This window comes from Eubalaena glacialis, chromosome 15 (genome assembly GCF_028564815.1).
Source record: "Eubalaena glacialis isolate mEubGla1 chromosome 15, mEubGla1.1.hap2.+ XY, whole genome shotgun sequence".
NCBI lineage: Eukaryota > Metazoa > Chordata > Mammalia > Artiodactyla > Balaenidae > Eubalaena > Eubalaena glacialis.
The window spans coordinates 13,049,142-13,193,320 of NC_083730.1; the positions used below are offsets into that span (position 1 = coordinate 13,049,142).

Sequence of the window (144,179 nt, forward strand, 5' to 3'; positions counted from 1 at the left end):
CTGCCCACCTCTGCTTCCTCCAGGCTCACAGGTAAGTGCTTCCAGCAGCTCTGCTTGACTACATGAATCCTTCCTGAAAATAATAACAATGATGTGTGTTACATCATTTCTCTAATTTGTTTTGCCTGATTGTATTTTATTCTTTAGCCAGGGCAAAAGTAAAACAATTTTTCATCTCCTTTAATCTTTAGGTAATTTATTTATTTCCAAAAACCAAATGCTCCCTTAAGAGGAAGTGTGATTGGGGGGTAGGATGTCCAGTACCCACAGATCCCTCAAGAAAAAGGCATAGAGGTGCCTCATGAGAGATGGTGGGATGTTACACATCAATCTTTGCCTTGGATCTGTTATAATGCATTTTCTACCCAGTCTTAGTACAGCCAGTATGGAAGAAAAGATATTCTATTAGTTTTCACAGAAGTTTTCTTTTCCTTTTTTTTTTTTTTTTTTTTTGCCGCACCACACGGCATGTGGGATCTTAGTTCCTTGACCAGGGATCAAACCTGTGCCATCCTGCATGGGAAGTGCAGAGTCTTAACCACGCTGCCAGGGAAGTCCCCACAAAAGTTTTCTTTAAATACTATTTCCATAGTCTTCTAATTATGAAGTATATACATGTACATTGAAAAAAGCTTTAAAAGAAAAAGGAAGGAAGCTATAGTTTTCAGAATCCCACAACCCGCATATAAGGCATTTCTTAGGAAAATTTTATTACAGACTAACCTTCCCTTCAATAAACTCATTATAAACTAAATTTGATGCTTCTCCAGGAGTTCCAGACCACATCAAGCCACCATGAGTTCACTCGGTGAAGCAATCATCCACTTTGCAGTCGACCTGTTCCAACAGATCAGACAATCAGAGAAGGAAAATATCTTCTTTTCCCCTTTGAGTATCATGTCAGCCTTAGCCATGACTTCCTTGGGGGCCCGAGAACACACGGCATCAGAAATCCAGAAGGTAGGTCGCAGCTTCCTTTACATTTACCAGTTTGTCCTGGTTTCTCTGTCGGCTTCTGTGCAGATGATCACAGATTTGGCTGTCCCCAGGGGTAGCACAGGAAGCTGCAAACTCCCCATGACTGGGCGGGCACAAAGCTGTGGGAGCATATGCTCTCCCCCTGTGCTCCGCCGCATCTCTTCCCTGTGCCGAGACTTCCTTTGGGAGCTGGGATGAAACCTACAACTGCCCAGTGACCACAGGTGAGGCTTTAAATGGTAGAGTTCAGGTAGAAGTGGTGCATTGACTAAAATCCATGGGAGTCATCTTTACATGTTTCCTCAGCAATGGATGAAAAATGAATCAGGATTCTTTGAACTGGCTGGTGATCAACCAGCTTTGTGTTTTTCACACGCAGGTTGTGTTTTTCAAGGAGCAAATGCTTGCATGGAACATTTCTTTGTTCTTTTTCTTTCTTTCTTTTTGGGTTTGTTTTGTTTTTTTTTGATTTGGCATTTTGTTTTGTTTGCTTGTTTGCATTCTTTCTTTCCTTCCTTCTGTCTTTCTTCCTTCCTTCCTTCTTTTCTTTCTTTTTTATTTACTGTGGGGTACATAGATCTCTAAAGTTTCCTTGTCCCACTCTCTGTCTCCTCCAGGTCCTGCACTTTAATGAAATCGCAGAGAACAAAGAAGAAGGAACTACAGTTGATCCCGTGAGTCACAGAGCATTGAATCTAGAAGGAGATCACATGTCCAAGAGGGTCAGAGTTTAAACTGGGCATTTCAGATAAAGAGGGAAAGGCCAATTTTTAGGGGACATCTTAAGCAAAATAGATTGGACAGAGTTGTTTCTCATATCATATTATGTACTTATTTATTTTATATATTTGTTTTCTTGAAAGAAGAGTAGCGTGTTCTTAAGAGCAAGGGTCCTGAAACCCAAAGGACCTTCAAACTGAAGAATGGTTTTTTTGCCATGCCACGCAGCTGGAAGGATCTCACTTCCCCGGCCGGGGCTTGAACCCGGGCCATGGCAATGAAAGCCCAGAATCCTAACCACTAGGCCACCAGGGAACTCAGGAGCTTCAAATTGTGCTCTTCTGTTCAGGAATGGGGAACGTGGCAAAATACAACTGCTCTGAGCCACAATTTGACTTCATACAAATTAACTAGGAGCAATAAAAAGTCTGCTGCAAGACATGCAACTACATGTGAAACAGGACAACAGTGCCTGGATGACAGAAACCCCCATAAACGTTATGTATTATTATTAGAGAATAATAATAACTATAGTAATCACAATATGTTGCTAAAATTATATAATTTTAATTAACCCCTAAATTAGAGTAAGAGCAATAAGCATATGATCAACTATATTTTGGAAAATGATTGAGTGAGAATTATGGTTGGTAGCCTAAATAGTCCAAAACTCTTCGTTAGCAAGTGGAAGGTTCCGGTTGAGATCAGCGTGAGTTGAAAAATTGGCTCTGTCTCCTTGGAGAAGTTTCTTAGTTCTCTGAACTCTCTTGTTTTCATGTCAATTGAACTAAAGACTTAGAGATGCTGATGTACAGCTGTTAGCAGTGTACCAGAGACACACTGCTCCTACTTCAGAGTGACTGGCATAATGAACAGCCAAAGAGCACAATCAAGGGGTCTTAGAAAGTCATCCCTCCAAGGAGTAAAACAGGGCTTCATGCCATAACATAGGGCAATATACAAATTTCATGTTCTCATACAGTTGATGACTGTTAGAGATGCACTATGGTTCTAGCTCAAAGGAGTTTAAGTTTTAGCTGGTCCCAAAACATGTGACACAATTAAAACACAATCCAATAGTGGAATGGTGCTGCATCTCTAGTTCAAAAGAGAAAAGACCGGCGTGTGTTAGAGCAGGAAGGAAGAATTACCTGGAAGAGTGAATGTAAGGATTATGAAGGGTACTTCCGGTAAAATACACCATATATGGGGAGATAGCAACCAATGTCGTCCGTGGGGATACCAAACTCTAGGTACGGAGCTCACAGACCTATGGGGGTGTAGTATTTACATACAATGAGAATCCAATGAGCTCACTTTCTGGTGTTTGAAGGTTGAAACGCCAGGATGTATTCATCATCAATTTCAAACTCTTCTGACCGAATTAAAGAAACCCACTGATGCCTATGAGCTGAACACAGCCAACAGGCTCTATGGAGAAAAGACTTTTCTGTTTCTTCAGGTAAGTTTCATGGCCTGTCACACCTTTGGTCTGCATCCTGGGTCCTCTGATCCCATCTCCTAATGGGGGAGGGGGAGGCAGAGGAGCCTGGCTGACCCACATGGGGAGCATTTGCCCCAGAGGCATTCAGCTCCTGGACCACGACGCCCCCCACTGGAGTGTCCCAGAGCCTGACAACCCACCGGGGAAGTGGGCGTAAGGATCGTTTCAGGTACTCTCTTTGGTCATCACTGAACACAGTTTAATCTGGGAATACCTACATAGTTACTGATAAATTACTCTTAATCCCTCCTTTCTTCCTGCCCATGTCATAGGCATACATGGATAATGTTAAGAAATTTTACCTAGCCAGTGTGGAATCTGCTGATTTTGGCAATGCTGCAGAAGAAAGTCGGAAGATGATTAATTCCTGGGTGGAAAGCCAAACTAATGGTACGTTATGAGAGAGTCACTCCTTAAAAATCACTGTAGAGTCCCCGCTGTGTGTGAACGCTGTGCTGGCCCCTGCATGGGGTGCCAGGAGCCGGGGTGAGATGAGATTACAGAAGATGGAGGAGGGCACTGCAGAGGGTGGAATGGTCCACGTCAGTGTGGAGAGAAACAAGGGGAGCCCAGGAGGGATCCCAGGACCAGCTACCTGGAAACTCAGCTGAGTCTGTGGGTGACAGTATCTCTATGGATCCCAAATCTCTGCTCAAACTTCATGTTGATTCGCATATTTTCTTTAAATTAGAGGCTTAACGTCTGGATTATGATCCCTAAGAGATAATATTAAAAGGGTTCCCTTATCCTTTGTTAACTGGGAAACGAGCCGCTCTCCTGCAAACCACCCTTCTTGCCGTCTGCAGCAGGAGCAGCCTGACCACTTCCCCATCCGCGCATCCTGCAGGGATGGTCACAGCTGTCCTCCCCAACCACGGAAGGCGGCTGGATGATGTCCCCATTCTATGAACCATATCCTACCTCCCATCCTAAATACAGGCCAAACCTACAGCAACTCAACCTGGCAAATGAAGACAAAGTCACCCCGGGAAATGGTGTCTGAGTACATGTTTTCGATTTTAGCGTTCATGTCATTTGTCCTAAAGAACATTCAGGCCCATTTCCTCTGAGTAGTGAGTTCAAGTGTGAAAAAATAGAAAGCAAAGAAGAAAGTGAAGAAGAAAAGAATAGAAGGAAGGATGGAGGAAACAAGGGAGGGTGGGGGTTATTGAGGGGACAGGGAGGGTGGTAGGGAGGGAGGGAGAAAACTGACCAGTGGAAAGATCAGCTGACATCAGTTCATCAGAATTCAGTGTGAGGTGACTGATGTCACCACAGAGACCAAACACGTTCCCAGTCAGAAGAAGGGGTGTCTGCATGAGGGCGACTCCATCAGGCTGGTGCCATGAGGAAAGCTTCACCTTGTGAACAATCGGGCACAGAGTCCCTAATGTGGTGATTTGTGTGAATATTTAATCATCAGTTGTAACTCTCAAAGCATCTTCCAGACAAACCACTTGTGCCTTTCATGACAAACCTTTGATTTTCTTTCTTTGCAGAAAAAATCAAGGATCTCTTTCCCGAAGGCTCTCTTGGTAGCTTGACCGTTCTGGTTCTGGTGAATGCAGTCTATTTCAAAGGGCAGTGGTGCCAGAAATTTAAGAAAGAAGATACTGGAGAGGAAAAATTTTGGCTGAACAAGGTATTGTCTATAAATTATGTATATAATATAACATAGCTACACATTCAGTGTGAAATTTAAATACCTAGTGATTAATATATAGCTGCTGCGGGTAGAAGATAGAATTTGTCAAGGCTTATTTTCCTGTCTTTTTTTTTTTTTAACTTTATTTAGTTGGGAGTCCTTGAAGAAACTCTTGTCTCTAATTCCCAGATTTCTGAGATCATCTCTTAGAAGGAGGATGTGTTTGGTATGACAATAATATGATCTTTCTTTTTGACTTATGCTCACTTAGCATTTTTTGCCACATGAATTTATTGCAGGATACAAGCAAATCTGTGCAGATGATGCAACAAACCGATCATTTCAATTTCACGTCACTGGAGGACATGCAAGTCAAGATCCTGGAAATACCGTACAAAGGCCGAGAGCTAAGCATGGTGCTGCTGCTGCCCAATGAAGTAGACGGTCTGCAGAAGGTAGAAGCTGGCGCCTCCAATGCTGCCTGCTATTGCTTAAATTCCTAGTGAGACACTGCTCGTACGGGCTGCTCATAGACTGGTGCTAGTGGCTGGCAGAGCTCAAGCAAACAACAAAAAAATAAAATCAATACCTTAGGGATCACAGTATGATACGAATAGTGTATCTGTACATCACAGGTCATATTAATATTCTGATGAAACTATGGAGTGTCAGTTCACAAAAAAAATATACCTAGATACACACATAACTATTTTGCAACCATAAGAACCTCTGATATATTCCAGTCCACTCATTTGAAGACAAGGAAATTAACACTCATACATAGGTGACACATAGAAATATTTGCAAGTTCACTCACAAGTAAAATAAGGAAATTAAAAAAACAAAGTGGTTACATATTGCCCACTAATTCACAGTGCTTCTGTAGACCGTGGACAAATAGATTATCTTGATGCCCACTTTTAAATTTTGAAGTATTTGGTCCCTAAGTGCTCAAAAAGACCAAAGGCTCATTCAGAGCCTCATTGCTAAGATTTCAAAAAAGGGGGTGATTATAGAATTTTCCTGTTAGCATTGTTATAATAAAGTTAATATGTAAAAATATCAGTAACAATATCTGGCATAAAAGGACATTCTATAAAAGGCCATAAGCAATTACTCTAATAGTCGATGATGATGCAGAAGCGGCAGTAAACTTGCCACACTCAAAATACATATCTCGTAACACTGGAAACTGGAAATTCTTAGGGAAAGCAACATGGCAATAAATGTGAAGAGTCATCAGAATATTTCTGCTTCAGCTCTAAATTCCCCATTATCAATGACATAGGGAATCTCAGTCCTAGGATTTTATCCTATAACAACAAGTCTAAACAGGGGAAAAGCTTTTGGACAGAAGTGGCTCAAAATAATGAAAAATTGTAAATGAGGAAAAATGGTACATGTTTGTATTACCTTAGGGTAGGTTAGGGACTGGCATGCAGTGAATGCTTAAAAGATATTAAGTAAAGATATGTATACTGAATATCAATTTAATGATAGTATTATGTAACAGTGTAAACTTGATTAGAGAAACATATATCTATACAGGAAAAGTTTACAAATAAATGAAGCAAGAAAAAGGAATAAAAGTAGGCTATACGCTGTAAATGCACTACGTAAAAATTTATGGACGAAAGAACATTGACAAGAGGTTATTTGAAAGTGAAGCACGAAATAGAGAACAAGCCTAAGAAGTGGATGGCTCATCTTCTACAACTAATTTTATTTAACCATTCTGTTGCATATATGTGTGCATATATATTATACATATATACATTTGTATAGATATTTATACATATGCATATATTATTAATGTGTACATATAGACATAAAAATAACAAAGTCATGAAAATATAAGAACATTTATTTGATTATATAATATATATTCAGGACTCTGTTATTTTTACCTCCTCAGATAAAACCATATCAACTGAATCTCCTGTATTTATGTTTACTGTTAAAGGATTTCCACGTTTCAATCCAATGTTAAGGGGGGCGCCATGTCCACTGACAATCGTGCCAGTTTTTCCTTTTTCCATTGTTATAGCTTGAAGATCAACTCACTGCTGAGAAGTTAATAGAGTGGACGAGCCCACAGAATATGAGCGAGAGACAAGTGGCTTTACACCTACCTCGGTTCAAAGTGGAGGAGAAATATGACCTCAAGGCCACGCTGGGAGCCCTGGGGATGGTGGACGCCTTCAGTGAGGGGAAAGCCGACTTCTCAGGCATGACCGGGAGTGGAGATCTGGTGGTGTCGAAAGTCCTCCACAAGTCCTTCGTGGAGGTGAATGAGGAGGGCACAGAGGCCGCAGCTGCGACTGGAATAGAAATAGATATAACGTCATTACCTCCAATTCCGGACAGTTTCCGTTGTGACCACCCTTTCCTGTTCTTCATCAAGCACAACAAGACCAACAGCATCCTCTTCTACGGCAGAATCTCTTCCCCTTAGATGTGATTAGCCAGCGGCTACACTCGGGGGACATTCACAGAGCTGTTCCCGAACCTTGATTGCTGGAAGTAACAGGTTCTCTCTGATTCATTTTCCTTTCCAAACTCATAGTCATCACTGAGAATGTGTTGGTTGAAATACCATGTCTGTCTGTCTCTCTCTTTCTACAAACCCATGTAAACCTACTCTGTCTCCCCATGGTAACTCCTCTTCAGACAAAATGTTCAGTATATTCTAAAAGGCTATTTCAACACTCTATATTCTACGAAGTTTGAAATATCATACCTCCTATTTCAGAAATTATATCTACTATTCAAAACTATTCACTTAGACACATTTACTTGAATTTAGGTGATATATGGGACCCTTACATGTCTAAATTTTTTGATTTTGTGAAATACATTATCAATAAAACAATGACTTATTCTTGTCATTCTTTTTTTTTAACATCTTTATTGGAGTATAATTGCTTGACAGTGTTGTTTTAGTTTCTGCTGTATAACAAAGAAAATCAAAGTGAATCAGCTATATGTATACATATATCCCCATATCCCCTCCCTGTTGCATCTCCCTCCCACTCTCCCGATCCCACCCCTCTAGGTGGTCACAGAGCACCGAGCTGATCTCCCTGTGCTATGTATGCAGCTGCTTCCCACTAGCTATCTATTTTACATTTGGTAGGGTATATATGTCCATGCCACTCTCTCACTTCGTCCCAGCTTACCCTTCCCCCTCCCTGTGTCCTCAAGTCCATTCTCTATGTCTCTGTCTCTATTCCTGTCCTGCCCCTAGGTTCGTCAGAACCTTTTTTTTTTTTAAGATTCCATATATACGTGTTAGCATATTTGTTTTTCTCTTTCTGACTTACTTCACCCTGTATGACAGACTCTAGGGCCATCCACCTCACTACAAGTAACTCAATTTTGTTTCTTTTTATGGCTGAGTAATATTCCATTGTATATATATGCCACATCTTTATCCATTCATCTGTCGATGGACACTTAGGTTGCTTCCTTGTCCTGGCTATTGTAAATAGTGCTGCAGTGAAAATTGTGGTACATGACTCTTTTTGAATTATGGTTTTCTCAGCATATATGCCCAGTAGTGGGATTGCTGGGTCATATGGTAGTTCCATTTTTAGTTTTTTTAGCAACCTCCGTGCTGTTCTCCATAGTGGCTGTATCAACTTACATTCCCACCACAAGTGCAAGAGAGTTCCCTTTTCTCCACAGCTTCTCCAGCATTTATTGTTTGTAGATTTTTTTGATGATGGCCATTCTGACTGGTGTGAGGTGATATCTCATTGTAGTTTTGATTTGCATTTCTCTAATGATTAGTGATGCTGAGCATCCTTTCATGTGTTTGTTGGCAATCTGTATATCTTCTTTGGAGAAATGTCTATTTAGGTCTTCTGCCCATTTTTGGATTGGGTTGTTTGCTTTTTTGATATTGAGCTGAATGAGCGGCTTGTATATTTTGCAGATTAATCCTTTATCAGTTGCTTCGTTTGTAAATATTTTCTCCCATTTTCTTGTCATTTTTGTCATTTGTTACTTTTCCTTTCTTCTTCTTTTCAACAAAGTGCAAGTGACCCACCACACATAGAAAAGGTAATTTAGAAATACATTATCACATATAAAAATTCAAAATTGTAGAGCATGATGAGGTTGAAGAGGTGAGCTGTTACCAAAACATGAAATGCTCTGTAACCCATGTCAAGAATTTAAGAGTCTAGAACTCAGAACTGGGATAGGAACTGGTAAGTAATAGAGATGATATAAATTTTAGAGATACTGAGAGAAATACGGTAATTGTAGCTAAAGGCAAAGATGGGATCATACTGGGAGAGAATAAAGTGAGAAGAAAGGAATGCCAAGATATGACCCTGAAATACACCAAAATATAAAGGACAAGTATTGACAATTGTTATTTCCTAAAACATAACTTTTCTTAGGGCAGGAAAAATCTTTTGGAGGTGATGGATATACTTAATACATGGATTAGTATGATGGTTTCACATATGTATACACATCTCGAAACTCATGAAGTTGCATACATCAAGTATGTACAGCACTTCCTCTATCAATCATACATCAGTAAAGTTATTTTTGAATGGAAAGTAGTAAAAATCAACATGTTATGTGGTTTTAAAAATAAAAATAAATATAATAGAAGTTTAATAAAGAAATACATGTAAATACAAAATACCTCCCCACAAGATACCACCTCATCCCCATTGGATTGGCCAAAGTTAAAACACAAAGACTGGTCAAACCCCGTGTGGAGAGAATGTAGATCAACCAGAGCTCTCCTACACCACTGGTTCGGACCCAAAAGCTGCAACCACTTCAGAAAACAGTCATGCAATTTTATTTGTTCCATCTTTATTGAGATATAATTGACCCATAACATTGAGTAAGTTGAAGGTGTACAACGTGTGGATTTGATACACTTATTTTCTGCAAAATGGCCACCACCACAGCTTGGGCTGACACCTCTATCACATTACCATTTCTTCTTTGTGAGCTGTTTTTGTTCAAGGAGAGCTGTCTCATTGTTGACCTCTGAGGGGGAGTGGAGGCTGGGGTCTCCTACACTGCCATGTGGGTGATGTCCCTCCAGAAAACTGTAAATCTTCATGGCTGAGCAATGCAATTCTAGAGAAAGTCTTCCTCAAGTGTACAAAGAGACATGCAGCAGTACTTTCTTATAAAGTTAAACGTATACTGATCCAGTAATTATGATCCAGTTATTCCACACCTTGATTTTACCCAAGGGATGTAAATACATGCGCCACAAAAGGGCTAGTATGCAAATGTTCATTGAAGCCTTATTTTAACAACCAAAAGGCTGGCAAGACCTCAAATTTTTAACAGCTGGTGAACAGTTACAAACAAAAGAATTGCACTTAGAGGTAAACAGGAAGAAACTACTGATTCCTGCAGCAACATGGATAAAACTCCCACACACTATGCTGTGCAAAAACGAAGCTGAACAGAAAATGTACATGTTACATAATTCCACTTATATGACAATTTTATACTATGAGTAAGACTAGTTACATCTCAATACGGAAGAGACCTTTGAAACAGAGCAATACGATCATGGGAAATACAAAGAAAAAAATACAAAAACTTTAATGAATAATTATTAAACACAAAATCTAATATTTTATTGAAACACCATAACTTGATGAGATGAACCGCAGCATAATTTCTCTGTGCTTTTTCACTTAAGATAAATATGGATACTGCTAAACACTCATTGGTTCTGCATCTGACATAGAATCTTGAACTTTGTTAATAGCAGGTTGAATCATTAAACATTTTTAGAGATGAAATAAATGAGGAGTCACTTCCATAGGAGAAAATATTTATGATGGGATTGATGAAACGGATGTTTTTTATTAGTTGAATAATACAAACCGTATCAGCAAGAAATTTCATAGGTTTTATTCATGGCTTTTATCCGAAATATCTTAAAGCTCTATAACCCAGTAAACTTTCCAGTTTTTTGGTATTTCTTTTTTTTTTATACATCTTTATTGGAGCATAATTGCTTTACAATGTTGTGTTAGTTTCTGCTGTACAACAAAGTGAATCAGCTATATGTATACATATATCCCCATATCCCCTCCCTCCCACCCTCCCTGTCCCACCCCTCTAGATCATCACAAAGCACCAAGCTGATCTTCCTGTGCTAGGCAGCATCTTCCCACTAGCTTCCTGTGCTAGGCAGCATCTTCCCACTAGCTATCTATTTTACATTTGGTAGTGTATATATGTCAATGCTACTCTCTCACCATGTCGCAGCCTCCCCTTCGCCCCCTGTGTCCTCAAGTCCGTTCTCAATGTCTGCATCTTTATTCCTGGCCTACCACTAGGTTCATCAGTACCATTTTTCTAGGTTCTATACATATGCGTATGCATACGGTATTTGTTTTTCTCTTTGACTTACTTCACTCTGTATGACAGACTCTAGGTCCATCCAGCTCACTACAAATAAACTCAGTTTCATTCCTTTTTATGTCTGAGTAATAGTCCCTTCTGTATATGTGCCACATCTTCTTTATCCATTCATCTGTCGATGGACATTTAGGTTGCTCCCATGTCCTGGCTATTGTAAATAGTGCTGCAGTGAACATTGTGGTACATGACTCTTTTTGAATTACGGTTGTCTCAGGGTATAGCCCAGTAGTGGGATTGCTGGGTCATATGGTAGTCCGATTTTCTTGTGCCTGATTAAGTATCAGGAACAGCAGAAAAGAATTTGTCATGTGTAAACACATGGGTGGAAAAATCAGACTTAGTTTCAGTAGTTTTTGAGGTGCGCTTCTGGTTGAGTCTCCAAAGGAACCCAATCTAGACAATAGTGAAAGATAAGAAGAAGTTATGTTATGACTGAAAAATTGTCATTACTCCCACTGTCACCTTGCCTTAATTTATGTATATTCTTAATTCAGAATGCCTAAATATGAGCTAAGATACTACCCTTCTGACATCCCACTCTTCACACGTTATAGGAATCGGTAGAAAATGGGGGAGGCAGAAGCCCTATGAGTGGGTTTGTGTGTCTTGATTAATCAGTAAAAGGGCTTTGTCTTTGTTGCTCCCGGGCATCTCTCATCAGTAAGATCTGAAGGAGGTGACAATTTGCTTTCCTTTTGTGAAATGTGGTAGAGTTGGGAAACCTGCCACTGTGAACACAGGAGGTTTTTAGGCAGATAAATTGTGGGGAGGAGAACACACACACTTGCGATGTTGAAAATCTCATACAATAGAAACAGCTCTGTAGGCACCTTTAGAATTACTCTCTAAAGAGAGTAATTCTATGAAGACCACTGTTTTAGAAGATGTTAGCCTTCGGGGGAGCCTCCCACCCTCAGATACAGGGAACTGTCATGGTTCCATGACGCACCATCCACTTCAGCGGCTTCAGTCTCTCCTTCTCCCTGTCCAGTTTCCTCCCTTCTATGCTCTCTCACACTCTCTTTCTCCCTCTCCTTCTCTCCCTGCCACCCTACTCTCTCCCTTAACATTGTTTTTCAATTTCTGCTGAATGACTTGCCCACGCCCATCATAACAAAGCAGCTGATCCCACAACTTGTCACAATAGCTACTAAGCACCACAGCCTCTGATGTCCCAACACCCGTCTTACACCTGCACTTCACGTCTTGCCTCCATCCCTAATTTGGTGCTACATGTGCCTTGCCTTACACCACTCCCCCATCTCCTCTCAGCACATTTCTTCTCAATATGGGACCAACCTGATCCCAAAAATTCCATTCCAAGATGTTTTTCCCAGAGCCATTTACTTACCGTAATAGTCAAGGCTCTAGCAGAAAACAAATGACACAGTCAAATTGGGTAATTCAGGAAAGTTTAACAAAGGGACTATACAAAGTATGGTCAGGGCTAAGAGAAACCAAGAAAGGATGGTGAAGCAACCCATGGCTAGCAACAGTAGGGGGACATTGCCACCCCTAGACGCACATGGCAAGGGCAGGAATGGTGACCAAAATCCAGAGAAAGTAGCTGTAGCTGCAGAAAAGCCACCCCGATAAGATCTGCAGCCTTTGGTAAAGAAATGCAGCCATCGCTTGGCAACCTCGCTGAGAGGAAGCAGGTGACCGAGCGCCCTGCACTCACCCAGCTGCGGGTCTACTCTTGCTTCCTCCCACAGGCCAGATGCAAAGTTCCCTAGAGGAGAAGGACCCGGATTATGTCTCCCTACATCTCTGCCTCCTAGGGCCAGGGGAGGTTGAGCCAGTGAAGGGTGAAACTGGAGAAGCAAAATAAAATCCCCAGCACACCATATCCCATGTAATCAAATTCCTTCTTCCCCCTAGAACTTTCTGTCTCCATTGGTACTCTAGAGACAGGCATCAGCAAGAATTAATATTGCTTTATATATAGAACATCTTCAAATAGATATTAAACATCATGGATCTAATTTTTTTAAGGGTCAAAAAAGTTTTTTTTTTTCACAAAGGAGGAGATTCCACTAGTATAGAGATGTAAAATGAAACAAGAATAAATTCAATTGTTGCCAATAAAACGAAAGTTTTCCAGTCGTCCAGCATTGGAAGCAGTTGGGATAAAGTGGAAAACCTAAAAGGTGGAGAGGCAACAGATTCCTCAGTGGATATTGAGGAGTAACATACACGTTGGTAGGTGGGCACAAGGTGAAATACCTGGAGGGCCAGAAACTTAAAATAAGGCTTTGGGACAGGGAAAGAACAATGGCTAGTAAAGGCAGTGGGAATAAAAGAAAGAGAAGACCATGTTTCCTGGCGTCATGGTATGAAGATAGGATAGTAAGGAGCTGTCCCTGAGAAAAGATCACGGAACATGAAGTCATGGGGAAAATTCATATTTCAGGTAAAGCAAGGAGGAACAGGGACAGTCTTACAAAAAGAGAGTGCCTGCAATGGTTTTTCTGGTTAGCAGAACAGGAGTGCCAAGATGAAACAGGGTGGGAATTTATAAGAGATCACCAAGGAACAGCCTTGGATTTGATTGAAAGCATGGATTAGGATGACTGTCTTGGATGGAACTGGAAAGGTGGGAATGGGGGGAGGGGTGGAGGTTTTATGAATTTGTCTCCGTCTTCCTTGATAAAACTACGTATGAGACCAATTCCCTAACTAACATCTTTTTATATCTCACTGCAGTTGATTCTCCTCTGAGAAAATTAAAGCCAAGTTTATTAACCCTATTCAGATGTTATTCAATGTGTACATATCTATATCTGTATCTGTAGGGAATATAGTAATTGGCAGATAGCCTATTGTTGGATGCTTGAAGGATCTTCTCACCTAATTAGTTTGCCTGCAGACAGGCACATACTTGGTAAGAAAGAAGAAATAAAATGCTCCCTGGGATTTGCAACTTAATAATGCTGACAAATCTTCACGCCCTTCACAAGGAAATAAGGTTTAGGAAAACAGAGAAGCTAGTTCTTGATGAACAGATAAAGATATTAGAAATAGCAAGATGGTTCCTGAAGGTGTGATTGCCTCTTGAATTTTAATGGGCTCCTGGATTCCTGGAACCAATGATGTTGGTGTATATTTAGAAAATTCCCAAAGACATAAGTTAGAAATTACTGACTTGCAGAATCTTCTGATAATTGCTGAGGCTTCTGTGACACTGAATGACATCAGGGTGCCATAACCTTGTCTATTACATGCCAGGAGCACTTTTCAAAGATGGGGGAAAGAGTATGATATGGTTTCTATTTGAACTAGCCCAAGATCTCTGTAAATTTAACCAAACTCCTGGTCCTTATCAGTTAGTGTCTTTTCCTCAAAGCCAAACTCTACATGAAAAATCTTGAAAGTTTATTCTCAGAATTTAGTCCTAGTTGAAAGTTCCCTTGAAGACCAATTTATCATACTTTGCCCCCCTATTTCTTCCTCCAGGACCAGGCTGAGCTTCTTGCTTCCGTCTACGGGGTTCAGATCCCTTTCTCTTTTAGCCCAAAGAAACCCATCTTGCTCCCGCTCCAGGGACCTCCACTCTCTCTGGGACAGTGGTCTGTGATGCAACCTTGACTAGAAGTTCCTATTCCTCGTGTTTGTCATTTTTCATCCTGGATCTTTTCTCTTCCCGTTTCCTTCTATTTTTGGACCTCACTCCTACGTCCTCACTCAGCCCCACCCGGTCCCAGCTCAGGGATCGTTAGGCTACAGTATCACTCAGGAGTCACTGCACACATATCGACAGAGGAGCCCTAAGAGCAGCAGGGCTGGGGGCTGGGGGATCAGGCAGAATCATCTTTCAGGTTGAGAAACACAGATCTCCTCTTCCCTTCACCTCGTGTCTCCATCCCGGTGCTTCTGGGACCTTGTTGTGGGTGAATCTTCCTGTGAATAAGCGACGTGCTGAGACTACAGACTCTGTTCCTGGCAGGTGTTAAAAAGGACCAAAGACAGTAACAAGTGCTGGAGACGTGCAGAGAATCAGAACTGCACACACACGTGCTGCCATCATAGTCTGGTGGGAATATAAATGGTGCAGCTTCTGGGGAAGGCAGTCTGGCAGTTCTTCTAAATCAAACATAGACTTGCCATTGACCCAGGGTTTCACTCGTAGGTAAATGCTTGAGAAATTAAAACACACGTCCACACTGAAATTTCTGCATGAGAGTTCATGTCGGCATTACTCACAATAGTACACAAAACCCAATTGTACATCCACACATGAATGGATGTTTTAAAAGTGGTATTTCATACAATGGTGCATAATATAGTCATATAAAGAAATGCACCATTTTATACTACAACATGGATGAACCTTGAGAATATTATACTGAGTGAAAGGAGCCTGATAGAAAAGGCCACATTCTGTGCAATCCCATTTATATGAAATATCCAGAATAAACAAATCCATAGAAACAAGAAGTAGATTAGTGGTTTCCAAAAACCGGGGGGAAGAAAGAACTATGTAGGGAGCTTCTCTGGGGAGAAATGAAATTATTCTGGAAAAGATCATGGTGATAGTGGCACAACCTTGTCACTGGCCTAAAAACCAATGACTTATACATTTTGAAAAGCTGAAACTTACACTACAGGCATTTCTTGGGATCTACGGGAGACTGATTCAAGGACACCCCAAGGATTCCCAAATACAGGAACGCTCAAGTACCTGATATAAAATGGCACATAACCTACATATATTCTCTTTACACTTTAAATCATCTCTCGATTTCTTATAATACCTAGTACAATGTAAAGGCTACGTAAAGAGTCATAAATACAAAGTAAAATAGTTGCTGGTGTGGGGCAAATTTAAGGATTGTTTTTTGGAACTTTCCGGAATTTTTTCCATCTGGTTGACTGACTCTGTGGGTGCAGAACCCATGGACGTGGAGGGCTGACTGTATGTGAGTGATAATCTCTGTTGGGAAGCTGGTCCACAGTACAAACATCCCACACGTGTGGCAGGGGAGATATTGGGCCAGATACCCTGGAAATGCCACCCTCCCCCCTGACAGCCATGCCACAGGGAGCAGTGTCCTCTGGAGAAAAACACTTCCTTTTCTCCATCTTTTCTTCCCCTCTCAAAGTGATCCATTTCTACCAAATTCCAGCTGGATAGAGCAGTGTGAGGGAATGGAAAGTGAGCACCTGACCCTCTCTCAGAGTCACACCCACCGAGGAAACCAGCCCAGCTCCACTCCCCGCTCACTGCTCCTGGTGGTCTCTGGATGGAGCCCTAAAAGAGTGTCTGAACCGCAGCCTTCCCTCCTAGTGACTGAGGGGCCCACAGGGGAGCATTTGGGGGACCCATTCCCACCACCTCAGATTTTGCGGGAGGACATTATCTCTTTTGAAAGTTCAGAAGAAACAGGTTCTTTTCATTTAGACACAAGGAGTTATGTCACTAAAAGACCAGAGTCTGTCAACAGACTGCCCTGTGGGGAGTGGACACACACAGCTTCCTGAACCAGCTACCTGCCTGGATACCTCACCTGTGCGGTTCACTAACTTAGAAACCTGGGCTTCTGCTCAGCCACTCTGGGCCCCATCTCTGTCATCTGTGAAATGGGGAGAACAAAGGGATCTGCCTGAATAACGTGTTAAAGAGGGAAATGAGTGAATACATACCCCCCTCAGTAAAAGTCAACTGTTTTTAATATTATTCTGCTATGAGAATGCCATGCCCCTGAAGAGAATACAGCTCCAATGATAAGAGACTTAACCATGGCATTCAAAAGAACACTTTTTCCTGCTTTTTTCTCACAGGCATTTGACTCTGTTTTCAAGACCACGAATTTGAAGATGGCGTAATGAATAGCAGGCTGACCGAGAAATGTGATAATTCTGGAGTTCAAACAATTTATTTTTCTGATACATCTTTGTACCAAAAATTGGAATACTGCCACCAAAATGGCCCCTGTTTGGATCCATTGTCCTTGTCACTGAGAGCTGATTACACTGCAGGGAAATGAGCTTCCCACTGACCCTAGAAGTCATTGGCCATCTGGGATTGGCTGCAAGGGCCATGGGGGTCACAGGGAGGACCACGGCCAAGGTCCAGCCTTTAGGGGAAGGCAAATGATGCCTGTTCTCCATCTACTGCTGAGACACTTCGCCAGTATCTCTTAAGTTGAGAATTGGAGCTATTTTCCTGGTTATACAGAATAATTCTTAAGGAAATGGTCAGGTTGGAGAAGCCCTTTCAGAACATAAAATAGAGAATATAAGCTTTTTAATTGTCGGTGTTAGAAGTGGTCTTAAAGACAATTCAACATGTAAGACAAGAAAGATATTTTAAGGGTTATTTCTGCTTGGGCACAGTAGCTCAGGGCATGTGAAGAAGTTAGAATTTAACGTTATTCTCCTTGGTGTTGGATAGGCACCTACATGCATTTCATATGAGCCAGTGATCGCAGGTCACAATTTCTTCTGCAGGTGAAAAGGACGTATGAGAATAGAACAATAATCTTGCCTTTACTCATAGAGACTGCATGCTTATGAAGGTGATGGGTAGCCTGGTGAAGAAATCAGAAGCTGCTTTACTTGAAATACCAGTTGTTGTGAGGGATGGGAGGCAGCAAGAGAGAGTTATATAGTCCAGACCTGACCATTCACGGCGCATCAGCTCACAGGCTGTCTGCCCACCTCTGCTTCCTCCAGGCTCACAGGTAAGTGCTTCCAGCAGCTCTGCTTAACTACATGAATCCTTCCTGAAAATAATAACAATGATGTGTGTTACATCATTTCTCTAATTTGTTTTGTCTGATTGTATTTTATTCTTTAGCCAGGGCAAAAGTAAAACAATTTTTCATCTCCTTTAATCTTTAGGTAATTTATTTATTTCCAAAAACCAAACGCTCCCTTAAGAGGAAGTGTGATTGGGGGGTAAGATGTCCAGTACCCACAGATCCCTCAAGAAAAAGGCACAGAGGTGCCTCATGAGAGGTGGTGGGATGTTACACATCAATCTTTGCCTTGGACCTGTTATAATGCATTTTCTACCCAGTCTTAGTACAGCCAGTACGGAAGAAAAGATATTCTATTAGTTTTCACAAAAGTGTTCTTTTCCTTTTTTTTTTTTTTTTTTTTTTTTGCCACACCACACGGCATGTGGGATCTTAGTTCCTTGACCAGGGATCAAACCTGTGCCATCCTGCATGGGAAGTGCAGAGTCTTAACCACGCTGCCAGGGAAGTCCCCACAAAAGTTTTCTTTAAATACTATTTCCATAGTCTTCTAATTATGAAGTATATACATGTACATTGAAAAAAGCTTTAAAAGAAAAAGGAAGGAAGCTATAGTTTTCAAAATCCCACAACCCACATATAAGGCATTTCTTATGAAAATTTTATTACAGACTAACCTTCCCTTCAATAAACTCATTATAAACTAAATTTGATGCTTCTCCAGGAGTTCCAGACCACATCAAGCCACCATGAGTTCACTCGGTGAAGCAATCATCCACTTTGCAGTCGACCTGTTCCAACAGATCAGACAATCAGAGAAGGAAAATATCTTCTTTTCCCCTTTGAGTATCATGTCAGCCTTAGCCATGACTTCCTTGGGGGCCCGAGAACACACGGCATCAGAAATCCAGAAGGTAGGTCGCAGCTTCCTTTACATTTACCAGTTTGTCCTGGTTTCTCTGTTGGCTTCTGTGCAGATGATCACAGATTTGGCTGTCCCCAGGGGTAGCACAGGAAGCTGCAAACTCCCCATGACTGGGCGGGCACAAAGCTGTGGGAGCATATGCTCTCCCCCTGTGCTCCGCCCCATCTCTTCCCTGTGCCGAGACTTCCTTTGGGAGCTGGGATGAAACCTACAACTGCCCAGTGACCACAGGTGAGGCTTTAAATGGTAGAGTTCAGGTAGAAGTGGTGCATTGACTAAAATCCATGGGAGTCATCTTTACATGTTTCCTCAGCAATGGATGAAAAATGAATCAGGATTCTTTGAACTGGCTGGTGATCAACCAGCTTTGTGTTTTTCACACGCAGGTTGTGTTTTTCAAGGAGCAAATGCTTGCATGGAACATTTCTTTGTTCTTTTTCTTTCTTTCTTTTTGGGTTTGTTTTGTTTTATTTTGATTTGGCATTTTGTTTTGTTTGCTTGTTTGCATTCTTTCTTTCCTTCCTTCTTTCTTTCTTCCTTCCTTCCTTCTTTTCTTTCTTTTTTATTTACTCTGGGGTACATAGATCTCTAAAGTTTCCTTGTCCCACTCTCTGTCTCCTCCAGGTCCTGCACTTTAATGAAATCGCAGAGAACAAAGAAGAAGGAACTACAGTTGATCCCGTGAGTCACAGAGCATTGAATCTAGAAGGAGATCACATGTCCAAGAGGGTCAGAGTTTAAACTGGGCATTTCAGATAAAGAGGGAAAGGCCAATTTTTAGGGGACATCTTAAGCAAAATAGATTGGACAGAGTTGCTTCTCATATCGTATTATGTACTTATTTATTTTATATATTTGTTTTCTTGAAAGAAGAGTAGCGTGTTCTTAAGAGCAAGGGTTCTGAAACCCAAAGGACCTTCAAACTGAAGAATGGTTTTTTTGCCATGCCACGCAGCTGGAAGGATCTCACTTCCCCGGCCGGGGCTTGAACCCGGGCCATGGCAATGAAAGCCCAGAATCCTAACCACTAGGCCACCAGGGAACTCAGGAGCTTCAAATTGTGCTCTTCTGTTCAGGAATGGGGAACGTGGCAAAATACAACTGCTCTGAGCCACAATTTGACTTCATACAAATTAACTAGGAGCAATAAAAAGTCTGCTGCAAGACATGCAACTACATGTGAAACAGGACAACAGTGCCTGGATGACAGAAACCCCCATAAACGTTATGTATTATTATTAGAGAATAATAATAACTATAGTAATCACAATATGTTGCTAAAATTATATAATTTTAATTAACCCCTAAATTAGAGTAAGAGCAATAAGCATATGATCAACTATATTTTGGAAAATGATTGAGTGAGAATTATGGTTGGTAGCCTAAATAGTCCAAAACTCTTCGTTAGCAAGTGGAAGGTTCCGGTTGAGATCAGCGTGAGTTGAAAAATTGGCTCTGTCTCCTTGGAGAAGTTTCTTAGTTCTCTGAACTCTCTTGTTTTCATGTCAATTGAACTAAAGACTTAGAGATGCTGATGTACAGCTGTTAGCAGTGTACCAGAGACACACTGCTCCTACTTCAGAGTGACTGGCATAATGAACAGCCAAAGAGCACAATCAAGGGGTCTTAGAAAGTCATCCCTCCAAGGAGTAAAACAGGGCTTCATGCCATAACATAGGGCAATATACAAATTTCATGTTCTCATACAGTTGATGACTGTTAGAGATGCACTATGGTTCTAGCTCAAAGGAGTTTAAGTTTTAGCTGGTCCCAAAACATGTGACACAATTAAAACACAATCCAATAGTGGAATGGTGCTGCATCTCTAGTTCAAAAGAGAAAAGACTGGCGTGTGTTAGAGCAGGAAGGAAGAATTACCTGGAAGAGTGAATGTAAGGATTATGAAGGGTACTTCCGGTAAAATACACCATATATGGGGAGATAGCAACCAATGTCGTCCGTGGGGATACCAAACTCTAGGTACGGAGCTCACAGACCTATGGGGGTGTAGTATTTACATACAATGAGAATCCAATGAGCTCACTTTCTGGTGTTTGAAGGTTGAAACGCCAGGATGTATTCATCATCAATTTCAAACTCTTCTGACCGAATTAAAGAAACCCACTGATGCCTATGAGCTGAACATAGCCAACAGGCTCTATGGAGAAAAGACTTTTCTGTTTCTTCAGGTAAGTTTCATGGCCTGTCACACCTTTGGTCTGCATCCTGGGTCCTCTGATCCCATCTCCTAATGGGGGAGGGGGAGGCAGAGGAGCCTGGCTGACCCACATGGGGAGCATTTACCCCAGAGGCATTCAGCTCCTGGACCACGACGCCCCCCACTGGAGTGTCCCAGAGCCTGACAACCCACCGGGGAAGTGGGCGTAAGGATCGTTTCAGGTACTCTCTTTGGTCATCACTGAACACAGTTTAATCTGGGAATACCTACATAGTTACTGATAAATTACTCTTAATCCCTCCTTTCTTCCTGCCCATGTCATAGGCATACATGGATAATGTTAAGAAATTTTACCTAGCCAGTGTGGAATCTGCTGATTTTGGCAATGCTGCAGAAGAAAGTCGGAAGATGATTAATTCCTGGGTGGAAAGCCAAACTAATGGTACGTTATGAGAGAGTCACTCCTTAAAAATCACTGTAGAGTCCCCGCTGTGTGTGAACGCTGTGCTGGCCCCTGCATGGGGTGCCAGGAGCCGGGGTGAGATGAGATTACAGAAGATGGAGGAGGGCACTGCAGAGGGTGGAATGGTCCATGTCAGTGTGGAGAGAAACAAGGGGAGCCCAGGAGGGATCCCAGGACCAGCTACCTGGAAACTCAGCTGAGTCTGTGTGTGACAGTATCTCTATGGATCCCAAATCTCTGCTCAAACTTCATGTTGATTCGCATATTTTCTTTAAATTAGAGGCTTAACGTCTGGATTATGATCCCTAAGAGATAATATTAAAAGGGTTCCCTTATCCTTTGTTAACTGGGAAACGAGCCGCTCTCCTGCAAACCACCCTTCTTGCCATCTGCAGCAAGAGCAGCCTGACCACTTCCCCATCCGCGCATCCTGCAGGGATGGTCACAGCTGTCCTCCCCAACCACGGAAGGCGGCTGGATGATGTCCCCATTCTATGAACCATATCCTACCTCCCATCCTAAATACAGGCCAAACCTACAGCAACTCAACCTGGCAAATGAAGACAAAGTCACCCCAGGAAATGCTGTCTGAGTACATGTTTTCGATTTTAGCGTTCATGTCATTTGTCCTAAAGAACATTCAGGCCCATTTCCTCTGAGTAGTGAGTTCAAGTGTGAAAAAATAGAAAGCAAAGAAGAAAGTGAAGAAGAAAAGAATAGAAGGAAGGATGGAGGAAACAAGGGAGGGTGGGGGTTATTGAGGGGACAGGGAGGGTGGTAGGGAGGGAGGGAGAAAACTGACCAGTGGAAAGATCAGCTGACATCAGTTCATCAGAATTCAGTGTGAGGTGACTGATGTCACCACAGAGACCAAACACGTTCCCAGTCAGAAGAAGGGGTTTCTGCATGAGGGCGACTCCATCAGGCTGGTGCCATGAGGAAAGCTTCACCTTGTGAACAATCGGGCACAGAGTCCCTAATGTGGTGATTTGTGTGAATATTTAATCATCAGTTGTAACTCTCAAAGCATCTTCCAGACAAACCACTTGTGCCTTTCATGACAAACCTTTGATTTTCTTTCTTTGCAGAAAAAATCAAGGATCTCTTTCCCAAACACTCTCTTGGTAACTTGACCGTTCTGGTTCTGGTGAATGCAGTCTATTTCAAAGGGCAGTGGTGCCAGAAATTTAAGAAAGAAGATACTGGGGAGGAAAAATTTTGGCTGAACAAGGTATTGTCTATAAATTATGTATATAATATAACATAGCTACACATTCAGTGTGAAATTTAAATACCTAGTGATTAATATATACCTGCTGCGGGTAGAAGATAGAATTTGTCAAGGCTTATTTTCCTGTCTTTTTTTTTTTTTAACTTTATTTAGTTGGGAGTCCTTCAAGAAACTCTTGTCTCTAATTCCCAGATTTCCGAGATCATCTCTTAGAAGGAGGATGTGTTTGGTATGACAATAATATGATCTTTCTTTTTGACTTATGCTCACTTAGCATTTTTTGCCACATGAATTTATTGCAGGATACAAGCAAATCTGTGCAGATGATGAAACAAACCGATCATTTCAATTTCACGTCACTGGAGGACATGCAAGTCAAGATCCTGGAAATACCGTACAAAGGCCGAGAGCTAAGCATGGTGCTGCTGCTGCCCAATGAAGTAGACGGTCTGCAGAAGGTAGAAGCTGGCGCCTCCAATGCTGCCTGCTATTGCTTAAATTCCTAGTGAGACACTGCTCGTACGGGCTGCTCATAGACTGGTGCTAGTGGCTGGCAGAGCTCAAGCAAACAACAAAAAAATAAAATCAATACCTTAGGGATCACAGTATGATACGAATAGTGTATCTGTACATCACAGGTCATATTAATATTCTGATGAAACTATGGAGTGTCAGTTCACAAAAAAAATATACCTAGATACACACATAACTATTTTGCAACCATAAGAACCTCTGATATATTCCAGTCCACTCATGTGAAGACAAGGAAATTAACACTCATACATAGGTGACACATAGAAATATTTGCAAGTTCACTCACAAGTAAAATAAGGAAATTAAAAAAACAAAGTGGTTACATATTGCCCACTAATTCACAGTGCTTCTGTAGACCGTGGACAAATAGATTATCTTGATGCCCACTTTTAAATTTTGAAGTATTTGGTCCCTAAGTGCTCAAAAAGGACCAAAGGCTCATTCAGAGCCTCATTGCTAAGATTTCAAAAAAGGGGGTGATTATAGAATTTTCCTGTTAGCATTGTTATAATAAAGTTAATATGTAAAAATATCAGTAACAATATCTGGCATAAAAGGACATTCCATAAAAGGCCATAAGCAATTACTCTAATAGTTGATGATGCAGAAGCGGCAGTAAACTTGCCACACTCAAAATACATATCTCGTAACACTGGAAACTGGAAATTCTTAGGGAAAGCAACATGGCAATAAATGTGAAGAGTCATCAGAATATTTCTGCTTCAGCTCTAAATTCCCCATTATCAATGACATAGGGAATCTCAGTCCTAGGATTTTATCCTATAACAACAAGTCTAAACAGGGGAAAAGCTTTTGGACAGAAGTGCTCAAAATAATGAAAAATTGTAAATGAGGAAAAATGGTACATGTTTGTATTACCTTAGGGTAGGTTAGGGACTGGCATGCAGTGAATTCTTAAAAGATATTAAGTAAAGATATATATACTGAATATCAATTTAATGATAGTATTTTTTTTTTTTTTTTTTTTTTGCAAGGGCTTTCTCTAGTTGTGGCAAGTGGGTGCCACTCTTCATCACGGTGCGCGGGCCTCTCACTATCGCGGCCTCTCTTGTTGCGGAGCACAGGCTCCAGACGCGCAGGCTCAGTAGTTGTGGCTCACGGGCCCAGTTGCTCCGCGGCATGTGGGATCTTCCCAGACCAGGGCTCGAACCCGCGTCCCCTACATTGGCAGGCAGACTCCCAACCTCTGCGCCACCAGGGAAGCCCTAATGATAGTATTATGTAACAATGTAAACTTGATTAGAGAAACATATATCTATACAGGAAAAGTTTACAAATAAATGAAGCAAGAAAACGGAATAAAAGTAGGCTATGCGCTGTAAATGCACTACGTAAAAATTTATGGACGAAAGAACATTGACAAGAGGTTATTTGAAAGTGAAGCACGAAATAGAGAACAAGCCTAAGAAGTGGATGGCTCATCTTCTACAACTAATTTTATTTAACCATTCTGTTGCATATATGTGTGCATATATATTATACATATATACATTTGTATAGATATTTATACATATGCATATATTATTAATGTGTACATATAGACATAAAAATAGCAAAGTCATGAAAATATAAGAACATTTATTTGATTATATAATATATATTCAGGACTCTGTTATTTTTACCTCCTCAGATAAAACCATATCAACTGAATCTCCTGTATTTATGTTTACTGTTAAAGGATTTCCACGTTTCAATCCAATGTTAAGGGGGACTCCATGTCCACTGACAATCGTGCCAGTTTTTCCTTTTTCCATTGTTATAGCTTGAAGATCAACTCACTGCTGAGAAGTTAATAGAGTGGACGAGCCCACAGAATATGAGCGAGAGACAAGTGGATTTACACCTACCTCGGTTCAAAGTGGAGGAGAGCTATGACCTAGAGGCCACTCTGGGAGCCCTGGGGATGGTGGACGCCTTCAGTGAGGGGAAAGCCGACTTCTCAGGCATGACCAGGAGACAAGGTCTGGTGGTGTCGAAAGTCCTCCACAAGTCCTTCGTGGAGGTGAATGAGGAGGGCACAGAGGCCGCAGCTGCGACTGGAATAGGAATGGTTGTAACGTCAGTTGGAATTCCAGAGAGTTTCCGTTGTGACCACCCTTTCCTGTTCTTCATCAAGCACAACAAGACCAACAGCATCCTCTTCTACGGCAGAATCTCTTCCCCTTAGATGTGATTAGCCAGCGGCTACACTCGGGGGACATTCACAGAGCTGTTCCCGAACCTTGATTGCTGGAAGTAACAGGTTCTCTTTGATTCATTTTCCTTTCCAAACTCATAGTCATCACTGAGAATGTGTTGGTTGAAATACCATGTCTGTCTGTCTCTCTCTTTCTACAAACCCATGTAAACCTACTCTGTCTCCCCATGGTAACTCCTCTTCAGACAAAATGTTCAGTATATTCTAAAAGGCTATTTCAACACTCTATATTCTACGAAGTTTGAAATATCATACCTCCTATTTCAGAAATTATATCTACTATTCAAAACTATTCACTTAGACACATTTACTTGAATTTAGGTGATATATGGGACCCTTACATGTCTAAATTTTTTGATTTTGTGAAATACATTATCAATAAAACAATGACTTATTCTTGTCATTCTTTTTTTTTAACATCTTTATTGGAGTATAATTGCTTGACAGTGTTGTTTTAGTTTCTGCTGTATAACAAAGAAAATCAAAGTGAATCAGCTATATGTATACATATATCCCCATATCCCCTCCCTGTTGCATCTCCCTCCCACTCTCCCGATCCCACCCCTCTAGGTGGTCACAGAGCACCGAGCTGATCTCCCTGTGCTATGTATGCAGCTGCTTCCCACTAGCTATCTATTTTACATTTGGTAGGGTATATATGTCCATGCCACTCTCTCACTTCGTCCCAGCTTACCCTTCCCCCTCCCCGTGCCTCAAGTCCATTCTCTACGTCTCTGTCTCTATTCCTGTCCTGCCCCTAGGTTCGTCAGAACCTTTTTTTTTTTTTTTAAGATTCCATATATATGTGTTAGCATATTTGTTTTTCTCTTTCTGACTTACTTCACCCTGTATGACAGACTCTAGGGCCATCCACCTCACTACAAGTAACTCAATTTTGTTTCTTTTTATGGCTGAGTAATATTCCATTGTATATATATGCCACATCTTTATCCATTCATCTGTCGATGGACACTTAGGTTGCTTCCTTGTCCTGGCTATTGTAAATAGTGCTGCAGTGAAAATTGTGGTACATGACTCTTTTTGAATTATGGTTTTCTCAGGGTATATGCCCAGTAGTGGGATTGCTGGGTCATATGGTAGTTCCATTTTTAGTTTTTTTAGCAACCTCCGTACTGTTCTCCATAGTGGCTGTATCAACTTACATTCCCACCACAAGTGCAAGAGAGTTCCCTTTTCTCCACACCCTCTCCAGCATTTATTGTTTGTAGATTTTTTTGCTGATGGCCATTCTGACTGGTGTCAGGTGATATCTCATTGTAGTTTTGATTTGCATTTCTCTAATGATTAGTGATGGTGAGCATCCTTTCATGTGTTTGTTGGCAATCTGTATATCTTCTTTTGAGAAATGTCTATTTCCGTCTTCTGTCCATTTTTGGATTGGGTTGTTTGCTTTTTTGATATTGAGTTGAATGAGCGGCTTGTATATTTTGCAGATTAATCCTTTGTCAGTTGCTTCGTTTGTAAATATTTTCTCCCATTTTCTTGTCATTTTTGTCATTTGTTACTTTTCCTTTCTTCTTCTTTTCAACAAAGTGCAAGTGACCCACCACACATAGAAAAGGTAATTTAGAAATACATTATCACATATAAAAATTCAAAATTGTAGAGCATGATGAGGTTGAAGAGGTGAGCTGTTACCAAAACATGAAATGCTCTGTAACCCATGTCAAGAATTTAAGAGTCTAGAACTCAGAACTGGGATAGGAACTGGTAAGTAATAGAGATGATATAAATTTTAGAGATACTGAGAGAAATACGGTAATTGTAGCTAAAGGCAAAGATGGGATCATACTGGGAGAGAATAAAGTGAGAAGAAAGGAATGCCAAGATATGACCCTGAAATACACCAAAATATAAAGCACAAGTATTGACAATTGTTATTTCCTAAAACATAACTTTCCTTAGGGCAGGAAAAATCTTTTGGAGGTGATGGATATACTTAATACATAGATTAGTATGATGGTTTCACATATGTATACACATCTCGAAACTCATGAAGTTGCATACATTAAATATGTACAGCACTTTCTCTATCAATCATACATCAATAAAGTTATTTTTGAATGGAAAGTAGTAAAAATCAACATGTTATGTGGTTTTAAAAATAAAAATAAATATAAGTTTAATAAAGAAATACATGTAAATACAAAATACCTCCCCACAAGATACCACCTCATCCCCATTGGATTGGCCAAAGTTAAAACACAAAGACTGGTCAAACCCCGTGTGGAGAGAATGTAGATCAACCAGAGCTCTCCTACACCACTGGTTCGGACCCAAAAGCTGCAACCACTTCAGAAAACAGTCATGCAATTTTATTTGTTCCATCTTTATTGAGATATAATTGACCCATAACATTGAGTAAGTTGAAGGTGTACAACGTGTGGATTTGATACACTTATTTTCTGCAAAATGGCCACCACCACAGCTTGGACTGACACCTCTATCACATTACCATTTCTTCTTTGTGAGCTGTTTTTGTTCAAGGAGAGCTGTCTCATTGTTGACCTCTGAGGGGGAGTGGAGGCTGGGGTCTCCTACACTGCCATGTGGGTGATGTCCCTCCAGAAAACTGTAAATCTTCATGGCTGAGCAATGCAATTCTAGAGAAAGTCTTCCTCAAGTGTACAAAGAGACATGCATCAGTACTTTCTTATAAAGTTAAACGTCTACTGATCCAGTAATTATGATCCAGTTATTCCACACCTTGATTTTACCCAAGGGATGTAAATACATTCGCCACAAAAGGGCTAGTATGCAAATGTTCATTGAAGCCTTATTTTAACAACCAAAAGGCTGGCAAGACCTCAAATTTTTAACAGCTGGTGAACAGTTACAAACAAAAGAATTGCACTTAGAGGAAAACAGGAAGAAACTACTGATTCCTGCAGCAACATGGATAAAACTCCCACACACTATGCTGTGCAAAAACGAAGCTGAACAGAAAATGTACATGTTACATAATTCCACTTATATGACAATTTTATACTATGAGTAAGACTAGTTACATCTCAATACGGAAGAGACCTTTGAAACAGAGCAATACGATCATGGGAAATACGAAGAAAAAAATACAAAAACTTTAATGAATAATTATTAAACACGAAATCTAATATTTTATTGAAACACCATATCTTGATGTGATGAACCGCAGCATAATTTCTCTGTGCTTTTTCACTTAAGATAAATATGGATACTGCTAAACACTCATTGGTTCTGCATCTGACATAGAATCTTAAACCTTGTTAAGAGCAGGTTGAATCATTAAACATTTTTAGAGATGAACTAAATGAGGAGTCACTTCCATAGGAGAAAATATTTATGATGGGATTGATGAAACGGATGTTTTATATTAGTTGAATAAAACAAACCATATCGGCAAGAAATTTCATAGGTTTTATTCATGGCTTTTATCCGAAATATCTTAAAGCTCTATAACCCAGTAAACTTTCCAGTTTTTTGGTATTTCTTTTTTTTTTATACATCTTTATTGGAGTATCTTTACAATGTTGTGTTAGTTTCTGCTGTACAACAAAGTGAATCAGCTATATGTATACATATATCCCCATATCCCCTCCGTCTTGAGCCTCCCTCCCACCCTCCCTGTCCCACCCCTCTAGGTCATCACAAAGCACCAAGCTGATCTTCCTGTGCTAGGCAGCATCTTCCCACTAGCTATCTATTTTACATTTGGTAGTGTATATATGTCAATGCTACTCTCTCACCATGTCGCAGCCTCCCCTTTGCCCCCTGTGTCCTCAAGTCCGTTCTCAATGTCTGCATCTTTATTCCTGGCCTACCACTAGGTTCATCAGTACCATTTTTCTAGGTTCTATACATATGCGTATGCATACGGTATTTGTTTTTCTCTTTGACTTACTTCACTCTGTATGACAGACTCTAGGTCCATCCAGCTCACTACAAATAAACTCAGTTTCATTCCTTTTTATGTCTGAGTAATAGTCCCTTCTGTATATGTGCCACATCTCCTTTATCCATTCATCTGTCGATGGACATTTAGGTTGTTACCATGTCCTGGCTATTGTAAATAGTGCTGCAGTGAACATTGTGGTACATGACTCTTTTTGAATTACGGTTGTCTCAGGGTATAGCCCAGTAGTGGGATTGCTGGGTCATATGGTAGTCCGATTTTCTTGTGCCTGATTAAGTATCAGGAACAGCAGAAAAGGATTTGTCATGTGTAAACACATGGGTGGAAAAATCAGACTTAGTTTCAGTAGTTTTTGAGGTGCGCTTCTGGTTGAGTCTCCAAAGGAACCCAATCTAGACAATAGTGAAAGATAAGAAGAAGTTATGTTATGACTGAAAAATTGTCATTACTCCCACTGTCACCTTGCCTTAATTTATGTATATTCTTAATTCAGAATGCCTAAATATGAGCTAAGATACTACCCTTCTGACATCCCACTCTTCACACGTTATAGGAATCGGTAGAAAATGGGGGAGGCAGAAGCCCTATGAGTGGGTTTGTGTGTCTTGATTAATCAGTAAAAGGGCTTTGTCTTTGTTGCTCCCGGGCATCTCTCATCAGTAAGATCTGAAGGAGGTGACAATTTGCTTTTCTTTTGTGAAATGTGGTAGAGTTGGGAAACCTGCCACTGTGAACACAGGAGGTTTTTAGGCAGATAAATTGTGGGGAGGAGAACACACACACTTGCGATGTTGAAAATCTCATACAATAGAAACAGCTCTGTAGGCACCTTTAGAATTACTCTCTAAAGAGAGTAATTCTATGAAGACCACTGTTTTAGAAGATGTTAGCCTTAGGGGGAGCCTCCCACCCTCAGATACAGGGAACTGTCATGGTTCCATGACGCACCATCCACTTCAGCGGCTTCAGTCTCTCCTTCTCCCTGTCCAGTTTCCTCCCTTCTATGCTCTCTCACACTCTCTTTCTCCCTCTCCTTCTCTCCCTGCCACCCTACTCTCTCCCTTAACATTGTTTTTCAATTTCTGCTGAATGACTTGCCCACGCCCATCATAACAAAGCAGCTGATCCCACAACTTGTCACAATAGCTACTAAGCACCACAGCCTCTGATGTCCCAACACCTGTCTTACACCTGCACTTCACGTCTTGCCTCCATCCCTAATTTGGTGCTACATGTGCCTTGCCTTACACCACTCCCCCATCTCCTCTCAGCACATTTCTTCTCAATATGGGACCAACCTGATCCCAAAAATTCCATTCCAAGATGTTTTTCCCAAAGCCATTTACTTACCGTAATAGTCAAGGCTCTAGCAGAAAACAAATGACACAGTCAAATTGGGTAATTCAGGAAAGTTTAACAAAGGGACTATACAAAGAATGGTCAGGGCTAAGAGAAACCAAGAAAGGATGGTGAAGCAACCCATGGCTAGCAACTGTAGGGGGACATTGCCACCCCTAGACGCACATGGCAAGGGCAGGAATGGTGACCAAAATCCAGAGAAAGTAGCTGTAGCTGCAGAAAAGCCGCCCCGATAAGATCTGCAGCCTTTGGTAAAGAAATGCAGCCATCGCTTGGCAACCTCGCTGAGAGGAAGCAGGTGACCGAGCGCCCTGCACTCACCCAGCTGCGGGTCTACTCTTGCTTCCTCCCACAGGCCAGATGCAAGGTTCCCTAGAGGAGAAGGACCCGGATTACGTCTCCCTACATCTCTGCCTCCTAGGGCCAGGGGAGGTTGAGCCAGTGAAGCGTGAAACTGGAGAAGCAAAATAAAATCCCCAGCACACCATATCCCATGTAATCAAATTCCTTCTTCCCCCTAGAACTTTCTGTCTCCATTGGTACTCTAGAGACAGGCATCAGCAAGAATTAATATTGCTTTATATATAGAACATCTTCAAATAGATATTAAACATCATGGATCTAATTTTTTTAAGGGTCAAAAAAGTTTTTTTTTTTCACAAAGGAGGAGATTCCACTAGAATAGAGATGTAAAATGAAACAAGAATAAATTCAATTGTTGCCAATAAAACGAAAGTTTTCCAGTCGTCCAGCATTGGAAGCAGTTGGGATAAAGTGGAAAACCTAAAAGGTGGAGAGGCAACAGATTCCTCAGTGGATATTGAGGAGTAACATACACGTTGGTAGGTGGGCACAAGGTGAAATACCTGGAGGGCCAGAAACTTAAAATAAGGCTTTGGGACAGGGAAAGAACAATGGCTAGTAAAGGCAGTGGGAATAAAAGAAAGAGAAGACCATGTTTCCTGGCGTCATGGTATGAAGATAGGATAGTAAGGAGCTGTCCCTGAGAAAAGATCACGGAACATGAAGTCATGGGGAAAATTCATATTTCAGGTAAAGCAAGGAGGAACAGGGACAGTCTTACAAAAAGAGAGTGCCTGCAATGGTTTTTCTGGTTAGCAGAACAGGAGTGCCAAGATGAAACAGGGTGGGAATTTATAAGAGATCACCAAGGAACAGCCTTGGATTTGATTGAAAGCATGGATTAGGATGACTGTCTTGGATGGAACTGGAAAGGTGGGAATGGGGGGAGGGGTGGAGGTTTTATGAATTTGTCTCCGTCTTCCTTGATAAAACTACGTATGAGACCAATTCCCTAACTAACATCTTTTTATATCTCACTGCAGTTGATTCTCCTCTGAGAAAATTAAAGCCAAGTTTATTAACCCTATTCAGATGTTATTCAATGTGTACATATCTATATCTGTATCTGTAGGGAATATAGTAATTGGCAGATAGCCTATTGTTGGATGCTTGAAGGATCTTCTCACCTAATTAGTTTGCCTGCAGACAGGCACATACTTGGTAAGAAAGAAGAAATAAAATGCTCCCTGGGATTTGCAACTTAATAATGCTGACAAATCTTCACGCCCTTCACAAGGAAATAAGGTTTAGGAAAACAGAGAAGCTAGTTCTTGATGAACAGATAAAGATATTAGAAATAGCAAGATGGTTCCTGAAGGTGTGATTGCCTCTTGAATTTTAATGGGCTCCTGGATTCCTGGAACCAATGATGTTGGTGTATATTTAGAAAATTCCCAAAGACATAAGTTAGAAATTACTGACTTGCAGAATCTTCTGATAATTGCTGAGGCTTCTGTGACACTGAATGACATCAGGGTGCCATAACCTTGTCTATTACATGCCAGGAGCACTTTTCAAAGATGGGGGAAAGAGTATGATATGGTTTCTATTTGAACTAGCCCAAGATCTCTGTAAATTTAACCAAACTCCTGGTCCTTATCAGTTAGTGTCTTTTCCTCAAAGCCAAACTCTACATGAAAAATCTTGAAAGTTTATTCTCAGAATTTAGTCCTAGTTGAAAGTTCCCTTGAAGACCAATTTATCATACTTTGCCCCCCTATTTCTTCCTCCAGGACCAGGCTGAGCTTCTTGCTTCCGTCTACGGGGTTCAGATCCCTTTCTCTTTTAGCCCAAAGAAACCCATCTTGCTCCCGCTCCAGGGACCTCCACTCTCTCTGGGACAGTGGTCTGTGATGCAACCTTGACTAGAAGTTCCTATTCCTCGTGTTTGTCATTTTTCATCCTGGATCTTTTCTCTTCCCGTTTCCTTCTATTTTTGGACCTCACTCCTACGTCCTCACTCAGCCCCACCCGGTCCCAGCTCAGGGATCGTTAGGCTACAGTATCACTCAGGAGTCACTGCACACAATATCGACAGAGGAGCCCTAAGAGCAGCAGGGCTGGGGGCTGGGGGATCAGGCAGAATCATCTTTCAGGTTGAGAAACACAGATCTCCTCTTCCCTTCACCTCGTGTCTCCATCCCCGGTGCTTCTGGGACCTGGTTGTGGGTGAATCTTCCTGTGAATAAGCGACGTGCTGAGACTACAGACTCTGTTCCTGGCAGGTGTTAAAAAGGACCAAAGACAGTAACAAGTGCTGGAGACGTGCAGAGAATCAGAACTGCACACACACGTGCTGCCATCATAGTCTGGTGGGAATATAAATGGTGCAGCTTCTGGGGAAGGCAGTCTGGCAGTTCTTCTAAATCAAACATAGACTTGCCATTGACCCAGGGTTTCACTCGTAGGTAAATGCTTGAGAAATTAAAACACACGTCCACACTGAAATTTCTGCATGAGAGTTCATGTCGGCATTACTCACAATAGTACACAAAACCCAAATGTACATCCACACATGAATGGATGTTTTAAAAGTGGTATTTCATACAATGGTGCATAATATAGTCATATAAAGAAATGCACCATTTTATACTACAACATGGATGAACCTTGAGAATATTATACTGAGTGAAAGGAGCCTGATAGAAAAGGCCACATTCTGTGCAATCCCATTTATATGAAATATCCAGAATAAACAAATCCATAGAAACAAGAAGTAGATTAGTGGTTTCCAAAAACCGGGGGGAAGAAAGAACTATGTAGGGAGCTTCTCTGGGGAGAAATGAAATTATTCTGGAAAAGATCATGGTGATAGTGGCACAACCTTGTCACTGGCCTAAAAACCAATGACTTATACATTTTGAAAAGCCGAAACTTACACTACAGGCATTTCTTGGGATCTACGGGAGACTGATTCAAGGACACCCCAAGGATTCCCAAATACAGGAATGCTCAAGTACCTTATATAAAATGGCATAACCTACATACATTCTCTTTACACTTTAAATCATCTCTCGATTTCTTATAATACCTAGTACAATGTAAAGGCTACGTAAAGAGTCGTAAATACAAAGTAAAATAGTTGCTGGTGTGGGGCAAATTTAAGGATTGTTTTTTGGAACTTTCCGGAATTTTTTCCATCTGGTTGACTGACTCTGTGGGTGCAGAACCCATGGACGTGGAGGGCTGACTGTATGTGAGTGATAATCTCTGTTGGGAAGCTGGTCCACAGTACAAACATCCCACACGTGTGGCAGGGGAGATATTGGGCCAGATACCCTGGAAATGCCACCCTCCCCCCTGACAGCCATGCCACAGGGAGCAGTGTCCTCTGGAGAAAAACACTTCCTTTTCTCCATCTTTTCTTCCCCTCTCAAAGTGATCCATTTCTACCAAATTCCAGCTGGATAGAGCAGTGTGAGGGAATGGAAAGTGAGCACCTGACCCTCTCTCAGAGTCACACCCACCGAGGAAACCAGCCCAGCTCCACTCCCCGCTCACTGCTCCTGGTGGTCTCTGGATGGAGCCCTAAAAGAGTGTCTGAACCGCAGCCTTCCCTCCTAGTGACTGAGGGGCCCACAGGGGAGCATTTGGGGGACCCATTCCCACCACCTCAGATTTTGCGGGAGGACATTATCTCTTTTGAAAGATCAGAAGAAACAGGTTCTTTTCATTTAGACACAAGGAGTTATGTCACTAAAAGACCAGAGTCTGTCAACAGACTGCCCTGTGGGGAGTGGACACACACACAGCTTCCTGAACCAGCTACCTGCCTGGATACCTCACCTGTGCGGTTCACTAACTTAGAAACCTGGGCTTCTGCTCAGCCACTCTGGGCCCCATCTCTGTCATCTGTGAAATGGGGAGAACAAAGGGATCTGCCTGAATAAGGTGTTAAAGAGGGAAATGAGTGGATACATACCCCCCTCAGTAAAAGTCAACTGTTTTTAATATTATTCTGCTATGAGAATGCCATGCCCCTGAAGAGAATACAGCTCCAATGATAAGAGACTTAACCGTGGCATTCAAAAGAACACTTTTTCCTGCTTTTTTCTCACAGGCATTTGACTCTGTTTTCAAGACCACGAATTTGAAGATGGCGTAATGAATAGCAGGCTGACCGAGAAAAGTGATAATTCTGGAGTTCAGACAATTTATTTTCCTGATACATCTTTGTACAAAAATTGGAATACTGCCACCAAAATGGCCCCTGTTTGGATCCATTGTCCTTCTCACTGAGAGCTGATTACACTGCAGGGAAATGAGCTTCCCACTGACCCTAGAAGTCATTGGCCATCTGGGATTGGCTGCAAGGGCCATGGGGGTCACAGGGAGGACCACGGCCAAGGTCCAGCCTTTAGGGGAAGGCAAATGATGCCTGTTCTCCATCTACTGCTGAGACACTTCGCCAGTATCTCTTAAGTTGAGAATTGGAGCTATTTTCCTGGTTATACAGAATAATTCTTAAGGAAATGGCCAGGTTGGAGAAGCCCTTTCAGAATATAAAATAGAGAATATAAGCTTTTTAATTGTCGGTGTTAGAAGTGGTCTTAAAGACAATTCAACATGTGAGACAAGAAAGATATTTTAAGGGTTATTTCTGCTTGGGCACAGTAGCTCAGGGCATGTGAAGAAGTTAGAATTTAACGTTATTCTCCTTGGTGTTGGAAAGGCACCTACATGCATTTCATATGAGCCAGTGATCGCAGGTCACAATTTCTTCTGCAGGTGAAAAGGACGTACGAGAATAGAACAATAATCTTGCCTTTACTCATAGAGACTGCATGCTTATGAAGGTGACGGGTAGCCTGGTGAAGAAACCAGAAGCTGCTTTACTTGAAATACCAGTTGTTGTGAGGGATGGGAGGCAGCAAGAGAGAGTTATATAGTCCAGACCTGACCATTCACGGCGCATCAGCTCACAGGCTGTCTGCCCACCTCTGCTTCCTCCAGGCTCACAGGTAAGTGCTTCCAGCAGCTCTGCTTGACTACATGAATCCTTCCTGAAAATAATAACAATGATGTGTGTTACATCATTTCTCTAATTTGTTTTGTCTGATTGTATTTTATTCTTTAGCCAGGGCAAAAGTAAAACAATTTTTCATCTCCTTTAATCTTTAGGTAATTATTTATTTCCAAAAACCAAATGCTCCCTTAAGAGGAAGTGTGATTGGGGGGTAGGATGTCCAGTACCCACAGATCCCTCAAGAAAAAGGCACAGAGGTGCCTCATGAGAGATGGTGGGATGTTACACATCAATCTTTGCCTTGGACCTGTTATAATGCATTTTCTACCCAGTCTTAGTACAGCCAGTACGGAAGAAAAGCTATTCTATTAGTTTTCACAAAAGTTTTTTTTCCTTTTTTTTTTTTTTTTTGCCACACCACACGGCATGTGGGATCTTAGTTCCTTGACCAGGGATCAAACCTGTGCCATCCTGCATGGGAAGTGCAGAGTCTTAACCACGCTGCCAGGAAAGTCCCCACAAAAGTTTTCTTTAAATACTATTTCCATAGTCTTCTAATTATGAAGTATATACATGTACATTGAAAAAAGCTTTAAAAGAAAAAGGAAGGAAGCTATAGTTTTCAGAATCCCACAACCCACATATAAGGCATTTCTTAGGAAAATTTTATTACAGACTAACCTTCCCTTCAATAAACTCATTATAAACTAAATTTGATGCTTCTCCAGGAGTTCCAGACCACATCAAGCCACCATGAGTTCACTCGGTGAAGCAATCATCCACTTTGCAGTCGACCTGTTCCAACAGATCAGACAATCAGAGAAGGAAAATATCTTCTTTTCCCCTTTGAGTATCATGTCAGCCTTAGCCATGACTTCCTTGGGGGCCCGAGAACACACGGCATCAGAAATCCAGAAGGTAGGTCGCAGCTTCCTTTACATTTACCAGTTTGTCCTGGTTTCTCTGTCGGCTTCTGTGCAGATGATCACAGATTTGGCTGTCCCCAGGGGTAGCACAGGAAGCTGCAAACTCCCCATGACTGGGCGGGCACAAAGCTGTGGGAGCATATGCTCTCCCCCTGTGCTCCGCCCCATCTCTTCCCTGTGCCGAGACTTCCTTTGGGAGCTGGGATGAAACCTACAACTGCCCAGTGACCACAGGTGAGGCTTTAAATGGTAGAGTTCAGGTAGAAGTGGTGCATTGACTAAAATCCATGGGAGTCATCTTTACATGTTTCCTCAGCAATGGATGAAAAATGAATCAGGATTCTTTGAACTGGCTGGTGATCAACCAGCTTTGTGTTTTTCACACGCAGGTTGTGTTTTTCAAGGAGCAAATGCTTGCATGGAACATTTCTTTGTTCTTTTTCTTTCTTTCTTTTTGGGTTTGTTTTGTTTTTTTTTGATTTGGCATTTTGTTTTGTTTGCTTGTTTGCATTCTTTCTTTCCTTCCTTCTGTCTTTCTTCCTTCCTTCCTTCTTTTCTTTCTTTTTTATTTACTGTGGGGTACATAGATCTCTAAAGTTTCCTTGTCCCACTCTCTGTCTCCTCCAGGTCCTGCACTTTAATGAAATCGCAGAGAACAAAGAAGAAGGAACTACAGTTGATCCCGTGAGTCACAGAGCATTGAATCTAGAAGGAGATCACATGTCCAAGAGGGTCAGAGTTTAAACTGGGCATTTCAGATAAAGAGGGAAAGGCCAATTTTTAGGGGACATCTTAAGCAAAATAGATTGGACAGAGTTGTTTCTCATATCATATTATGTACTTATTTATTTTATATATTTGTTTTCTTGAAAGAAGAGTAGCGTGTTCTTAAGAGCAAGGGTCCTGAAACCCAAAGGACCTTCAAACTGAAGAATGGTTTTTTTGCCATGCCACGCAGCTGGAAGGATCTCACTTCCCCGGCCGGGGCTTGAACCCGGGCCATGGCAATGAAAGCCCAGAATCCTAACCACTAGGCCACCAGGGAACTCAGGAGCTTCAAATTGTGCTCTTCTGTTCAGGAATGGGGAACGTGGCAAAATACAACTGCTCTGAGCCACAATTTGACTTCATACAAATTAACTAGGAGCAATAAAAAGTCTGCTGCAAGACATGCAACTACATGTGAAACAGGACAACAGTGCCTGGATGACAGAAACCCCCATAAACGTTATGGATTATTATTAGAGAATAATAATAACTATAGTAATCACAATATGTTGCTAAAATTATATAATTTTAATTAACCCCTAAATTAGAGTAAGAGCAATAAGCATATGATCAACTATATTTTGGAAAATGATTGAGTGAGAATTATGGTTGGTAGCCTAAATAGTCCAAAACTCTTCGTTAGCAAGTGGAAGGTTCCGGTTGAGATCAGCGTGAGTTGAAAAATTGGCTCTGTCTCCTTGGAGAAGTTTCTTAGTTCTCTGAACTCTCTTGTTTTCATGTCAATTGAACTAAAGACTTAGAGATGCTGATGTACAGCTGTTAGCAGTGTACCAGAGACACACTGCTCCTACTTCAGAGTGACTGGCATAATGAACAGCCAAAGAGCACAATCAAGGGGTCTTAGAAAGTCATCCCTCCAAGGAGTAAAACAGGGCTTCATGCCATAACATAGGGCAATATACAAATTTCATGTTCTCATACAGTTGATGACTGTTAGAGATGCACTATGGTTCTAGCTCAAAGGAGTTTAAGTTTTAGCTGGTCCCAAAACATGTGACACAATTAAAACACAATCCAATAGTGGAATGGTGCTGCATCTCTAGTTCAAAAGAGAAAAGACCGGCGTGTGTTAGAGCAGGAAGGAAGAATTACCTGGAAGAGTGAATGTAAGGATTATGAAGGGTACTTCCGGTAAAATACACCATATATGGGGAGATAGCAACCAATGTCGTCCGTGGGGATACCAAACTCTAGGTACGGAGCTCACAGACCTATGGGGGTGTAGTATTTACATACAATGAGAATCCAATGAGCTCACTTTCTGGTGTTTGAAGGTTGAAACGCCAGGATGTATTCATCATCAATTTCAAACTCTTCTGACCGAATTAAAGAAACCCACTGATGCCTATGAGCTGAACACAGCCAACAGGCTCTATGGAGAAAAGACTTTTCTGTTTCTTCAGGTAAGTTTCATGGCCTGTCACACCTTTGGTCTGCATCCTGGGTCCTCTGATCCCATCTCCTAATGGGGGAGGGGGAGGCAGAGGAGCCTGGCTGACCCACATGGGGAGCATTTGCCCCAGAGGCATTCAGCTCCTGGACCACGACGCCCCCCACTGGAGTGTCCCAGAGCCTGACAACCCACCGGGGAAGTGGGCGTAAGGATCGTTTCAGGTACTCTCTTTGGTCATCACTGAACACAGTTTAATCTGGGAATACCTACATAGTTACTGATAAATTACTCTTAATCCCTCCTTTCTTCCTGCCCATGTCATAGGCATACATGGATAATGTTAAGAAATTTTACCTAGCCAGTGTGGAATCTGCTGATTTTGGCAATGCTGCAGAAGAAAGTCGGAAGATGATTAATTCCTGGGTGGAAAGCCAAACTAATGGTACGTTATGAGAGAGTCACTCCTTAAAAATCACTGTAGAGTCCCCGCTGTGTGTGAACGCTGTGCTGGCCCCTGCATGGGGTGCCAGGAGCCGGGGTGAGATGAGATTACAGAAGATGGAGGAGGGCACTGCAGAGGGTGGAATGGTCCACGTCAGTGTGGAGAGAAACAAGGGGAGCCCAGGAGGGATCCCAGGACCAGCTACCTGGAAACTCAGCTGAGTCTGTGGGTGACAGTATCTCTATGGATCCCAAATCTCTGCTCAAACTTCATGTTGATTCGCATATTTTCTTTAAATTAGAGGCTTAACGTCTGGATTATGATCCCTAAGAGATAATATTAAAAGGGTTCCCTTATCCTTTGTTAACTGGGAAACGAGCCGCTCTCCTGCAAACCACCCTTCTTGCCGTCTGCAGCAGGAGCAGCCTGACCACTTCCCCATCCGCGCATCCTGCAGGGATGGTCACAGCTGTCCTCCCCAACCACGGAAGGCGGCTGGATGATGTCCCCATTCTATGAACCATATCCTACCTCCCATCCTAAATACAGGCCAAACCTACAGCAACTCAACCTGGCAAATGAAGACAAAGTCACCCCGGGAAATGGTGTCTGAGTACATGTTTTCGATTTTAGCGTTCATGTCATTTGTCCTAAAGAACATTCAGGCCCATTTCCTCTGAGTAGTGAGTTCAAGTGTGAAAAAATAGAAAGCAAAGAAGAAAGTGAAGAAGAAAAGAATAGAAGGAAGGATGGAGGAAACAAGGGAGGGTGGGGGTTATTGAGGGGACAGGGAGGGTGGTAGGGAGGGAGGGAGAAAACTGACCAGTGGAAAGATCAGCTGACATCAGTTCATCAGAATTCAGTGTGAGGTGACTGATGTCACCACAGAGACCAAACACGTTCCCAGTCAGAAGAAGGGGTGTCTGCATGAGGGCGACTCCATCAGGCTGGTGCCATGAGGAAAGCTTCACCTTGTGAACAATCGGGCACAGAGTCCCTAATGTGGTGATTTGTGTGACTATTTAATCATCAGTTGTAACTCTCAAAGCATCTTCCAGACAAACCACTTGTGCCTTTCATGACAAACCTTTGATTTTCTTTCTTTGCAGAAAAAATCAAGGATCTCTTTCCCGAAGGCTCTCTTGGTAGCTTGACCGTTCTGGTTCTGGTGAATGCAGTCTATTTCAAAGGGCAGTGGTGCCAGAAATTTAAGAAAGAAGATACTGGAGAGGAAAAATTTTGGCTGAACAAGGTATTGTCTATAAATTATGTATATAATATAACATAGCTACACATTCAGTGTGAAATTTAAATACCTAGTGATTAATATATAGCTGCTGCGGGTAGAAGATAGAATTTGTCAAGGCTTATTTTCCTGTCTTTTTTTTTTTTTAACTTTATTTAGTTGGGAGTCCTTGAAGAAACTCTTGTCTCTAATTCCCAGATTTCTGAGATCATCTCTTAGAAGGAGGATGTGTTTGGTATGACAATAATATGATCTTTCTTTTTGACTTATGCTCACTTAGCATTTTTTGCCACATGAATTTATTGCAGGATACAAGCGAATCTGTGCAGATGATGCAACAAACCGATCATTTCAATTTCACGTCACTGGAGGACATGCAAGTCAAGATCCTGGAAATACCGTACAAAGGCCGAGAGCTAAGCATGGTGCTGCTGCTGCCCAATGAAGTAGACGGTCTGCAGAAGGTAGAAGCTGGCGCCTCCAATGCTGCCTGCTATTGCTTAAATTCCTAGTGAGACACTGCTCGTACGGGCTGCTCATAGACTGGTGCTAGTGGCTGGCAGAGCTCAAGCAAACAACAAAAAAATAAAATCAATACCTTAGGGATCACAGTATGATACGAATAGTGTATCTGTACATCACAGGTCATATTAATATTCTGATGAAACTATGGAGTGTCAGTTCACAAAAAAAATATACCTAGATACACACATAACTATTTTGCAACCATAAGAACCTCTGATATATTCCAGTCCACTCATTTGAAGACAAGGAAATTAACACTCATACATAGGTGACACATAGAAATATTTGCAAGTTCACTCACAAGTAAAATAAGGAAATTAAAAAAACAAAGTGGTTACATATTGCCCACTAATTCACAGTGCTTCTGTAGACCGTGGACAAATAGATTATCTTGATGCCCACTTTTAAATTTTGAAGTATTTGGTCCCTAAGTGCTCAAAAAGACCAAAGGCTCATTCAGAGCCTCATTGCTAAGATTTCAAAAAAGGGGGTGATTATAGAATTTTCCTGTTAGCATTGTTATAATAAAGTTAATATGTAAAAATATCAGTAACAATATCTGGCATAAAAGGACATTCTATAAAAGGCCATAAGCAATTACTCTAATAGTCGATGATGATGCAGAAGCGGCAGTAAACTTGCCACACTCAAAATACATATCTCGTAACACTGGAAACTGGAAATTCTTAGGGAAAGCAACATGGCAATAAATGTGAAGAGTCATCAGAATATTTCTGCTTCAGCTCTAAATTCCCCATTATCAATGACATAGGGAATCTCAGTCCTAGGATTTTATCCTATAACAACAAGTCTAAACAGGGGAAAAGCTTTTGGACAGAAGTGGCTCAAAATAATGAAAAATTGTAAATGAGGAAAAATGGTACATGTTTGTATTACCTTAGGGTAGGTTAGGGACTGGCATGCAGTGAATGCTTAAAAGATATTAAGTAAAGATATGTATACTGAATATCAATTTAATGATAGTATTATGTAACAGTGTAAACTTGATTAGAGAAACATATATCTATACAGGAAAAGTTTACAAATAAATGAAGCAAGAAAAAGGAATAAAAGTAGGCTATACGCTGTAAATGCACTACGTAAAAATTTATGGACGAAAGAACATTGACAAGAGGTTATTTGAAAGTGAAGAACGAAATAGAGAACAAGCCTAAGAAGTGGATGGCTCATCTTCTACAACTAATTTTATTTAACCATTCTGTTGCATATATGTGTGCATATATATTATACATATATACATTTGTATAGATATTTATACATATGCATATATTATTAATGTGTACATATAGACATAAAAATAACAAAGTCATGAAAATATAAGAACATTTATTTGATTATATAATATATATTCAGGACTCTGTTATTTTTACCTCCTCAGATAAAACCATATCAACTGAATCTCCTGTATTTATGTTTACTGTTAAAGGATTTCCACGTTTCAATCCAATGTTAAGGGGGGCTCCATGTCCACTGACAATCGTGCCAGTTTTTCCTTTTTCCATTGTTATAGCTTGAAGATCAACTCACTGCTGAGAAGTTAATAGAGTGGACGAGCCCACAGAATATGAGCGAGAGACAAGTGGCTTTACACCTACCTCGGTTCAAAGTGGAGGAGAAATATGACCTCAAGGCCACGCTGGGAGCCCTGGGGATGGTGGACGCCTTCAGTGAGGGGAAAGCCGACTTCTCAGGCATGACCGGGAGTGGAGATCTGGTGGTGTCGAAAGTCCTCCACAAGTCCTTCGTGGAGGTGAATGAGGAGGGCACAGAGGCCGCAGCTGCGACTGGAATAGAAATAGATATAACGTCATTACCTCCAATTCCGGACAGTTTCCGTTGTGACCACCCTTTCCTGTTCTTCATCAAGCACAACAAGACCAACAGCATCCTCTTCTACGGCAGAATCTCTTCCCCTTAGATGTGATTAGCCAGCGGCTACACTCGGGGGACATTCACAGAGCTGTTCCCGAACCTTGATTGCTGGAAGTAACAGGTTCTCTCTGATTCATTTTCCTTTCCAAACTCATAGTCATCACTGAGAATGTGTTGGTTGAAATACCATGTCTGTCTGTCTCTCTCTTTCTACAAACCCATGTAAACCTACTCTGTCTCCCCATGGTAACTCCTCTTCGGACAAAATGTTCAGTATATTCTAAAAGGTTTTTTCAACACTCTATAGTCTACGAAGTTTGAAATATCATACCTCCTATTTCAGAAATTATATCTACTATTCAAAACTATTCACTTAGACACATGTATTTGAATTTAGGTGATATATGGGACCCTTACATGTCTAAATTTTTTGATTTTGTGAAATACATTATCAATAAAACAATGACTTATTCTTGTCATTCTTTTTTTTTAACATCTTTATTGGAGTATAATTGCTTGACAGTGTTGTTTTAGTTTCTGCTGTATAACAAAGAAAATCAAAGTGAATCAGCTATATGTATACATATATCCCCATATCCCCTCCCTGTTGCATCTCCCTCCCACTCTCCCGATCCCACCCCTCTAGGTGGTCACAGAGCACCGAGCTGATCTCCCTGTGCTATGTATGCAGCTGCTTCCCACTAGCTATCTATTTTACATTTGGTAGGGTATATATGTCCATGCCACTCTCTCACTTCGTCCCAGCTTACCCTTCCCCCTCCCTGTGTCCTCAAGTCCATTCTCTATGTCTCTGTCTCTATTCCTGTCCTGCCCCTAGGTTCGTCAGAACCTTTTTTTTTTTTAAGATTCCATATATACGTGTTAGCATATTTGTTTTTCTCTTTCTGACTTACTTCACCCTGTATGACAGACTCTAGGGCCATCCACCTCACTACAAGTAACTCAATTTTGTTTCTTTTTATGGCTGAGTAATATTCCATTGTATATATATGCCACATCTTTATCCATTCATCTGTCGATGGACACTTAGGTTGCTTCCTTGTCCTGGCTATTGTAAATAGTGCTGCAGTGAAAATTGTGGTACATGACTCTTTTTGAATTATGGTTTTCTCAGCATATATGCCCAGTAGTGGGATTGCTGGGTCATATGGTAGTTCCATTTTTAGTTTTTTTAGCAACCTCCGTGCTGTTCTCCATAGTGGCTGTATCAACTTACATTCCCACCACAAGTGCAAGAGAGTTCCCTTTTCTCCACAGCTTCTCCAGCATTTATTGTTTGTAGATTTTTTTGATGATGGCCATTCTGACTGGTGTGAGGTGATATCTCATTGTAGTTTTGATTTGCATTTCTCTAATGATTAGTGATGCTGAGCATCCTTTCATGTGTTTGTTGGCAATCTGTATATCTTCTTTGGAGAAATGTCTATTTAGGTCTTCTGCCCATTTTTGGATTCGGTTGTTTGCTTTTTTGATATTGAGCTGAATGAGCGGCTTGTATATTTTGCAGATTAATCCTTTATCAGTTGCTTCGTTTGTAAATATTTTCTCCCATTTTCTTGTCATTTTTGTCATTTGTTACTTTTCCTTTCTTCTTCTTTTCAACAAAGTGCAAGTGACCCACCACACATAGAAAAGGTAATTTAGAAATACATTATCACATATAAAAATTCAAAATTGTAGAGCATGATGAGGTTGAAGAGGTGAGCTGTTACCAAAACATGAAATGCTCTGTAACCCATGTCAAGAATTTAAGAGTCTAGAACTTAGAACTGGGATAGGAACTGGTAAGTAATAGAGATGATATAAATTTTAGAGATACTGAGAGAAATACGGTAATTGTAGCTAAAGGCAAAGATGGGATCATACTGGGAGAGAATAAAGTGAGAAGAAAGGAATGCCAAGATATGACCCTGAAATACACCAAAATATAAAGGACAAGTATTGACAATTGTTATTTCCTAAAACATAACTTTTCTTAGGGCAGGAAAAATCTTTTGGAGGTGATGGATATACTTAATACATGGATTAGTATGATGGTTTCACATATGTATACACATCTCGAAACTCATGAAGTTGCATACATCAAGTATGTACAGCACTTCCTCTATCAATCATACATCAGTAAAGTTATTTTTGAATGGAAAGTAGTAAAAATCAACATGTTATGTGGTTTTAAAAATAAAAATAAATATAATAGAAGTTTAATAAAGAAATACATGTAAATACAAAATACCTCCCCACAAGATACCACCTCATCCCCATTGGATTGGCCAAAGTTAAAACACAAAGACTGGTCAAACCCCGTGTGGAGAGAATGTAGATCAACCGGAGCTCTCCTACACCACTGGTTCGGACCCAAAAGCTGCAACCACTTCAGAAAACAGTCATGCAATTTTATTTGTTCCATCTTTATTGAGATATAATTGACCCATAACATTGAGTAAGTTGAAGGTGTACAACGTGTGGATTTGATACACTTATTTTCTGCAAAATGGCCACCACCACAGCTTGGGCTGACACCTCTATCACATTACCATTTCTTCTTTGTGAGCTGTTTTTGTTCAAGGAGAGCTGTCTCATTGTTGACCTCTGAGGGGGAGTGGAGGCTGGGGTCTCCTACACTGCCATGTGGGTGATGTCCCTCCAGAAAACTGTAAATCTTCATGGCTGAGCAATGCAATTCTAGAGAAAGTCTTCCTCAAGTGTACAAAGAGACATGCAGCAGTACTTTCTTATAAAGTTAAACGTATACTGATCCAGTAATTATGATCCAGTTATTCCACACCTTGATTTTACCCAAGGGATGTAAATACATGCGCCACAAAAGGGCTAGTATGCAAATGTTCATTGAAGCCTTATTTTAACAACCAAAAGGCTGGCAAGACCTCAAATTTTTAACAGCTGGTGAACAGTTACAAACAAAAGAATTGCACTTAGAGGTAAACAGGAAGAAACTACTGATTCCTGCAGCAACATGGATAAAACTCCCACACACTATGCTGTGCAAAAACGAAGCTGAACAGAAAATGTACATGTTACATAATTCCACTTATATGACAATTTTATACTATGAGTAAGACTAGTTACATCTCAATACGGAAGAGACCTTTGAAACAGAGCAATACGATCATGGGAAATACAAAGAAAAAAATACAAAAACTTTAATGAATAATTATTAAACACAAAATCTAATATTTTATTGAAACACCATAACTTGATGAGATGAACCGCAGCATAATTTCTCTGTGCTTTTTCACTTAAGATAAATATGGATACTGCTAAACACTCATTGGTTCTGCATCTGACATAGAATCTTGAACTTTGTTAATAGCAGGTTGAATCATTAAACATTTTTAGAGATGAAATAAATGAGGAGTCACTTCCATAGGAGAAAATATTTATGATGGGATTGATGAAACGGATGTTTTTTATTAGTTGAATAATACAAACCGTATCAGCAAGAAATTTCATAGGTTTTATTCATGGCTTTTATCCGAAATATCTTAAAGCTCTATAACCCAGTAAACTTTCCAGTTTTTTGGTATTTCTTTTTTTTTTATACATCTTTATTGGAGCATAATTGCTTTACAATGTTGTGTTAGTTTCTGCTGTACAACAAAGTGAATCAGCTATATGTATACATATATCCCCATATCCCCTCCCTCCCACCCTCCCTGTCCCACCCCTCTAGATCATCACAAAGCACCAAGCTGATCTTCCTGTGCTAGGCAGCATCTTCCCACTAGCTTCCTGTGCTAGGCAGCATCTTCCCACTAGCTATCTATTTTACATTTGGTAGTGTATATATGTCAATGCTACTCTCTCACCATGTCGCAGCCTCCCCTTCGCCCCCTGTGTCCTCAAGTCCGTTCTCAATGTCTGCATCTTTATTCCTGGCCTACCACTAGGTTCATCAGTACCATTTTTCTAGGTTCTATACATATGCGTATGCATACGGTATTTGTTTTTCTCTTTGACTTACTTCACTCTGTATGACAGACTCTAGGTCCATCCAGCTCACTACAAATAAACTCAGTTTCATTCCTTTTTATGTCTGAGTAATAGTCCCTTCTGTATATGTGCCACATCTTCTTTATCCATTCATCTGTCGATGGACATTTAGGTTGCTCCCATGTCCTGGCTATTGTAAATAGTGCTGCAGTGAACATTGTGGTACATGACTCTTTTTGAATTACGGTTGTCTCAGGGTATAGCCCAGTAGTGGGATTGCTGGGTCATATGGTAGTCCGATTTTCTTGTGCCTGATTAAGTATCAGGAACAGCAGAAAAGAATTTGTCATGTGTAAACACATGGGTGGAAAAATCAGACTTAGTTTCAGTAGTTTTTGAGGTGCGCTTCTGGTTGAGTCTCCAAAGGAACCCAATCTAGACAATAGTGAAAGATAAGAAGAAGTTATGTTATGACTGAAAAATTGTCATTACTCCCACTGTCACCTTGCCTTAATTTATGTATATTCTTAATTCAGAATGCCTAAATATGAGCTAAGATACTACCCTTCTGACATCCCACTCTTCACACGTTATAGGAATCGGTAGAAAATGGGGGAGGCAGAAGCCCTATGAGTGGGTTTGTGTGTCTTGATTAATCAGTAAAAGGGCTTTGTCTTTGTTGCTCCCGGGCATCTCTCATCAGTAAGATCTGAAGGAGGTGACAATTTGCTTTCCTTTTGTGAAATGTGGTAGAGTTGGGAAACCTGCCACTGTGAACACAGGAGGTTTTTAGGCAGATAAATTGTGGGGAGGAGAACACACACACTTGCGATGTTGAAAATCTCATACAATAGAAACAGCTCTGTAGGCACCTTTAGAATTACTCTCTAAAGAGAGTAATTCTATGAAGACCACTGTTTTAGAAGATGTTAGCCTTCGGGGGAGCCTCCCACCCTCAGATACAGGGAACTGTCATGGTTCCATGACGCACCATCCACTTCAGCGGCTTCAGTCTCTCCTTCTCCCTGTCCAGTTTCCTCCCTTCTATGCTCTCTCACACTCTCTTTCTCCCTCTCCTTCTCTCCCTGCCACCCTACTCTCTCCCTTAACATTGTTTTTCAATTTCTGCTGAACGACTTGCCCACGCCCATCATAACAAAGCAGCTGATCCCACAACTTGTCACAATAGCTACTAAGCACCACAGCCTCTGATGTCCCAACACCCGTCTTACACCTGCACTTCACGTCTTGCCTCCATCCCTAATTTGGTGCTACATGTGCCTTGCCTTACACCACTCCCCCATCTCCTCTCAGCACATTTCTTCTCAATATGGGACCAACCTGATCCCAAAAATTCCATTCCAAGATGTTTTTCCCAGAGCCATTTACTTACCGTAATAGTCAAGGCTCTAGCAGAAAACAAATGACACAGTCAAATTGGGTAATTCAGGAAAGTTTAACAAAGGGACTATACAAAGTATGGTCAGGGCTAAGAGAAACCAAGAAAGGATGGTGAAGCAACCCATGGCTAGCAACAGTAGGGGGACATTGCCACCCCTAGACGCACATGGCAAGGGCAGGAATGGTGACCAAAATCCAGAGAAAGTAGCTGTAGCTGCAGAAAAGCCACCCCGATAAGATCTGCAGCCTTTGGTAAAGAAATGCAGCCATCGCTTGGCAACCTCGCTGAGAGGAAGCAGGTGACCGAGCGCCCTGCACTCACCCAGCTGCGGGTCTACTCTTGCTTCCTCCCACAGGCCAGATGCAAGGTTCCCTAGAGGAGAAGGACCCGGATTATGTCTCCCTACATCTCTGCCTCCTAGGGCCAGGGGAGGTTGAGCCAGTGAAGGGTGAAACTGGAGAAGCAAAATAAAATCCCCAGCACACCATATCCCATGTAATCAAATTCCTTCTTCCCCCTAGAACTTTCTGTCTCCATTGGTACTCTAGAGACAGGCATCAGCAAGAATTAATATTGCTTTATATATAGAACATCTTCAAATAGATATTAAACATCATGGATCTAATTTTTTTAAGGGTCAAAAAAGTTTTTTTTTTTCACAAAGGAGGAGATTCCACTAGTATAGAGATGTAAAATGAAACAAGAATAAATTCAATTGTTGCCAATAAAACGAAAGTTTTCCAGTCGTCCAGCATTGGAAGCAGTTGGGATAAAGTGGAAAACCTAAAAGGTGGAGAGGCAACAGATTCCTCAGTGGATATTGAGGAGTAACATACACGTTGGTAGGTGGGCACAAGGTGAAATACCTGGAGGGCCAGAAACTTAAAATAAGGCTTTGGGACAGGGAAAGAACAATGGCTAGTAAAGGCAGTGGGAATAAAAGAAAGAGAAGACCATGTTTCCTGGCGTCATGGTATGAAGATAGGATAGTAAGGAGCTGTCCCTGAGAAAAGATCACGGAACATGAAGTCATGGGGAAAATTCATATTTCAGGTAAAGCAAGGAGGAACAGGGACAGTCTTACAAAAAGAGAGTGCCTGCAATGGTTTTTCTGGTTAGCAGAACAGGAGTGCCAAGATGAAACAGGGTGGGAATTTATAAGAGATCACCAAGGAACAGCCTTGGATTTGATTGAAAGCATGGATTAGGATGACTGTCTTGGATGGAACTGGAAAGGTGGGAATGGGGGGAGGGGTGGAGGTTTTATGAATTTGTCTCCGTCTTCCTTGATAAAACTACGTATGAGACCAATTCCCTAACTAACATCTTTTTATATCTCACTGCAGTTGATTCTCCTCTGAGAAAATTAAAGCCAAGTTTATTAACCCTATTCAGATGTTATTCAATGTGTACATATCTATATCTGTATCTGTAGGGAATATAGTAATTGGCAGATAGCCTATTGTTGGATGCTTGAAGGATCTTCTCACCTAATTAGTTTGCCTGCAGACAGGCACATACTTGGTAAGAAAGAAGAAATAAAATGCTCCCTGGGATTTGCAACTTAATAATGCTGACAAATCTTCACGCCCTTCACAAGGAAATAAGGTTTAGGAAAACAGAGAAGCTAGTTCTTGATGAACAGATAAAGATATTAGAAATAGCAAGATGGTTCCTGAAGGTGTGATTGCCTCTTGAATTTTAATGGGCTCCTGGATTCCTGGAACCAATGATGTTGGTGTATATTTAGAAAATTCCCAAAGACATAAGTTAGAAATTACTGACTTGCAGAATCTTCTGATAATTGCTGAGGCTTCTGTGACACTGAATGACATCAGGGTGCCATAACCTTGTCTATTACATGCCAGGAGCACTTTTCAAAGATGGGGGAAAGAGTATGATATGGTTTCTATTTGAACTAGCCCAAGATCTCTGTAAATTTAACCAAACTCCTGGTCCTTATCAGTTAGTGTCTTTTCCTCAAAGCCAAACTCTACATGAAAAATCTTGAAAGTTTATTCTCAGAATTTAGTCCTAGTTGAAAGTTCCCTTGAAGACCAATTTATCATACTTTGCCCCCCTATTTCTTCCTCCAGGACCAGGCTGAGCTTCTTGCTTCCGTCTACGGGGTTCAGATCCCTTTCTCTTTTAGCCCAAAGAAACCCATCTTGTTCCCGCTCCAGGGACCTCCACTCTCTCTGGGACAGTGGTCTGTGATGCAACCTTGACTAGAAGTTCCTATTCCTCGTGTTTGTCATTTTTCATCCTGGATCTTTTCTCTTCCCGTTTCCTTCTATTTTTGGACCTCACTCCTACGTCCTCACTCAGCCCCACCCGGTCCCAGCTCAGGGATCGTTAGGCTACAGTATCACTCAGGAGTCACTGCACACAATATCGACAGAGGAGCCCTAAGAGCAGCAGGGCTGGGGGCTGGGGGATCAGGCAGAATCATCTTTCAGGTTGAGAAACACAGATCTCCTCTTCCCTTCACCTCGTGTCTCCATCCCCGGTGCTTCTGGGACCTGGTTGTGGGTGAATCTTCCTGTGAATAAGCGACGTGCTGAGACTACAGACTCTGTTCCTGGCAGGTGTTTAAAAGGACCAAAGACAGTAACAAGTGCTGGAGACGTGCAGAGAATCAGAACTGCACACACACGTGCTGCCGTCATAGTCTGGTGGGAATATAAATGGTGCAGCTTCTGGGGAAGGCAGTCTGGCAGTTCTTCTAAATCAAACATAGACTTGCCATTGACCCAGGGTTTCACTCGTAGGTAAATGCTTGAGAAATTAAAACACACGTCCACACTGAAATTTCTGCATGAGAGTTCATGTCGGCATTACTCACAATAGTACACAAAACCCAAATGTACATCCACACATGAATGGATGTTTTAAAAGTGGTATTTCATACAATGGTGCATAATATAGTCATATAAAGAAATGCACCATTTTATACTACAACATGGATGAACCTTGAGAATATTATACTGAGTGAAAGGAGCCTGATAGAAAAGGCCACATTCTGTGCAATCCCATTTATATGAAATATCCAGAATAAACAAATCCATAGAAACAAGAAGTAGATTAGTGGTTTCCAAAAACCGGGGGGAAGAAAGAACTATGTAGGGAGCTTCTCTGGGGAGAAATGAAATTATTCTGGAAAAGATCATGGTGATAGTTGCACAACCTTGTCACTGGCCTAAAAACCAATGACTTATACGTTTGTAAAAGCTGAAACTTACACTACAGGCATTTCTTGGGATCTACGGGAGACTGATTCAAGGACACCCCAAGGATTCCCAAATACAGGAATGCTCAAGTACCTTATATAAAATGGCACATAACCTACATACATTCTCTTTACACTTTAAATCATCTCTCGATTTCTTATAATACCTAGTACAATGTAAAGGCTACGTAAAGAGTCGTAAATACAAAGTAAAATAGTTGCTGGTGTGGGGCAAATTTAAGGATTGTTTTTTGGAACTTTCCGGAACTTTTTCCATCTGGTTGACTGACTCTGTGGGTGCAGAACCCATGGACGTGGAGGGCTGACTGTATGTGAGTGATAATCTCTGTTGGGAAGCTGGTCCACAGTGCAAACATCCCACACGTGTGGCAGGGGAGATATTGGGCCAGATACCCTGGAAATGCCACCCTCCCCCCTGACAGCCATGCCACAGGGAGCAGTGTCCTCTGGAGAAAAACACTTCCTTTTCTCCATCTTTTCTTCCCCTCTCAAAGTGATCCATTTCTACCAAATTCCAGCTGGATAGAGCAGTGTGAGGGAATGGAAAGTGAGCACCTGACCCTCTCTCAGAGTCACACCCACCGAGGAAACCAGCCCAGCTCCACTCCCCGCTCACTGCTCCTGGTGGTCTCTGGATGGAGCCCTAAAAGAGTGTCTGAACCGCAGCCTTCCCTCCTAGTGACTGAGGGGCCCACAGGGGAGCATTTGGGGGACCCATTCCCACCACCTCAGATTTTGCGGGAGGACATTATCTCTTTTGAAAGTTCAGAAGAAACAGGTTCTTTTCATTTAGACACAAGGAGTTATGTCACTAAAAGACCAGAGTCTGTCAACAGACTGCCCTGTGGGGAGTGGACACACACAGCTTCCTGAACCAGCTACCTGCCTGGATACCTCACCTGTGCGGTTCACTAACTTAGAAACCTGGGCTTCTGCTCAGCCACTCTGGGCCCCATCTCTGTCATCTGTGAAATGGGGAGAACAAAGGGATCTGCCTGAATAACGTGTTAAAGAGGGAAATGAGTGAATACATACCCCCCTCAGTAAAAGTCAACTGTTTTTAATATTATTCTGCTATGAGAATGCCATGCCCCTGAAGAGAATACAGCTCCAATGATAAGAGACTTAACCATGGCATTCAAAAGAACACTTTTTCCTGCTTTTTTCTCACAGGCATTTGACTCTGTTTTCAAGACCACGAATTTGAAGATGGCGTAATGAATAGCAGGCTGACCGAGAAATGTGATAATTCTGGAGTTCAAACAATTTATTTTTCTGATACATCTTTGTACCAAAAATTGGAATACTGCCACCAAAATGGCCCCTGTTTGGATCCATTGTCCTTCTCACTGAGAGCTGATTACACTGCAGGGAAATGAGCTTCCCACTGACCCTAGAAGTCATTGGCCATCTGGGATTGGCTGCAAGGGGCATGGGGGTCACAGGGAGGACCACGGCCAAGGTCCAGCCTTTAGGGGAAGGCAAATGATGCCTGTTCTCCACCTACTGCTGAGACACTTCGCCAGTATCTCTTAAGTTGAGAATTGGAGCTATTTTCCTGGTTATACAGAATAATTCTTAAGGAAATGGCCAGGTTGGAGAAGCCCTTTCAGAATATAAAATAGAGAATATAAGCTTTTTAATTGTCAGTGTTAGAAGTGGTCTTAAAGACAATTCAACATGTAAGACAAGAAAGATATTTTAAGGGTTATTTCTGCTTGGGCACAGTAGCTCAGGGCATGTGAAGAAGTTAGAATTTAACGTTATTCTCCTTGGTGTTGGAAAGGCACCTACATGCATTTCATATGAGCCAGTGATCGCAGGTCACAATTTCTTCTGCAGGTGAAAAGGACGTACGAGAATAGAACAATAATCTTGCCTTTACTCATAGAGACTGCATGCTTATGAAGGTGACGGGTAGCCTGGTGAAGAAATCAGAAGCTGCTTTACTTGAAATACCAGTTGTTGTGAGGGATGGGAGGCAGCAAGAGAGAGTTATACAGTCCAGACCTGACCATTCACGGCACATCAGCTCACAGGCTGTCTGCCCACCTCTGCTTCCTCCAGGCTCACAGGTAAGTGCTTCCAGCAGCTCTGCTTGACTACATGAATCCTTCCTGAAAATAATAACAATGATGTGTGTTACATCATTTCTCTAATTTGTTTTGCCTGATTGTATTTTATTCTTTAGCCAGGGCAAAAGTAAAACAATTTTTCATCTCCTTTAATCTTTAGGTAATTTATTTATTTCCAAAAACCAAATGCTCCCTTAAGAGGAAGTGTGATTGGGGGGTAGGATGTCCAGTACCCACAGATCCCTCAAGAAAAAGGCATAGAGGTGCCTCACGAGAGATGGTGGGATGTTACACATCAATCTTTGCCTTGGATCTGTTATAATGCATTTTCTACCCAGTCTTAGTACAGCCAGTATGGAAGAAAAGATATTCTATTAGTTTTCACAGAAGTTTTCTTTTCCTTTTTTTTTTTTTTTTTTTTTTGCCGCACCACACGGCATGTGGGATCTTAGTTCCTTGACCAGGGATCAAACCTGTGCCATCCTGCATGGGAAGTGCAGAGTCTTAACCACGCTGCCAGGGAAGTCCCCACAAAAGTTTTCTTTAAATACTATTTCCATAGTCTTCTAATTATGAAGTATATACATGTACATTGAAAAAAGCTTTAAAAGAAAAAGGAAGGAAGCTATAGTTTTCAGAATCCCACAACCCGCATATAAGGCATTTCTTAGGAAAATTTTATTACAGACTAACCTTCCCTTCAATAAACTCATTATAAACTAAATTTGATGCTTCTCCAGGAGTTCCAGACCACATCAAGCCACCATGAGTTCACTCGGTGAAGCAATCATCCACTTTGCAGTCGACCTGTTCCAACAGATCAGACAATCAGAGAAGGAAAATATCTTCTTTTCCCCTTTGAGTATCATGTCAGCCTTAGCCATGACTTCCTTGGGGGCCCGAGAACACACGGCATCAGAAATCCAGAAGGTAGGTCGCAGCTTCCTTTACATTTACCAGTTTGTCCTGGTTTCTCTGTCGGCTTCTGTGCAGATGATCACAGATTTGGCTGTCCCCAGGGGTAGCACAGGAAGCTGCAAACTCCCCATGACTGGGCGGGCACAAAGCTGTGGGAGCATATGCTCTCCCCCTGTGCTCCGCCGCATCTCTTCCCTGTGCCGAGACTTCCTTTGGGAGCTGGGATGAAACCTACAACTGCCCAGTGACCACAGGTGAGGCTTTAAATGGTAGAGTTCAGGTAGAAGTGGTGCATTGACTAAAATCCATGGGAGTCATCTTTACATGTTTCCTCAGCAATGGATGAAAAATGAATCAGGATTCTTTGAACTGGCTGGTGATCAACCAGCTTTGTGTTTTTCACACGCAGGTTGTGTTTTTCAAGGAGCAAATGCTTGCATGGAACATTTCTTTGTTCTTTTTCTTTCTTTCTTTTTGGGTTTGTTTTGTTTTTTTTTGATTTGGCATTTTGTTTTGTTTGCTTGTTTGCATTCTTTCTTTCCTTCCTTCTTTCTTTCTTCCTTCCTTCCTTCTTTTCTTTCTTTTTTATTTACTCTGGGGTACATAGAACTCTAAAGTTTCCTTGTCCCACTCTCTGTCTCCTCCAGGTCCTGCACTTTAATGAAATCGCAGAGAACAAAGAAGAAGGAACTACAGTTGATCCCGTGAGTCACAGAGCATTGAATCTAGAAGGAGATCACATGTCCAAGAGGGTCAGAGTTTAAACTGGGCATTTCAGATAAAGAGGGAAAGGCCAATTTTTAGGGGACATCTTAAGCAAAATAGATTGGACAGAGTTGTTTCTCATATCATATTATGTACTTATTTATTTTATATATTTGTTTTCTTGAAAGAAGAGTAGCGTGTTCTTAAGAGCAAGGGTCCTGAAACCCAAAGGACCTTCAAACTGGAGAATGTTTTTTTTGCCATGCCACGCAGCTGGAAGGATCTCACTTCCCCGGCCAGGGCTTGAACCCGGGCCATGGCAATGAAAGCCCAGAATCCTAACCACTAGGCCACCAGGGAACTCAGGAGCTTCAAATTGTGCTCTTCTGTTCAGGAATGGGGAACGTGGCAAAATACAACTGCTCTGAGCCACAATTTGACGTCATACAAACTAACTAGGAGCAATAAAAAGTCTGCTGCAAGACATGCAACTACATGTGAAACAGGACAACAGTGCCTGGATGACAGAAACCCCCATAAACGTTATGTATTATTATTAGAGAATAATAATAACTATAGTAATCACAATATGTTGCTAAAATTATATAATTTTAATTAACCCCTAAATTAGAGTAAGAGCAATAAGCATATGATCAACTATATTTTGGAAAATGATTGAGTGAGAATTATGGTTGGTAGCCTAAATCGTCCAAAACTCTTCGTTAGCAAGTGGAAGGTTCCGGTTGAGATCAGCGTGAGTTGAAAAATTGGCTCTGTCTCCTTGGAGAAGTTTCTTAGTTCTCTGAACTCTCTTGTTTTCATGTCAATTGAACTAAAGACTTAGAGATGCTGATGTACAGCTGTTAGCAGTGTACCAGAGACACACTGCTCCTACTTCAGAGTGACTGGCATAATGAACAGCCAAAGAGCACAATCAAGGGGTCTTAGAAAGTCATCCCTCCAAGGAGTAAAACAGGGCTTCATGCCATAACATAGGGCAATATACAAATTTCATGTTCTCATACAGTTGATGACTGTTAGAGATGCACTATGGTTCTAGCTCAAAGGAGTTTAAGTTTTAGCTGGTCCCAAAACATGTGACACAATTAAAACACAATCCAATAGTGGAATGGTGCTGCATCTCTAGTTCAAAAGAGAAAAGACTGGCGTGTGTTAGAGCAGGAAGGAAGAATTACCTGGAAGAGTGAATGTAAGGATTATGAAGGGTACTTCTGGTAAAATACACCATATATGGGGAGATAGCAACCAATGTCGTCCGTGGGGATACCAAACTCTAGGTACGGAGCTCACAGACCTATGGGGGTGTAGTATTTACATACAATGAGAATCCAATGAGCTCACTTTCTGGTGTTTGAAGGTTGAAACGCCAGGATGTATTCATCATCAATTTCAAACTCTTCTGACCGAATTAAAGAAACCCACTGATGCCTATGAGCTGAACACAGCCAACAGGCTCTATGGAGAAAAGACTTTTCTGTTTCTTCAGGTAAGTTTCATGGCCTGTCACACCTTTGGTCTGCATCCTGGGTCCTCTGATCCCATCTCCTAATGGGGGAGGGGGAGGCAGAGGAGCCTGGCTGACCCACATGGGGAGCATTTACCCCAGAGGCATTCAGCTCCTGGACCACGACGCCCCCCACTGGAGTGTCCCAGAGCCTGACAACCCACCGGGGAAGTGGGCGTAAGGATCGTTTCAGGTACTCTCTTTGGTCATCACTGAACACAGTTTAATCTGGGACTACCTACATAGTTACTGATAAATTACTCTTAATCCCTCCTTTCTTCGTGCCCATGTCATAGGCATACATGGATAATGTTAAGAAATTTTACCTAGCCAGTGTGGAATCTGCTGATTTTGGCAATGCTGCAGAAGAAAGTCGGAAGATGATTAATTCCTGGGTGGAAAGCCAAACTAATGGTAGGTTATGAGAGAGTCACTCCTCAAAAATCACTGTAGAGACCCCGCTGTGTGTGAACGCTGTGCTGGCCCCTGCATGGGGTGCCAGGAGCCGGGGTGAGATGAGATTACAGAAGATGGAGGAGGGCACTGCAGAGGGTGGAATGGTCCACGTCAGTGTGGAGAGAAACAAGGGGAGCCCAGGAGGGATCCCAGGACCAGCTACCTGGAAACTCAGCTGAGTCTGTGGATGACAGTATCTCTATGGATCCCAACTCTCTGCTCAAACTTCATGTTGATTCGCATTTTTTCTTTAAATTAGAGGCTTAACGTCTGGATTATGATCCCTAAGAGATAATATTAAAAGGGTTCCCTTATCCTTTGTTAACTGGGAAACGAGCCGCTCTCCTGCAAACCACCCTTCTTGCCGTCTGCAGCAGGAGCAGCCTGACCACTTCCCCATCCGCGCATCCTGCAGGGATGGTCACAGCTGTCCTCCCCAACCACGGAAGGCGGCTGGATGATGTCCCCATTCTATGAACCATATCCTACCTCCCATCCTAAATACAGGCCAAACCTACAGCAACTCAACCTGGCAAATGAAGACAAAGTCACCCCGGGAAATGCTGTCTGAGTACATGTTTTCGATTTTAGCGTTCATGTCATTTGTCCTAAAGAACATTCAGGCCCATTTCCTCTGAGTAGTGAGTTCAAGTGTGAAAAAATAGAAAGCAAAGAAGAAAGTGAAGAAGAAAAGAATAGAAGGAAGGATGGAGGAAACAAGGGAGGGTGGGGGTTATTGAGGGGACAGGGAGGGTGGTAAGGAGGGAGGGAGAAAACTGACCAGTGGAAAGATCAGCTGACATCAGTTCATCAGAATTCAGTGTGAGGTGACTGATGTCACCACAGAGACCAAACACGTTCCCAGTCAGAAGAAGGGGTGTCTGCATGAGGGCGACTCCATCAGGCTGGTGCCATGAGGAAAGCTTCACCTTGTGAACAATCGGGCACAGAGTCCCTAATGTGGTGATTTGTGTGAATATTTAATCATCAGTTGTAACTCTCAAAGCATCTTCCAGACAAACCACTTGTGCCTTTCATGACAAACCTTTGATTTTCTTTCTTTGCAGAAAAAATCAAGGATCTCTTTCCCAAACACTCTCTTGGTAACTTGACCGTTCTGGTTCTGGTGAATGCAGTCTATTTCAAAGGGCAGTGGTGCCAGAAATTTAAGAAAGAATATACTGGGGAGGAAAAATTTTGGCTGAACAAGGTATTGTCTATAAATTATGTATATAATATAACATAGCTACACATTCAGTGTGAAATTTAAATACCTAGTGATTAATATATAGCTGCTGCGGGTAGAAGATAGAATTTGTCAAGGCTTATTTTCCTGTCTTTTTTTTTTTTAACTTTATTTAGTTGGGAGTCCTTCAAGAAACTCTTGTCTCTAATTCACAGATTTCCGAGATCATCTCTTAGAAGGAGGATGTGTTTGGTATGACAATAATATGATCTTTCTTTTTGACTTATGCTCACTTAGCATTTTTTGCCACATGAATTTATTGCAGGATACAAGCAAATCTGTGCAGATGATGAAAGAAACCGATCATTTCAATTTCACGTCACTGGAGGACATGCAAGTCAAGATCCTGGAAATACCGTACAAAGGCCGAGAGCTAAGCATGGTGCTGCTGCTGCCCAATGAAGTAGACGGTCTGCAGAAGGTAGAAGCTGGCGCCTCCAATGCTGCCTGCTATTGCTTAAATTCCTAGTGAGACACTGCTCGTACGGGCTGCTCATAGACTGGTGCTAGTGGCTGGCAGAGCTCAAGCAAACACCAAAAAAATAAAATCAATACCTTAGGGATCACAGTATGATACGAATAGTGTATCTGTACATCACAGGTCACATTAATATTCTGATGAAACTATGGAGTGTCAGTTCACAAAAAAAATATACCTAGATACACACATAACTATTTTGCAACCATAAGAACCTCTGATATATTCCAGTCCACTCATGTGAAGACAAGGAAATTAACACTCATACATAGGTGACACATAGAAATATTTGCAAGTTCACTCACAAGTAAAATAAGGAAATTAAAAAAACAAAGTGGTTACATATTGCCCACTAATTCACAGTGCTTCTGTAGACCGTGGACAAATAGATTATCTTGATGCCCACCTTTTAATTTTGAAGTATTTGGTCCCTAAGTGCTCAAAATGGACCAAAGGCTCATTCAGAGCCTCATTGCTAAGATTTCAAAAAAGGGGGTGATTATAGAACTTTCCTGTTAGCATTGTTATAATAAAGTTAATATGTAAAAATATCAGTAACAATATCTGGCATAAAAGGACATTCCATAAAAGGCCATAAGCAATTACTCTAATAGTCGATGATGATGCAGAAGCGGCAGTAAACTTGCCACACTCAAAATACATATCTCGTAACACTGGAAACTGGAAATTCTTAGGGAAAGCAACATGGCAATAAATGTGAAGAGTCATCAGAATATTTCTGCTTCAGCTCTAAATTCCCCATTATCAATGACATAGGGAATCTCAGTCCTAGGATTTTATCCTATAACAACAAGTCTAAACAGGGGAAAAGCTTTTGGACAGAAGTGGCTCAAAATAATGAAAAATTGTAAATGAGGAAAAATGGTACATGTTTGTATTACCTTAGGTTAGGTTAGGGACTGGCATGCAGTGAATGCTTAAAAGATATTAAGTAAAGATATGTATACTGAATATCAATTTAATGATAGTACTATGTAACAATGTAAACTTGATTAGAGAAACATATATCTATGCAGGAAAAGTTTACAAATAAATGAAGCAAGAAAAAGGAATAAAAGTAGGCTATACGCTGTAAATGCACTATGTAAAAATTTATGGACGAAAGAACATTGACAAGAGGTTATTTGAAAGTGAAGCACGAAATAGAGAACAAGCCTAAGAAGTGGATGGCTCATCTTCTACAACTAATTTTATTTAACCATTCTGTTGCATATATGTGTGCATATATATTATACATATATACATTTGTATAGATATTTATACATATGCATATATTATTAATGTGTACATATAGACATAAAAATAGCAAAGTCATGAAAATATAAGAACATTTATTTGATTATATAATATATATTCAGGACTCTGTTATTTTTACCTCCTCAGATAAAACCATATCAACTGAATCTCCTGTATTTATGTTTACTGTTAAAGGATTTCCACGTTTCAATCCAATGTTAAGGGGGGCGCCATGTCCACTGACAATCGTGCCAGTTTTTCCTTTTTCCATTGTTATAGCTTGAAGATCAACTCACTGCTGAGAAGTTAATAGAGTGGACGAGCCCACAGAATATGAGCGAGAGACAAGTGGATTTACACCTACCTCGGTTCAAAGTGGAGGAGAGCTATGACCTAGAGGCCACTCTGGGAGCCCTGGGGATGGTGGACGCCTTCAGTGAGGGGAAAGCCGACTTCTCAGGCATGACCAGGAGACAAGGTCTGGTGGTGTCGAAAGTCCTCCACAAGTCCTTCGTGGAGGTGAATGAGGAGGGCACGGAGGCCACAGCTGCGAGTGGAATAGAAAGTACTGTAAGGAATCTTGAAATTCCAGAGAGTTTCCGTTGTGACCACCCTTTCCTGTTCTTCATCAAGCACAACAAGACCAACAGCATCCTCTTCTACGGCAGAATCTCTTCCCCTTAGATGTGATTAGCCAGCGGCTACACTCGGGGGACATTCACAGAGCTGTTCCCGAACCTTGATTGCTGGAAGTAACAGGTTCTCTTTGATTCATTTTCCTTTCCAAACTCATAGTCATCACTGAGAATGTGTTGGTTGAAATACCATGTCTGTCTGTCTCTCTCTTTCTACAAACCCATGTAAACCTACTCTGTCTCCCCATGGTAACTCCTCTTCGGACAAAATGTTCAGTATATTCTAAAAGGTTTTTTCAACACTCTATATTCTACGAAGTTTGAAATATCATACCTCCTATTTCAGAAATTATATCTACTATTCAAAACTATTCACTTAGACACATTTATTTGAATTTAGGTGATATATGGGACCCTTACATGTCTAAATTTTTTGATTTTGTGAAATACATTATCAATAAAACAATGACTTATTCTTGTCATTTTTTTTTTTTAACATCTTTATTGGAGTATAATTGCTTGACAGTGTTGTTTTAGTTTCTGCTGTATAACAAAGAAAATCAAAGTGAATCAGCTATATGTATACATATATCCCCATATCCCCTCCCTGTTGCATCTCCCTCCCACTCTCCCGATCCCACCCCTCTAGGTGGTCACAGAGCACCGAGCTGATCTCCCTGTGCTATGTATGCAGCTGCTTCCCACTAGCTATCTATTTTACATTTGGTAGGGTATATATGTCCATGCCACTCTCTCACTTCGTCCCAGCTTACCCTTCTCCCTCCCTGTGTCCTCAAGTCCATTCTCTACGTCTCTGTCTCTATTCCTGTCCTGCCCCTAGGTTCGTCAGAACCTTTTTTTTTTTTTTAAGATTCCATATATACGTGTTAGCATATTTGTTTTTCTCTTTCTGACTTACTTCACCGTGTATGACAGACTCTAGGGCCATCCACCTCACTACAAGTAACTCAATTTTGTTTCTTTTTATGGCTGAGTAATATTCCATTGTATATATATGCCACATCTTTATCCATTCATCTGTCGATGGACACTTAGGTTGCTTCCTTGTCCTGGCTATTGTAAATAGTGCTGCAGTGAAAATTGTGGTACATGACTCTTTTTGAATTATGGTTTTCTCAGGGTATATGCCCAGTAGTGGGAATGCTGGGTCATATGGTAGTTCCATTTTTAGTTTTTTTAGCAACCTCCGTGCTGTTCTCCATAGTGGCTGTATCAACTTACATTCCCACCACAAGTGCAAGAGAGTTCCCTTTTCTCCACAGCTTCTCCAGCATTTATTGTTTGTAGATTTTTTTGATGATGGCCATTCTGACTAGTGTGAGGTGATATCTCATTGTAGTTTTGATTTGCATTTCTCTAATGATTAGTGATGCTGAGCATCCTTTCATGTGTTTGTTGGCAATCTGTATATCTTCTTTGGAGAAATGTCTATTTAGGTCTTCTGCCCATTTTTGGATTGAGTTGTTTGTTTTTTTGATATTGAGCTGAATGAGCTGCTTGTATATTTTGCAGATTAATCCTTTGTCAGTTGCTTCATTTGCAAATATTTTCTCCCATTTTCTTGTCATTTTTGTCATTTGTTACTTTTCCTTTCTTCTTCTTTTCAACAAAGTGCAAGTGACCCACCACACATAGAAAAGGTAATTTAGAAATACATTATCACATATAAAAATTCCAAATTGTAGAGCATGATGAGGTTGAAGAGGTGAGCTGTTACCAAAACATGAAATGCTCTGTAACCCATGTCAAGAATTTAAGAGTCTAGAACTCAGAACTGGGATAGGAACTGGTAAGTAATAGAGATGATATAAATTTTAGAGATACTGAGAGAAATACGGTAATTGTAGCTAAAGGCAAAGATGGGATCATACTGGGAGAGAATAAAGTGAGAAAAAGGAATGCCATGATATGACCCTGAAATACACCAAAATATAAAGGACAAGTATTGACAATTGTTATTTCCTAAAACATAACTTTTCTTAGGGCAGGAAAAGTCTTTTGGAGGTGATGGATATACTTAATACATAGATTAGTATGATGGTTTCACATATGTATACACATCTCAAAACTCATGAAGTTGCATACATTAAATATGTACAGCACTTTCTCTATCAATCATACATCAATAAAGTTATTTTTGAATGGAAAGTAGTAAAAATCAACATGTTATGTGGTTTTGAAAATAAAAATAAATATAATAGAAGTTTAATAAAGAAATACATGTAAATACAAAATACCTCCCCACAAGATACCACCTCATCCCCATTGGATTGGCCAAAGTCAAAACACAAAGACTGGTCAAACCCCGTGTGGAGAGAATGTAGATCAACCGGAGCTCTCCTACACCACTGGTTCGGACCCAAAAGCTGCAACCACTTCAGAAAACAGTCATGCAATTTTATTTGTTCCATCTTTATTGAGATATAATTGACCCATAACATTGAGTAAGTTGAAGGTGTACAACGTGTGGATTTGATACACTTATTTTCTGCAAAATGGCACCACCACAGCTTGGGCTGACACCTCTATCACATAACCATTTCTTCTTTGTGAGCTGTTTTTGTTCAAGGAGAGCTGTCTCATTGTTGACCTCTGAGGGGGAGTGGAGGCTGGGGTCTCCTACACTGCCATGTGGGTGATGTCCCTCCAGAAAATCATAAATCTTCATGGCTGAGCAATGCAATTCTAGAGAAAGTCTTCCTCAAGTGTACAAAGAGACATGCATCAGTACTTTCTTATAAAGTTAAACGTATACTGATCCAGTAATTATGATCCAGTTATTCCACACCTTGATTTTACCCAAGGGATGTAAATACATTCGCCACAAAAGGGCTAGTATGCAAATGTTCATTGAAGCCTTATTTTAACAACCAAAAGGCTGGCAAGACCTCAAATTTTTAACAGCTGGTGAACAGTTACAAACAAAAGAATTGCACTTAGAGGTAAACAGGAAGAAACTACTGATTCCTGCAGCAACATGGATAAAACTCCCACACACTATGCTGTGCAAAAAAGAAGCTGAACAGAAAATGTACATGTTACATAATTCCACTTATATGACAATTTTATACTATGAGTAAGACTAGTTACATCTCAATACAGAAGAGACCTTTGAAACAGAGCAATACGATCATGGGAAATACGAAGAAAAAAATACAAAAAATTTAATGAATAATTATTAAACACGAAATCTAATATTTTATTGAAACACCATATCTTGATGAGATGAACCGCAGCATAATTTCTCTGTGCTTTTTCACTTAAGATAAATATGGATACTGCTAAACACTCATTGGTTCTGCATCTGACATAGAATCTTGAACTTTGTTAATAGCAGGTTGAATCATTAAACATTTTTAGAGATGAAATAAATGAGGAGTCACTTCCATAGGAGAAAATATTTATGATGGGATTGATGAAACGGATTTTTTATATTAGTTGAATAAAACAAACCATATCGGCAAGAAATTTCATAGGTTTTATTCATGGCTTTTATCCGAAATATCTTAAAGCTCTATAACCCAGTAAACTTTCCAGTTTTTTGGTATTTCTTTTTTTTTATACATCTTTATTGGAGTATAATTGCTTTACAATGTTGTGTTAGTTTCTGCTGTACAACAAAGTGAATCAGCTATATGTATACATATATCCCCATATCTCCTCCCTCTTGCGTCTCCCTCCCACTCTCCCTGTCCCACCCCTCTAGGTCATCACAAAGCACCAAGCTGATCTTCCTGTGCTAGGCAGCATCTTCCCACTAGCTATCTATTTTACATTCGGTAGTGTATATATGTCAATGCTACTCTCTCACCATGTCGCAGCCTCCCCTTCGCCCCCTGTGTCCTCAAGTCCGTTCTCAATGTCTGCATCTTTATTCCTGGCCTACCACTAGGTTCATCAGTACCATTTTTCTAGGTTCTACACATATGCGTATGCATATGGTATTTGTTTTTCTCTTTGACTTACTTCACTCTGTATGACAGACTCTAGGTCCATCCAGCTCACTACAAATAAACTCAGTTTCATTCCTTTTTATGTCTGAGTAATAGTCCCTTCTGTATATGTGCCACATCTTCTTTATCCATTCATCTGTCGATGGACATTTAGGTTGCTCCCATGTCCTGGCTATTGTAAATAGTGCTGCAGTGAACATTGTGGTACATGACTCTTTTTGAATTATGGTTGTCTCAGGGTATAGCCCAGTAGTGGGATTGCTGGGTCATATGGTAGTCCGATTTTCTTGTGCCTGATTAAGTATCAGGAACAGCAGAAAAGAATTTGTCATGTGTAAACACATGGGTGGAAAAATCATACTTAGTTTCAGTAGTTTTTGAAGTGCACTTCTGGTTGACTCTCCAAAGGAACCCAATCTAGACAATAGTGAAAGATAAGAAGAAGTTATGTTATGACTGAAAAATTGTCATTACTCCCACTGTCACCTTGCCTTAATTTATGTATATTCTTAATTCAGAATGCCTAAATATGAGCTAAGATACTACCCTTCTGACATCCCACTCTTCACACGTTATAGGAATCGGTAGAAAATGGGGGAGGCAGAAGCCCTATGAGTGGGTTTGTGTGTCTTGATTAATCAGTAAAAGGGCTTTGTCTTTGTTGCTCCCGGGCATCTCTCATCAGTAAGATCTGAAGGAGGTGACAATTTGCTTTTCTTTTGTGAAATGTGGTAGAGTTGGGAAACCTGCCACTGTGAACACAGGAGGTTTTTAGGCAGATAAATTGTGGGGAGGAGAACACACACACTTGCGATGTTGAAAATCTCATACAATAGAAACAGCTCTGTAGGCACCTTTAGAATTACTCTCTAAAGAGAGTAATTCTATGAAGACCACTGTTTTAGAAGATGTTAGCCTTAGGGGGAGCCTCCCACCCTCAGATACAGGGAACTGTCATGGTTCCATGATGCACCATCCACTTCAGCGGCTTCAGTCTCTCCTTCTCCCTGTCCAGTTTCCTCCCTTCTATGCTCTCTCACACTCTCTTTCTCCCTCTCCTTCTCTCCCTGCCACCCTACTCTCTCCCTTAACATTGTTTTTCAATTTCTGCTGAATGACTTGCCCACGCCCATCATAACAAAGCAGCTGATCCCACAACTTGTCACAATAGCTACTAAGCACCACAGCCTCTGATGTCCCAACACCCGTCTTACACCTGCACTTCACGTCTTGCCTCCATCCCTAATTTGGTGCTACATGTGCCTTGCCTTACACCACTCCCCCATCTCCTCGCAGCACATTTCTTCTCAATATGGGACCAACCTGATCCCAAAAATTCCATTCCAAGATGTTTTTCCCAGAGCCATTTACTTACCGTAATAGTCAAGGCTCTAGCAGAAAACAAATGACACAGTCAAATTGGGTAATTCAGGAAAGTTTAACAAAGGGACTATACAAAGTATGGTCAGGGCTAAGAGAAACCAAGAAAGGATGGTGAAGCAGCCCATGGCTAGCAACTGTAGGGGGACATTGCCACCCCTAGACGCACATGGCAAGGGCAGGAATGGTGACCAAAATCCAGAGAAAGTAGCTGTAGCTGCAGAAAAGCTGCCCGATAAGATCTGCAGCCTTTGGTAAAGAAATGCAGCCATCGCTTGGCAACCTCGCTGAGAGGAAGCAGGTGACCGAGCGCCCTGCACTCACCCAGCTGCGGGTCTACTCTTGCTTCCTCCCACAGGCCAGATGCAAGGTTCCCTAGAGGAGAAGGACCCAGATTACGTCTCCCTACATCTCTGCCTCCTAGGGCCAGGGGAGGTTGAGCCAGTGAAGGGTGAAAATGGAGAAGCACAATAAAATCCCCAGCACACCATATCCCATGTAATCAAATTCCTACTTCCCTCTAGAACTTTCCGTCTCCATTAATACTCCAGTGACAGGCATCAGCGATAATTAATGTCTCCTTATATGAAAAGCATATCCAAATAGATAAGAAAGCTCATGGATCCAATTAACAAAAGGACAAAAGACATGACAAGATTTTCACAAAGGAGGAGCTTCAACAGGAATAGAGATGTAACATAAAATAAGCATGGATTCCGTCCCGTGCCTACGGAATAAAAGTTTTGAAGTCACCCAGAAAACTGGACACACTTGGCAAGAAGAGCAAAACCATAAATGGTGGAGGGGCAACTGATTTTTAGTGACTATCAAAGAGTAACATACAAGATGGTAGGTGGGCACAGGGTAAAATACCTGCATGGCCAGAAACTGGAAAAGGGACATTGAGACAAAGAGAGAACAATGGCTAGAAAAGATAGTGGAAACAAGAGAACCAGAAGACCATGTTTTCTTTTCTTTACAGTATGTAATAGGAGAACGGGGAGCTGCCCATAAGGAGAGATCAAGGGACATGCAGTCATGGGGAAAATCCATATTTCAGATAAAGCAAGGAGGAAGCGGCACAGTCACAGGAAAAGGGAGAAAATACAGTAGGTTTATTGGCAGCAGAACAGGAAAGACAAGATGAAACAAGAGGGACTTGTAAGAGATCAGAAGGTAACAGAGTTGAATGGTGATGAGCACAGAGTAGGATGAGTGTCACGGGTGGAGTTGGAGGCATGGAAATGGGGGGGACAGGTGGAGATGACATGAATTGTCTCGATCTTCCATGACATACCTACATGTGAGACCATTCCCTAACTCACGAAAATCAAGGCAAAACTGATTCGTCCTGTTTGGATGTTATTCACAACGTACATATGTATATCTACATCTATATCTGTAGTGGATACTGTAATTGGCAGATATCCAATTACTGGATGCTCGAAGGATCTTCTCCAATAACCAGTTTACCTGCAAACAGGAACAACAACCTATTTTGCAAGAAGGAAGAAATAAAATGCACGCTAGGAAGGGCAATTCAATAATGCTGACATATCTTCACACCCTTCACAAGGAAGTAAGATTTAGAAAAACAGAGGAGCTATTTCTTAACCCACCTATAAAGGAATTGGAAACAGCAGGATGGTTCCAGAAAGTGTCGTTTGCTCTTCAGTTGTATTGGGTTCGTGGATTCCTAACGACAATGATATTGGTGTATATTTAAGAAATACCCAAAGACATAGGTTGGCAAGTACTGACTTGCAAAATCTTCTGAGAATTGCTGAGTCTCCTATGACACTGTATGACATCACGGTGTCGTAACCTTGTCTATTACACGCCAGAAGCACTTTTCATAAAGAGGGCGAAAAAAGCATGACATGGTTTCTTATTTGAAGTAACCCAAATTCTCTCTAAATTTATGCAAATTCCTGGTCCTTATCAATTAGTGCCTTTTCCTCAAAGCCAACCTCTGCATGACAAACCTCCGTAATTTAGTCACAGGAAGAATCAGCTTAGTCAGTAGTTCCCTTGTGTCCATTTGTCCTACTTTGTCCCCCTGTTGCTTCCTCCAGGCCCAGGCTGAGCTTCTTGCTACTGTCTATGGAGGTCAGATCCCTTTCTCTTTGAGCCCAAAGAAACCCAGTGGCCTGTGATGCAACCTTGACTAGAAGTTCCTATTCCTCGTGTTTGTCATTTTTCATCTTGGGTCTTGTCTTATTTCCCTCTATTTTGGGACTTAATTCCTTCATCAAATGCCAACAGTGTACATCCTCACTCAGCCCCACCCGGTCCCAGCTCAGGGATCGTTGGCCTACAGTATCACTCAGGGGTCACTGCACACATATCGACAGAGGAGCCCTAAGAGCAGCAGGGCTGGGGGCTGGGGGATCAGGCAGAATCATCTTTCAGGTTGAGAAACACAGATCTCCTCTTCCCTTCACCTCGTGTCTCCATCCCCGGTGCTTCTGGGACCTGGTTGTGGGTGAATCTTCCTGTGAATAAGCGACGTGCTGAGACTACAGACTCTGTTCCTGGCAGGTGTTTAAAAGGACCAAGGAGAGTAACAAGTGCTGGAGACGTGCAGAGAATCAGAACTGCACACACACGTGCTGCCATCATAGTCTGGTGGGAATATAAATGGTGCAGCTTCTTGGGAAGGCAGTCTGGCAGTTCTTCTAAATCAAACATAGACTTGCCATTGACCCAGGGTTTCACTCGTAGGTAAATGCTTGAGAAATTAAAACACACGTCCACACTGAAATTTCTGCATGAGAGTTCATGTCGGCATTACTCACAATAGTACACAAAACCCAAATGTACATCCACACATGAATGGATGTTTTAAAAGTGGTATTTCATACAATGGTGCATAATATAGTCATATAAAGAAATGCACCATTTTATACTACAACATGGATGAACCTTGAGAATATTATACTGAGTGAAAGGAGCCTGATAGAAAAGGCCACATTCTGTGCAATCCCATTTATATGAAATATCCAGAATAAACAAATCCATAGAAACAAGAAGTAGATTAGTGGTTTCCAAAAACCGGGGGGAAGAAAGAACTATGTAGGGAGCTTCTCTGGGGAGAAATGAAATTATTCTGGAAAAGATCATGGTGATAGTGGCACAACCTTGTCACTGGCCTAAAAACCAATGACTTATACATTTTGAAAAGCTGAAACTTACACTACAGGCATTTCTTGGGATCTACGGGAGACTGATTCAAGGACACCCCAAGGATTCCCAAATACAGGAATGCTCAAGTACCTGATATAAAATGGCACATAACCTACATACATTCTCTTTACACTTTAAATCATCTCTCGATTTCTTATAATACCTAGTACAATGTAAAGGCTACGTAAAGAGTCGTAAATACAAAGTAAAATAGTTGCTGGTGTGGGGCAAATTTAAGGATTGTTTTTTGGAACTTTCCGGAATTTTTTCCATCTGGTTGACTGACTCTGTGGGTGCAGAACCCATGGACGTGGAGGGCTGACTGTATGTGAGTGATAATCTCTGTTGGGAAGCTGGTCCACAGTACAAACATCCCACACGTGTGGCAGGGGAGATATTGGGCCAGATACCCTGGAAATGCCACCCTCCCCCCTGACAGCCATGCCACAGGGAGCAGTGTCCTCTGGAGAAAAACACTTCCTTTTCTCCATCTTTTCTTCCCCTCTCAAAGTGATCCATTTCTACCAAATTCCAGCTGGATAGAGCAGTGTGAGGGAATGGAAAGTGAGCACCTGACCCTCTCTCAGAGTCACACCCACCGAGGAAACCAGCCCAGCTCCACTCCCCGCTCACTGCTCCTGGTGGTCTCTGGATGGAGCCCTAAAAGAGTGTCTGAACCGCAGCCTTCCGTCCTAGTGACTGAGGGGCCCACAGGGGAGCATTTGGGGGACCCATTCCCACCACCTCAGATTTTGCGGGAGGACATTATCTCTTTTGAAAGTTCAGAAGAAACAGGTTCTTTTCATTTAGACACAAGGAGTTATGTCACTAAAAGACCAGAGTCTGTCAACAGACTGCCCTGTGGGGAGTGGACACACACAGCTTCCTGAACCAGCTACCTGCCTGGATACCTCACCTGTGCGGTTCACTAACTTAGAAACCTGGGCTTCTGCTCAGCCACTCTGGGCCCCATCTCTGTCATCTGTGAAATGGGGAGAACAAAGGGATCTGCCTGAATAACGTGTTAAAGAGGGAAATGAGTGAATACATACCCCCCTCAGTAAAAGTCAACTGTTTTTAATATTATTCTGCTATGAGAATGCCATGCCCCTGAAGAGAATACAGCTCCAATGATAAGAGACTTAACCATGGCATTCAAAAGAACACTTTTTCCTGCTTTTTTCTCACAGGCATTTGACTCTGTTTTCAAGACCACGAATTTGAAGATGGCGTAATGAATAGCAGGCTGACCGAGAAATGTGATAATTCTGGAGTTCAAACAATTTATTTTTCTGATACATCTTTGTACCAAAAATTGGAATACTGCCACCAAAATGGCCCCTGTTTGGATCCATTGTCCTTCTCACTGAGAGCTGATTACACTGCAGGGAAATGAGCTTCCCACTGACCCTAGAAGTCATTGGCCATCTGGGATTGGCTGCAAGGGGCATGGGGGTCACAGGGAGGACCACGGCCAAGGTCCAGCCTTTAGGGGAAGGCAAATGATGCCTGTTCTCCACCTACTGCTGAGACACTTCGCCAGTATCTCTTAAGTTGAGAATTGGAGCTATTTTCCTGGTTATACAGAATAATTCTTAAGGAAATGTTCAGGTTGGAGAAGCCCTTTCAGAACATAAAATAGAGAATATAAGCTTTTTAATTGTCGGTGTTAGAAGTGGTCTTAAAGACAATTCAACATGTAAGACAAGAAAGATATTTTAAGGGTTATTTCTGCTTGGGCACAGTAGCTCAGGGCATGTGAAGAAGTTAGAATTTAACGTTATTCTCCTTGGTGTTGGATAGGCACCTACATGCATTTCATATGAGCCAGTGATCGCAGGTCACAATTTCTTCTGCAGGTGAAAAGGACGTATGAGAATAGAACAATAATCTTGCCTTTACTCATAGAGACTGCATGCTTATGAAGGTGATGGGTAGCCTGGTGAAGAAATCAGAAGCTGCTTTACTTGAAATACCAGTTGTTGTGAGGGATGGGAGGCAGCAAGAGAGAGTTATATAGTCCAGACCTGACCATTCACGGCGCATCAGCTCACAGGCTGTCTGCCCACCTCTGCTTCCTCCAGGCTCACAGGTAAGTGCTTCCAGCAGCTCTGCTTAACTACATGAATCCTTCCTGAAAATAATAACAATGATGTGTGTTACATCATTTCTCTAATTTGTTTTGTCTGATTGTATTTTATTCTTTAGCCAGGGCAAAAGTAAAACAATTTTTCATCTCCTTTAATCTTTAGGTAATTTATTTATTTCCAAAAACCAAATGCTCCCTTAAGAGGAAGTGTGATTGGGGGGTAGGATGTCCAGTACCCACAGATCCCTCAAGAAAAAGGCACAGAGGTGCCTCATGAGAGGTGGTGGGATGTTACACATCAATCTTTGCCTTGGACCTGTTATAATGCATTTTCTACCCAGTCTTAGTACAGCCAGCACGGAAGAAAAGATATTCTATTAGTTTTCACAAAAGTGTTCTTTTCCTTGTTTTTTTTTTTTTTTTTTTTTGCCACACCACACGGCATGTGGGATCTTAGTTCCTTGACCAGGGATCAAACCTGTGCCATCCTGCATGGGAAGTGCAGAGTCTTAACCACGCTGCCAGGGAAGTCCCCACAAAAGTTTTCTTTAAATACTATTTCCATAGTCTTCTAATTATGAAGTATATACATGTACATTGAAAAAAGCTTTAAAAGAAAAAGGAAGGAAGCTATAGTTTTCAAAATCCCACAACCCACATATAAGGCATTTCTTAGGAAAATTTTATTACAGACTAACCTTCCCTTCAATAAACTCATTATAAACTAAATTTGATGCTTCTCCAGGAGTTCCAGACCACATCAAGCCACCATGAGTTCACTCGGTGAAGCAATCATCCACTTTGCAGTCGACCTGTTCCAACAGATCAGACAATCAGAGAAGGAAAATATCTTCTTTTCCCCTTTGAGTATCATGTCAGCCTTAGCCATGACTTCCTTGGGGGCCCGAGAACACACGGCATCAGAAATCCAGAAGGTAGGTCGCAGCTTCCTTTACATTTACCAGTTTGTCCTGGTTTCTCTGTTGGCTTCTGTGCAGATGATCACAGATTTGGCTGTCCCCAGGGGTAGCACAGGAAGCTGCAAACTCCCCATGACTGGGCGGGCACAAAGCTGTGGGAGCATATGCTCTCCCCCTGTGCTCCGCCCCATCTCTTCCCTGTGCCGAGACTTCCTTTGGGAGCTGGGATGAAACCTACAACTGCCCAGTGACCACAGGTGAGGCTTTAAATGGTAGAGTTCAGGTAGAAGTGGTGCATTGACTAAAATCCATGGGAGTCATCTTTACATGTTTCCTCAGCAATGGATGAAAAATGAATCAGGATTCTTTGAACTGGCTGGTGATCAACCAGCTTTGTGTTTTTCACACGCAGGTTGTGTTTTTCAAGGAGCAAATGCTTGCATGGAACATTTCTTTGTTCTTTTTCTTTCTTTCTTTTTGGGTTTGTTTTGTTTTATTTTGATTTGGCATTTTGTTTTGTTTGCTTGTTTGCATTCTTTCTTTCCTTCCTTCTTTCTTTCTTCCTTCCTTCCTTCTTTTCTTTCTTTTTTATTTACTGTGGGGTACATAGATCTCTAAAGTTTCCTTGTCCCACTCTCTGTCTCCTCCAGGTCCTGCACTTTAATGAAATCGCAGAGAACAAAGAAGAAGGAACTACAGTTGATCCCGTGAGTCACAGAGCATTGAATCTAGAAGGAGATCACATGTCCAAGAGGGTCAGAGTTTAAACTGGGCATTTCAGATAAAGAGGGAAAGGCCAATTTTTAGGGGACATCTTAAGCAAAATAGATTGGACAGAGTTGTTTCTCATATCGTATTATGTACTTATTTATTTTATATATTTGTTTTCTTGAAAGAAGAGTAGCGTGTTCTTAAGAGCAAGGGTCCTGAAACCCAAAGGACCTTCAAACTGAAGAATGGTTTTTTTGCCATGCCACGCAGCTGGAAGGATCACACTTCCCCGGCCAGGGCTTGAACCCGGGCCATGGCAATGAAAGCCCAGAATCCTAACCACTAGGCCACCAGGGAACTCAGGAGCTTCAAATTGTGCTCTTCTGTTCAGGAATGGGGAACGTGGCAAAATACAACTGCTCTGAGCCACAATTTGACTTCATACAAATTAACTAGGAGCAATAAAAAGTCTGCTGCAAGACATGCAACTACATGTGAAACAGGACAACAGTGCCTGGATGACAGAAACCCCCATAAACGTTATGGATTATTATTAGAGAATAATAATAACTATAGTAATCACAATATGTTGCTAAAATTATATAATTTTAATTAACCCCTAAATTAGAGTAAGAGCAATAAGCATATGATCAACTATATTTTGGAAAATGATTGAGTGAGAATTATGGTTGGTAGCCTAAATAGTCCAAAACTCTTCGTTAGCAAGTGGAAGGTTCCGGTTGAGATCAGCGTGAGTTGAAAAATTGGCTCTGTCTCCTTGGAGAAGTTTCTTAGTTCTCTGAACTCTCTTGTTTTCATGTCAATTGAACTAAAGACTTAGAGATGCTGATGTACAGCTGTTAGCAGTGTACCAGAGACACACTGCTCCTACTTCAGAGTGACTGGCATAATGAACAGCCAAAGAGCACAATCAAGGGGTCTTAGAAAGTCATCCCTCCAAGGAGTAAAACAGGGCTTCATGCCATAACATAGGGCAATATACAAATTTCATGTTCTCATACAGTTGATGACTGTTAGAGATGCACTATGGTTCTAGCTCAAAGGAGTTTAAGTTTTAGCTGGTCCCAAAACATGTGACACAATTAAAACACAATCCAATAGTAGAATGGTGCTGCATCTCTAGTTCAAAAGAGAAAAGACTGGCGTGTGTTAGAGCAGGAAGGAAGAATTACCTGGAAGAGTGAATGTAAGGATTATGAAGGGTACTTCCGGTAAAATACACCATATATGGGGAGATAGCAACCAATGTCGTCCGTGGGGATACCAAACTCTAGGTACGGAGCTCACAGACCTATGGGGGTGTAGTATTTACATACAATGAGAATCCAATGAGCTCACTTTCTGGTGTTTGAAGGTTGAAACGCCAGGATGTATCCATCATCAATTTCAAACTCTTCTGACCGAATTAAAGAAACCCACTGATGCCTATGAGCTGAACATAGCCAACAGGCTCTATGGAGAAAAGACTTTTCTGTTTCTTCAGGTAAGTTTCATGGCCTGTCACACCTTTGGTCTGCATCCTGGGTCCTCTGATCCCATCTCCTAATGGGGGAGGGGGAGGCAGAGGAGCCTGGCTGACCCACATGGGGAGCATTTACCCCAGAGGCATTCAGCTCCTGGACCACGACGCCCCCCACTGGAGTGTCCCAGAGCCTGACAACCCACCGGGGAAGTGGGCGTAAGGATCGTTTCAGGTACTCTCTTTGGTCATCACTGAACACAGTTTAATCTGGGAATACCTACATAGTTACTGATAAATTACTCTTAATCCCTCCTTTCTTCCTGCCCATGTCATAGGCATACATGGATAATGTTAAGAAATTTTACCTAGCCAGTGTGGAATCTGCTGATTTTGGCAATGCTGCAGAAGAAAGTCGGAAGATGATTAATTCCTGGGTGGAAAGCCAAACTAATGGTACGTTATGAGAGAGTCACTCCTTAAAAATCACTGTAGAGTCCCCGCTGTGTGTGAACGCTGTGCTGGCCCCTGCATGGGGTGCCAGGAGCCGGGGTGAGATGAGATTACAGAAGATGGAGGAGGGCACTGCAGAGGGTGGAATGGTCCATGTCAGTGTGGAGAGAAACAAGGGGAGCCCAGGAGGGATCCCAGGACCAGCTACCTGGAAACTCAGCTGAGTCTGTGGATGACAGTATCTCTATGGATCCCAAATCTCTGCTCAAACTTCATGTTGATTCGCATATTTTCTTTAAATTAGAGGCTTAACGTCTGGATTATGATCCCTAAGAGATAATATTAAAAGGGTTCCCTTATCCTTTGTTAACTGGGAAACGAGCCGCTCTCCTGCAAACCACCCTTCTTGCCATCTGCAGCAAGAGCAGCCTGACCACTTCCCCATCCGCGCATCCTGCAGGGATGGTCACAGCTGTCCTCCCCAACCACGGAAGGCGGCTGGATGATGTCCCCATTCTATGAACCATATCCTACCTCCCATCCTAAATACAGGCCAAACCTACAGCAACTCAACCTGGCAAATGAAGACAAAGTCACCCCAGGAAATGCTGTCTGAGTACATGTTTTCGATTTTAGCGTTCATGTCATTTGTCCTAAAGAACATTCAGGCCCATTTCCTCTGAGTAGTGAGTTCAAGTGTGAAAAAATAGAAAGCAAAGAAGAAAGTGAAGAAGAAAAGAATAGAAGGAAGGATGGAGGAAACAAGGGAGGGTGGGGGTTATTGAGGGGACAGGGAGGGTGGTAGGGAGGGAGGGAGAAAACTGACCAGTGGAAAGATCAGCTGACATCAGTTCATCAGAATTCAGTGTGAGGTGACTGATGTCACCACAGAGACCAAACACGTTCCCAGTCAGAAGAAGGGGTTTCTGCATGAGGGCGACTCCATCAGGCTGGTGCCATGAGGAAAGCTTCACCTTGTGAACAATCGGGCACAGAGTCCCTAATGTGGTGATTTGTGTGAATATTTAATCATCAGTTGTAACTCTCAAAGCATCTTCCAGACAAACCACTTGTGCCTTTCATGACAAACCTTTGATTTTCTTTCTTTGCAGAAAAAATCAAGGATCTCTTTCCCAAACACTCTCTTGGTAACTTGACCGTTCTGGTTCTGGTGAATGCAGTCTATTTCAAAGGGCAGTGGTGCCAGAAATTTAAGAAAGAAGATACTGGGGAGGAAAAATTTTGGCTGAACAAGGTATTGTCTATAAATTATGTATATAATATAACATAGCTACACATTCAGTGTGAAATTTAAATACCTAGTGATTAATATATACCTGCTGCGGGTAGAAGATAGAATTTGTCAAGGCTTATTTTCCTGTCTTTTTTTTTTTTTAACTTTATTTAGTTGGGAGTCCTTCAAGAAACTCTTGTCTCTAATTCCCAGATTTCCGAGATCATCTCTTAGAAGGAGGATGTGTTTGGTATGACAATAATATGATCTTTCTTTTTGACTTATGCTCACTTAGCATTTTTTGCCACATGAATTTATTGCAGGATACAAGCAAATCTGTGCAGATGATGAAACAAACCGATCATTTCAATGTCACGTCACTGGAGGACATGCAAGTCAAGATCCTGGAAATACCGTACAAAGGCCGAGAGCTAAGCATGGTGCTGCTGCTGCCCAATGAAGTAGACGGTCTGCAGAAGGTAGAAGCTGGCGCCTCCAATGCTGCCTGCTATTGCTTAAATTCCTAGTGAGACACTGCTCGTACGGGCTGCTCATAGACTGGTGCTAGTGGCTGGCAGAGCTCAAGCAAACAACAAAAAAATAAAATCAATACCTTAGGGATCACAGTATGATACGAATAGTGTATCTGTACATCACAGGTCATATTAATATTCTGATGAAACTATGGAGTGTCAGTTCACAAATAAAATATACCTAGATACACACATAACTATTTTGCAACCATAAGAACCTCTGATATATTCCAGTCCACTCATGTGAAGACAAGGAAATTAACACTCATACATAGGTGACACATAGAAATATTTGCAAGTTCACTCACAAGTAAAATAAGGAAATTAAAAAAACAAAGTGGTTACATATTGCCCACTAATTCACAGTGCTTCTGTAGACCGTGGACAAATAGATTATCTTGATGCCCACTTTTAAATTTTGAAGTATTTGGTCCCTAAGTGCTCAAAAAGGACCAAAGGCTCATTCAGAGCCTCATTGCTAAGATTTCAAAAAAGGGGGTGATTATAGAATTTTCCTGTTAGCATTGTTATAATAAAGTTAATATGTAAAAATATCAGTAACAATATCTGGCATAAAAGGACATTCTATAAAAGGCCATAAGCAATTACTCTAATAGTCGATGATGATGCAGAAGCGGCAGTAAACTTGCCACACTCAAAATACATATCTCGTAACACTGGAAACTGGAAATTCTTAGGGAAAGCAACATGGCAATAAATGTGAAGAGTCATCAGAATATTTCTGCTTCAGCTCTAAATTCCCCATTATCAATGACATAGGGAATCTCAGTCCTAGGATTTTATCCTATAACAACAAGTCTAAACAGGGGAAAAGCTTTTGGACAGAAGTGCTCAAAATAATGAAAAATTGTAAATGAGGAAAAATGGTACATGTTTGTATTACCTTAGGGTAGGTTAGGGACTGGCATGCAGTGAATTCTTAAAAGATATTAAGTAAAGATATATATACTGAATATCAATTTAATGATAGTATTTTTTTTTTTTTTTTTTTTTTGCAAGGGCTTTCTCTAGTTGTGGCAAGTGGGTGCCACTCTTCATCACGGTGCGCGGGCCTCTCACTATCGCGGCCTCTCTTGTTGCGGAGCACAGGCTCCAGACGCGCAGGCTCAGTAGTTGTGGCTCACGGGCCCAGTTGCTCCGCGGCATGTGGGATCTTCCCAGACCAGGGCTCGAACCCGCGTCCCCTACATTGGCAGGCAGACTCCCAACCTCTGCGCCACCAGGGAAGCCCTAATGATAGTATTATGTAACAATGTAAACTTGATTAGAGAAACATATATCTATACAGGAAAAGTTTACAAATAAATGAAGCAAGAAAACGGAATAAAAGTAGGCTATACGCTGTAAATGCACTACGTAAAAATTTATGGACGAAAGAACATTGACAAGAGGTTATTTGAAAGTGAAGCACGAAATAGAGAACAAGCCTAAGAAGTGGATGGCTCATCTTCTACAACTAATTTTATTTAACCATTCTGTTGCATATATGTGTGCATATATATTATACATATATACATTTGTATAGATATTTATACATATGCATATATTATTAATGTGTACATATAGACATAAAAATAGCAAAGTCATGAAAATATAAGAACATTTATTTGATTATATAATATATATTCAGGACTCTGTTATTTTTACCTCCTCAGATAAAACCATATCAACTGAATCTCCTGTATTTATGTTTACTGTTAAAGGATTTCCACGTTTCAATCCAATGTTAAGGGGGGCGCCATGTCCACTGACAATCGTGCCAGTTTTTCCTTTTTCCATTGTTATAGCTTGAAGATCAACTCACTGCTGAGAAGTTAATAGAGTGGACGAGCCCACAGAATATGAGCGAGAGACAAGTGGATTTACACCTACCTCGGTTCAAAGTGGAGGAGAGCTATGACCTAGAGGCCACGCTGGGAGCCCTGGGGATGGTGGACGCCTTCAGTAAGGAAAAAGCCGACTTCTCAGGCATGACCGGGAGTCGAGATCTGGTGGTGTCGAAAGTCCTCCACAAGTCCTTCGTGGAGGTGAATGAGGAGGGTACAGAGGCCGCAGCTGCGACTGGAATAGGAATGGTTGTAACGTCAGTTGGAATTCCGGACAGTTTCCGTTGTGACCACCCTTTCCTGTTCTTCATCAAGCACAACAAGACCAACAGCATCCTCTTCTACGGCAGAATCTCTTCCCCTTAGATGTGATTAGCCAGCGGCTACACTCGGGGGACATTCACAGAGCTGTTCCCGAACCTTGATTGCTGGAAGTAACAGGTTCTCTTTGATTCATTTTCCTTTCCAAACTCATAGTCATCACTGAGAATGTGTTGGTTGAAATACCATGTCTGTCTGTCTCTCTCTTTCTACAAACCCATGTAAACCTACTCTGTCTCCCCATGGTAACTCCTCTTCAGACAAAATGTTCAGTATATTCTAAAAGGCTATTTCAACACTCTATATTCTACGAAGTTTGAAATATCATACCTCCTATTTCAGAAATTATATCTACTATTCAAAACTATTCACTTAGACACATTTACTTGAATTTAGGTGATATATGGGACCCTTACATGTCTAAATTTTTTGATTTTGTGAAATACATTATCAATAAAACAATGACTTATTCTTGTCATTCTTTTTTTTTAACATCTTTATTGGAGTATAATTGCTTGACAGTGTTGTTTTAGTTTCTGCTGTATAACAAAGAAAATCAAAGTGAATCAGCTATATGTATACATATATCCCCATATCCCCTCCCTGTTGCATCTCCCTCCCACTCTCCCGATCCCACCCCTCTAGGTGGTCACAGAGCACCGAGCTGATCTCCCTGTGCTATGTATGCAGCTGCTTCCCACTAGCTATCTATTTTACATTTGGTAGGGTATATATGTCCATGCCACTCTCTCACTTCGTCCCAGCTTACCCTTCCCCCTCCCTGTGCCTCAAGTCCATTCTCTACGTCTGTGTCTCTATTCCGGTCCTGCCCCTAGGTTCGTCAGAACCTTTTTTTTTTTTAAGATTCCATATATACATGTTAGCATATTTGTTTTTCTCTTTCTGACTTACTTCACCCTGTATGACAGACTCTAGGGCCATCCACCTCACTACAAGTAACTCAATTTTGTTTCTTTTTATGGCTGAGTAATATTCCATTGTATATATATGCCACATCTTTATCCATTCATCTGTCGATGGACACTTAGGTTGCTTCCTTGTCCTGGCTATTGTAAATAGTGCTGCAGTGAAAATTGTGGTACATGACTCTTTTTGAATTATGGTTTTCTCAGGGTATATGCCCAGTAGTGGGATTGCTGGGTCATATGGTAGTTCCATTTTTAGTTTTTTTAGCAACCTCCGTACTGTTCTCCATAGTGGCTGTATCAACTTACATTCCCACCACAAGTGCAAGAGAGTTCCCTTTTCTCCACAGCTTCTCCAGCATTTATTGTTTGTAGATTTTTTTGGTGATGGCCATTCTGACTGGTGTGAGGTGATATCTCATTGTAGTTTTGATTTGCATTTCTCTAATGATTAGTGATGCTGAGCATCCTTTCATGTGTTTGTTGGCAATCTGTATATCTTCTTTGGAGAAATGTCTATTTCCGTCTTCTGTCCATTTTTGGATTGGGTTGTTTGCTTTTTTAATATTGAGCTTAATGAGCTGCTTGTATATTTTGCAGATTAATCCTTTGTCAGTTGCTTCGTTTGCAAATATTTTCTCCCATTTTCTTGTCATTTTTGTCATTTGTTACTTTTCCTTTCTTCTTCTTTTCAACAAAGTGCAAGTGACCCACCACACATAGAAAAGGTAATTTAGAAATACATTATCACACATAAAAATTCAAAATTGTAGAGCATGATGAGGTTGAAGAGGTGAGCTGTTACCAAAACATGAAATGCTCTGTAACACATGTCAAGAATTTAAGAGTCTAGAACTCAGAACTGGGATAGGAACTGGTAAGTAATAGAGATGATATAAATTTTAGAGATACTGAGAGAAATACGGTAATTGTAGCTAAAGGCAAAGATGGGATCGTACTGGGAGAGAATAAAGTGAGAAGAAAGGAATGCCAAGATATGACCCTGAAATACACCAAAATATAAAGGACAAGTATTGACAATTGTTATTTCCTAAAACATAACTTTTCTTAGGGCAGGAAAAATCTTTTGGAGGTGATGGATATACTTAATACATAGATTAGTATGATGGTTTCACATATGTATACACATCTCGAAACTCATGAAGTTGCATACATTAAATATGTACAGCACTTTCTCTGTCAATCATACATCAATAAAGTTATTTTTGAATGGAAAGTAGTGAAAATCAACATGTTATGTGGTTTTGAAAATAAAAATAAATATAATAGAAGTTTAATAAAGAAATACATGTAAATACAAAATACCTCCCCACAAGATACCACCTCATCCCCATTGGATTGGCCAAAGTCAAAACACAAAGACTGGTCAAACCCCGTGTGGAGAGAATGTAGATCAACCGGAGCTCTCCTACACCACTGGTTCGGACCCAAAAGCTGCAACCACTTCAGAAAACAGTCATGCAATTTTATTTGTTCCATCTTTATTGAGATATAATTGACCCATAACATTGAGTAAGTTGAAGGTGTACAACGTGTGGATTTGATACACTTATTTTCTGCAAAATGGCACCACCACAGCTTGGGCTGACACCTGTATCACATAACCATTTCTTCTTTGTGAGCTGTTTTTGTTCAAGGAGAGCTGTCTCATTGTTGACCTCTGAGGGGGAGTGGAGGCTGGGGTCTCCTACACTGCCATGTGGGTGATGTCCCTCCAGAAAATTGTAAATCTTCATGGCTGAGCAATGCAATTCTAGAGAAAGTCTTCCTCAAGTGTACAAAGAGACATGCATCAGTACTTTCTTATAAAGTTAAACGTATACTGATCCAGTAATTATGATCCAGTTATCCCACACCTTGATTTTACCCAAGGCATGTAAATACATGCGCCACAAAAGGGCTAGTATGCAAATGTTCATTGAAGCCTTATTTTAACAACCAAAAGGCTGGCAAGACCTCAAATTTTTAACAGCTGGTGAACAGTTACAAACAAAAGAATTGCACTTAGAGGTAAACAGGAAGAAACTACTGATTCCTGCAGCAACATGGATAAAACTCCCACACACTATGCTGTGCAAAAACGAAGCTGAACAGAAAATGTACATGTTACATAATTCCACTTATATGACAATTTTATACTATGAGTAAGACTAGTTACATCTCAATACGGAAGAGACCTTTGAAACAGAGCAATACGATCATGGGAAATACGAAGAAAAAATACAAAAAATTTAATGAATAATTATTAAACACGAAATCTAATATTTTATTGAAACACCATATCTTGATGAGATGAACCGCAGCATAATTTCTCTGTGCTTTTTCACTTAAGATAAATATGGATACTGCTAAACACTCATTGGTTCTGCATCTGACATAGAATCTTGAACTTTGTTAATAGCAGGTTGAATCATTAAACATTTTAAGAGATGAAATAAATGAGGAGTCACTTCCATAGGAGAAAATATTTATGATGGGATTGATGAAACGGATGTTTTATATTAGTTGAATAATACAAACCATATCGGCAAGAAATTTCATAGGTTTTATTCATGGCTTTTATCCGAAATATCTTAAAGCTCTATAACCCAGTAAACTTTCCAGTTTTTTGGTATTTTTTTTTTTTTATACATCTTTATTGGAATATAATTGCTTTACAATGTTGTGTTAGTTTCTGCTGTACAACAAAGTGAATCAGCTATATGTATACATATATCCCCATATCCCCTCCCTCTTGAGCCTCCCTCCCACCCTCCCTGTCCCACCCCTCTAGATCATCACAAAGCACCAAGCTGATCTTCCTGTGCTAGGCAGCATCTTCCCACTACCTATCTATTTTACATTTGGTAGTGTATATATGTCAATGCTACTCTCTCACCATGTCGCAGCCTCCCCTTCGCCCCCTGTGTCCTCAAATCCGTTCTCAATGTCTGCATCTTTATTCCTGGCCTACCACTAGGTTCATCAGTACCATTTTTCTAGGTTCTATACATATGCGTATGCATACGGTATTTGTTTTTCTCTTTGACTTACTTCACTCTGTATGACAGACTCTAGGTCCATCCAGCTCACTACAAATAAACTCAGTTTCATTCCTTTTTATGTCTGAGTAATAGTCCCTTCTGTATATGTGCCACATCTTCTTTATCCATTCATCTGTCGATGGACATTTAGGTTGCTCCCATGTCCTGGCTATTGTAAATAGTGCTGCAGTGAACATTGTGGTACATGACTCTTTTTGAATTACGGTTGTCTCAGAGTATAGCCCAGTAGTGGGATTGCTGGGTCATATGGTAGTCCGATTTTCTTGGGCCTGATTAAGTATCAGGAACAGCAGAAAAGGATTTGTCATGTGTAAACACATGGGTGGAAAAATCAGACTTAGTTTCAGTAGTTTTTGAGGTGCACTTCTGGTTGAGTCTCCAAAGGAACCCAATCTAGACAATAGTGAAAGATAAGAAGAAGTTATGTTATGACTGAAAAATTGTCATTACTCCCACTGTCACCTTGCCTTAATTTATGTATATTCTTAATTCAGAATGCCTAAATATGAGCTAAGATACTACCCTTCTGACATCCCACTCTTCACACGTTATAGGAATCGGTAGAAAATGGGGGAGGCAGAAGCCCTATGAGTGGGTTTGTGTGTCTTGATTAATCAGTAAAAGGGCTTTGTCTTTGTTGCTCCCGGACATCTCTCATCAGTAAGATCTGAAGGAGGTGACAATTTGCTTTCCTTTTGTGAAATGTGGTAGAGTTGGGAAACCTGCCACTGTGAACACAGGAGGTTTTTAGGCAGATAAATTGTGGGGAGGAGAACACACACACTTGCGATGTTGAAAATCTCATACAATAGAAACAGCTCTGTAGGCACCTTTAGAATTACTCTCTAAAGAGAGTAATTCTATGAAGACCACTGTTTTAGAAGATGTTAGCCTTAGGGGGAGCCTCCCACCCTCAGATACAGGGAACTGTCATGGTTCCATGACGCACCATCCACTTCAGCGGCTTCAGTCTCTCCTTCTCCCTGTCCAGTTTCCTCCCTTCTATGCTCTCTCACACTCTCTTTCTCCCTCTCCTTCTCTCCCTGCCACCCTACTCTCTCCCTTAACATTGTTTTTCAATTTCTGCTGAACGACTTGCCCACGCCCATCATAACAAAGCAGCTGATCCCACAACTTGTCACAATAGCTACTAAGCACCACAGCCTCTGATGTCCCAACACCCGTCTTACACCTGCACTTCACGTCTTGCCTCCATCCCTAATTTGGTGCTACATGTGCCTTGCCTTACACCACTCCCCCATCTCCTCTCAGCACATTTCTTCTCAATATGGGACCAACCTGATCCCAAAAATTCCATTCCAAGATGTTTTTCCCAGAGCCATTTACTTACCGTAATAGTCAAGGCTCTAGCAGAAAACAAATGACACAGTCAAATTGGGTAATTCAGGAAAGTTTAACAAAGGGACTATACAAAGTATGGTCAGGGCTAAGAGAAACCAAGAAAGGATGGTGAAGCAACCCATGGCTAGCAACTGTAGGGGGACATTGCCACCCCTAGACGCACATGGCAAGGGCAGGAATGGTGACCAAAATCCAGAGAAAGTAGCTGTAGCTGCAGAAAAGCTGCCCGATAAGATCTGCAGCCTTTGGTAAAGAAATGCAGCCATCGCTTGGCAACCTCGCTGAGAGGAAGCAGGTGACCGAGCGCCCTGCACTCACCCAGCTGCGGGTCTACTCTTGCTTCCTCCCACAGGCCAGATGCAAGGTTCCCAGGAGGAGAAGGACCCGGATTACGTCTCCCTACATCTCTGCCTCCTAGGGCCAGGGGAGGTTGAGCCAGTGAAGGGTGAAACTGGAGAAGCAAAATAAAATCCCCAGCACACCATATCCCATGTAATCAAATTCCTTCTTCCCTCTAGAACTTTCCGTCTCCATTAATACTCCAGTGACAGGCATCAGCGATAATTAATGTCTCCTTATATGAAAAGCATATCCAAATAGATAAGAAAGCTCATGGATCCAATTAACAAAAGGACAAAAGACATGACAAGATTTTCACAAAGGAGGAGCTTCAACAGGAATAGAGATGTAACAAAATAAGCATGGATTCCGTCCCGTGCCTACGGAATAAAAGTTTTGAAGTCACCCAGAAAACTGGACACACTTGGCAAGAAGAGCAAAACCATAAATGGTGGAGGGGCAACTGATTTTTAGTGACTATCAAAGAGTAACATACAAGATGGCAGGTGGGCACAGGGTAAAATACCTGCATGGCCAGACTGGAAAAGGGACATTGAGACAAAGAGAGAACAATGGCTAGAAAAGATAGTGGAAACAAGAGAACCAGAAGACCATGTTTTCTCTTCTTTACAGTATGTAATAGGAGAACGGGGAGCTGCCCATAAGGAGAGATCAAGGGACATGCAATCATGGGGAAAATCCATATTTCAGATAAAGCAAGGAGGAAGCGGCACAGTCACAGGAAAAGGGAGAAAATACAGTAGGTTTATTGGCAGCAGAACAGGAAAGACAAGATGAAACAAGAGGGACTTGTAAGAGATCAGAAGGTAACAGAGTTGAATGGTGATGAGCACAGAGTAGGATGAGTGTCACGGGTGGAGTTGGAGGCATGGAAATGGGGGGGACAGGTGGAGATGACATGAATTGTCTCGATCTTCCATGACATACCTACATGTGAGACCATTCCCTAACTCACGAAAATCAAGGCAAAACTGATTCGTCCTGTTTGGATGTTATTCACAACGTACATATGTATATCTACATCTATATCTGTAGTGGATACTGTAATTGGCAGATATCCAATTACTGGATGCTCGAAGGATCTTCTCCAATAACCAGTTTACCTGCAAACAGGAACAACAACCTATTTTGCAAGAAGGAAGAAATAAAATGCACGCTAGGAAGGGCAATTCAATAATGCTGACATATCTTCACACCCTTCACAAGGAAGTAAGATTTAGAAAAACAGAGGAGCTATTTCTTAACCCACCTATAAAGGAATTGGAAACAGCAGGATGGTTCCAGAAAGTGTCATTTGCTCTTCAGTTGTATTGGGTTCGTGGATTCCTAACGACAATGATATTGGTGTATATTTAAGAAATACCCAAAGACATAGGTTGGCAAGTACTGACTTGCAAAATCTTCTGAGAATTGCTGAGTCTCCTATGACACTGTATGACATCACGGTGTCGTAACCTTGTCTATTACACGCCAGAAGCACTTTTCATAAAGAGGGCGAAAAAAGCATGACATGGTTTCTTATTTGAAGTAACCCAAGTTCTCTCTAAATTTATGCAAATTCCTGGTCCTTATCAATTAGTGCCTTTTCCTCAAAGCCAACCTCTGCATGACAAACCTCCGTAATTTAGTCACAGGAAGAATCAGCTTAGTCAGTAGTTCCCTTGTGTCCATTTGTCCTACTTTGTCCCCCTGTTGCTTCCTCCAGGCCCAGGCTGAGCTTCTTGCTACTGTCTTTGGAGGTCAGATCCCTTTCTCTTTGAGCCCAAAGAAACCCAGTGGCCTGTGATGCAACCTTGACTAGAAGTTCCTATTCCTCGTGTTTGTCATTTTTCATCTTGAGTCTTGTCTTATTTCCCTCTATTTTGGGACTTAATTCCTTCATCAAACGCCAACAGTGTACATCCTCACTCAGCCCCACCCGGTCCCAGCTCAGGGATCGTTGGCCTACAGTATCACTCAGGGGTCACTGCACACATATCGACAGAGGAGCCCTAAGAGCAGCAGGGCTGGGGGCTGGGGGATCAGGCAGAATCATCTTTCAGGTTGAGAAACACAGATCTCCTCTTCCCTTCACCTCGTGTCTCCATCCCCGGTGCTTCTGGGACCTGGTTGTGGGTGAATCTTCCTGTGAATAAGCGACGTGCTGAGACTACAGACTCTGTTCCTGGCAGGTGTTTAAAAGGACCAAAGACAGTAACAAGTGCTGGAGACGTGCAGAGAATCAGAACTGCACACACACGTGCTGCCATCATAGTCTGATGGGAATATAAATGGTGCAGCTTCTGGGGAAGGCAGTCTGGCAGTTCTTCTAAATCAAACATAGACTTGCCATTGACCCAGGGTTTCACTCATATGTAAATGCCTGAGAAATTAAAACACACGTCCACACTGAAATACCTAAATTTTACACAGCCCTAAAAGAGTGTCTGAACCCCAGCCTTCCCTCCTAGTGACTGAAGGGCTCACAAAGGAGAATTTTGGGGATGCATTCCCACGCCTTCAGATTTTGTGGGAGAATGTTATCTCTTTTGAGAGTGCAGAAGAAACAGGTTCTTTCATTTAAACGCGTGGAGGTATGTCACTAAAAGCCCAGAGTCTGTCTAAGGGTCTACCTTGTTGGGAGCAGACACACACCCAGCTTCCTGAACCAGCTGCCTGCCTGGATACCTCACCTGGGCAATTAACTACCTTAGAAACCTCAGACTCTCTGTGCTGGTTTCTGCCATCTGTGACATGGGGAAAACAAAGGTGCTGACCTGAATAAGGTGTTAAAGAGGGTAATGAGTGAATACATATCCCCCCTCAGTAAATGTCAACAGTTATTAATATTCTTCCGCTATGAGAACGCGAGGCCCATGAAGAGAATGAGGCTCCAGGGATGACAGACTTATCCATGGCATTCAATGAACATATTTTTTCTCTTTTTTTCTTTCAGGAATTTTACTCCACTGTCCAGACCATGAATCAGAAGCTGTCGTGTTAAAGAGCAGGATGACTGAGAAATGTGATAATTCTGGAGTTCAAACGATTTATTTTCCTGATACATCTTTGTACAAAAAATTAGAATACTGACACCAAAATGGTCCCGGTTTGGATCCATTGTCCTTCTCGCTGAGAGCTGATTACACTGCAGGGAAATGAGCTTCCCACTGCCCTTAGAAATCAGGGACCATCTGGGATTGGCTGCAAGGGGCATGAGGGTCACAGGGAGGACCACGGCCAAGGTCCAGCCTTTAGGGGAAGGCAAATGATGCCTGTTCTCCACCTACTGCTGAGACACTTCGCCAGTATCTCTTAAGCTGAGAATTGGAGCTATTTTCCTGGTTGTACAGAATAATTCTTAAGGAAATGGTCAGGTTGGACAAGCCTTTCCAGAACATAAAATAGAAATTGTAAGCTTTTTAATTGTTGGTGTTAAAAGTGGCCTTAAAGACAATTCAACATGTAAGAGAAGAAAGATATTTTAAGGGTTATTTCTGGTTGGGCGCAGTAGCTCAGGGCACGTGAAGAAGTTAGAATTTAACGTTATTCTCCCTGGTGTTGGAAAGGCACCTACATGCATTTCATATGAGCCAGTGATCGCAGGTCACAATTTCTTCTGCAGGTGAAAAGGACGTACGAGAATAGAACAATAATCTTGCCTTTACTCATAGAGACTGCCTGCTCATGAGGGTGATGGGTAGCCTGGTGAAGAAATCAGAAGCTGCTTTATTTGAAATACCAGTTGTTGTGAGGGATGGGAGGCAGCAAGAGAGAGTTATATAGTCCAGACCTGACCATTCACGGCGCATCAGCTCACAGGCTGTCTGCCCACCTCTGCTCACTCCAAGCTCACAGGTAAGTGCTTCCAGCAGCTCTGTTTGACTACATGAATCCTTCCTGAAAATAATAACGCACATTTTTTTTAAATCATGCATCTATTTCATTCGGTATGATGGTACTTATTCTGCCAGAGCAAAAGACCGTTTTCTCCTTATTTAATCCTTAGAGAATTTATTTATTTCCCAAAAAAACCAATGCTCCCTTAGAAGCACATGTAATCAGGGGTAGATGTCCCCTGACTACATCTGGTAGATGTTCAGAACCCAGAGGTCCTTCAAGAAAAGGCAGGGAGGTACCTAATGGGAGATGGCAGGATGTTACCACATCAGTCTTTGTATTGGTATCTGTTATAAAGCATTTTCTACCCAGTCTTAATACAGTCAGTATGGAAGAAAAGGTAAAGATATTCTATTACTTTTTCAAAAAATTTTCTTTAAATACTAAGTTCACAGTCTTCTAATTATGAAATGTATATGTTTTGAAATGATTGAAGAGTGAAAAGAGGAAAAACCTTACTTGCCAGAATCCCACAGCCGGTATATAAGGCATTTCTTTTAAGAAAATCTTATTACAGACTAACCTTCCCCTCAGTAAAGTCATTATAAAATGAATCTGATGCTTCTCCAGGAGTTCCAGACCACATCAAGCCAACGTGAGTTCACTCGGTGAAGCAATCAACCACTTTGCAGTCGACCTGTTCCAACAGATCAGACAATCAGAGGAGGAAATATCTTCTTTTCCCCTTTGAGTATCATGTCAGCCTTAGCCATGACTTCCTTGGGGGCCCGAGAACAAACGGCATCAGAAATCCAGAAGGTAGGTCACAGCTTCCTTTACATTTACCAGTTTGTCCTGGTTTCTCTGTTGGCTTCTGTGCAGATGATCACAGATCTGGCTGTCCCCAGGGGTAGCACAGGAAGCTGCAAACTCCCCATGACTGGGCGGGCACAGAGCTGTGGGGACATATGCTCTCCCCCCAGTGATCCGCCCCATCTCTTCCCTGTGCCGAGACTTCCTTTGGGAGCTGGGATGAACCCTACAACTGCCCAGTGACCACAGGTGAGGCTTTAAATGGTAGAGTTCAGGTAGAAGTGGTGCATTGACTAAAATCCATGGGAGACATCTTTACATGTTTCCTCAGCAACGAATGAAAAATGAATCAGGATTCCTTGAACTGGCTGGTGATCAACCAGCTTTGTGTTTTTCACACGCAGGTTGTGTTTTTCAAGGAGCAAATGCTTGCACGGAACATTTCTTTGTTCTTTTTCTTTGTTTCTTCTGGGTTTTTTTTTGATTGGTTAGGTATTTTGTTTTGTTTGGATTCTTTCTATCCTTCCTTCTTTCTCCCTTCTTTCTTCCTTCCTTCCTTCCTTTCTTTCTTTTTTATTTACCAGAGTAAAGTTTTCTTGTCCCACTCCCTGTCTCCTCCAGGTCCTGCACTCTAATGAAATCGCAGGGAACAAAAAAGGAGGAACTACAGTTGATCCCATGAGTCACAGAGCATTGAATCTAGAAGGAGATCACATATCCAAGAGGGTCGGAGTTCAAACTGGGAATTTCAGATAAACAGGGAAAGTCCATTTTTAGGGGACATCTTAGGCAAAACAGATTGGACAAACAGAGTTGTTTCTCATATCACATTACATACTTATTTATTTCATTTCTTTGTTTTCCTGAGAGGAGAGTAGCATGTGCGTCACAGCAGGGGGCTCTGAAACCCAAAGGAGCTTCCAATTGTGCTCTGTTGTTCAGGAATGAGGAAGGTGCCAAAATACAACTGCTCTGAGCCACAGTGACTTCATCTCCATTAACTAGGAGCAATAAAACGTCTGCTGCAATACATGCAAATACATGTGAAACAGGACAGCAGTGCCTAGAAAATGGAAACCCTGATAAATGTTATGTACTTTTATTATTATTATAGAATAATAATAATTATAGTAATCACAACATGTTGCTAAAATTGGATAATATTAATTAACTCATAAATTAGATTAAGAGCAATAAGCAGACATCCAAATATATTTTGGAAAATGACTGTGCGATTTATGGTTTATAGTCTAAATAGTTCAAAACTCTTAGCTAGCAAGTGGAAGGTTCTGGATTGAGACAAGCCTGAGTTGAAAAATTGGCTCTGTCTCTACGGAGAAGTCTCTTAGTTCTCTGATCTCTCTTGTTTTCATCTGAATTGAAATAAAGACTTAGAGATGCTGGTGTAAATCTATTAGCAGTGTACCAGGCACACACCCTTCCTACACTGTGACCATCATGAGTGAACAGCCGTAGATCACAGTCAAATGGTCTTAGAAGGTAATCCCACCAAGGAGTATAACAGGGCAGCATATCATAATATAGGACAATATACAAATGTGATGTTCTCATACAATTCCTGGCTGTTAAACATGCACTATGATTCTAGCCCTCAAGGAGCTTAAGTTAAGCTGGGAAGTTAAACCTGACCATTTGAAACAATTAAGACACAATCCAATAGTGGAATGGTTCTGCATCTCAGTTCAAAAGAGAAAAGATTGGAGTGTGTTAGAGCAGGAAGGAAGAATTACCTGGAAGACCAAATGTAAGGATTATAAAGGATATTTCCAGTAAAATACACCAAATATGGGGAAATAACAACAAACGTCATCCGTGGGGATACCAAACTCTAGGTACGGAGCTCACAGACCTATGGGGGTGTAGTATTTACATACAATGAGAATCCAATGAGCTCACTTTCTGGTGTTTGAAGGTTGAAACGCCAGGATGTATTCATCATCAATTTCAAACTCTTCTGACCGAATTAAAGAAACCCACTGATGCCTATGAGCTGAACACAGCCAACAGGCTCTATGGAGAAAAGACTTTTCTGTTTCTTCAGGTAAGTTTCATGGCCTGTCACACCTTTGGTCTGCATCCTGGGTCCTCTGATCCCATCTCCTAATGGGGGAGGGGGAGGCAGAGGAGCCTGGCTGACCCACATGGGGAGCATTTACCCCAGAGGCATTCAGCTCCTGGACCACGACGCCCCCCACTGGAGTGTCCCAGAGCCTGACAACCCACCGGGGAAGTGGGCGTAAGGATCGTTTCAGGTACTCTCTTTGGTCATCACTGAACACAGTTTAATCTGGGAATACCTACATAGTTACTGATAAATTACTCTTAATCCCTCCTTTCTTCCTGCCCATGTCATAGGCATACATGGATAATGTTAAGAAATTTTACCTAGCCAGTGTGGAATCTGCTGATTTTGGCAATGCTGCAGAAGAAAGTCGGAAGATGATTAATTCCTGGGTGGAAAGCCAAACTAATGGTACGTTATGAGAGAGTCACTCCTTAAAAATCACTGTAGAGTCCCCGCTGTGTGTGAACGCTGTGCTGGCCCCTGCATGGGGTGCCAGGAGCCGGGGTGAGATGAGATTACAGAAGATGGAGGAGGGCACTGCAGAGGGTGGAATGGTCCACGTCAGTGTGGAGAGAAACAAGGGGAGCCCAGGAGGGATCCCAGGACCAGCTACCTGGAAACTCAGCTGAGTCTGTGGGTGACAGTATCTCTATGGATCCCAACTCTCTGCTCAAACTTCATGCTGATTCGCATTTTTTCTTTAAATTAGAGGCTTAACGTCTGGATTATGATCCCTAAGAGATAATATTAAAAGGGTTCCCTTATCCTTTGTTAACTGGGAAACGAGCCGCTCTCCTGCAAACCACCCTTCTTGCCGTCTGCAGCAGGAGCAGCCTGACCACTTCCCCATCCGCGCATCCTGCAGGGATGGTCACAGCTGTCCTCCCCAACCACGGAAGGCGGCTGGATGATGTCCCCATTCTATGAACCATATCCTACCTCCCATCCTAAATACAGGCCAAACCTACAGCAACTCAACCTGGCAAATGAAGACAAAGTCACCCCGGGAAATGCTGTCTGAGTACATGTTTTCGATTTTAGCGTTCATGTCATTTGTCCTAAAGAACATTCAGGCCCATTTCCTCTGAGTAGTGAGTTCAAGTTTGAAAAAATAGAAAGCAAAGAAGAAAGTGAAGAAGAAAAGAATAGAAGGAAGGATGGAGGAAACAAGGGAGGGTGGGGGTTATTGAGGGGACAGGGAGGGTGGTAGGGAGGGAGGGAGAAAACTGACCAGTGGAAAGATCAGCTGACATCAGTTCATCAGAATTCAGTGTGAGGTGACTGATGTCACCACAGAGACCAAACACGTTCCCAGTCAGAAGAAGGGGTTTCTGCATGAGGGCGACTCCATCAGGCTGGTGCCATGAGGAAAGCTTCACCTTGTGAACAATCGGGCACAGAGTCCCTAATGTGGTGATTTGTGTGAATATTTAATCATCAGTTGTAACTCTCAAAGCATCTTCCAGACAAACCACTTGTGCCTTTCATGACAAACCTTTGATTTTCTTTCTTTGCAGAAAAAATCAAGGATCTCTTTCCCAAAGACTCTCTTGGTAGCTCTACCGTTCTGGTTCTGGTGAACGCAGTCTATTTCAAAGGGCAGTGGTGCCAGAAATTTAAGAAAGAATATGCTGGGGAGGAAAAATTTTGGCTGAACAAGGTATTGTCTATAAATTATGTATATAATATAACATAGTTACACATTCAGTGTGAAATTTAAATACCTAGTGATTAATATATAGCTGCTGCGGGTAGAAGATAGAATTTGTCAAGGCTTATTTTCCTGTCTTTTTTTTTTTTAACCTTATTTAGTTGGGAGTTCTTGAAGAAAGTCTTGTCTCTAATTCCCAGATTTCCGAGATCATCTCTTAGAAGGAGAATGTGTTTGGTATGACAATAATATGATCTTTCTTTTTGACTTATGCTCACTTAGCATTTTGTGCCACATGAATTTATTGCAGGATACAAGCACATCTGTGCAGATGATGAAACAAACCGATCATTTCAATGTCACGTCACTGGAGGACATGCAAGTCAAGATCCTGGAAATACCGTACAAAGGCCGAGAGCTAAGCATGGTGCTGCTGCTGCCCAATGAAGTAGACGGTCTGCAGAAGGTAGAAGCTGGCGCCTCCAATGCTGCCTGCTATTGCTTAAATTCCTAGTGAGACGCTGCTCGTATGGGCTGCTCATGGAAGCAATGCTCATAGAACGCTGGTGATGTGGGGTAAGAGCTCGATATGAGAGTGCATGCTTCTCTTCTCTGGATAGAGCCCGGGGGAACATCATGAAGGAGAACCTGGCATCCTATCACTTTCCAAACAATAAATATCACAGTGTGATATGGATGAATATGTAGAAAATCTTAACGTCACAGGCCCCAGTAATATTCTCAGAAAACTAGAATATCAGTTCAGATAAAACGATATACTTGGCTCACACATTAATATTTTACAACCGTCATAACCTCATCTATTCCAGTCTCTTCATCTGAAGACTGGGAAACTAAGACTCAGGTGTAGGTGACACAGGGAAAATACATGCATATTCACTCATAAACCAAATCAAGCAAATTGAAACAATAGTGGATACCACTGTTGATGCTAAATCACAGTGGTTCGTAGCCAGGAGACACATAGATTTATCTTGATGCTCACTTTTCTATTTAGAAGTATTCTCTCAGAGTCATTCAGAGCCTTGTTGCTGGGAGAAAGAAAAAAAAAAAGTGAATTTCCCTCTTAGCGTTGTTATATTGGTTCAAGATAATGTGTAAAAATACCAATAACAATATCTGCCATATAGAGGACATTCCATAAATGGCCATCTGCAATTACTATAATAGCCAATGATGTTGAAGTTGTGGTGAACTAGCCACGCTCAAAATATATATGAGGTAACACTGGAAATTGGAAATCCTCAGGGAACGTAATATGCCAAGACATATAAAGAACCATCACAATGTTTATGTTTCAGCTTAGCAATCCCTGTCATCAGTGACATCGGGAACCCCAGTCCTAGGATTTATTCCTACAGCAGTAAGTATAAACAAGGGGAAAGCTCTTGGACAGAACTGCCTCAAAATAATGAAAAGTTTAAAACAAGGAACATGGTGAATGTTTGTATTACCAATAGTTTAGCTTAGGGACTGACACACAGTGAATGCTTGAAAATGTTAATTAAGTAAAGACATATACACTGAATATCTGTTTAATGGTAGTGTTATGTAACAATTTAAACTTGATTAGAGAAATATATATCTATACAGCACAAGTTTGCAAATAGGTCAAGCAAGAAAAAGGAATTAAAAGGGGTTGTACACTATAATTATACCATGTAAAAAGTTATATACAAAAAGGCATTAACAAGAAAAGGTTATTTGAAAACGAAATATGTAGTGGTCTGGCAGCTTGAGAAATGAAGATATATAGTTTATCTTTTACAAAATAAGTTTATTTAATGGTTCTGCTGTTATACATGTAAAATACAGAAGGTTCAGTTTATCACATATATATTATGGAAGATTCAGTTTATAATATATAATAAGATTATATACAATACATACATATTATATTTATATAATACATACGTTTATATATATAATATAACTGAATCTCCTGTATTTACATTTATTGTTAAAATAAAGGTTTTCCACATGTTTCAATCCAATGTTAAGGGGACTCGATGTCCACTGACAATCGTGCCAGTTTTTCCTTTTTCCATTTTTATAGCTTGAAGATCAACTCACTGCTGAGAAGTTAATAGAGTGGACGAGCCCACAGAATATGAGCGAGAGACAAGTGGATTTACACGTACCTTGGTTCAAAGTGGAGGAGAGCTATGACCTCAAGGCCACGCTGGGAGCTCTGGGGATGGTGGACGCCTTCAGTGAGGGGAAAGCCGACTTCTCAGGCATGACCGGGAGACGAGATCTGGTGGTGTCGAAAGTCTTCCACAAGTCCTTCGTGGAGGTGAATGAGGAGGGCACAGAGGCCGCAGCTGCGACTGGAATAGAAATTCGTACAAAAACAAGACTAATTCCAGAGAGTTTCCATTGTGACCACCCTTTCCTGTTCTTCATCAAGCACAACAAGACCAACAGCATCCTCTTCTACGGCAGAATCTCTTCCCCTTAGATGTGATTAGCCAGCGGCTACACTCGGGGGACATTCACAGAGCTGTTCCCGAACCTTGATTGCTGGAAGTAACAGGTTCTCTTTGATTCATTTTCCTTTCCAAACTCATAGTCATCACTAAGAATGTGTTGGTTGAAATACCATGTCTGTCTGTCTCTTTCTACAAACCCATGTAAACCTACTCTGTCTCCCCATGGTAACTCCTCTTCGGACAAAATGTTCAAGATATGATAAAAGGATATTTCAACACTCTATCTTCACCTGAATTTGAAATAACATAGCTGCTGTTTCAAACATCGTATCTACTCTTCAAACCTACTCACCTAGACACCCACATTTATTTGAATTTAAGTGATCTGTGGAACCCTTACATGCCAGAAATTCTTCCTCTTATAAAATACATTATCAATAATACAGTACTTATTCACACTACTTGTTGCTTTTCCTTTTTTGCTTTCTTTCTTTTCAACAAAGTGCAAGTGGCCTGCCACACCTAGGAGAGATAATTCAGAAATATAATAATTTATAAAAAGAAAAATTCAAAAGAAGTGTAGAGCATGATGAGGCTGAAGAGGCAGACTGATACCAGAGCATGAAAGGCTTTGAGCCCACGTTAGGAACTTTGTATTTTATCTCTAAATAAATGAAAAGACATTGTAGGTTTGTAACGAAAGTGGGGTCCGGCAGCTTGCAGCTCAAAATCCAATAAAGAGGCCAGGTTGGTGGAAAGGAAAGTTTGCTTTATTTTGGATGCTGGCAACCAGGGGGGAGGGCAGACCCCTGTCCAAAGGCCGACTCCCGCCCTGACAATCAGGGGGCAAGAGCTTTTATAGACAGAGGGAAGGGGCTACATGCAGAAACAGCTGTGATGACAGTCAGCTCTGACAGTCATCGTGAAATTTGTCATGTGGTGGTCTGACCTGTGTCATCTTGATTGTTTTAAGTACAGTTAGTCTTCAGTTCCAGGGTTGGTTTTTTCCCATTTCCTTGAGGCCAGTTCTCAGAATTGTGGCAGCTTATGTCATGGCTACAGTCCGGTCACCATGTAGTTAACTTCTTCCACCCGGTGTGGGTTTCAGTATCTACAACACAGCTCACAGGATACGGCTCAGAATATTATCTACAGCCCTTGAGAAGGAAATAAAAGTCCTTGACTTTGCTTAATGACTAAATTACTATCATTTGGTCTCCTTTGACTGTTTTCCTTTGTTTCTGCATTTTCTCACTTCTCTGATTGAACTTATTCTTTGGCTAAAGTTATTTCCACAGACAAAAAGCAGGCTGAGGACATGGGTGGGGAGGACCATAGGGTCCTGCTTCATTTCAGGTTTTGTTTGTTTTCCAAAGGGGGGATAGAGATCATATCTGCCACTTTAAAATATATATCTGGTTATTATGATGTAAATGGATGAGAGGAAAGAACAGCATGGATATAGTGAAATTACTAGTAAACCATTAGAATGTCAAAAGTGGAACCGAGATAAATATTTGGGGAGTAAAATTTGCCACTCCAAAATGTGCCTTTTTGGCGTGAGGATTATTTAGGCTAATAATTTTTAAGAAACAGAGAACCGAGGAAGACCCAGGAAGTCTTTCTTTTTATCTCCCACTTAGCTGCCTAAAGAGTTTAGATTAAGGGCCTGTTCCCACAAGAGAGCTATCACCAGAGATACCTGCAGAGAATATGGGCGAGAAGTGGTGGGGAAGCTCGGCAGGGCCTGGAGATCAGTCCCCTCTGTGCCCCATAGTCTCCGCCTGGCCCAGCAAACATGTTACCAAACATTTGCTTTTCCATCTCCTTGTCAGTTGCGTTTTTTTTTTTTTTTTAATTAATTTATTTATTTATTTATTTATTTCTGGCTGTGTTGGGTCTTCATTTCTGCGCGAGGGCCTTCTCTAGTTGCGGCGAGTGGGGCCACTCTTCATCGCAGTGCGTGGGCCTCTCACTGTCGTGGCCTCTCTTGTTGCAGAGCACAGGTTCCAGACGCACAGGCTCAGTAGTTGTGGCTCACGGGCCTAGTTGCTCCGCGGCATGTGGGATCCTCCCAGACCAGGGCTCGAACCCGCTTCCTCTGCATTAGCAGGCAGATTCCCAACCACTGCGCCACCAGGGAAGCCCTCAGTTGCGTTTTTGAAGTCCCAAACCACTACACCCAACATCCTCTTTTGTCTTCTCTGAAGATGGTATTTAAGGTGAGATTTGGGGCCATTTTGGCAAGTTTCTCAGTCTTCCTGGGTCTCTCCCATGTATGGTAGAAAAAAGTTTCTTCCTCCCTCACAAATAGTTACGTGTGATAATTGTTTAGGAACTAAAATTCATAGAATTTTGGTAGCACATTATATATGGCAGAAACGAGAGATAGAACCCAAGACCTATGATGAAGTTTCTGGCCTAACCAGCTGGTTGGATGGAAGAAGATTTCGTTTTGGAGAGAAGAGATGATCCTCGGCTTAAGTTTGCACTTTGTAAAATTCCTTTTGAGACATCCAAATGGAGTTGTCTAGTAAGCACTTGAATCCATGAGTCTTGAGCTCATATGCAGGATACGATCTGGAGCTTGAAATTTGTTATGCTTGTTGGGGAAGGAAAAAACTTTCCTCTACCCTTTATGTTCTTCTGGCTGTTCTAAGAATTAAATTGACAGAGACAGCTTAGCAGGAGAAAATCCAATATAATTACATACATATGGGGACCCCATAGGAAAAATGAGACTCGAGGACAAATTAGTCAATTGAGGCTTATATGGCATCTGAGAGAAGGAAAAGCATGTAGGGGGCTGGGACTTCAAAGGGGAGGAAAAGATTTACAGGAAGATGGGGAAAAAACAAATGTTTAGTACACAAAAGTTTGCCATGCTATGCACAGACAATGGGACACAGAGAAGGCTTTGATCAAAAGGGCCTTGCTAAGCGTCCCCTTCACCTCCCACCCCTGTCTACCATACCTGACTCATATTCATTGTACTTGACTCTGACTATAGCTCTCTTCCTGGGATTGGCCCCCTATCTAAATGCTTTTGGCAGTTAAGGGGGAGGGTGTAAAAGCTCTTCCTGAGACTTCTGTTGCTTAAAAAAAAAAATAGTGAAATAATTTGTTCTCCCCTACATGCTCAACAGAAAATTTCCCAGTCCCAGGGGGAATTTCCTGGTGGTCCAGTGGTTAGGACTCTGTGCTTCCACTGCAGGGGGAATGAGTTTGATCCCTGGTCAGGGAAATAAGACCCTGCATGCCACACAACCACAAAAAAAAAAGAAAATAAGAAAAAAAAGTTTACCATATTTATTCAGTAATCCTAAAATTCTGTTTTGTTTTGTTTTGTTTTAAACGGGTAGCTAAAGGCAGGAATGAGACCCTAGGGAGAGGGTGTAAAGTGATAAGAAAGGAGGGCCTAGAACTGATCTTGAAGTACATCAATACATAAAGGTCAGGTATGGACAATTTTTATTTTCTAAACATAGCTTTTCTTAGGGGACTGTACTCATTCCAAATCCTTCCCAGTCAGTACTTAATTCCAGCTGATTTCATAAACCATGAATTTTGGAGGATGTGAGCAAAGCTAAAATTTTCCTCAGCCAAACTCAGCAGCCCAGGAACACAGCAGAGGAAGTAGATGTTTCACCATTAAGTGTGAGACGTGGTCAAGGGAATTGACAGACTGGCCAGAGAGTGGGTCACATGAGTAAGCGATGCAGTGAACGGGTGGGAAGGGAAGGCAAGGCAGGGGGCCGTTGCCTTGATGAACAGAGAAGCATTGGGGTACTTAATGGGGTTGAAGCAAAGAAATGATGGGAATGAGTTTCTGAGAAGTATGAGAGGATCAAAATTTGGCCCAGGACCTGGGATTTTTCCTGTACTTTAAAATGGAAAATTGTAGGTAATAAATAAGACCAGAGTGCCATCACGTGTCTGAATTAATTTCTAATGATTCAATGAACTTGAAACTGGTATAGAGTTGTTTGGATTTTTTTGGAGGGGGGGGCGTTTGAAGAATTGTTGGTTAGAATGCCTTTAGACCACACCTTTCAACTGCTTGTTATTTTAGTTGGGTTTTCCAAAGGAACTTTATAAATGCAAACAAGTAAGACAAAGGCTCATAGGCATTTGAATCATATCAGGTAGAGGGCATGGTAGACATCTATCTATGAGATCTGAAAAGCTTTGCCTATATTCTAGGCCAACTAGAAGGCAGAGAACCTACTGCCTTGCCTAGTGGCCACATGTAAGAGAAATTGAAGGGAAATTCAACACCTGTATCTTTATTTTTAAAGTAACAGATTATAATGCATTGAATTAAACAGAATACAATGAGGCCATATTGATACAAAATAAATAGATGACTAAATTAAAAGTTTTATACTGAATGGATGTTTACCTGCTATCAAAGTTCCTCCCCACAGGGTACCATTTCACATCTATTAAAGTAAAGAACTGGCCATATCAAACTTTGGAGAGAATGTGAAGCAACGAAAACTCTCATACACTGCTGGTGGGAATACAAGAAGGTGTAACCACTTCTGAAATCAGTTTAGTAATTTCTTATAAAAATTAAACGTTTACTCAACATATGATACAGCAGTGCCACTCCTTGATATCCACCCAAGAGAACTGAAAACAGGTGTTTACAAAAGTACTTGTGTACAAATGTTCAAAGCAGCTTTATTAATAATGGCCCAAAACTGGAAAAAACTCAAATTGGCCTCAGAGAGTAAATGGATAAACAATGAAATAGGACTCAGCCATAAAAAGGAAGAAAATACTGATTCTTGCAGAGCCACAGATGAAACTTCCCAACACTGCACTGTGGGAGAGAAGCTGAACAGAAAGCGTCCCCATTGCATAATTCTACATGTGTGGAGCCCAACCTGACAGAGAGCTGATTAGTGCTTTCCCAGGGCTGGAATCAGGGAGGAAATTGATTGCAAAAGAGTCCAAGGGAAATTTCTAGTTGAAATGAATACTCTGTAATCTGACTGAGCCGTGGCTACATGGGTGCTTACATTTGTGAAAAGTCACTGATGGGTATACCCCCCAATGTGTCACTTTTGCTTTATATAAATTCTGCCTCATAAAATAGACAGGGAAGGAGGGAGAAGAAGAGAATTATACAAAACACACATGGTTATTGTTGCCTCTAGAAGTATTTGAGTGAAAAACAGTTCTTAACTAAATATGTTTTTAAAAACAACCCCCTTCTTACCAACTTTTGTCTGATCCTCAATTTATTTGTATACATTTAACCACATTTAATTATATGCCAGTATTCCTATCATATAGATGAAGAAGCGGCGGTTAAATAAGTGCTCAGAGGTCCCGGGACCTTCTGCTGACTCTCAGATAGGGGCATAGAAAGGCAGCTTGGACATATGTCAATTTTAGAACTGGTTATTCTACCAACACCTCCTGCAGGGACAGGCTTTGGGTGTGGCAATGATACAAAAACTGCTTGGAGATGTAGAATGCATCACAAATAATGGATCACATGTGAATATTTTCAAAACCCAAGGGATTTATCCATGTAAGCTTCATGAGCCAGAACTTTTGAACACCCTCCATTGGTTTAATACACACATTGTTGTCCTGGATCACTCACTTGCAAATACTGACTTGGAGATACAAATCAAGCAGAGAGAGGAAGGCCTCTCTACCTGAAATTCACTAATGTTTTAGAACTGATCAATGACAGCTCAGATTCTAATATGGTGGCTATGATTTGGTTTCTAAGCAAAGTTAGAGGATGCTGCTGTTGATGATGATGATGGTGATGGTGGTGATGGTGGTCGTGCTGATGTCAAAGACAAAGAAAAGAGCAGCAAATATCAGTTGGAGGCATACCATGTTCCAGATCCTTCAATAAGCACGGAGTCTGTTTATCCTCAAACAACTCAGTAAAATAGAAACTCTTATAAAACCCATTTTTTTAAATGAAGAAACTGAACGTTAGAGAGATGAACAAAACTACCGAAGGCCCTATAGCTCTTCCCAAAGCCCAGATATTTATTCAGTTTGTCTGACCCTAAAGTTGCCACATAAGAGGAGGATTTAGAAATGGACATGAACAAAATTTGTTTTTATTGTTAAAGTGGTTGACCTTAATTCCCTGGATTAATTACTTTCCATGTAATTAGTTAGTGGATCATTTCATTAGAAGTACTCACCAAATATAATGTTAGAAGTGATATTAGAGATCCTTTATACAATGCTCTTCATTTAAGCAATAAAAAACCCAAAATTCCAGAGATATTAACTGCCTTCTCTGAGGTCACAGTTAGGTCAGGGCAGAGCTGGGATAGAAACTCTAACTTCCTGACTCCGGGCCTGGTGTTCTTCATTTACTTTCTTTCCCTTCACTATTTGATCAATTCAGTTTTACATGTTATGTTGCCCACTGATCTGTTATCCTCCAAAAGCATTGACTGCACGGGTCTGGGTGTATCCATTCCCCGATCCACTCACCTTTGGTCATCATCAACAGGCCCAGGGCTGATTGCCCTGTGGTTCAGACCTAACAGATTACATGGGAGTTAAACACTTCCATTTTCTTTAGGGCAATTATATTCTTTTTTTTTAAATAGATCTTTATTGGCGTATAATTGCTTCACAATACCGTGTTAGTTTCTCTTGCACAACAAAGAGAATCAGTCATATGCATACACATGTCCCCATATCCCCTCCCTCTTGAGCCTCCCTCCCATCCTCCCTATCCCACCCCTCTAGGTCATCGCAAAGCACCCAGCTGATCTCCCTGTGCTGTGCTGCCGCTTCCCACCAGCCAACTATTTTACTTTTGGTAGTGTATATATGTCGATGCTACTAAGTTTCCATTGGGTGCTGTCTCCTTGCTCCTCCAATAAATTGGTAGCTAGAACATTGGATATAAGATGTGCAGGGACCAGGAACTGACCAGATTCTTGAGCACTTGTATTCCCAGACATTGATCTACATGCTGAGCGTGCAAAGATGACTCCAGTTAGCGGTGGAGACTCATTTGAACAGAAAATATCAATACGATAGAGTTAACAGTATGAAAAAGCTTCACCAGGCATTCTGGGAGGACTGGATTGTGTGGGATAGTTAGGGAGGGGCAGGAAAAAAATGCTTCCAGGAGGAGAGTTGCACTTGACTCCAATCCAGAAGTGTCTGATTTACATATTTCACATCCAGAATGTCAATGTATTCATATATAGAGGGAAACGTACTATAAATTTATGGCTAGTTATCCCTGGAAACTTCTTCTGTTGCTTAAGTTCACAGCTCAAGTTGTAAATGAGAAACTTGCTGGGCCAATGCAGAAAAAGAAAAAATTAAAATGGGATTTCCAGCATAAAAAATGGCTCTGTATATCAGTATCTTTTCTCTTCTCTTTTGCAGATTGTAGTAAGCAAAAATTACTTAATTAATCTAAGGTCGTTCTGTAGATTCCTTTTTCAATAAAGTCGGGTAGAATTTGGGGACTCATAATTCATGTAAAGGCTGCCAAAGGTGAAAGCACCTGGGGTTGAACAGGAAGCCCTGGAGGAAATAAGAGAAAATCAAGAAGAAGGATGAGAGGGCTTTAGCAACAGCAGATTTCAGAAAGTCTGGGCAAAAATACACCCTTAACACAGAAAACAGCAGGCCTTCTCTGGGAGCCATCACCACAGCAGTCATAGGGCCGGGGCACACCGGGTCAGCAGCTGGAAGCTTCCTGGGCCTGATCTGACCCAGGAGCACAGAAGCGGCGGGTCACCCCAGGAACCACACCACCTTCCAGCTTCTGCTGTGATGGAGAAAGCTGGAAAGAGAGCCGCTCCTCTAACGGGAGAGTCTTGTTAAGACACAAATGCTTGAACTCATCAGAAAGCCACAGGTACAAGACAACTACCCAGCCTGAAATCTAAGGAAAAAACAAGTGCAGTTAAGTGCCCTACATAGAAACCTTCAAGTCGAGAACTTTCAAAGATGCAAACGTGCATTCAGGCGTGAGGGAAATGGCAGCTTGCCTTCCGTCTCCTATTGCTGACGGTCCTTCAGCTCTACCATCTCCCACCTCTTCTCCCTCCTCCAGCCAGTAACTCTTCCTGCCTGTTCACTCGATGCCAGCCCCTGGATGCCAGCTGTTGTACTGGACTACTGTACTTTTCAAGGTACTGTATCATAAGATTTAAAACGTTTTCTTTATTTTATGTGTTTTTTTAATGTATTATTTGTGTGAAAAGTATTATAAACCTATTATAGTACAGTGCTACATAGCTGACTGTGTTAGTTGGGTACCTAGGCTAACTTCGTTGGACTTACAAATTGGACTTAACGAACGCGCTCTCAAACGGAACTCATTCATATGTAGAGGACTTACTATGTCCCCAAGGAGAGACGGATGCAAACACTGACATGTCTGGGGCGGACACGGGGGAAGGCAGGGCCCCAGACAAGCGTGAGGGTACAGACCCTCAGAGCCGCAGCCACGCAGGGAGTTTATACCCACTGAGTCTTCTCCCCAGAGGTTCACTGTGTGTTCAAGGGAAAGACTGGGGACAGGGCACACTCAGTGGAGAAGGAAGGGGCTGCCACTGCAAAAAGGACAAAAGCCCCACTTGATTCTTCTCCCCCAAGAAACAGACGTCATTAACCTCTGAGACAGGGCAGCAAGCCTTGTCACTCCCATAGCAGCGGTGCAGACCCCCAGGGAAACCTTCCAGCAGTCAGGCCTCCACCCTAAACACAGCGTAACCCCACAGGAATTGAAAGCCAGGGCAGCACTGAAGGCAACCATTGCAACAACAAAATGCAGACTCAGCTCAGATCCTATCTAGAATGACTCCATACCCCATGCTAATTACATGGCAAAAAAAGAGTCATGCTAAGCATAAAGGCTATTTCCCTCAGTCTCTGCTGTACCACACACAAAATTTGATATGCAATAATAATCTGTGAAACACACACACTCACAAACATACACAAAGAAAAAAAGAACCCACTGTGCAGAGAGACAAAGCAATCAACAGAACCAGACTCCAAGATGATACAAATGTAGGAACTATCACAGACCCAATTTAAAATAACTAAGATTAAAGATATTAAAGGATCTAGTGTGACCTTACTATGGCTTTTAGAGCAATATCACAATTTGCATTAATAGACTTATCCACTGGCTAGGAACACAGAGTACAACATAAACCACTGCTGTTGGAATAAGCCATGACTCATATTAAACAAAGCAGAATGCTCTGCAATTATCCTATTGTCTACAAAGGTTCACTATTTTCCATACTCCGTAATTCTAATAAGTGGTTTTGGTGACTATTATTTCCAAACATCTGGTAGTTCTAGCTCAAGACAGTAAAAACAATGATAAAGAAAACAGTGCAATGGGTTTAAAGAGAGAAGTGAAAGTATATTAATGACCACATTATTTTACATAAATTTTTGAGTAAGATATGACAGCTGTGATAATCAGATTGTGGGTAACTGCCTTAACATTAAATGAAAAAACACAAGGTCAACGTAGCAATTGTAAGGACAAATACAAATTAAAAATAAGAGGCTTAATTCTTCCCGTTGAAAATGAAAGAAGAGATTCCCCTCCTCTCCTTTTCCTCGCAGCGTTTACTTTAGGAAATTTGTAATTCTAAGCACTTTCTCCTCTTTGAAAAATATATATATATCTCAAAGGATATATATATATATATATATATATATCGTTTTGAAGACTAAATAAGCCTTTTGTTAGCTTTATGGGAGAGGAATGTCTTTTTTCCAGGACCTGGGAGACATGTTTGAAATGGAAACTTCAGGGGAGATAGCAACCTTACCTCCCAGCTTCTGTAGAAGGGTAGGCACTGAAATTAAAGGGCCAAGTTGCAAAATTACCTCCCATCCTAAAGATAGGAGAAGTTTGATTTTCCTCTGGATAAAAGCAATTAGCTAACCCAGATGGTCACCCTAATTACCAGGTGAATCTAGGATGAACTCTGTGTGACAAATGGTGCTGTGAAGTCTCTTACTTGAAAACTTGTTATTGTTTGTTGTCTGAGAATATGTATGTAATGTGCTGTATCTGTTTGGTTGTATAACAGTATCTGCCTTTGCAATTTCTTACCGAATTGCCTGGTTTAATGCTTATTTAATAATAAAAGTGTTTTCTCTTTGTGGAAAGAATTTCTGGGTTGGAGGAGGATTTTACTCTTAATTATATTTCCCCAACACATTCCACCATGATGAAGAGTATGCTTTGTCCCACCAGAAGCCTGCCATGGGAGCTAAAAAATGTGTGCAGTAATTGTAACTTGGAAGTGAAACCGAGTAGAAATGTGTGGAGCTCTCCTGGGCACAAAAGCCTTTCTTTCCATGTCTTATTTGCAGGAAAAAGACTTCAGCCTCCTAGACCCTCCTGAATACCAAAGGGCAGATTCAAACAGCTGTTAATCAGGGAAGCGAGGGAATGCAGAAACAAAGGAGGAACAATTAAGAAACTATAGTGCAGGATTAAAGCAGGATCCTGGTGCCTCCTCAAGGAATATACATCACAATATCTTTGAGTTCTTTTGCAGGAACTAAGGCCCTCCACCCAGGTGTAGGATGGTAACTTCCTTCTGGCTGAGCAAAATTTTTCTAGAGTGCTGTCCTTTTACCTCACAACCAACCAATCCAAAGAAAGTCACACACACTGCAGCTCTCGCCCCAAATTTTCCCTATAAAAACTTCTCCCTGAAAACCTTCAGGGAGTTCAGGGTTTTTTTTAGCACAAGCCATCCGTTCTCCTTGCTTATCCTGCACTAAACCTTTCTCTGCTCCAAACTCCAAACTTTCAGTTTGTTTGGCCTCACTCTGCATGGGGTACACAAACTTGTGTTTGGTAACAGAAAAGAGGAGTTTCTGTTTTCTTCTAAGCACCTGATGCTAAGCTCTGCCCATATTCCTGACCCACAGGAAATGTGAGATCAGAAATGCTTACTGTTTTTAGCTGCCACATTTTGGTATAATTTTTTATGCACCAATAGATAACTAATACAGAAGCTGAATTTTTCATTTTAATTAATTTAAATGTGACGTAGCCACACATGGCTGGTGACTACACTATTGAACATCACAGGTTTAAAAATTATGCCTGCTTTCTCTTTTATGTTTCTACTTGGGAATACAGAGTCTCAAGCAAGGTAGGAAAAGTCCAATTGTATGACCCCATGGGTCCATCACATGTGCCCCTAGGAGTCAGATCACCTCCATACTTCTCGTCAAGGAGTTGCTTGAATTGCCTCACAAAACTTTATCAGGTGGTAGGAAAATGATACCAAATAGAGACTTAGATTTACACAAAGGAATGAAGAGTGACCAACATGGTAAATTGGGGGTAAATATAAAAGATATTTTTGCTCATCTTTAAAAGATAATTAACTGTTTAATTGCAAAAAGAATAGCAATCTATTGTGGGTTTTATAAGAAATGTAGAACTCAAATCTATAATTACAATAGCACAAAGGACAGGAGAAGTAGAAGTACACTATTCTAAAGTTGTCATATTAAAAATTAAGTGGTACAGTATTTCCTTAAGATAGCCTATGAGGGGCTAAATATGGATAGTACTAACTCTAAAGCAACCACTAGGAAGTCAGTAGTGGAGATGAAATGGAAGGCTAAAAATAATCAGAAAGGAGTCAGGAAAGGAAGGAAAGTAGAAGAACAAACAAATGAGAAAAGCAGAAAACAAATGGCAATGCGGTAGATTTAAACCCAAACACAAGATAATTACAGCAAACCCTAATGGTCCAAACACTCTTAAAAGGACAGAAACTGTCAGACTACATCAAAAAAGCAGAAGCCAGTATAATAAAGAGTCCTACTCATTTTTGATATTTGACTGCTCACAGTGTTCAAGTCCCACCCCTTTTTCTTTCCCTCTAACCCATGGCTGAGCCAGCTGGTGAGGAAAGCCTTCGGCTCCCTCCCCTGGTACCTGCAGGAAGTGCAAACCAAGCAAGCCCTGACCATGCACAGGAACCCTTACCCAAGCCCAACTCAACCACAGTAAAAGCCCTCCTGGCTCTTGGCAGCCAGGGACACTGACATGTGCTCCCCAGAAAGCCTCATTACATGAGTAATAAATCTCTTCATACCTTCTTGGTGCAGGTGTGGAATCATTCATCTCAATGTCCAACCAATTTTTTTTTTTTTTTGGTGGGGAGTCCATTTTACCATGGAGGCAAAATGGTATGTAGACCACAACATCTCAGTCTACGATGTCTACTTAAAAACAAACAAACAAACAAAAACCTCACTTCAAATATAAGGACACAAATAGGTTAACTGAAAGGATGGAAAAAGACATAGCATGTGAACACTAGCCATAAGAAAGCTTAAGTGGTTATATTATTATTAGACAAATTAAACTTCAGGACAAGGGCCATTATCAGGGATGGAGAGGTAGTGACATGTGACAGAAACATAGATCATTGGAAGAAGACAGGATCTAGAAACAGATCCAACACATATACATGTCACAAAGTTTTCAAGGCAATTAATTCATTGGGGGTAAAAACAGTCTATTCAACAAGTGATGCTGGAACAATTGAATGTGCCTTTAAGATAGGCAAAGATTTCTTAAATAAGAAAAAAAAAAAAGAAACCATAAAAGAAAAAACTTAATGAACTGGACCCCTTTAAAATTTAAAACAGCTTTTCAATGACACCATCAATAAAATGTAATCCATATATCTGACAGAGAACTTTTATTCAGAATATATTATAAATAATTATACCTCGATAATAAGAAAATAAACAATCTAATAAAAATGGGCAAAAGATTTGAACAGACACTTCACAAAAGAAGATATACATAGGGCCAATATGCACATGAAAACATGCCCAACATCATTAGTCATAAGGGAAATGCATAAATTAAAGCCACAATGAGATACCACCCTCACACGCACTAGAATGGCTATAATGAAGAAGACTGGCCACACCACCTACCGGTGAGTATGCAGAGCAACTGGAACATTCACACATTGCTTGTAGGAGTAGGAAACGGTACAAGCACTTGGGAGAACACCTAAGCAGTTTCTTTAAACATGTACTCACCATAAGACCCAGCCATTTCACTCCTAGGTATCTACCCAAGAGAAATGAAAGTACATGTTCACACGAAGACTTATATACACAAATGTGCATAATAGCATTATGCATAGTTGCCAAACACTGGAAGCAACAAAAATGCCCATCAGTGGGTAAATGGGTAAACAAAATGTGGTTTATCCAGATGATGCAATACTGTTTGTCAGTAGAAAGTAACCAACTACTGATATCCCAACTGCTTCAATGAGTCTCAAAAAAGCAGTGCTGAGCAAAAGAAGCTAGACACAGAAAAAGGACACACTACATGAATCCATTTGAATGAAACTCTAGAAAGGACAAATCTACCCTGTAGTGATTGAAGGCACATCAGCAGTTGCCTGGGCAGGAGCTGTATAGGGGCAATTGACTGGGAAGCAGAACAAGGGAACCTTGGAGGATGACACATATGTTCCGTATCTTGGGTGTGATGGCGTTTTCACGAGTGTACACATTTATCAAAACTCATCAAGTTCTAGGCTTAAAATGAGTGCAATTTATTTTATGATCACAATTATTTCACAATATCAAAATGCTTATGAAACTGACAATGGATAATCTACTGTTAGAACAGAGGACGAAAATATGGGAATCCTCTCTGCCTGGTTTATTGTTTTATTTTATTTTGCTTTGGCTTTTGAGTTTTTATGTTTTGCTAATGTGTTTCTAAATTCTCTTTTTTATGTTCAGTTTGCCACACTATCTGTTAAGAAAGAAAAAAGTAAGACATGAATTGAGTAAATTTTTGTTTTCTTTTACTCCTGTATTATAATCTACCAAAATATTAGAACTGGTGGGAGTCTCAGAATCACGAGCCCATAGTCTTTGTTGAAGAGACTGTTTCTCTCCATTAGTGCACAAAACTACAAGACACTGATTTACTTTCAGAAGAAATCAACGGAAGAGTATTAAGGAGCCTTGATTTGACTTACTATATGCATGTCACAAACAAAAGAACATTTCAGTTGCAAGGAAAATTATAAATACACACACTATTACAGTCATTAATCATTGATTTTGATGGTAAACTTGGAATTCAAGTAAAAGGATTTTTAAAAGAATGGTCTATTTCCGTAATCTTATTAATGCTCTAACACCGGTGGTAGTGGTTGTTTTCTGCCAGGGCATTGACTGTCCTAAGGAGAAGAAAATCGGCCAAAGAAGAGGACACTGTTGGATTCATTGTGCCTGATGAGGAACAGGAAAGGGTGATTGCAGTGAAAATTTTCATAATCTGGCGCAGATGTGACAGCTAAGCCCACACTGGTGGCAGCTGCAGCCTCCGAACCTTCCTCGGTTACCACCAAGAAGGGCCTGTGCAGGAACTTGTGGGCATGCAACCCGGAGCATGAGGACATTCCCGGGTTGTAGTCAGCTTTCTGCTCGCTGAAGGCATCCTCCATCCCCATGGCTGTCAGGACGGCCTCCAGGTCACAACTAGCCTCCACTGCAAAGCGCGGCAAGTGCAAGTTCATATGCCTTTCTTCCATATGCCCTGGGCTAGTCCATTCTATTAATTTCTTGGGAGTTATTTTATCTATAATCTATTAAGAAAAAAAAGGAGGGAAAAATGGCATGATTATCAATAAAAATTTGAAACAGTGTAATGCTAATGTGTATCAGTCAGAAATCATTAGTTTGAGTAACAAATGAAAACAGAAATTTCATTTCACTCAGCTGTTATCTTTATATACCAGGCACTTGTCTTATATTTCTCTATTTAAATTATCTGTGTATGTATGAAAACTCCGTAGCAGTAAATGAATTTTTAAAGGTGAGAAATAAGTCATTTCTTACTCTATCGATATATATTATTTCATTTTTGACTATTCCCCTCTAATCTTTGTCTACATATGTATTATATATAATTTCTATACTATTGTATATAAATTATATATAACTATAATATTATAATGTAATTTATATTATATTAATACATAATATAATATATATTTATACAGTTGCAATCACATTGAATATCCATTTTTCTTGTTTTAATGTAAACTTTTTCACACCACTGCATATCTCTCTCTCCTAAATATCTTGCTGCTCTGAGCCCTTAAACGACTAGTGAGCTTTCGATGGCTGCTCGGGTTGACTGGCATATGATGTGAGCAGATGAAGATATTGAAGCCTTGGTGAAATAATGGATTGATATAAAGAGAAGGATGCGGCTTCCCTGGTGGCGCAGTGGTTGAGAATCCACCTGCCAATGCAGGGGACACGGGTTCGAGCCCTGGTCTGGGAAGATCCCACATGCCGCGGAGCAACTGGGCCCGTGAGCCACAACTACTGAGCCTGCGCATCTGGAGCCTGTGCTCCACAACAAGAGAGGCCCACGCACCGCGATGAAGAGTGGCCCCCGCTTGCCGCAACTAGAGAAAGCCCTTGCACAGAAACGAAGACCCAACACAGCCAAAAGAATAATAATAATAATAATAAATAAATAAATAAAATTTTTAAAAAGGTAGGATGTCGTGGGAGTATTTTCTCCAGTGGGCCAGGTATGACTGAGTTGATTTGAAAATGGGGAAAGGCCTACGAAAAATCCTCTGGGAATTTAGATGGGGACTCTTCAGAACTGGCACGTAAATGCAGCAGACATTGGCATCTTTACATATTGAGCAAGAAACATGCTTATCTTACATGTTCTTCACTGGAGTTTATACATAGAAAGAAATGCAGAAAGAGAGAGAGAGAAAACCAGCATTCTGTTTGTGATCAAAAACAGAACAAGTATGCCCACTCTTACTATTTCCATTCAAAACTGAACCAAAGATCCTAGCAAGTGCAATAAGGCAATTGATTGATTAATTCATTAGTTAATTAAAAGTTTCAAGACACTCAAAATGAAAAAACAAAATGATCATTCACAAAGGAATCAACACATACTTTATAAGAATTAAAAAGTGAGTTTAGCAAAATTGCTGAATGCAAGGTCAGTAGTCAAAAAAATCAAATATTTTAATGTACTAGCAACATACAGTTAGAAATTGAAAATTTCTTAAATGTACAATTTAAAAGAATATCAAAAAGCATCTCAAACTTATTAAAAATGAAAGATGTGCAAGCCTGTATGTAGAAAAAGATCAAACGTAATATAGGAACATTAAGAAGATCTAAGCAAATAGCAGGATGTATTTTATTCATGGTTTGGAAGACTCAGTATTCTAAAGATGTCAGTTCTTCCAAAATGGATTATTACAATCTCAAATGAAATCCCAAGAGGTTTCATTTTCAAAAAATTGACCAGCTGATTCCAAATTTATATGAAATAGCAGAGGACCAAGAATAGGCAAAATATTCCTGAAGGAGGAGGAGGTAAGACCTGTTCTATCAGATGGCAAGACTTGCCATTAAATAATTAAGTGTTGTTTTGGCAAAGGGTAGGCCAGAACAAAGGCTCAGAAAAGTGTCTACGTATATGTGCACACTTGACTTTTTTAAAAAATATTGCTGCAGAGCAGTGGGGAAAGAGCTGAGTTTTCAATAAATGATGCTGAGTCAGCTGGATGATCGTATGGGGTAAAAATAAATCTTGATGCTGAGTCAGTTGGATGATCGTATGGGGTAAAAATAAGTCTTAACTACTGCCTCATACCATATACAAAACATCAATTCTAAGTGAATTGCGGAACTACATGAAACACAACAGAAGTGTTTACATGAATGGTAAAGATTAATAAATTGGCTACATAAAAGTTAAAAGCTTTCATTATTCAAAAAACATTATTAAAGTTAAATATACACATACCCTATGACCAGCAATTCCACCTCAGGTGTACACCCAACGGAAGTATGTGCTCACGGGTACCAAGAGGCATGTACAACCATATAAAGAAAGGATGGTACATTCACATACTGAAATACTGCATAACAATGACAATGAATGAAATAAAGCTGCAGATAACAAAATGGATGAATTTCACCAAAAGCATTAAACAAGAAAATCCAAATGCAAAAGAATACATACTCTGATTCTACATAGATAAAGTTCCAAAGAAGGCAAAACTAAATTATGGTGATACAAGTCAACATACTAGTTATATTTTAAGGAGGATGAAGGAAATAATCATTGGAAAGAGACACAAGGAGGGATTAGGTGATGATAATATTTTGTTTCTTTACCTGAGTGGTGGTTTAATGGATGTTCACTTTTTGATAATTCATTGAGCTATATTTTTATATAAAATATTAAAAATAATATTTCCATATTGTGTTATTCATCACAAAAACACATTTCTTGTTAGATTTATTCATAGATATTTTATTGTTTTGATATGCTTGTGAAGAAGCTATTTGGTTTTTCCATTCATTCATTTATTCAACACATATTTTTGAGCATCTTCTCTGTGACATATACTGGTTTCGGTACTGATGTACATCAATGAATAAAACATAAAAGATCCCTTCTATCATTAAATTCACGTTCTATTAGGGAGATGCATACTATAAATAAACAAATAAGTAATAAGAAAAATCTCAAATAGAATTGAGTTTTATGAATTAAATAAAACATTGAACTTGCCAATAGTTATTACTGGTTTTGTTTGTTCTGTTTTTAATTTTGGATATCTAGCTGAACATCTTAAAGAACTTTCTTATTAGGTAAATTGTCAGCTAATTCACTTAGATTTTCCATAAAAAATGATCATAAAGTCTCTGAATAATGGCTTGGTCTCTCTTTACCAATATTTATTCCTCTGGTAGAAACCGTTCCTCAGAATAATTTCAAATCTCTGTGCACATAGCTCAGATCAACAAGTCTAACAATAAGGCACCATTTGTTTTAAAAGCTGAACTTAACCAACTGAAGAGGGCACCCTTGAACCAAAAAACAGTGAGGAACCCAAATTGCCTTTGTAAAGTTACCTGTCATTTTTAGTCCAAAATCCTACACATTTTAATATGAACAGAAAAAGGTGCTCAACAAATACGTAAAACTACTTTAAGAAGAAAAGAGTGAAAATCAAAAACTTTTCAGCTGATGAAAATATTCTCCAAGAAATCAACCACGAGGCAAAAAAAAAAAAAAAAAAGCTACAACATAAAGCTACCTTACAAAATAAATATCATTTGAAAAGCAATTGTAAACACGATGAATGCTACAAATCATCATGTCAAAAACTCAGAATAGAAATCAACAGCAACAATAACAAAAAGGAAGATGTGTCAGGAGATCTGTCTGAACCCAAGAAAGTATAGAAATAAAATCATCTCAGTAATCAGATGAAATAACAAGTCGTCTATAGGAGAAAGTACAATAAGGAACATAGAGAAGAGAAATAAAAATAGCCTAGAGCAGGAAAACAAAGTAAAGAAGGAGTCAAAGGAACAGAGAGATTGGGTTAGAAATAGAAACCAAACAAGTCTAAATATGTATAGTCTCTAAACACAAAAATAAAACAGTGGAGGAGAAATAATATTTAGAACTATCATCCAAGAAAGCGTTCCAAATTAAAATAAATCCTGAATCTACATATTGAAAGGGCCTACAGTGTACCTGGGAAATTGACCCTGAACAACCAAGTCTAAGGCGTATTTTAGAAAAAGGATTAGTCTTTAACATCCATATCCCGAGGGTGTGCAGGGTCCGGGGGGAAGGGGGGGTGGTGGTGTGAATCAACTCGTTATAAAGTAAAGAAAATCAGGTTGACATCAGATTTGAGAGCAACATACAAATCAGTGGAACAATATTTAAAGAAACTCAAAGTAAATCCAAACCAAAAATCTTATATCCCAGCAAGTTCCCTTTTATGAATCAAGACCATAGAGATTATACGATATTTGTTTTTCTCTTTCTGACTTACGTCACTCTGTTTGACAGTCTCTAGGTCCATCCACGTCTCTACAATCTAGAAAAATGGTACAGATGGACCTGTTTGCAAGGCAGAAATAGAGACACAGAGGTAGAGAACAAGCATGTGGACACCAAGGAGGGAAAGGGGGGGTGGGATGAATTGGGAGATTGGGATTGACATATATACACTAATATGTATAAAATAGATAACTAATGAGAACCTGCTGTATAGCACAGGGAACTCTACTCAATGCTCTGTGGTGACCTAAATGGGAAGGAAATTCAAAAAAGAGGGGATATATGTATACATATGACTGATTCACTTCGCTGTACAGCAGAAACTAACACAACATTGTAAACAACTACAACCCAATTAAAAAAAAATAAATTAATTTTTTAAAGAAGACCATAGGGAAACAGTGTTAAACAGTCAAGGGTTTCAAGAATATTATATTTGTTAGCCCTTCTTGAGATATTTACCAGAGGATAAGCTTCATCCAAAAACAGCAAAAATGATTGGGGAAAATTCAGCAAAAAGCTGGTAGTAGTAAGCATGAATATATTTTATTGTAGCTCTAGGACTAAAACAAATTCGGGGATAAGGGTGGAAAAGTAACATGTAAATACTCTAAGTTTCATATGTTCCACCAAAGCAGAAATAACACGACTCAAAATGTGGGAGAAGATGCTAGAAAAAAATGAGAAGTTCAAATAAGTCCATTGATTATTGCCCCGGTAATAGATGAGAGTCAGAAGATATCATTTAAAAATAATAAAAACCTAAGCAAGTTAAAAAGTGTAATGTCATTATGTAATGATAAAAAGCAACATCTAAAACAAAAAAATACAAACTTTCCTAAATAACATAAGGAAAAATTCAAAAGAGAAAAAATAGTAAACAGCAAGACAAAACGATTCTAAAGTTCATATGAAAAAATAAGCAAATAAGAATACGTAGAAAAACTTTGAAAAGGAAAGCAATAAAATCTCTATAATTAAAACATTGTGATGCTGGCACATGGGTAGACAGACCAATGGAACAGGGTAAAAAGTTCATAAAAAGAAGGAAGCACATACAGAAATTTAATGTCTAATAAATGTGGTACCTCAAATTCTGGTATTGGAACAACTGGATAGCCATTTGGAAAAAGATAAAAATTGGATCCATACTTCACCTCCTATGCCAGAACAAATTCCATTTGGATCAGACATCTAAATTTTTTAAACTGAAATCTTATAGGTAATGGGGGGGAAAATGGGTAAATTCTTTTACAACCTGGATGTGGGGCAAGCCTGAAGCAATGAAGAAAAGATTGATCAATTCAGCTTATGAAAAAATTTTAATTTAGTTTTTGGGTTTTTTTTTTTTTGGCCAAAGGAAAAATACATATGATAGGTCATATCAAAGAGAAATGACAACCCAAGATAAAGTTTTTGCTAATTCTAACATGAAGAGTTAATTTTCCTAACTCATAAGGAGCTCTTAAACATTGTCAGCTACAAATTGGCACGCGCCATGGGCACTTGCCATCTACCTCTGCGAGGATTAAATCATATGCTGCTGCAGCTGCTGACTTTCAGGGTGGAGAGCAGAAATGAGGCACTCTGTGCTCTGGGAAAAACTGGCAGAACAGGTCTTCAGATAGTTAGATATTTTCAGGAGCCAATTTTATGAGCCCAATTCTTGTATCTCCTCATTTCCAGAAAAACACTAAAATCCTTCATGGTGATGACTGCTCCTCATGACCAGCAGAAACCTTCTGCAAAAAATATGGGCTGCCTTCACCAAAATCACGTAAATACTGGCCTTCACCCCTGCCTCTTTGGAGCCGTTTCTCAGAGCTATCTGAGATGCTGTCTCCCGGGCTACAGTCCTCATTTTGCCCCAGATGAAACTTAACTCACCACCCTCACGTTGTGCTTTTTTTTTTTAAGTTGACAACATCAAGGGGGAAAAAACCTACATAAATACAGTGAAAAAATATGAATAGATATTACACAGGAAAAGATAAAAAAAGACTTAACATATGATAACAAGCTCAAGTTCATTCAAAACAAGAGATACCCAAATTAAATGTATACTAATATATCTTTTCTTGTCTATCCGTTTGGCAAAAATCCAAAGGTTTTACAGCATTCTGTGGGCATGTTTATAAGGAAACAAGCACCTACACACGTTGCTAATTGGAGTGCTATGGTATAGCCGTTATACTATGAATTCAGCAATAGCTAACAAAGTCACATAGGCAATAATAGCATTTTGTCCCAGCAATTTTGTTCCTAGGAATTTCCTCTAAAGTTAAACCTTCGCAAACCCAAAATGACATGTCACTTCTTATTCCTAGATTGTTCGTTAACGTCTTTATAGTCTTTCTTTTTATCATACCTCGAATTCCTTTTTTAAGCTTTTGTCTTCCATTTTTTTAAATCTCTGCCTTTATTTTCACTCTTTTCACCTTTACAGGGGCTTAAGTATATTGTTCTCTTTTCAAACTTCTGCGGGGGAAATCTTAATTAGTGTTTTAATTGCTTCTTGTTTTCTAATAAGTGCATTAAAAGTTTTACATTTTCCTGTGAGTAGCTTTTTTTCCTACTTGAATTGCTATGTAGAAAAAAAGTATTAAAGTTATTTACTATTTTTGTTGATTTTTCAATTTCTTCCTTTATTTGTATCTATTTGTATTTAGAAATTATACTCTTAAGTGATATTATTTTTTGTTTTTGATAAATGGCATCTTTTATCAAAGTGAAACATTTATCTTTAATCCCTATTATTATTTTAGGCTTTGATTAGGTTTTTATCTGATATTGTTCCTATTCTCACTTCCCTCCTGTTAATATTTCTCTAGTACCTCTTTTTCTCTACCTTTATTTTAATCTTATTATTGTTATTATTGTCTCCTATAAATAGTCTATAAATAAATCTTTGTATTTTTAATTCAGTATGTCTTTACTGTCCAATTTAACTCATTCACATTTCTTGGGACTAGTCATATTTGGACTTATTTGCCATCTTGTTTTATGTATTGCCATGCTTTCTTGTCTTTTCTTCTTTTTTCACATTTCTTTGAGTTGATCAAGTGTTTTTCATTCTTTTTGCCACCTCATGTTTTGGCAGTTATGCAGCCTATCCTAGTTCTGCAACTGGTCATCCTTAGGTTTAACACAAATACTGAACGTAATTTCCTATTAACATGTAGGGATCATCTATTCTCCTCACCGTCCCCTGAACTATAACAAGAGGTTTTATTTCTATGCCTCTAGTTCCCTCCTCACTCCTCATCCCACCATCTCCCACCTCTCATGTTGAGATCATCTGAATCTTAATTTTTCAATTCTAATTTAGGCTTAAATAATGTTTTATTCTTTTTTTGTTCCTTTGTTGGCATCACTCCTCATATCCCACATTTTCTTCTCCAATTCATCTTTTAAAATTTTTTGGAGTAGAGCAGATATTCTTTTAGGCTAAAGTTTGCAGGTACTAAACTTAGGGTCCCTAGTCATGCCTTTACCATCACGCTTGAATAACAGTTTCTACTGGTACATATTTTCGTTTCATAATTTTTTTTCTCTCAGAACCTAAAAGTATTTCTCTGTCTTCTGGCAGAGACAAAGAGAATCCTAAACTCCATCTGATTCCTGTTGCATTTTATGAATTATATTTCTTCTAACTCACAGTGCTTCTGGAACACTTACTTTTTTCCTTGATCTTCCAGTAATTCTGCCACAGTGTGGAAGCATAAGTTCTCAATGGGCCCTTTCAGCCTGCATGAATTTGCTTTTAATTCTCTACATTTTCTTTTCTGATGATCTTTGAGTACATTCTCCCCTCAGCTCTCTCTGTTCCTGAAATGCTCACTGATAAATGCTGAAATTTCTTCAACTACCTTGCAGGGCTCTTAACAAAGTACTTTCTCTCTTTATCTTTTTACTCTATAGTTTTGTAGAATTCCACGGATCAAATCTGCCAACTGACTTTTCAGCTGTGTTCCTCAGTCAATTTACTGACCTTTTGTAATAACTACGTTTATTTCCAGGAACCCTAAATGAATATTTTAATAATCCCCTGTTCTTATTTCGTATTTTTTGATGTCTCTTGTTCGACCGATTAACTCTTTTGAGGTTGTTTTTCTTTCAAGTGGTTATTTCCCCCAACCATTTGGTGATCTCGGTTATATGCTTGTCTCTCTGTTTGAGACTCCTCATTAGACCGTCTACGAATGCGTTTGTGCGGCTACCACAGTTTGCTTTGGCAACTTAGGAGTGGGAGAGGCTGCGTGGGCTTCCAGGCAAGGGTACTAGGAGCTCATAACCCCTGAGTGGGAACTTGTCCTCCTCTTCAATACGGACAGCCTTCTGGCGGCACTGGGATGCCTCTGTGCCCAGACACACTTACTTGCTCTAGCCTGGAGGCAGAGACCTCTGTCACTCTATGGTGTAGCACAAGGCAGGGGCAGAAAGAAGCACACCTGCCCGTCTGCTCCTAGTGAAGCGCCCAACCCTGCCGCCACGATGGCTGCCTGCCTCATACTCATCCTGCTCTTTGAGTTCTCCATCCCCACTGGCCACTCTTTTTTTTTTAACTTTTTTTATTTTTATTTTTATTTTTATCTTTATTGGAGCATAATTGCTTTACAAATGTTGTGTTAGTTTCTGCTGTACAGCAAAGTGAATCAGCTATATGTATACATATATCCCCTCTTTTTTGGATTTCCTTCCCATTTAGGTCACCACAGAGCACGGAGTAGAGTTCCCTGTGCTATACAGTAGGTTCTCATTAGTTATCTATTTTGTACATAGTAGTGTATATATGTCAATCCCAATCTCCCAGTTCAAGCCACCCTCCTCCCCCCCTTGGTATTCATATGTTTGTTCTCTACGTCTACGTCTCTATTTCTGCTTTGCAAATAAATTCATCCGTATCATTTTTCTAGATTCCCCATGTAAGCTATATTATACAATACTTGTTTTTCTCTTTCTGACTTACCTCATTCTGTATGACAGTCTCTATGTCCATCCATGTCTCTGCAAATGGCACATTTTCATTCCTTTTTATTCCTTGCTGGTGTGAGAAGAATAAAGAGTCAAAGCGATCCTAATTTTGAGCTTAATTCCCAGCATCTCATAGGCTTCCCTCTCGTGTGGTTCTGTGGCACTAAGTTAGAATCCTCTCCTCTCTGGATGGCCTGACTCTCTGACACTCTCAACAGAGAGGTCAGATGAACTATACAAACCCAAGAACACCGCTACCAGGGCTCTATTTATTCTTGTCCCAACAAAAGGACTTCACTTGCAATGACTAAACTGCCTAGGATGGAAAGCACCAATGCCTGTCCTCACCTTCCTCCAAGTCAAACGTGGGGAGTTTCATTCAGTCTTTCAATGTCTGCAGAAAGAAAACAGATTGATTAGAAAGGCAGAGGCTGGGAGACAGCAGCAAGTGTGAAGTAGAGAGATGGGTGCACCATGCTGAGACTGGCAGAGATCTTGTGTTTCTGAATTCAGTGGAAGGCAGTTCTAGGAAGAAAACAAGGCAGGCTGACACAGCCGGGGCATGATCAGGTCACCCCTCAACCACGCCTTTCCATCCAGCCCCATCAACGTGTAGTCAGCAGAAACGTTCTCCTTATTATAATGATCCATTCGCCATCACTCTTAGGTTTCAGAATTGCTGTGAGTTTTCATCTTTTTTGTATGCCTTCATATGTAATTATGGTGGAAAGTTGGGAAAAAAATTATTACTGGCACAAGATATATTATTCCTACATAACTGAGAAGAATTGTTAGCTTTATAGAGTATGTATTTCTACATTTTTAGATGAAGAACTTTAAAGTATTTATGTCACTAAAAAAAGTCAGTTGGTAACACATCAAACATATTTTAACTAATGACAAAAGTTAAATGTTTCCTTTATTCACTAGGAAACATTTTAATCAATCACAGATCAGTAAAAATAACGTGTTTACTGACTTACAGAGAGATTTAAGAATCACACTTTCTCTTTATTGTAAATAGATTCATTTTCCCCTCATGATTAAAATTCTGAAAAATCCCAATACAAATGAGAAAATATGCTTATTTTCTAGGATAGAAAATGCCAGACAAAGCCAGACCTATAATATAGGTCATGGTTATTCACTCAGTGTCCAGCTGTGGTGCCAGGTCAGCACGGAATCAGCCCTCAAAACATTACTCCCAAAAGGAACCGCAGGAGAGACTATGTTTTTGATTATCTGAGATAAATTTGATGTGTGGCACATGCATTCTGGGTAAAGGACCAGGAATAACAGCCTCATGTTACCAACGAGAAAATTTTATACCATGAACAAGTTTTGACCATGAGAAGCCTCTATGAAGAACGTGACAGTTGTCTTCTCCAGCACAAAGAAATCACTAGTGAGAGAACTAGGGGCGGGCTGGCAGGAGAGCAGGTGAAGTTAACCTACCTTTTCCTTTAAAAACTGCTACAGCCACATTTAACCAACACAGTGGCAACTGGGAGGAGGACGGTCACAGGGCAGGGAAACTGGGCCACAACCAAGACCAGAAATTCACCTTTATGGGAGAGAAACTGACCGATTCCTTGAGTTAGGTGTGTCAGTGATCATTCCAGAACGTGCAGCTGAGGCAGAGCTCCAGAACTCGGACCAACACATCCGAGAACAAAGGTCCTGGGGTCCTGGAGTCTTGAACACTCTGTTGTCAGGCTTTCAGTTGAGAGGACGCCGATAGTCCTCCTGACAAGGGTTTCCCTGAACATCATGCCCAGGCTCGCTCTCATGAGACCTCTGGGAGGACAAATCGGTCCACGTGGCCAGAGGACAGAGAGAGGAGAATGGGGAGCCCACAGAGAGGGCAGTGCTTCTCTCCCACCCTCAACATGCTGGGTATTTAGGAGTAACTCCAGAGGAGAATACTCTGAGGATGGGGGTGAAGAAGAGACAGAGGAAGTGCTTCATGATGATGGCGTAGGAGACTCTATAAGGAAAACTGAGACTCGTCTCTTTTCAATCCACTCACCACTCTGCTGAGTCAATGTCAGATTCACAAGACAAATACCATTCTGCTCTGTGCAAAACGCACGTTGGTTGGGGAGTCTTACACCCTTGAGCTGTCACTGAAATCCCCCCTAAGCCCAAGTGAGAAGCACCTCACAGGGCACCCTCCGTGCAGCAGAAGACAGAAGAGGAAGAGGCGGGGCGTCTCGCCCACTGATGCACCAGGATTTCAACTGCTGCAGAAATAGAGCTGAGTTTCCAAAACAGATCCCATTGAAACATTTTCTCTTGCCACCCATGGTAAAGTGTTTTCTGAGTTTGCTATTTCCTAGATGTGGTCTAATGACTTGAACTTTCAGGATTCCTTCCTAAGGAGGTCAGTAACTTAGAATCAATATCATCCTCAATTATGTTGACCTTCAGGTCACAGGGGGTGAATTTATATGCTTGAAAGCTTAGGGTGGTGAAAGCTTAGGGAGGGAGCAAGGACCCTTTGATACTAATGGACTGAGATGAAAATCTGCTACAGGGTGAGAGAAAGGTGAGGACAAGTGAGGACCAGTGGCTGGAGGAAGGGAGCGTGGAGTTGTGCTAGAATTCGGTCAGCTTTAGATATCAGCAAAAACACAAATGCCCGTGTGATACCAGGGGAGGATTGTATTGCCACTTTCTTCCAGCTCCCAAGTACTAGATAATGTGCTCCTTTCAAGGAGAGCAGACCCTGCCATAGAAGAGAATGGTTTGGGTTTTGTTGTGTCTGATGAAAAAGAGAAAAGGGTGATTAGCATTAAACGTCTCCCACGATGGTAAGGACAATTCCTTGCCAAAACCACCACTGGCTGCGGCTGCCTGGATACCATTTTCATCCACCTCCACAGAGGTTTTATGGACAACCTTTGACAGGTACAAACTGGGACTTGGGGAGATTCCAGTAAGGTCAGCCTTTGCTTCATCAGAGGTATCTGTGATACCCATGTCCCGTAGAACAGGAATGAGATCGTCGCTGTCTTCCAGGGTGAACTGGGGGAAGGAGACAGCTACACTTTTTGCTGACATATTTTCTGAACTGCTCCAGGCCACGAGTTTTCCATAAGTGATATTCCTTTCAAGCCTCAAGAGGAAGAAAATCATGTTCGGGTCAGAGGATGTGCCTGCACAGGATGCCCCAAATGCTTCAAGGGGCCTGAGTCTATCTCCATAGTTGGCAGCCGTCCTCAAGGTCTTTCCCTAAGCCTCAAAATCCTCTGATTTCACTCAAAACACCTCCAAGCAAATCTCTTTCCTATTTAAAAGTTATAGGAAAATTTGGGTTCCTGTGTTCTTCGGTGTCTGACAGGCTAGGGTTCGAAGCCCAGCAAAGCTCGTTTGATTAAGTTGGGTGAGTTTGACCGAGCCTTAATATTCTGAAGTTCAACCTCCTCTTCTATAAAACAGAGATAATACCATTCGGGTTTTGCAAGAATTAAAGAAAATAATGTATGTAAAGTACTTAACATAGTGCTAGCACATGATAAATTTTGAATAATGGTTATTATTCTCATTGTTACACCTGTTCTCCCATCTCCCTGTATTTCTCTCTCACTTTCACTCTCCCTCTATTTTTATCTCTTTGCCTGCCAGGCTGAGCTTCCCCAGCCTTTATTAATTCCTACCTCACAAGCAATCTATTTCAACATCAGCATCTCCACTTCTGTCAAGGCACGTGGACCAAAAAAGAGGATTCACCTAAAGGGTCTCTAACTGAGCTACAGCAAAATATTGTGAGTTAGAGGACAGAAGTCAGGATATTCAGGAAAAAGGAAAACTTGTTTCATTTGTAGCAATTCTACAGTTACTCGGCATCCAGATCCTTTGGTCTGGAAAAACGACTGCAGAGAACCATGAGATTACAGAGGAAAGTCGTATCCAATAATTTTGGCATTTGTTCTTTAGTTCTCAACAAAGGAGAAATAAATATCTCACTGAATTCAGATTTTTATATATTCTTTGCTTCTCTGATAGCTCAGGTACCATCGTTCCTCAAGATGGTAGATGGTAGAGAGTGCTGTTCCCCGAAGATCTATAATGAAATATTTTGTAGAGATGTGAAAAAGGAAGATTTGCCTCTTCCAGGCCCTTCAGATTGTCTGCAGAGAATGCCGGCAGCAGGACGATCATGCTGCGCTTCCCCTTGATGTACCGCAGCTCAGTGACCTGCGCCTCCAGCTCCTCTAGGAAGCTGATTCTAAATAGCCCCATTTGATTCATCATCTTCACGCTCTTCTTTTCATTCTGTAGAGGACAAGGTAGAAAGTCACAGCACTGCCACGATAAGCTCACAAACCAACATGGTCCCCAGCTTCCCTGAAAACCAGGGCTCCATTAAGATGAGAAGGGTCTTCCCCAGAAGTCCTGGGCCACACCAGGGATCCAGCCTAACAAAGTCCTCTGCCCAGTAACCAGGTGGCCCTTACTTTGCCAATACCCTATCTTCCCATGGTTTTAATAGGTTCTTCACCTCCCAAGACCACTTGTTGGTAGAGTGTCCATCCAGGCATCCACCCACAGCTTCGCCAGTGGAAACCAGCCCTGCCAGCTCCATCTTCCATTCCTGCCCCACTCGTGGCCTCACACGACCCCCTACCTCTACTGGCCTGAGTGGCCCCATCAAAGCATGAGTGGGAGCCTTGGTTAAATGATAAGCTTCTACATGTTAAATAACAACTCCTGTTCCATGGGGTTCTGTCAGAGGAAAGGGCACTTCCCCGGGCACCTTAAGCCTCATGATAACCTCATAGCAGTGGGGTCATCAGTCTACAGATGACGATGTGCAGCGCTTAAGAGAATAACACAGTGAAAGTGCCAGGCTGGGGTCTGACCCTCCCCTTTCTCCCATTTTACAGTCTACTGGCTTAGAACATGAGTTTTGTTTTTTATTTTTTATTTTTCCAAGCAACATTTATTATTGTGGAAGCAGTACTTGTGCATGGTGGAAAGTTAGAAAACACAGAAAAATAAGAAAAGTTGAATACCATCTCTCTCTCCCTGAATTACCTATGTTAACAGATAAATGTATGCTCCCTATTGGATCTCTTTCTATACATGTATAATATACACACATAGTTATAAGTCATATATATACATAATACAACATATATAATATGTATAATGTGTATTTGCCTTTTTGTAATAAGGAACACAGGTTTTTGAGGCAAACACTCACAGGTGTGAATCCTAACACATGTATTTGACTAAGTAACTTTTGCAGTTTTTTCCCCCTCAACTCCTAAATGGGACTAATAATAACACCTATTTTCATAATGTTATTTTGGGGGAGGAAGTGAAATAATGAAGGGAAAATGCTCAGTGCAGCACCTGGCACAAAAATGCTTCATCAACTTTAGGTACTGATTTTTATTAATAACAAAATGCTCTTATTATAAATGTAAATTGTAACCCAGAGACCTAAGTTTTAGATTCGAGTATACACACTGCCAATCACTCTTAGTGGAAATTGTGAGTGGAATATCTAGAAAACTGCGTGCTCTAGTACAGTACTTCACTTGGAGAGAAAAGCGCATCAACTGTGTTTTCACAGTCAAAATATTTTTCCCACTTGGCCTTGAAGTAAACAGTATTCACCAGCACCAGCATGGTCGAATTGTCGATAGCGCCCTTGCTACAGAGTTCCTTGATTTTACCTTAAAAAAAAAGAAAGTTTCCAAGGAATATCCTAAATATGAATTATAGCAAAAGTAATCATGTAGCCAGATTTTCTTTAATGCAGTTTAATATCCCCAAGGCTAGAGCATGTCTCATTCAAGAACGAATCCAATAAAATTAAACCACCCCTAGTCCTGGGTGGAGTGAAAGTAGAGGTGAGAGTGGGAGTGATGGGGGAAGGACCCTCTTACTCGTCCCCAAGGGGGATCCAATTCAGGGCACTGTCACTGAGAGAATTTCTTGATTATATCACTGTGGATCAAATTGTCATCAGACTTTTTATGTCATGATTGATCTTTCAAAGTGTAGATCCTGCCACCTGATTTTATTATAATCTCCTCGAGAAAAAAAACTACTGTGTAAACTTCCTATCTCAAGCATTCATCACAGCAGAGTTAATATGCTTACGTATAAACAAAAATGCATATATATGTACTAGCCATTATATAAATCCTATTTTGTAGGGACTTTCACATGCCCTCTCTCATTCCATCTTACATCAACCATGAGAAATAAGGTATTGTTATCCCTTCTTTATAGAAGAATAAACTACAGCCCATGAGATGTGAGGTCACACAGCCAAAAAGTAGCAAGACTGGCTGAGATCAATCCAGGGTCCTTCCCACTCTTGGCCCAGCCCTGGGCTCCTTCTGCAAGAACACAGCCCTGCAGCAGACTGGAAAAGCCCAGGCTATCAGGCAATGGTCCATCTTCAGTATGCATCCTTTTCCACCTCAAAATACCACGTCATCATGTACTTGAATGCACGCCTCAGCCTTAAGATGAGACGACTCTTGCACCTCAAGGAGATTTACACTCAAATCCCATAGTAATAGATGATGCTGACATTAACTACACTTGAAGGATGCTGGGAAAGTAACTAACTAAGAAGAAACTAGATATTCATGCCTTGGTATGAATTTTTTTAGTGAACCAGTTTTCCTTTTGGCAAATGAATGGAACCTTGAAGGAAGGGCAATTTTTGTGCACTGTTGAAGAAGTAAGGAGAAATAATTTTGGAGTTTGGGTGCTTCCCCCAAGGAAAGGGCAGACAGGGCAGTTTCATATTAAAAAATGATTCCATTTATGATGAACTCAAATTTCCACCACTTAACACCATCATTCGTTCACTCAGAAAACACCTATAAATGTAGTGAAAAGTTGATAAGAATTAGGATTTTATTATTTCCACTTCCCTCTGAATAACTAGATTATCTTCACCATTTTTCTACTGACCCTTTTTAAAAAATGGAAATAGTTGACATCCTGCTGGCATTGTGCTTGGCTGAAAGGCATCTCACCTTCATGATGGAGCAAAGGACCAGAAATAACCCATAGCATCTAAGCATTTTAACTGTGACACGTGCAAAACAAGCTTTGGACCCAATCCACACATGTGAGCATCTGGTCCCAACAGACTAACAATCTGAAAAGCTGGGCTGACTTTTTTCTTTTAAATGGAAAAGAATACCACCTCCATTGTGTTGGGTATTTCTTACCTTGGGATTGAGATTCCACCCAGAAGTTAATCTCTTATCTGGATTTTTCAGTGTCTTTCTGGAAAACCACCTTTTCAGTCGTCGTGTGTAAAATTGAATCATGCCATCTGAGTATTCCTGATAAATTGGAATAAATGGAAATAGTGAAATAAAATCATAATTATGCTAATAGTTAGGAGTGAGGCAGTCATGAGAAGCCTAATGAGAAAGAAGTGACTAGTCATTTACACTGGGTGCATGTGGTCTCTATGTATCCCCAGTCTTAATTAGCCAGAGACATTTCAGTGGCTGTAGTGATAATTTAGGGTATAGAATGCTTATTCGTGGAGCAGTCCATCGTTAAAATGACACAAACCTTTCTTACCAGATTTGGACGTTCCATTTGTGGAGACATCACAAGACAAATAGCAAGTAACTTTAGAGACTTCGCTGTAAAATGCTTCATTTTTTTAAGTATTAGAACCCTGCTTAATGGTACAGAGTTTCTATTTACAGTGACGAACAATTTTGGAAATAGGGTGATCATTACACAACATGAATGTAATTAATGCCACTGAACTGTATACTTAGAAAAGGTTAAAATGACAATTTTTATGTTATAGATATTTTACCACGATTTAAAAAAATTTTAATGTAATATACTAAAACCATTGCTGTGTGCATTTTTAATAAGTGAGTTGTATGTTATATGAATTTATACTTCAATAAAGCTAGTTTTAAAAAAAACAGCATATAAAATCTCGTTTCCATTTTAAGAGAATATACTAATTTTGGTCTAAGTACGCTACCCCCGTCATTTTTTGTTTGTTTGTTTTTTTGTTTTTTTGGCCATGCGCTGTGGCACGTGGGATCTTATTTCCCCAAGCAGGGATCGAACCGGTGCACCATCAGGAACGTCCCCCTCCTCCCCCGCCCCTCACTAAGTCAGCCCTAACCCTCTGTATCCCACCTTTGCCATTGGTCAAGCCCCCTCGTGTTTATTGCTAAGTATGTGGCTCCCTCTAGTGGCGAAAGAGGAAACTGAAGCCCAGAGTCGGCGGCATCTTGCTCTAGGTATAAAGCCTTTAGCCACGGAGACAAGACTTGCGTCTTTTGGCTCCAAACGGAGTCTCCTTCGGCTACGCCGCTCGTCTTCTTAAATGAGTACAATTTCATAGGCAGGTGGCCTGATCGTGGCACAAAAGACGACTTTAGAGAAGTGCCTTGAGAGGGGAGGGAGGGACTAACGGGAAGAGGAGCCACATCAAGGGCATCTACCAGGCACCTTGATTGGGAAAGACTGTCAAGGTCAGAGAGAACACCGTTACCAAACCCAAATGTGCTCCGAAGAGGGTCACATGACCCTCTTTCCCCTGCCCTATTCCACTCAGGGGACCTTCTAAAGTGTTCAAGGTGAAAACTGGGAGGAGGGCAACAAGAGGCGTGGGAGAGAAAGAGGTGGGTCCTGGGCATCCCGTCATCACATCCTCCTGTCAGAGGTTTGTGTTCTAGACAGCAGGTGAGTAATCCAGCTCCTCGCTGATTTTTAAGTAGTAAGTTATATGGTAGCTTTAATCACCGGTCATGCCTAACTCACCGGACAGATTGGGAATTCCTGCTCTCCTTAAAGCCTGTTGGCAATACTCAGGCTGTAATCAGCTTTGATCCTGACTAATTTGGAAAGAAGCTGCCCGAAGTAGCACCTGAGCAGTCCACTCTCATCCTTTTAAGACTTGGCCTAATAACAGGAGAAATAAAACGTGATCTTACGACAAGAGTTAAAGCAGGTTGTCATTTCACTTGGTTACCACGTGGGCGAGCAAGCTGAGAAGAAGAGAGGGATGGATGGAGGGTGAGACGTGGTCCCCATCCTGGCTCCCACGTTGGGATCAAGATCATTCAGGAAATATATATCTGGGGGCTCCCCAATGCACACTGTATTTTAGATCAGTGTGCCTTGTTTTTCTCTGTATTCAAAAAGATTCAAGAAAGAGATAATCTCTCCACCCTCCTTTTAAACTTCCTAACATCGAGGGATAGATATATAACCTGGAGAATATCTTTACTGCTCCTGGTATAAGACAACCCATAAAAGCCTTGTGTGTCAGTACAGATTTCAGCATGAAGTAGAATAGGCAAAAGTGGAGAGAGAGAGTAAGGGGTAGCTGCTGCCCCTTCTCACGGCCCTTCATCCTTAACCATGCTCCATCCTGGGGACCCGTGACCTATAAACGTAGGTGAGTCCTGAGCCTATGAGCTAAGTTTCTTTATCCTGAGCAGAAGATACTAGATCGTACTCTTTAGGAAACCAGCTTACAGACAAGCACTTATAAGATGCATAATCAGAAAGGAATTGTGGGTCATTTGGGATTATTACTATGGATATTGCTGTTGAGGACAACCAGGACCTAATGCCAGGGGATAAGAACCGTGGCCCAGTATAGGACAGCCCAGAGGAGATGTTTGTAAGGGGGGGCAGGAGTTCTTGGTGGCTCTCACCTGCAGAGCCAGAGACCTTGTCCTTTCTTTCTGCCCTTCCAGAGAGCTGTCAGCATGCCCTTCTTGTTTTTGTCTTTTCAGACAGGGACCCGGTTCTTTGCTTTCCTTCCGGGAAACTTCGTTGAAGTGTAGTACCTGCGTGAGAATGGTATGGGGTCTTTCAGACACTACAAACGGCAGGAGGTCTGAACAGCTTCAGAAACATTTTTATCATGTAGCAATGACAATGATTACAGAGTCAAACAAAACACTCAACAGTTTAAAGAAAGGTGCGTGTTTCCTTTGACTAGGGCTGTGAGGTGGAATGGAGAGGAAGTAAGCGGAATGCTACTCCCCTGGGACTGCATTTAAGAATGAATGTAACCAAACTAAAAGAATATCAAGGCAGCCAGAGCCACACGTGGCTATGAACCAGCCTGAATTGACTATGAGTGTAAAATACACATCAGATTTTGAAGACTTAGTATGAAAAAAAAGAACATAAAATATCTCATTTAAATGTTTTAACTGATTACATGTTGATATGATAATATTTTGGAGGTACTGGGTTAAATAATATATATTATTAAAATTAGCCTCACCTATTTTTGCTTCCTTAGTATAGCTACTAAAATATTTTTAATTACATATGTGGCTCAAATTATATTTGTGTTAGACTGTGCTGATCTAGAGTTTCAAATCAATCAAGCAAAAGACAAGTTATCCAGAGCTTTGCAGAAAGATGGAAGACAAGGGGGGGCCTCTGGCACCACTCAGGGTAGGTCTGCTGGCAGGTGACACCCAAGTGCCTACATGTGAAACCTGGCCTGGAGGATGCCAACCACAGTCTAGTCAAGTTTAGCTAATGGAATAATACATCAAATCAAAGTAAATGAATAAAGTAGAATGACCCTAAACACATTCTGCCTCAATCCAATAATTCACTCCTCCATATTAAGGACCACGGCTGTGTTCATACTTAACCTCTGCTCTCTGGGCTAGATCCAGGGAAGTGTAAAACCAGCCTCAGGAGCCTGTGGTTTACTGGGGAGTTGTTCTTGTCACTTTCATTCATTCATTCTGCAAATTTGTATTGGGTTGCGCTATAAGCCAAGCTCTGTTCTAGGACAAAGAGTCCTGCCCTCCGGGCGATTACATTCTAGTGGGGGAGGCATAGAAAAACTATATAGTTTTTCATAGTAATTAATTACTGCATGTGGCATGTTAGAAGGTGGAAAATGCCACGTGGGGAAAGCAGCTAGGATAAGAAGGAATCTTACAATGTTGGGGGCCAGGATGCAGTCTTAGATTGAGAAATCAAAGCAAACCTCACTGGGAAGGTAAACCCTGATCAAAGTCCTGAAGGAGAAAGTAAGTTATAGATCAGTTACCTGGGGGAAGAACCATCAACAGGCAAAGGGAATGGAACACGGGCCCTAAAACAGGAGTGGGTGTGGATTTCCCAACAGAGGAGGAGGGGGCAGTGTGGCTGGAGTGAGGGGAGGGGAGGGAGAGACAGAGTCACCAGGTTATCTGGAACTCAGATCCCCACTTCTCACGGGCCGTTGAAAGGACTTGGGCTTCTATCATTAGGGAAATGGGAAGTCCGGGTTTTGAGTTGATGGGAAACAGGATCTGACTTCGGTTTAAAGGATCTTTCTGGCACCTGGGTGGAGAACACTGTCAGTGGAAGCAGGGCCGCCCGTTAGGAAGCGTATCCAGGTTAGAAGGGGCAGACCTCAGGGAGGTGGTGGGAAGTGCCAGAGTCCTGGATATATTTCAAAAGAAAAGTCAACAGGCCTTTCTCACAAAGTTGGTGTGAAGTGAGAGAGAAAGAAAGAAGTCAAGGAGGACACCAGGATCTTTAGCTGCTGGATGCACAACTGGTGCTTAATACATTTTTATGTACTGGAATGAGTGAGAGAGAAAACACATGCACATATTAAAAATTACTGGCAATATTGGTATCAATAACTATAGAGAGAAAAAACACCAGACATGCAGACAGAGACGGAGCAATGATGAGAACAGCTGTCCGACTGGTGAGGTGGGGGAGGGGGGGCGTCCTAAAGGAGGTGGAGGCTTAACTGAGCCTGGAAGGATGGTTGGATTGAAGAGGAAGCAGGGCAAGGAGATAAATGAAGGCTCCAGGGCGGACCCGGCTCCCAGCAAGCCCAGGGCGCCGTGGACAGCCAGGCCTGCCAACGAAGGATTGGGGTCTGACTCTGAGCGTGGACCTGGACCACTGGATCCGCACCTGGTCGATCTGACGTGCACTGTCACTTCTGGCCCCCAGGCGGACCATGCCAAGGGCAGCCGAGAGGCTCAGAGGACAGATGAAGATGTTCTTATGATAATCATCTTTGCTGAGCTTTCAGAAAAGATCAAAGCAAAATTTGGTATTTGCTGCAATGAGAGAGTCCATTGTGAATCTGATGACAGTCTAAACCAAACAAACAGAACGAGAGAGAGAAAATGATGATCAGAGCACAGTAGGTAAACAGTTCTCATTTTTAATTTTTTTAAAATTTATTTATTTTTGGCTGCGTTGGGTCTTCGTTGTTGCACGCGGGCTTCTCATTGCAGTGGCTTCTCCTGTTGCGGAGCACGGGCTCTAGGCACCCAGGCTTCAGTAGTTGTGGCATGCAGGCTCAGTAGTTGTGGCTCGTGGGCTCTAGAGTGCAGGCTCAGTAGTTGTAGCGCATGGGCTTCGTTGCTCCACGGCATGTGGGATCTTCCCGGACCAGGGCTCGAACCCGTGTCCCCTGCATTGGCAGGCGGATTCTTAACCACTGCGCCACCAGGGAAGCCCCAGTTCTCATTTTAAATACCCGAGATGCAAGCATACGCAATTAGTCAATATGTTATTAAAAACTGGAATACTAAGGTCACCATCCTTCTGGTATTTAGACAGAGATGCTGATAGTGATATTGATTCAGATCGAGATCTATTTTCATTTAGTGGTGCGAATCAGTTTCCTAGGGCTGCCATAACAAATTATTATAAACTGGGAGTCTTAAACAACAAAAGTGGATTTTCCCACAGTTTTGGAGGCCACAAATCCAAAATCAAGGTGTTGGCAGAATTGGTTCTTTCTGGAGGCTCTCAGGAAAAATCTGTTCCGTGCTTCTCTCCCAGCCACCCTTGGCAGCAGTGCTTGGCTTGAGAGGCATCACTCTAATCTCTGCCTCCATCTTCACATGGTGTTCTTCCCTGTGTAGTGTGTGTGTGTGTGTGTGTGTGTGTGTGTGTGTGTGTCCAAATTTCTTTTTTCTTATAAGGGCACTTGTCATTGGTTTAAGGCCCACCCTAATCTACCACGATCTCATCTTAACTTGATTATATCTGCAAAGACCCTATTTCCAAATAAGGTCACATTCACAGGTACTGGGAATTAGGATTTAAACATATCTTTTGGGAAGCACAATTCTACCCACTTTGTTGTAGAACTGCCTTTATTCAGGTAAATAAAGTCAAAGGCTACCATTTCCCCAAGGTCAAGTTAACCAAGGAATCGTCATTCCACCTCTTCCTTCTAAGTCTTTGCCTGTCCTCTCCCCTCCATGTCCTCTCCCCTACGACTTTGGATATGGCCAGCCAGTTGTCCTGGGCCATGTCCTCTGTAACAGTCTCGCCTCCTTTTGACTCATTCCATATGCAACCTGCAAGCTGTGAGGCTCTGAAGTCAGTTATTGATGTTGTTCGAGAGATAATAAACCTTGAAAGATGTTGGAGGTTTACAAGTCATTAGGTTTAACACCTTCTCTTGACAGTGTAGAACCACAGGGAACAGTGAACCCAAGCAAGAGAGTGACTTGTTTAGGACAGATTCCTTGCCCCCCACCAATAATCTATTCCAGGAGCATCAAGAGAATCTTATGTAGCTCTCACCTTGGACCTAGCCCTCTCAAACGTGATGTCCTTTCTTTTATCTTTTTGCCTATGGATATTGTGACTTTCCAAGATGGAAATGTAAGCCCTCTTATTTGTGTTTTTATCACCAGACACAAGGTACATAGTAAGCATTAAGAAATAGTGTATTGAATTGAATGGTATGCACTGGCTTTAGCATCTTCCCAGTTAAGTACAGACCTTTTTAGTCTATAAAATCTGATTCAAAAAGATAACATTGGGTAACTTTTTAAAAATGTGCCAGACATGTATTTTTTATATGTTAGCTTTAATCCTACTCTGCAAGGTAGATATTATCACTCCCTTTTTACAGATGAGAAAAGTGAGGCATCAAAGCCCACTTGTACTTGGTCCAAATTAAATGCTCTTTCTACTATATCTACTATATCTACTATTTCTACTTAGTTGCCCCTCAGTGTAGTATCGGCTGATCAAACACATGCCTGCTACATATGGGTACTTTCTCCCCTTGTTTAGCTTTTGGTCCAATTTTTTTGTTTTTTGGGGTATTTTTTGGCCACACCGCATGGCTTGTGGAATCTTAGTGCCCTGACCGGGGATGGAACCCAGGCCCCCGCAGTGAAAGTGCCGAGTCCCAACCACTGGACCACCAGGGAATTCCTGCTTTCGGTCCATGTTTAATGTCACTTTTTTTTTTTTTTTTTTGCCAAATTTGTACATAACCATATTTCTCATTTTGTGCTGTTAAAACTAGGTTCAGGTAGGTGTTTTCCAAGAAACGTATGTCCTGGTGCTTCTGGAAATTCAATAATGCCTCACACCTCAGGAAGGTACACTTGTGTGTGTTGAAAAGTATCTTCACCTGCAACACATTCTGTCTATAACAACAGCTCATATTAACCATGTAGTAACAAGTCTACTAAGGAAGTAGAGAAATCAAATAAATTAAAAAATATTCGAGTTGAGGGGATTTCACAGGCTTTTGTGAAATCATAAAATTTTGGATAAAAGGTAGCCTAATATTTTTTTAAAGCCTTGGCTGTACAACCAAGGTTGATTGATATTTGATCAAAATCTTCGGTATCAAAGGAGGAGAAAACCATGGACATTCTGGCTATTTATTCACTGCTATGAAAAGAAGACTTGAGACATACAATATTGAAGAAAAAAAGGGATTTGGATTAAAAGACGGAATGATCCCAACCCGGCCCTTTGCTCCCAGCTGTTTGCACACCCTCACCGTTGTTCCCTGGTACAGATGTGCCCCTGGCATCAGAGTGGCAGGGTGTTTCTTTCTGGCACGACAATGCACAGACCTCAACAATTAGTACCCTACCTGCTTTAAAAAGAGCAGGATTGTTCATGCTTGCCAACTCCCTTCTTCTCAAGACTAAAAAAACTGAGGCCAGCAGAGGCGAGGTAACTTGTACACAGTGACACACTGGCCAAGAGAAAAGCAGGGCTAAGACCTCACCACGCCCGTCCCTGTTCTTTGCTGCATATACTGCTTTTTGCACTCATTTCTCATTCTAGAACTATCCTTACTCACTCTGTGAACTGCAGAGTGCCCCTCCCCCAAATTCTCTCTGCCCATTTGCGCATAAAGAGCACGGAACCTGCACACAACTTTGTGAGCTTTGCGTGAGTTCCTTAACCTGGCTCCAGTTACCATCGTGGTCTCACATTCGCTGAGTGATGACCTGGTTATACCACAGAGGCCGGTTCTAAGCTTCCAAGACAGACAATGTAGCTTCACACCCCCTCCCCTTCCAAGGGAGAGCTGAGAAGGGTAGTAAGAGAAGAACCGCCTGAGAGCTGCAGTGAATATCGTATGACTGTGCAAGCATCTAGAACAGGGAAATCCTTCCTGGCTTTATACAAAACTCTAAAATATGGAAAACATGAACACTGAATAAGTTGATTAAATGTTGTCTGGGAATCATCTTCTGAGGGTTGGGTTTTTTTTTTTTTTTGAGTTTTTAAATTAGAAGCTGGCTAAATCTGACAGTCACCTAGTTATTCAATAAACAAACATTTATGAAGTTCTCCCACTGGCTTAGTCACTGCCTAAGAAAAGATTAAACTGAACAAGACATAGTCTCTGCCTTTGAGAAATCCACGCTCTATTAGCAGAGCAGATACTACAATCTTAGCAGCTACAGAGAGAGAGTCTAAGGAACAGAGAGGAGTAAGATATTAATTTATAAAATGAAGTAGAAAAGACAAAGGTGTATTACTCAGGAAGATGTTTTTAAACAGTGCTTATCAAAATGTAGTTATTCTAATAATACGGATTCAAGTAAACAATTTAAAAACATAACACTTTTAACATTTAAAACGTCTTAACACTGTTTTTATTCGTTAATGATAAGCTTTGATGGTCAGTAAGAGTCATGTTATGATATGTTGTTACAACAAAAAAAAATCAAATCAATTCAAATCAAAAAATTTAAGCTCAGTTTTCTTGTCTTTATCAAAAAAATCCCTTTACATCCATACTAATTTGAAAATGGCAATGTCTATACCACACTTTCTAAATCTATTGGACTTACAAATAGGACCAGCTTAGCAAAAATCAGAAACGGTAGAGATCTAATCATCACAATACTACAATGTAACTGTAAGAGCTTTTTCAGAGGTATGAAGCAAAATAACTTTCAGATTTTAAAAAATTGTGTGCACAAATATATTTATAGTCATACTTTATAATAGCCAAAACTCAGAAACAACATAAAGGTCCATCATCCATGGAATAAATAAAATACTTGTGGTTTAGTCATATGATGGAATATTTACACCAAAGACACTGAGTAAACTGTAGTCAACACATAATAACAGGGACCTCTCAAGCGTCCTGTGGAGTGAAAACTTTCCTACTGTATGATTCCATTTACATAAAGTTCCAAAACAGACAAAGCTAATCTGCGGTTTTAGAAATCAGGAGAGTGGTTACCCTGCAGGGGGGTCGGGGGGAACCATGGTTAGCAACGGATAGGGACGAGGGTGGGCCAGTAAACTGACTCTCCAAAAGGCAAAAGAATCTGTGATTTGAAGGGCTTGCCAATTTCTATTGTGTAAATAACCCCACTGTGGTCAATTTCAAACTACCAAAAAGATTTCACTGCACAGGGTGGGAAAAGGAAGAACAGAATCTGCTCTCATGAGCGGATGGGAGCCGTCCCTAGGACACCGCTGGGCCCAGGCATGAGGGAGGCTTCTAGGAAGCTGGAGATGTTCAATTTCTTGATCTGGGTGCTGATTATGCATTAAACTTACACTTATTTCTTATGCACTTTTATATATGTTTTATAATATATATGTTTTATAACTATATATTTACATACATATACATATATTTTATTTTGTTTATATATTCTTGATTTTTTAAATTGAAGTATAGTTGATTTACAATGTTGTGTTAGTTTCAGGCGTACAGCACAGTGATTCAATTTTATATATATAAATATATATATATATATATATATATATATATATATATATTCTTTTTCAGATTCTTTTCCCCTATAGGTTGTTACAAAATATTGAGTATAGTTCCCTGTGCTATACAGTAAGTCCTTGTTGGTTGTCTATTTTACATATAGTAGTGTATATACATATATTTAAAAAGTTAAATTGTGCAATTTGCAGAAACTTGGATAGACCTAGAGACTCTCATACAGAGTGAAATAAGTCAGAAAGAGAAAAACATGTGTCATATAATATCACTTACATGTGGAATCTAGAAAAACAATACAGATGAACTTATTTGCAAAGCAGAAATAGAAACAGAGAGTAGAGAACAGACATATGGATACCAGGGGACGAAGGGGAGGTGGGATGAATTGGGAGGTTGGGATTGACATGTATACACTACTATGTATAAAATAGATAACAAATGAGAACCTACTGTATAGCACAGGGAGCTCTACTCAGTGCTCTGTGGTGACCTAAATGGGAAGGAAATCCAAAAAAGAGGGGATATATGTATAGGTATAGCTGATTCACTTTGCTGTACAGCAGAAACTAACACAACATTTTTTAAAAACTATACTCCAATAAAAATTAATTTTTAAAACAACAATTTGATCCACTTAGATATAGATGCATTATATACAGGAAAAACAATGGAAGAAAATATGCTATGCAAAGGTTTGAGTAGATATCTCTTCGTTGTGGGATTATAGGTGATTTTCATTTTCTTCTTTTATTTTTTCTGAATTTTCCAAATTATTTTATAATGAAAATATATTATTGTTATCATAAAAAATAAAATATGTGAGTTGCAAAAAATAAAATAAAATTTTTAGAAGTTGTATATAACTTTTAAAAAGTTATAACTTTTAAAAAGTTTAATATATAATTTATATATACAAATATAATTTATATATATAAATTATATTTATATATATATAATTTTTAAATATACTGTAGATGTATTACTAAGCATGGCAGTTAATTTTGAGGCACTGCAAGTTTGTGTTTAACACGAGAACTAAGATTACATTAAAAATTCAAGAGTAACTTCTCACAAAGAAATTTGGCTCCAGATCCAGTTAGGACCTATTCCCTAAGCGTTAATAGGATGTACTTTATCTCTACTCTGGAAAGGATCCACCACACAAAGTTACTGTTTGGCTAAGTATAAATCTAAAGGCTGATTGCTAATGTAGGCTGCCTCTTAATAAGCTACAACTTGAAAAACTTGTACATAAATTTACTTCAGTCATCATTATTTTCAGACTTGAAATAACCTTTTAAGAGGGAAAGGTGCCTCAAAAATCTATTCAGTTCAAGGAATTAGTACTACCTTCACCCACGATGACGTTGTAGTAATAGCTATCACTTCATTTGAGCCTACAATGTGCCTGGCATTTCATAAATGCTGTCTCTAGTTCTCAAAAAATCTTATAAGTTAGAAATTATCTTTATTTTACATCCAACCATTAAGTGATGCAGCTGGTGTGCAAACCGGTCAGTTTAGCCCAATTTCAACCTGCACCACCCTCTTTCCTCCTGTACCACATTGCCCTCGGGAGCAGATAACACTCCTGCTCTAAAAGGCCGCGCCCTGAGTGACCCACCACACAGCTCTATGGCAGGAAGATGCCTCCAGCAGGTATGTGTTTGTATTGATGTCTCTGACCAGTGTCTTGGGCTGCAGAAAGGACCACCCAGTGTGGCGCACCCATCCGGGCTGTTCTGAACTACCTCTCTGCCCATGGGCAACCCAGGCACCAGTTTGTCCTTCCAAGATTCCTGTGATCTACCCAGGAGTTCTGCTCTAGATTGAATATTTACCAGAAAATCTTTTCCACATTGCATTGAAATCTATGCAGATGTATCATAAATATAGATTGGAATTGCAAGACTGCCAACACCTTATCCCAAATCGGGACTGACTTACATAATTTCATATTTATAGTCCCAATAGAACCTCCTGCCAGCCATAGCTATATAGGGAGGGACTAATGGGCAATATTTATTCAGGAAAGAAAAGATATCACTGGGATATCAATAACAAATTATCATATTTTTGCCTATTATACTTCCCAAGTAAGTGATTTGTTGTTTAACCTCTAATGAGGTAAAAGATGAACTTTTATTCTCAAATTCACATTTATTGTACAGATGGCAGAATATCGGCAATGAGGTTCTATCACTTGTACAATAAATTTGGGGATTTTTGGTTTTGGTTTTTTGTTGTTTAATTTTTATTGAAATAGAGTTGATTTACAATGTTGTGTTAGTTTCAGGTGTACAGCAAAGTGATTCAGTTATACATATATACATATATCTATTCTTTTTTAGATTCTTTTCCATTATAGGTTATTACAAGATATTGAGTATAGTTCCCTGTGCTATACAAGTAAAACAAATTTGAATTTTGCTCTCACAATATTGACAAATCAGTTGCAATTATTTTTGCATGTGGTTTCTAATCTTGCAATCGTATGTATATATGAAACACATTTATATTTGTTCATATATATATAAGAAGCACACGTGTTTGTATATTTGTTTCCCCTTATCACTCTGTTTTTGATATTTCTATCTTTGCTTCCAAAACATAATTCTCTTGAGGGTAGGTTCCATGTTTTTCATTCATCTTTGTATCCTGTCATAAAGAATGATGGCACATACGAGCACTTAATAAGTTTTTATGGATTTATTTGCTATCATTTGCTCCTTTTTCATTGTAAATAATTCTAATGTTTGAACTATTAGATGATAATTCAGTATTTCATATTAACTCTGTATACATTCTGCAGGCAGCTGTAATCAACAGAGATATTATACAGTAGAATTAACTTTTGATTAATTTCCTACTATGTTAGAAATTATTCACTTATTAAAATCTGGTTTCCTTTAAAGTGAAAATGTAAAAGTTTAGACTAAATAGATTTTCTAACAACCCAAAATATTCTGAGTGAAATTATTCTTACCTAGATAGTATAGAAAGAAAAAATTTATATCCCAAAATTATTTCATGTCTTATAATTTCCGTAATTTCCAGAAAGCTATTAAAAACCCAAGAATGAAATTCCAAGTTCACAAAGATAGATGCTATTCTGCAGGAATAAATCTAAAACCTGGTTATAATTAACTAAACAATAAACAATATCTGTAAATAAAGAAATACTTATGAAAGATGCACTCAAAAGCATTTCCAACTTACATTGCAAAAGAGAAATCTAAACCCATATTATTTAAAATACAGATATTCTAAGTATTATACCATTTTATATTTCAGAAATAATAAAAATATGAAATATAACCTGTCGAGTATGTAAAGATAAAAAAAATTATTCAGACATCTACATTTTTAAAAACTCAATCAGATACATCAGACATCTGACCAGGAGCTTGGGGGCTGAGGGAGGTGACAGATTCTGCTATATCCTAACAGATATTGCCACATTTATAAACAATTCAAAACATCATAAAGCAAATTGCTCTTTTTTAAAAGACATTTGGGGGGGGATAAATTGGGAGGTGGGGATTGACATATATACACTATTGAAACTATGTATAAAATAGATAACTAATGGGAACCTACTGTATAGCACAGGGATCTCTACTCATTGCTCTGTGGTGACCTAAATGGGAAGGAAAGCCAAAAAAGAGGGGATATATGTATACATATAGCTGATTCACTTTGCTGTACAGCAGAAACTAACACAACATTGTAAAGCAACTATACTCCAATAAAGATTTTTAAAATGAATAAATAAATAAATGACATTTGACTTAATAAAAAGAAATAAAAATTGCATAGCCTTTGGTTTCAATCAAGTCTCCTTTGGGTTTCTATCATTTAAAGTAAAATTCCAGTGCAATGTTCATCGCTAAAAATGATGCTAGGTAATGCTAACATTTACATTCTTGCCTTCAGAGTTGCTCCTAACAGCCGGCCAGGTAAGTTTCAATCTGTACCCTGTCAAGAACAGAAATATATGAACTCTGCCCCTCCCACAATGGCATTTTTCCAAGTGCTATTTTCGAATCCAGGGTAAAATTGTCACTGATGACAAAAAAAAAAAAAAGAAAAGGAATGTGTGTCACATATTTTTAAACAAATTCTCATGCTCTGTGCCTTCAACTAAATTAAATATTTAACTTACTATGTTTATGTTTTCTTTGATCTTTCCAACTGGGTTTCTTTATAGAAGCCTCATAGTAATAGTTGACCCACACCTTTCAACCCAAATCCTTATACCAGATTAATAAAGATGCAAAGAACCATTTTACTTCATACCCATTGTCTTGGACTTTCTCTTATACTTGAATTTCTGTAGTTGATTCTAAACTTTTTTTGATTTATTACATGAGACTTGCAAAATGTGCTTTAAGCTATTTTCAAAGTTTGGGTGTTTTTTCCTGCAGCAGCCTTGGGGTGCGGGTTGGAGATTGCTATTTAATTTATTTATTTTATTTATTCCTCAAAGGATTTTAGAGCCCCAGATGCTCCCACATTCTTCCTTTTCTTTCCTTCTTTCCTCCCTCCCTTCTTTCCTTCCTTTCTTCTTTTCTTCCTTATCTGGCTCCCAATAAAGTGTTCATGAGACAAATATATTCCCACAACTGAAAAAAGAAAAGTTTTAAAGCTGAACCAAATAACTTCTGATGTTGTTCTAGTTCTAACGTTCCACCATCCTGATTTGTTTATGACCCTAAACATGGGGGTCAGTAAACAGGGCACAAAGGTTGTAGCTAGAAGAAAGATAGGAACGGTGAAAACCTTGCAGTCAACATGAGTTAGAGTCAAAATAAGTACTCCTCTATGGCTTGGTTCCTTTTTTGACAGCTTGTCTTCCTTTTCTAACTTCTTGTCAGACCACACTATTATGGGAGCTCCAATCCCACAAATATGATTATATTAGACATACGGACATTCAAAAGAAAACTTTTTAAAGTGAGGCTATTGCCTTTAAGGAGGATATAAGCTCTTATATATACTCTGTGTGTATGTAAACTTATATGGAGAATACAAGCTACTTAAGCAGATGGTGTATAAATGAAATAAGTGAAAAACATTTTTAGAAGGTAAGATATCGACCAATGGAAATCAGTAGCTCAACACCGAGAGGGTGTCTGAATTCTCAATAGAAACGTAGAAAATAAATGTGCTGTTAATTTCCTTTTCTGTTTAATCCTTTGTAATAAGGATTGGTGAAAGTTCATTTAAATGGTGAGACAGAGGGAGATAAAAGGTTCAGTCAGCAAGTCCTTAAAGTGAATGAGGTGAACTTCCCTAGATAATAGTCAGCACTTTAAGAATACCTTTTAAAGTGAGGTGATAGATATGTTAATTATCTTGATAGTGGTGATTATTTCACAGTGTATGCAGATATCAAAACATTTGTACACCTTAAATATACACAATTTTTACTTGTCAATTATACCTCAGTAAAGTTGGGGAGAAAAAGAATACCTTTTATACCCAAATATAATTGGGCATATGAATTGTAGATCTACCCATCTTCTCTTGGCCATCCTTGGTTACTCAGTTATGCTTTGAATTGTCTTCACTTTTTCATTAGAAAATGCTTACGGTTTTTTTTCTCTGTTTCCACAAACTTCTAAAAACCATCATTTTTCAGTTGAGTTTGGTCATCGGTTATGATTGACAAGGGGTTGGAAAATTTTAACCTGTGAATCAATTACTATTTCATTCCAGTTGGTCAATAACTACTTCCTGTGGTTGCTGTGCAGCATTGCCGTGCAAAAAGGGTACGACTGACATTTAGAACAAGATGATTTTTTTTGCCTGGTTCCCTGGATTTCTGGTTGTCACGTTTGTTATTGTTGAGTCACATGAGTCAGGCACCCAGTCTGGGTGCCTGGGCAGATCCAATGTTTCTTTGAATATCTTTCATCTAGGTTTGCATCTGTTCATCCTTTCAAATAATCCAACGAAGGTCTGATTACAGATGACTGTGCCCTACAAGCCTAAAAAATTTGGTGTGGTATGATTGTTCAATCAATAATGATGAAACTCTCCACTGAATGTAGCTAAATATTAGGTATTAGATATTATTAGGTATTGTGATAAATCACTAAAGAACAGGAGGATTCATTGAGCACCCACTGTGTGTCAAGCACCATTTGGAACTTTCCATACATAATTTCATTTGGGTGACTGAAGAAGGTCAGTCTCTCTAATATCAGTGACTTACAGCATCAGAGAATTATGCTAGAGTTTGAAGGAATTTTGGAGGTCCGTGCTATTCAAGGCAAGGTTAAAGAAGTTTTTCTGTGTCAACAGGCTGTAAAAATTGGGTTAGATGACTCCACCTAGATATGTGAGGACTCATCATGAGTTATGAGACAATCATTTAACCCTTCAATGACTAGTCTTTTTCTGCCTGGAATTTAAAACTCAGGGCTGCTAGAATGATTCGCTAGTCAAAGTCTTTGCCAGCTTGTGATGCAAAACAATAAGATTAAAGTTATACTGTGTGGCAAAGGCGGTATTTTTGAAATATTGTAAAGGGGCTCTTCTTCATCTGATTTTACATTACAGTACTGAGGAAATAAACTATGTTTATGGGGAAAATATCAGCATGGAGACCTTCGATCTAATGAAAAAGTGTATCATTTATCTAAAGTAAATGGTTGATCTGATGTTCGTCATTTTATCCTCCAAATGTGAAAGCCTGGGTACTTATAAAATCCAAAGAAGAAAAAAAGTTCCATTAAAATGACAAAAAGCAATAATAATAAAGACAAAACATAATAAACTTATTTTAAAACTTGGAATCACCCTTAAGATATCATTACCCTTTCAATGAAAGACCTCAGTTCTCTCCGATCCAGAACTGAAGCTTCCAAGCTTGGAAACAATGCCAACTGCCTTTCCAATGGGACGGAAACACAGGGACCAAAGACAGCCACAGCCCTGAGATGGCACGGAGTGCATCAGAGAAGGAGCAGTACATTTGCCATCAGAGGATCCAGATCCTGGTCTGAACCTCACTAGCCTGAGAGCTGGAGCAAATACCTGTTGAACTTCAGTTTTCTCACCTGTAAGAAAAATGGGAATAATAATATGGCTTTCCTTGCTCTAATGTGTTATACAAATGTTAGTATTATTATTATTATTAATAGAATTAGTACTACATAGACTTGTTTTTATGTCTTATCCAATTCTATATGACATATATCTATTTCTTCTATAATTGTAAATTAGGGCAGGGAGGTCAGCTCGGTGCTCTGTGATGACCTAGATGGGTGGGATGGGGGAAGTGGGAGGGAGGTCCAAGAGGGAGGGGATATATGTATACATATAGCTGATTCACTTCGTTGTACAGCAGAAA

General features: G+C 40.6%; 7 protein-coding genes and 1 pseudogene across 12 annotated transcripts in view; 6 read left to right on the top strand and 2 right to left on the bottom strand.

Annotated features, from left to right (window-relative positions):
* LOC133075437 (serpin B3-like) overlaps positions 1-7,302 on the top strand; it is a 7,372-nt gene extending 70 nt beyond the window's left edge. The window contains exons 1-8 of one of the 2 annotated variants that reach the window (XM_061169680.1): positions 1-31; positions 771-960; positions 1,596-1,652; positions 3,032-3,160; positions 3,475-3,592; positions 4,702-4,844; positions 5,147-5,302; positions 6,895-7,302. The exon at positions 1-31 is cut by the window's left edge and continues 70 nt beyond it. In XM_061169680.1, the coding sequence (XP_061025663.1) occupies positions 1-31; positions 771-960; positions 1,596-1,652; positions 3,032-3,160; positions 3,475-3,592; positions 4,702-4,844; positions 5,147-5,302; positions 6,895-7,302 (1,232 nt within the window). Of the gene's footprint in view, positions 32-770; positions 961-1,595; positions 1,665-3,031; positions 3,161-3,474; positions 3,593-4,701; positions 4,845-5,146; positions 5,303-6,894 lie in introns of those variants that run through there. The other variant, XM_061169681.1, reaches the window with a different exon arrangement.
* A 10,550-nt stretch (positions 7,303-17,852) lies between these two features.
* LOC133075441 (serpin B3-like) lies at positions 17,853-25,491 on the top strand. Of its 2 annotated transcripts, XM_061169684.1 has the most exons (8): positions 17,853-17,953; positions 18,696-18,885; positions 19,521-19,577; positions 20,957-21,085; positions 21,400-21,517; positions 22,627-22,769; positions 23,072-23,227; positions 25,087-25,491. In XM_061169684.1, the coding sequence occupies exons 1-8, from the start codon at positions 17,853-17,855 to the stop codon at positions 25,489-25,491; spliced, it is 1,299 nt and encodes a 432-aa protein (XP_061025667.1). The 2 variants fall into 2 exon arrangements, with proteins under 2 accessions (XP_061025667.1, XP_061025668.1); XM_061169685.1 differs by lacking the exon at positions 17,853-17,953 and having other exon boundaries at positions 18,721-18,885; positions 19,521-19,589.
* Positions 25,492-36,016: 10,525 nt separating this feature from the next.
* Positions 36,017-43,382, top strand: LOC133075428 (serpin B3-like). Of its 2 annotated transcripts, XM_061169672.1 has the most exons (8): positions 36,017-36,117; positions 36,851-37,040; positions 37,676-37,732; positions 39,112-39,240; positions 39,555-39,672; positions 40,782-40,924; positions 41,227-41,382; positions 42,975-43,382. In XM_061169672.1, exons 1-8 carry the CDS (start codon positions 36,017-36,019, stop codon positions 43,380-43,382), a joined length of 1,302 nt encoding a protein of 433 aa, XP_061025655.1. The 2 variants fall into 2 exon arrangements, with proteins under 2 accessions (XP_061025655.1, XP_061025656.1); XM_061169673.1 differs by lacking the exon at positions 36,017-36,117 and having other exon boundaries at positions 36,876-37,040; positions 37,676-37,744.
* Positions 43,383-53,934: 10,552 nt separating this feature from the next.
* Positions 53,935-61,304, top strand: LOC133075438 (serpin B3-like). 2 transcript variants are annotated; one of them, XM_061169682.1, is made up of 8 exons: positions 53,935-54,035; positions 54,776-54,965; positions 55,601-55,657; positions 57,037-57,165; positions 57,480-57,597; positions 58,707-58,849; positions 59,151-59,306; positions 60,900-61,304. In XM_061169682.1, exons 1-8 carry the CDS (start codon positions 53,935-53,937, stop codon positions 61,302-61,304), a joined length of 1,299 nt encoding a protein of 432 aa, XP_061025665.1. The 2 variants fall into 2 exon arrangements, with proteins under 2 accessions (XP_061025665.1, XP_061025666.1); XM_061169683.1 differs by lacking the exon at positions 53,935-54,035 and having other exon boundaries at positions 54,801-54,965; positions 55,601-55,669.
* Positions 61,305-71,786: 10,482 nt separating this feature from the next.
* On the top strand, positions 71,787-79,428 carry LOC133075348 (serpin B3-like). Of its 2 annotated transcripts, XM_061169533.1 has the most exons (8): positions 71,787-71,887; positions 72,630-72,819; positions 73,455-73,511; positions 74,891-75,019; positions 75,334-75,451; positions 76,561-76,703; positions 77,006-77,161; positions 79,024-79,428. In XM_061169533.1, the coding sequence occupies exons 1-8, from the start codon at positions 71,787-71,789 to the stop codon at positions 79,426-79,428; spliced, it is 1,299 nt and encodes a 432-aa protein (XP_061025516.1). The 2 variants fall into 2 exon arrangements, with proteins under 2 accessions (XP_061025516.1, XP_061025517.1); XM_061169534.1 differs by lacking the exon at positions 71,787-71,887 and having other exon boundaries at positions 72,655-72,819; positions 73,455-73,523.
* A 9,404-nt stretch (positions 79,429-88,832) lies between these two features.
* On the top strand, positions 88,833-95,947 carry LOC133075310 (serpin B3-like; annotated as a pseudogene).
* Positions 95,948-110,167: 14,220 nt separating this feature from the next.
* Positions 110,168-119,387, bottom strand: LOC133075094 (serpin B13-like). Its single transcript, XM_061169222.1, has 2 exons — positions 119,301-119,387; positions 110,168-110,575 (listed from the first exon to the last, which is right to left on the bottom strand). Exons 1-2 carry the CDS (start codon positions 119,385-119,387, stop codon positions 110,168-110,170), a joined length of 495 nt encoding a protein of 164 aa, XP_061025205.1.
* A 3,148-nt stretch (positions 119,388-122,535) lies between these two features.
* On the bottom strand, positions 122,536-131,913 carry SERPINB12 (serpin family B member 12). Its single transcript, XM_061170154.1, is given in 8 exon segments — positions 122,536-122,941; positions 123,935-124,101; positions 125,368-125,510; positions 127,032-127,121; positions 127,124-127,148; positions 128,608-128,748; positions 129,510-129,644; positions 131,746-131,913. Coding segments are annotated over 8 exon segments (1,275 nt in total).
* Between the last annotated feature and the right edge of the window lie 12,266 nt (positions 131,914-144,179).

Coding starts and splice junctions, on each gene's coding strand:
- LOC133075441 (XM_061169684.1), top strand. CDS start 17,853: ATGGGAGGCAGCAAGAGAGAGTTATATAGTCCAGACCTGACCATTCAC. Junction 18,886..19,520: donor CGGCATCAGAAATCCAGAAG/GTAGGTCGCAGC, acceptor TGTCTCCTCCAG/GTCCTGCACTTTAATGAAAT. Junction 22,770..23,071: donor AAAAATTTTGGCTGAACAAG/GTATTGTCTATA, acceptor AATTTATTGCAG/GATACAAGCAAATCTGTGCA.
- LOC133075428 (XM_061169672.1), top strand. CDS start 36,017: ATGGGAGGCAGCAAGAGAGAGTTATATAGTCCAGACCTGACCATTCAC. Junction 37,733..39,111: donor AAGGAACTACAGTTGATCCC/GTGAGTCACAGA, acceptor TGGTGTTTGAAG/GTTGAAACGCCAGGATGTAT. Junction 39,241..39,554: donor AGACTTTTCTGTTTCTTCAG/GTAAGTTTCATG, acceptor CCCATGTCATAG/GCATACATGGATAATGTTAA.
- LOC133075438 (XM_061169682.1), top strand. CDS start 53,935: ATGGGAGGCAGCAAGAGAGAGTTATACAGTCCAGACCTGACCATTCAC. Junction 57,598..58,706: donor GGTGGAAAGCCAAACTAATG/GTAGGTTATGAG, acceptor CTTTCTTTGCAG/AAAAAATCAAGGATCTCTTT. Junction 58,850..59,150: donor AAAAATTTTGGCTGAACAAG/GTATTGTCTATA, acceptor AATTTATTGCAG/GATACAAGCAAATCTGTGCA.
- LOC133075348 (XM_061169533.1), top strand. CDS start 71,787: ATGGGAGGCAGCAAGAGAGAGTTATATAGTCCAGACCTGACCATTCAC. Junction 73,512..74,890: donor AAGGAACTACAGTTGATCCC/GTGAGTCACAGA, acceptor TGGTGTTTGAAG/GTTGAAACGCCAGGATGTAT. Junction 76,704..77,005: donor AAAAATTTTGGCTGAACAAG/GTATTGTCTATA, acceptor AATTTATTGCAG/GATACAAGCAAATCTGTGCA.
- LOC133075094 (XM_061169222.1), bottom strand. CDS start 119,387: ATGGAGAACTCAAAGAGCAGGATGAGTATGAGGCAGGCAGCCATCGTG. Junction 110,576..119,300: donor CACTAGGAGCAGACGGGCAG/GTGTGCTTCTTT, acceptor TTTTCTTAATAG/ATTATAGATAAAATAACTCC.